The following is a 144,179-nucleotide window of genomic DNA, read 5'->3' as shown; positions in this document are numbered from 1 at the left end:
CGCCCAATTTTCTGGTGATGGACAAAGCAAAGTGGTACATACAAGCACATAAAATTACAAAGAGATATTGATAGGTTCAGCGGACAAAGCTGTGGCAAATAGGTTTCAATGTAAGTAAATGTGAGGTCATTCATTTTACACTTAAAAATAAGAGAATGGGGATCACTTAATCCAAGCACAGGAGGGGCTGCATTTTCACGAGCTCTGGCACTGTTCATCTTTCCTCCATTTTTTTATCCTGATGCACAACCCATCATTATCTCACCTTGATGTCTATAATCTGTGTCTTGCTCCTGGAAGATCCAGGCTAAAGTTTGGCGAAGGGGAGCCGAATTAAGTCAAAAAGATCCTTGTTTGATCGATGCGGTCAGAGACAGCTGGGGTGGGGCTGAGTTCGCAGTGGCGGTTTCGCTGGTGAGTGGGCCCACGCTTCGGTGATGCTGTTGCTGTTGAGATGATAGCGCCATTATGAGTGAAGGTGTGGACTATGGTCTCGGCTCCCAGCACAGATTGTTGTTTTCCATATTGATGAACTGTGAGATATCCTAAAGAGAATAATGAAGCAGAGAAGAGAATCCTGTCAGTCGGGAGGGCAGTTTCCTCAGTGAAGACTCACCTTCAGTTCTTGGAAATCCTGCTGCATGGTGTGTTGTCCATCCTGGCTGACTCGGGGAGATGGGGCCAGAGAAGGAGTATCCGTGCGCCTGGTCTCCCGAGGGGAACTGAGGATGAATTCCCGGCGGAATTTGAGAATTGGCTGCCATGCTTTCACAATCTCGATTTGAGGGCTGGGCACCTCAAGTTAGATGAAGCTCATTGTATCTGGGCTTGGGGTCGGCTGAAGACTCAGATTACTGGGTCTTACATTGTTTTGTCCTTGGTGTTCATCGAGAAGTGTTGGAGTTAGCCGAATGTGTTAGGTCATTGCTACCCGCCGAGGCCTAAGCTTTTCTTTGCCGGGACTTCGGGACGATGACATGGCAGAGGTGCAAAGGCTTTGGTGAAACTCTGGATGCATTCTGGATGTTGTTCGATGATCCTGTCATGACTTTGACTTTTGAAAGCGCTGTGGATAGTTATTTTATCCTGCTGTTCACCATTAATCCTGAACTTTGTTCCCTTGTGATTATAAACCTGATTCTGGGATGTTGTCTTTTATCCTGACAGCGGTGCATGATACATGAGAACAGAGGTGTTTGCCACCTGTTGTCCTGTTATTCTGTGAAAATCAGGATTGTCTATAATTTCTTTTTGATGGTGTGCTCTGACGGTGGAACAAGGGAGGCTGTAATTTAATTGTTTTTGGGCCTTGTTGGTGTGGTGAACCATAGTTGGTTACCACTATGAGTGCTGAGCCATGGATGGTCAGCACTATGGGGGTTTGTAGATATGTTACTGTAGTTACTGTTGGTGTTAGGGTTGGGCTGTTCTACCTGTTGATATTGTTCTGTGGTACACTCCAGTTGGCTCCGCCTACCAGGGGAAGTATAAAGGTCGCTGCACTGCCTGGAGACCCTTTAGTCTGGGATTGTATTGTATATAGTGTGCTCCATTCTTGTCAGTAATAAAAGCCTTTATTTCCTGGGTACAATCTAGCCTCCCGAGTGATTTAATCGCGCATCAGTTGGGGAAGTAGGTCATCTCCTCCAAGTGGCTTTCTCTTGAGGAGTACACTAAATCAGTTGTGTGTCATGAGGGTTGTGCAGCTATACCTGATTTTTTTACTTTGTATGCTTTAATCTTTGCATTTACGCTGAGGATTACACTTAGTATCCTTCACTTTATTTCTTAGATAAGATGAGAAGCACCACAGAATGTGTTCAGAAGGGGAAAAAAAGCAGTAAAACAGGGAAATAACAACGCTGGTCTGAACTGGTCTTGTATATTTTAAAATGGAACACCAGTAAAACGAGGAAATAAGAACACTGGTCCGAACTGTATTTTTCTTCTGCGGGCAGATGGATGGTTTGGTACAGAGATGATTGGTATGGCTTTATAAACCCTCATTATGGGTGAAGAGAATCCCTTGTTAGAACTATTGCGGTCACATTTTTCTTTTGTAATGTTGTTGTTCTGGGATTTAGGGATCCTTGCTTGTTTCTTGAGATTATACAGACAGATCATATACCCTGGAAAAGACTAGGTTCCTGTGTTTTGTCATTGGCGTCTCTGGTGTTGTTGGAGTGGGGGGGGTGGTTGACTATCCTTGGATAGCTAGCCTAATTAGGTTGATCTTCTATTTTGTTTTAGCTGCACGGAAGTGGCAATGGTTATTTGATTTCTTGGCTCGTGGAATGTATGGTGGGCGTATTATCCTCTGTTAGAGTTTCTTTGATGTGAGTTGAATCACATTGATGGCAGGGCCTGAAAAGCTCCTCTAGGGTAACTAGAGAAAGGAATAGCTTGCTTTGTTCAATGTATAAGAGTGATGTGAATATTATTGGCTTGTTGGCCCTCAGTATGTCGTTGAGCAGTTTGGGGCAGTAATGGCTGTATTTGTCCAGGTCAGGTGGAGGTAATGTTGGATGGGGGAGTAGGTTACCCTCTCCCCAGACATTCTCTTCTGGGGGCTTGTGGACTGCTCTTCTTCTTGAGACTTGATTCCTCTGGGGATGTCGTTCCTGTTGGTTGCGGGGCCTAAGTGTGAGTCTGGGGTTTCATTTCAGTGTTGTTGGAGTCTTCCTTCAGTTGGAGATCAGGCTAGTTGGAGGAATAGGTCATCTCCTCCAAGTGGTCTTATATGGAGACTTCCAGTCTGTCTGTGTTCTAGGTTTGGGCTCCCCTCATGAGAGCTTATTCTGCTACATTACATCTTGTCCTAACGGCAGTATCTCAATATTTCCCTTTTTCTAGGTTATCCTTTTATTGCTTGGGGGTCTTAGGATGCTGAGTTAGGCCCCAATTGGTTGTATATTACCCCACAAGGGATCCTGTAGATTTTATAGTCCTGTCTTTGCTATCCTATAGAAGAGGGGGTGTACAATGGGGCCATGTGCTCATGGCTTTACTTGTTACCCTGAGATTCACCCGCCCTTTCTGGTATCCTTTCTTTACCTGTATGAGAGGAGACACCAGCTGCGATTTTACCGGCTTGTCGCACCCATTGTCCATGGTCCGCCCCTCGCCCGTTACAATTCCCGTGGTGGGTGGAATGGGAAAATTCATCCCGATTTCCATGACCAACATCTACTTTCTGCTGAAGATAGCTCAGTGAAGATGGGCAGGACAAGTTATCAGAATGCCTGGAGTGTGCTTACCAAAGCCACTCTTCTATAGCCAGCTAATCGAGGGGAAACATTTATATGGAAGCCAGAGAAAGAGCTTTACAGCCATCCTAATGGTTTCACTGAAGAACTTCAACATTGCCCCTGAGACATGTAAGAAGCTCACACATAATCGCTCCATTTGACACAATCTCATCAGTAAAGGTGCCACCTCCTATTGTTAGAGACCAGATCAGAAACTCCAAGATATGTTATGAAGTTAGCCTTGACCCCAACTTTTATTTATTTCGACGTGAATAGAAGCATGACGTGTTTCGCTCCAAGTGTGATTCTTTTAATCCACTAGGAAAGATTTATTAAAACAAGATTTATTTTAAAAACACAGCTAAAATATAACAAAATGAATTAGCATAACTTTTACCAATTGAAATACTTAAATATGACAAGGTATAATTCTTAACAGCTAGTTATCTCGATTGTTCCAATTTAAGCAATATTCCCAGTGACATACATTCTTCTTCAGAATCAGTTAGCACAAAAACAGATATGCTCATGTGGCCTTTTAACCCCTCTGTTCAGGGATACAGAAATGCACTTGTCTTCTGACTCCCAGGAAGCAGTTTCCAGAGAGAGATCTATCTTCAAACAGCAGAACTTCAGAGAAAGGGACATTTTCTGGCAGATCCTAATCTCCAGGGGAAAACACAAAAATAACGACACTATATTAGCCCAGATTAAATCAAACATTCGAGCCATTAAAATTTATTATGCTTCTGTAGCATCAACCTGTGCTGCCAGATATAGACAAAGCAGCACTGGGTAAATAGAACTGACTGCTAAAAGGATCCCGCACAAGAAACATGACACAAATACATTTCTTAAAGGCACAGTATTGTCACATTATGAACAGGCCAAAATCACATCAGCTAACAGGAAACATGAACTTTGTGAGCAGAGAGCCATAAGCACACCTCCTGCATCAACGATGCATGTGTGTCCAACATGCAACAGACATTTTAGTGTACAAATTGGACTGGGTAGCCATTTTCAGAAACATCACATCTGAAACTTAATTCATTGAATTCTAGTTGATGTCATGGTTATTTTCCACCATAAAGGTCGAAGAGATGAGAGGGGAGGGGTCGCATCAAAGCTTGGATATGTAACAAAATAATTACATTTTCTTTAAATAAGTAATTGCGTTGATACATTTGCAAATAAACTCAGTCTAATGATGTGTAAAGATGCATTTTCATTAGTGAACACAAAAGGTATTTAGTGATAAGAATTGCACAGTAGTCTCCTGGCTGTATCTGGCTCACAAAATTTCTCTTTGCTGAAGGAGACTCCACCCCCTGGGGTAATTCCCAACTCAATTGCCCACCCAGGCCATATGACCCTTACTCTGCTCTGTTGTCCTTAAAGGGACAATCACCATATGATGGAACTCAACAACTTGGCAAGAAAGGAGCTTCACTGTGAAACATTGAAACTCAATTTTTAAGACAACATTTAAATATTCGAGTCATATATATATAGAAAAGGAATTATCTCCAGAAGTAAAAGAACAGATGGATCATTTGGATCACCAGCAAAGTGGACTGTTTATCTATTTATGATTTAATATGACATTTAATCCGAAAGGAATGAAAATGTAATCTAAATGGAACATGTAGGAAGTGTAAAGGGTATGAGTCTTGGAGACAGATGAGATTAAGAACTGAAATGTGACTGGAGGACGTGATGTAACTTGTAAACAAGGATGAGAATAACACAAAGAGACAGATGGAATCGGGTCCAAGGTAACTCAAGGACAAAAGCATGAGTGAGAATAAGCCCTTGCAGGTGCCATCTGTTCTTTGCAGTCATCAAAAAGTACACACCTTCTGCCTTGTTAGAGAATCTGTACATTTCTGATGTTGGACACTGGAGAGAATCATGTTCATATCTTGATATCAAGCATTATACTCTTGTTAGATTTTGGTGATTGAAATCTTGCTTCAGCCCTCATAGAAAAGAGAAGAATATTGCGACTGCAGAGACAAATGTACACAGTGTTTGGAGAGAATGAGCAGAGAAGCAAAAAGTAATGATGGAAAATAAAGTTTATTTATTAGTCACTAGTAAGGCTTATATTAACACTGCAATGAAGTTACTGCGAAATTCCCCTGGTCGCCACACTCCGGCGCCTGTTTGGGTCAATGCACCTAACCAGCACATCTTTCAGATTGTGGGAGGAGACCGGAGCACCCGGAGGAAACGCACACAGACATGGGGAGAACGTGCAGACTCCACACAGTCAACGACCCAAGCTGGGAATCGAATCCGGGTCTCTGGCGCTGTGAGGCAGCAGTGCTAACCACAGTGCCACCATGCCACACCAGAAATAGATAATTTACCAAATAAATGAATAGGAATAACAAGTTTTAAAGGGGGAGCTCACTACAATTTAATCAGTGTGTGTAATTCAGTAATGTGTCAAGGTACTTTTTTAAAAATTGTGATTTAATCCCATGAGGTGGAGGAACAAAAAAACCAAGAAACCAATTTGATTTCTACGTGCAATCTTCAATAACTCCAGGAGATGAACCAGTTGTTGCTGTTATTTTTTTTTTAATAACCTTTCTAATATTGTGACATAAAGGAATGCAAGATTTTACAGTGCACGTCAATTTCAGGAGCTGGCATTTTTGCATATTCCTCGCTGTTGATCTGCAGTCTTCATCATTCTGTTCCTGTCAATCAAAAAGCCTGAAGCAGGGATTCGAGGTCAGCTGTGTGAGCACACAAATATTATGTTCCTGAAACTCATTTCTCCTGAATAAATACATTTTGAATGATGGCAGGAAGAGTTCCGCTTTTTTTTAATGCAGATTTTTTTTTTCAGCCTATACATCAGGAGCGTTAACACACAACCAGGAGTTTCTGTGGCTGCAATGTGATCCGTTGAGCTAAGAATCTTTATTTGGGAGAGTCAATAGCTTTGTGTGAAATCATTGCCATCTCTCTGCTTTCTTGTAAGCCAAGAAAGGCAAAGTGAAGCTAATGAATAACAGCAGAAAGAACCAGCTACATGCAGATTAGAAATGTTGCTCTGTTTTGCTCAATTCACTGAGGATTAAATAATAAATTTTACTTAAAATTGTGTGTACCTCGTTTTTCAATAACATATTTCAATTACATTCTACCCAAACCCTGGAGCATCACTCACACGTATACCTCACAAGTAAATTGTAAAACACTAATGGGGCATTATTACCAAAAGAATTCTAAGTCCAGAATGAGCATGAAAACGGGGGAGTTTCAGATCCGTTATTTTGGTGAGACCACCAGGCGAATCTTATGGCAATAAAGCCTCGATCTGTTTTCTGCCAGTAGGGGGAGTGGGTGGGGCCTAAAGCACCTGAAAGCCACCGATAGCAGCAGAGGGCGCAATGCACATGTGCAGGTTTCCATGCTCTGAGAGCAGCAGAGGCCTGTCAGTGCCTCTACTACGATTAGATGGCCTCCATGGCCCACTACCCCGTCATGCTGCTGTGGAGCCCTGTGGCCGATCGTGAGCCCCTGCCCAAACCATTCGACCCATCGGTCGGTGGGGAACAAATGTAAAATTGCCCCCCAAATGTGCAAAAATACCTTGAAGCCCGACATGGAATAGAATTCGTTTTGATGTGACTGTATTGTTAATTTTGGTACCTAAATTGAACATAATGGTCAACTTAAAGTTGGCCACCCAACAAAAAGAACTCACAAGCAGGTTGGTTATTTTGAATCAAAGAACAAAGAAAAGTACAGCGCAGGAACAAGCCCTTTGGCCCTCTAAGCCAGTGCTGATCATGATACCCTAACTAAACTAAAAACAAAACCTTCTGCCTTACTCTGTCCGTATCCCTCTAGTCCCTCCCTATTCATGTACCCATTTGGATGCCTCGTAAATGTTGCTAATGCGCCTGCTTCCACCACCTCCTTTGGCATCATGTTACAGGCACCCATCACTTTCTGAGTGTACAACATCCCCCGCACATCTCCCTTAAACTTTCCCCCTCTCACTTTGAACCTGTGCCCCCTTGTAATTGACACTTCTACCCTGGGAACACTATCCACTCTGTCTATGCCTCTCATAATTTTGTAGACCTCTGTCAGGTCTCCCCTCAGTCTCCATCAATATTAAACTGGGAAATGTGTGCCAGAGTCTACAGGCGGACAAACATTATTTATGCAGATTCCTAACAACTGCTGCTTCGAGAAGTACTTCATGTTACAATATAATTACAATCCATGCAAATCTGAACCTTAACTAAGCTTAATGAACCATCATTACCAGCAGCTCAGGCAGTCGAAGAAACATTTCTCGCCCAGAAATTGACAGTCACAGGCTGATTGCTATTCCATTGCATTGTCCTTCATTGTTATGTTTTGGTAATTCTCAGGTACACTAGTCCTTGAGTAGATGCATTGCCCCCTATTTTGTAAGGTGGAAGGAGAGATTGCCCTATTTGCTATTATCAACAAGTGATGGTGCAAGATTGAAAGCTACTGCAATTGTATCTGTAGCCTCCAAGCAAGGCAAAGGGCCAAGAAGATATACAATTTAAAGGAAAAATAAATGTTTGCCAGGAAATGTTTAACTGTAATCAGTCTGGGACCAAGAAATGAGTATACCTCATAGAAATTGCGGTTGCTAAGAGACTTATTTCAAGAGCAACTATTTAATTTGAATCAGCAACTGGGTCGTGTCTTGTGCATACTGTAAATGTAATAATTCAGAGGTTGGTAAAATTGAAACACTTTTATTGGAAGTTGTTATAAGTACTGATGCCCCATTATCAACTAAGACTCATTTGGCATTGTCAACCTTTTTCATTTACTGCAGCACTGACAGATCCCATCATTTATAGATAATTTATGAATCAGTTAAGTTCCACGTTTTGGGGAAATCTTACTTCCCACCTACTGGTACCAGGATCCTATCCCCCAGATCCACAAAGTTTAATTCCCTTGGTGGTTTTGGAAGGTGTCAAATTAAGATGATTATTTTTTGTTTTCTTGACGCACTTGCTGGACTGTTCTCCATTTCTCAGTCTGCTCTCATCAATGTTGGTTGCAAACACCGCAGGAATCGAAGCAGGATGCACATGCAGTTATAGAATTGCATGAAAGGGACAAGAACAGGCCGACTGGTCAATCAAGAGGAGGACAAAGGAAGCGTTTTAAAGACATCCTGAAAGCTTACCTCAAGAAATGCAACATACATGTCAACCCCTGGGAGACCCTTACTCAGAAGAGACCTACCGAGAGAAACCTCCTGATTGAAGGGACACAATTCTTCACGGACATCCAACCGCTAAAAAAGGCCAGAAAAAGAAGCCTGAGAAAGGAATGACCTAGAATCCAAGGATTGAACCAACTTCCCGGAAACACCTGCCAAGTGTATGTTCGGAGATGCACAGTATGGTTGAATTTAAAATACAGATGGAGTGTGAGAAGGTAAAATCCAAATCAGTGTCTTGTGCTTAAACAAAGGAGACTACAAAGGGATGAGGGAGGCATTGGCTAAGATAGACTGGGAGCAAAAACTTTATGGTAGGACAATTGAGAAACAGTGGAGGACTTTTAAAGCAATCTTTCACAGTGCTCAGCAAAAGTATCTACTAGTGATATGGAGGGCTGTAGAAAATGAGATAATCAGCCATGGATATCTAAGGAAATAAAGGAGGGTATCAAATTGAAAGAAAAGGCATACAAAGTGGCAAAGATTAGTGGGAAACTAGAGGATTGGGAAGTCTTTAAAGGTCAACAGAAAACCACGAAAAAAGCTATAAAGAAAAGTAAGATGGATTATGAGAGTAAACTAGCTGAGAATATAAAACAGATAGCAAAAGTTTCTACAAATATAAAATGAGAAAGAGTGGCTAAAGTAAACATTGGTCCTTTAGAGGATGAGAAGGGAGATGTAATAAGTGGCAATGAGAAAATGGCTGAGGCATTGAACAGGTATTTTGTGTTGGTCTTCTCAGTGGAAAACACAAATAACATGCCAAAAATTGATGACAGCAAGGCTATGGCAGGTGAGGACCTAGAAACTATCACTATTACAAAAGAGGGAGTGTTGGGCAAGCTAATGGGGCTAAAGGTAGACAAGTCTCCTGGCCCTGATGGAATGCATTCTAGGGTACTAAAAGAGATGGCGGGGTAAATAGCAAATGCACTAGGGGTAATTTAGCAAAATTCGCTGGACTCTGGGGTGGTTCCCGCAGATTGGAAAACAGCAAATGTGACGCCACTGTTTAAAAAAGGAGGTAGACAAAAGGTGGGTAACTATAGGTCGGTTAGCTGAACTTCTATAATAGGGTAAATGCTTGAATCTATCATCAAGGAAGAAATAGCGAGACAACTGGATATAAATTGTCCCATTGGTAAGACGCAGCATGGGTTCATGAAGAGCAGGTCATGTTTGACTAATTTGGTGGAATTCTTTGAGAACATTACATGTGCAGTGGACAATGGGGAACCTGTGGATGTGGTGTATCTGGATTTCCAGAAGGCATTTGACAGGGTGCCGCACCAAAGATTGCTGCATAAGATAAAGGTGCACGGTGTTCCGAGTAATGTATTAGCATGGATTGAGGATTGGTTAACTAACAGAAAGCAAAGAGTGGGAGTAAATGGGTGTTTTTCTGGTTGGTGATCAGTGACTAGTGGTGTGCCTCAGGGGTCAGTGTTGGGACCGCAATTGTTTACGATTTACATCGATGATTTGGAGTTGTGGACCAAGTGTAGTATATCTTATTCGCAGATGACATTAAGATGAGTGGCAGAGCTAAGTGTGCAGAGGATGTTGAAAGTCTGCAAAGGGATATAGATAGTCTAAGTGAGTGGGCGAGGGTCTGGCAGATGGAGTACAATGTTGGTAAATGTGAGGTCATCTATTCTGGTAAGAATAACAGCAAAATGGACTATTATTTAAATGGTAAAAAATTGCAGCATGCTGTGCAAAGGGATCTGGGTGTCCTTGTGCAAGAATCACAAGGAGTTGGTTTGCAGGTGCAGTAGGTAATTAAGAAGGCAAATGGAATTTTGTCCTTCATTGCTAGAGGGATGGAGTTTAAAAACAGTGAGGTTATGTTGCAGCTGTATAAGATGCTGGTGAGGCCACACCTGGAGTACTGTGTACAGTTTTGGTCTCCTTACCTGAGAAAGGATATACTTTCTCAGGTAAGGAGGGGGTGCAGAGGAGTTTCACTAGGTTGCTTCTGGAGTTGAGCGGGTTGGCTTATGAGGAGAGACTGAGTAAACTGGGGCTATACTCATTGGAATTCAGAAGAATGAGGGGAGATCTTATAGAAACATATAAGATTATGAAGGGAATAGATAAGATAGAAGCAGGGAAGTTGTTTCCACTGGCGGGTGAAACTAGAACTGAGGGCATGGCCTCAAAATAAGGAGGAGCAGATTTAGGACTGAGTTGAGGCGAACTTCTTCACACAAACAGTTGTGAATCTGTGAAATTCCCTGCCCAGTGAAGCAATTGAGGCTACCTCATTGAATGCTTTTAAGGCAAGGATAGATAAATGTTTGAACAGTAAAGGAATTAAGGTTATGGTGAGCGGGTGGGTAAGTGGAGCTGAGTCCATGAAAAGATCAGCCATGATCTTATTGAATTGCAGAGCAGGCTCGAGGGGCTAGATGGTCCAACTCCTGCTCCGTGTTCTTATGTTCTTATGTTCTTATGTATGCATCACTCAGATTGGGCTCATCAGCCACACAAGGACCCACAGAACCCATGACCAGTAACACAGAGTTTCTTAATTGAACAATCACACTCATTAGTGAGTGATTGTCAAAGGAGAAGAGGACGAGTGAGACTTCTCTTGCCTGCCCCCAATTCCTTCACCCATCTATCTTCCCAATCACATAGGTTCCTGGTAAAGGCAAAGAAAATAGAGGAAAGGGACCTGACTTTAATTTAGCAACAAATTCCAGGAAATTCCAGTCCAACCCTTGAAGGCAACCAAGCAAGCTTCAGCAGATGACAGTAAATCAAATTAAGAATTGAAATTACTCCTTACTTACTTTCAATGGTGCAATATCCACAATTCTCAGAAACCCATCTAGCTTCAATATTTACAATACTTCCTGGCAATTTAGTCCAGAGACTGATGACTCACTGTAAAAAGAATTGCTTCCTGGCATCTAACGGTGTTTGCACATTTTCTACTGATATCCCTGAACTCTCACATTTCCTACCTTTTTTGTTGCATCTCTTAATTTCAAAAACAAATCATCTCATTGTATATTTTTACAATGAAAAAATAAACACCAGTTCCTTGAGCCTATATCGTCCAATTAGAGTGCTGACTACGTGGCATTCTGGTTTCCTTCCTCTAGAATTTCTCCCACAAAGCAGGACACATTGGCCCACATTTTGCATTTTATTATGGTGGCTAAACAATCAAGGTTCGCCAATGTCACTCCTCAGAAACTGGCAGTGATATCTGGAGTCTGCACATGTGTAATTCAACCTGGAAGCCCACAAGGGCGGCACAGTGGCACAGTGGTTAGCACTACTGCCTCACAGCGCCAGGCACCTGGGTTAAATTCCGGCTTCGGGTTACTGTCTGTGTGGAGTTTGCACATTCTCCCTGTGTCTGTGTGGGTTTCCTCTGGGTGCTCCGGTTTCCTCCCACACACCAAAGATGTGTGGGTCAGGTTGATTGGCCATGCTAAATTGCCCCTTAATGTCAGGGGGTTAGTAGGGTAAATGAGTATGGTTATGGGGATAGGGCCTGGGTAGGATTGTGGTCGGTGCAGACCTGATGGGCCAAATGGCCTCCTTCTGCACTATAGGGATTCTATGGGATTCTATGAACCTGCTGTCAGTGATTCCATGCTTCCCCACAGGGCATACTGTTTAAGTCCCTCCACAACTGCAATCAAGTAGAAATCACTGAATTGATGAAAACTTTCCCTTTTAGGCGATAAGGCTTACTGTAAAAAAAAATTGAAAAAGTTATACCTTGGTGTAATTGTGTTTTTAACGGTGTGCTAAGGGCATATTACTACTCAGCAGTAATTATACCTGAAAAACTAATTTAGTATTTGTGGAATATCAAATTTCTCCATATTTGTAAGAAAATTCACATTTTTAAAATAAGATAATCCTTTTAATAATTTTCAAACAATATTATAGCATTTGCTTTAAATCTTGATTATGTTTGCTAATGTCCTTTAGGAAAGAAAATCTGCTGTCTTTACCTGGCCTGGCCTACATGTGACTCCAGACCAACAACAATGTGGTTGACTCTGAAAATGTCCTCGGGGATAGGCAATAAATGGTGACCAAGCCAGCAATGCCCACAACCCATGAACAATTTTTTAAAAAGTATTTTAAAAATGCACTTTACTTCCTGTGTGTAAGAATACTTTAATGTCATTGGATGCTTATGCTGCATAATTACACCACTGTTGCTGGGAGTCTGGAGATCATCTTGACTTGGCAGCAGATTCAAACTGATGTTGGGAAATGGGAAATCCGTGCCACTGATTTATTCGCAGTCACACATGAGAGCCACACCGGCTTACCACCGACCCCAAATATGGCCCGGTGTTCTGGATGTGTGAGCACCTGGTTGCTGTCCTTGCTGGCCTCTTGAAACTCATTACAGGCCTTCAACATTTCATTCCCCACAAGCCCAGGTCTCTCTCTATTGTGAAACATGAAACAAACAATCTTGCATTCTGTGAAAGGGCTCGTTAACCATTAGAATGGGCACAGAAATAATGCATAAATCATGCATCCAGACAGCTACAGAGTGGGTAAATGCAAACACTGTTATAGGGAGCAAAGAGAACATAAAGGAAGCTGGTTTGCAAAGCCCTCCAGAATGATTTACCCAGATTTGCACGTTTCAATAGCTCTTTGCTTTGTGGACCACTGCTGAGGAACAAATAGCACCTACAGGGGAGATCTGAACTGTGCTGGTTTTGAGTATAATTAGAGCAACTCCCAGGAATGTTCCTGCTATCCTTCTGGCCTTTTTCCAATTCCTTTTCTCATCTTTACAGCTTGACAAGACTCCCTAACCAGAGAGGGTCGTTTATGAAGCAAACCTGGATTTTTAAACTCTGTTACATGTCAGATAGTACAACATTCCCAAAACAATTGCAGCAGATCACTTGTCAGAGATTACAGAAAGAAAGAAAGGACTCGCACTCATAAAGCACCTCTCGTGGCCATTGGATGTCTCAAAGCACTTAATTCACAGCCAATAAGGTACTTTCAAGGTGTAGTCACTATTGCAATGTAGAAATAGCGGTACTGAATGCTCACTAAGCTCGCCTGACAATTAAAAACAAAGACCACACAGCTGGACTATCGGCTAAAAGTTTGGTCCACAGCTAAAATAATATCAGAAACAGAAACGTGGGTAATTCGGTGTGATAATCAAACTTACCTATAGGAAAAATACACTAATCACTTCAAATGAATTGTTTGTCATTCTTTTTGCCCTTTTCTTAATAGAAAATCATAAATTATGACAATTTTGTGTATGATGTTATTCTCATGTAGCTCTGGCCTCTCTCTCTTCCCGAGAGAGAGGTGAGCACACACTCTTGGAAGACCGACACACAGGTTAGAAGACTCTGCTTGTGGTGAAACACTCACAAGCCATCGAGCCACAGGTGCCAGATGCAAGGACAACCCTGAACAGAGCTTACCACGGGTGATCTCTGTGCCAAGGATGACGACTTCACGGGTCTAGGTAGGAAAACAAAACTACCTGCCTTGCACCTGCATATCCCAAGTCCCGGCCAATGAGTTGCAGTATCACAGCTGAAACATAACAGAATCTGCTTCCAGCCTGTGTGGTGTTAAGTTTCATAGTATAACCATTTACCTTGGAGAGTGCACACATGTCCAGGCTATGGCAGCCATTCCCTTCACAAAAGAAGCCAACGCCATCAGCCTCTGCAATGTAGTGGAAGCTCAAAAACCTGACACCTTGTAGACACAGGTGTCCACCTGGGACAGATTGATGGATTCGATAGCTTTTCACTGTCAAGGGCTCAATCATCTCCTGCCGTCCACCCATACGCAGATCAGTTCAAATGACGAGCTTCAGCCTCTTGATGCCGTAGTAAAGCTATGGAATTACGAGTGTTATCTTTCAGAATATCAGCCTCCATCGCCCCTACCACCTCCCCTCAACCAATGCCCAGCATGATTCCAGGAAGTCACCTGGGACAAGCTGCACCAGCAGTCAAAGTGTAACATGATCAAGATCAGCCTTGCACCATAGGCCAAATCTTACAGCAGGAGTTGGGGGATGGGTGTATAATGCTGGTGCCCTGCAAGAAATGTGTTGATTGTGGTGATTGTCCCTTTAAGGGCAACTCAGAAGAGGGTCACCTGGTTTAGTTGGAACTGAGAGTGGCTAAACACCCCAATGGGGTGGAGTCCTCTCTAAGGCAGAAGACAGTCTGAAGGCATGTAGAAGACATGTAGGGACTGCGGCAGCTGTGGGGGAGCTGCTGACCTCTGTATAGGTTTTCCATGTTAATAGATATCCTTTGTGCTCCTGATGAGCACGCATCATTACACAGCACCTGCGTGGTCCCTGGTTCAAATCCCACCACGGTTTCAATACAAAAATCGTCCACGCAGCTTTTGGACAAGCAGCACCTGTCTGCCTTCTGTTTTCTGAGGAATGGGTTGGGCTGAGCAGGAAGTTGGTGGGCTGACCACCCATCATATTGATCTATCATATCCATACCACCCCATCCCCAGCGAGAGCTATAAAACCCAGCCCGACCTTTGTTAAAACCACAATGGAAAATAACTCATCAGAATAAAAGAAAGACATCTTTTAAATAAGGAACTATCGGAGAGAATCTTTTGCGCTACCCAAATAAATTTCACCCCTGGGAGTTTATGCTTAGGTGCAAATTTAATTCCAGGAAATGATTGCGTTTGGTATTATCTCAAGTCCTCTCAGCTTTTCTTCAGCATTTTTCAATTTTTGAGAAAAAATAAACAGCTTATTTATTACAAACAAGATTACTTTTGTTGAATTTTCATTTTATTGTGTTTATGAGGAGATTCATTTAGGAGCCAAAAGAGAAAATGCTGGAAAATCTCAGCAGGTCTGGCAGCATCTGTAAGGAGAGAAAAGAGCTGACGTTTCGAGTCCAGATGACCCTTTGTCAAAGCTTTGACAAAGGATCATCTGGACTCGAAACACCTGCTCTGTTCTCTCCTTACAGATGCTGCCAGACCTGCTGAGATTTTCCAGCGTTTTCTCTTTTGGTTTCAGATTCCAGCATCCCGCAGTAATTCGCTTTTATTTGATTCATTGAGGAAGTTAGTGTCTGAACAAATAATTCATCTTCTCCACTAGAGAGTTTCTATAGACTCGAAAGAAAGATAGACATTCCGCTGTGAACTTCCAACATGACAAGTATGTTAGTATTTCAAGTCTCAGGTAATCATCGGATCAACAAGGTGCTAGAGGTGTCATTGAAATATTGGCCAGAATCTCCGGTCTCACCGACAGCATACCCCTGCATGTGGGTTTCCCGCCAGCATGGGGGTGACATCAATGGGAATTCCCATTGACAGAAGCAGGCCCAGAGAAACCCGCCGTTAGTGAACAATGCACCACTTCCAGGTGGCGGGAAACACATGGCTGGGAAGCCAGAGAATCTCGCCCATATTTCTTACACCTAAAAGATGAACCAAGGGGCAGAATTTTCCCAAAGCTGCACAGAATGCTGGAGCAAGTGAGAAAAGCTGTGTGAAACTTGCTGGCTTCACAGTCACATTTTCTCACCTGATTAAGCAGCACTCTGCAATTCCAAAGCGCTGGTGGGGAGAACACAGCCAGCTGGAGGGGCGGGGCCTAAACCCATCAGAAACACTGGGATTTTGAGATCAGGATGCCTAAATCCCGGACTACCCGGGGGCTACATCTCACTGCACGCCTCCTGCATGATCATCACAATTGGTTCCCATTTTTGAAAACCTGTAGTGCTTCTTGCCAGTGTAACATCCCACTGGGTGGGTGGGAACGTACAGTGAGGGCAGAAGTAGTGGTGTTAAGTCCACCGATCATAGTTAAATTTATTATAATCTCTGTTAATCAGGCTCGCACCCCTCATGGGCGTGAACCTGATTGCATCATCATTGGCAGGGGTGGGGTGCAAGGAAGATCTCACCCAGGATTCTCACCAGCACAAATCCCACTTTTGGCCTCTCGCTATATTTAGCCGACATTGGGGGATTTGCGCCCGCAACTAAAGTGTCCTATTAAATCGAATGTTTTAAAGATTATTTAGGAATGGTTTCTTTGGACATATCTATGATCTTGAGCAAGGGCAGGATATTCCGGCCGCGCTCTCCCCAAGACCGTTAAATCCCGCCTGAGGTCAACAGACCTTTGCATGATCCTGTCCTGCCCGCTACGTTTCCCGCGGCAGGCAGGACGGGAAAATTCCAACCTAAAGCAGTAAAATTTAGACTATTAAGAGTGGTATGGTGGCACAGTGGTTAGCACTGCTACCTCACAAAGCCAGGGACCCGGGTTCCATTTCCGGCTTGGGTCATTGTCTGTGTGGAGTTTCCATGTTCTCCCTGTGTCTGGCTAAAAGCAAATTACTGCGGCTCAAATTCAGCTCAGCTTTGACAAAGATTCATCTGGACTCAAAACGTCAGCTCTTTTCTCTCCTTACAGAGGATTTTCCAGCATTTTCTCTTTTGGCTCTCTGTGTCTGCGTGGGCTTCCTCCGGGTGTTCCAGTTTCCTCCCACAGTTAGGTGCATTGGCCATGCTAAATTCTCCCTCAGTGTACCCAAACAGGCACCAAAGTCTCGGGGATTTTCACAGTAACTTCATTGCAGTGTTAATGTAAGCCTAGTTGTGACTAACAAATAAACTTTAATCCAGTATGTAATTCAGTAAGAATGAGAAAAAAACAGAACATTGCGATTTTTCAGACGTTTAAGATGGAGGATAGTACCCTAATCTTTAAACTTTAATTACAAATTTCAGTGCACTCACAATGGGAATGATTGCAAAATGAAAGAAGGCTCTCAGGGTTTCAAGTAGCTTGTTGTTGCGGTCTCCTATAGGTCGTGACATCTTGACGTTCCAGTGTGTGTTGATAGATCTTTTAAAATTTTGTTTTCGTAGCTAACACTCAAAGACAAATATATCTAACAGAGTATGACAGAGAATAATTAAACCAATGCCATGACAAAACAGACAAAAAACCAACAAATAAATGTTGCCCTGTTTTATGGATCTGTGCTGCATTTCAGATGGTTGCCATGGAAACGTGCAGAGTGCTTGGATTCTGCTAATAATTCAGTACCTCGGGAAATTGGAACTCTAAATGGAGAGGCTTCATTGTTGAATCAGTGAGAAGCACACCATGTTCAAATACAAAGCTAATCAACAGAAACGGGAGTAACAGCAACAGACACTGCGCCCAGTTTCTCCTTGCGTATAAATGCATGATTATTATTTGAGTGCTTTTGCTTTTTATTCTTTTGCCACTTTCTTTCATTTTGCTAATACTTGTTACAACATTGAAAATTGAATCTCTGATGGATTTCTGGAAGTGTAAAGAATCATTAACTGCCTTTTTTTTAAGAGATGTACCTTGCGTATTTGTTAAATTGCCCATGCCTTTCATCTACCTAGGCTGCTTTTTAAATTAAGGAATCAAAGTGAAAGATCACGGTACATATTGCAGCATTCTGTGAAAATTGAAGTGAATGAAAACAATCATTATGTCCAACAGGAAGTGGACTATCAGTCTGTGATCGTGCTCTTATCTGTGGGCCAAAAGGTCATTGGTTCAAATCCCACAGAATGGTTTGCTCTACTTTTACAGACAGCAATATATACAGAGCTTCCTGTTCTCTGGAGGGTGTCATCATCACCTAGTTTATGGTTCATGTTAATACTTTAGAGGCAAGTTTTAGTTTTGAGGAGATTGAAGTTGCAAGGGGACTGAACTTTAGAAATTGCCAGAATACTTCAAATAATGGCAGTTCAAAGGGTTCCACATGTACTTATGAGGTCAAATCATGCGGAGACGATGGCCTAGTCGTATTATTGCCAGACTATTAATCTAGAAACTCAGCTAATGTTCTGGGGACCTGGGTTCGAATCCCGCCACGGCAGATGGTGGCATTTGAATTCAATAAAAAAAACCTTGAATTAAGAATCGACTGATGACTATGGCAAACCCACCTGGTTCACTAATGTCCCTTAGGGAAGGAAACCTGCCGTCCTTACCCGGCCTGGCCGACATGTGACTCCAGAGCCACAATAATGTGATTGACTCTCAACTGCCCCCTGAAATGGCCTAGCCAAGGGCAACTAGGGAGGGGCAAAAATGCTGACCAGCCAGTGATACCCATGTCCCATGAATGAATAGAAAGGAAGACTTAGGAGGGTAAAAGCCATAAAAATGTCAGGTGCCCCCCCCCCCCCCCCCCCATTTAGCTGGGGAACTGCAGATGGTGAGGCTAAGGAGAATTGCCCTGTCTTCATTGGAAATTTAAATTACTCGTGCAGACCTCAAGGCAGTGCCGGATTTAGGCATAAGCTAAACAAGCTACAGCTTAGGGCCTCACAATCCGCAGGGGCCTCACAAAATTTCAGAAGGTTTACAATGAAGAGAACATTTAAGAGCGGATACCAGAAAAGAAAAAGAAAGCACCAGGTTGAAGAGCAACTCAAAAAATTACCAAAAGTTGACAGTTACTTTACTCCAGAAACAGATAAGGATCCACAAACCCAAGGTGATCAGCAAAGTCCAAAACAACCACAGCCTAGTGCCTCTGCTACTGAGACAACAGAGTCTGGAATCTCAGCTGAGGAAAACACTGGAAGTGATGCAAATGTGAGCGTTGCAGAGCCGACATCCACAGTTGAAACAACAAAATTCATGAAACTCAATGATGTAGGTCAATGGGGTGTCTTAACCGAGGATGAACTCTCATACTGGATCCTTAAGTGTCCTTCAGAGTGTCAACACTGGGATGGCCCATTTGAAAACTCAAAGCGGTTATTCAAAAATCAAATAGATATTGTTCAAAATGTCTTTTTCAGCCCAGAAACGTTAATGGTGAAATATACGATCGGGAATGGCTAGTGTACTCTCCAACAACTGGCTGTGTTTACTGCTTTGTCTGCAAGCTCTTTTCAACATCAACTGCAGCACTAGCTTCTGGTGGGTTTTCTGACTGGCGAAATCCCATTGCAATTAAAAGTCATGAAAACTCTGAAGAGCATAGAACAGCTTTGCTGACATACTTGACAAGAAAGCGTGGTTCAACCTTAGACTCAAGACTAGCAGAACAAATAAAAACAGAACAACAGTACTGGAGACATGTGCTTGAGCCTGTTGTTGCGGTGATATGCACATTAGCAAAACGTGGGCTAGCTTTTAGGGGAGACAATGAAACTTTTGGATCACCAAATTATGGCAACTACCTTGGCCTGTTAGAATTAGTTGCTAAGTTTGATCCATTTCTTTCTTACCTTGCTATTAAATAATTAAAAGGCATAATTATGTTTTCAATTTTTTTGTGGCGACCCAAGGTCCTGTTTTGGTACGCACCTTTGTGAGACCTTTTGGTGTAACTTTTTAACAAGGGGCCTCCAAGCTTTATATAGCTTAGGGCCTCACCAAGTCTAAATCCGGCACTGCCTCAAGGTCAAAGGGTTTGCTTTTGAAGATAAAAGTTACTTAATCTAGAAGACCATTGGACAGCTAACTTCAGTTGCCAAACCAAACAACAAAGAACAAAGAACAGTACAGCAGAGGAACGGACCCTTCGGCCCTCCAAGCCTGCACCAATCACGTTTATCTATCTAACAACTGCTTATATCCCTCTATTTCCCATTTGTTCATATGTCTATCAAGATAAGTCTTAAATTTGGCTAACGTAACTGCCTCAACCACCTCACTTGGCAGTGCATTCCAGGCTCTCACCACTCTCTGTGTAAAAAGCTTCCCCCGCACATCTCCACTGAACCTTTCCCCCCTTATCTTGAACTGATGCCCCCTTGTAATTGTCACTTCTGCCCTGGGAAACAGCTTCCAACTGTTCACCCTATCTATACCTCTCATGATTTTATAAACTTCTATCAGGTCGCCCCTCAGCCTCTGTCTTTCCAGGGAGAACAATCCCAGTTTATTCAATCTGGCTTCATAGCCAATACCCTTCATACCAGGCACCATCCTGGTAGACCTTTTCTACACTCTCTCCAAAGCCTCCATGTCCAATATAGTCCCCTCTCTCGTCCAACTATCCACATATTGTTCCAAAAAGCCTTCCTGGACTTAACAAATTCCTCACCATCCGGACCCTTAGTTCTAAGGGATTTCCAGTCAATATGAGGAAAATTATAGTCTCCCACTACACAACGCTATTATTTCTTCATCTGTCCAGAATCCACTTACATATCAGTTCCTCCAATGAGTAATTCAGGATGAAGTCGTGGTTGGAATTCTGGAAGATGTTTGGGAATTTTCCAGAAGGGTTGGAGATGGAAACACTCCAGTTGGTGGGTGTAAGGCTGGCAGAGAAAGAAAGAATCTGCTGAAAAGCAACTGTAGAGCAGAAGTAAAATGGCTGTCAGAAATCAAGGACATGTCTGAGGTTGAAGCACTCAGCAAGACCCATGGAGTGTCCACAATGATGAGGTGTTTAAGCAGTGGTGGAGGGTCATTTATTTGGAGGTTAGTTTTTCTTTATTAGAACCATAGAACCAGAGAACATTACAGCGCAGAAACAGGCCTTTTGGCCCTTCTTGGCTGTGCCGAACCATTTTTCTGCCTAGTCCCACTGACCTGCACCTGGACCCTATCCCTCCACACCCCTCTCATCCATGTACCTGTCCAAGTTTTTCTTAAATGTTAAAAGTGAGCCGGCATTCACCACTTCATCTGACAGCTCATTCCACACTCCCACCACTCTCTGTGTGAAGAAGCCCTCCCTAATATTCCCTTTAAACTTTTCCCCCTTCACCCTTAACCCATGTCCTCTAGTTTTTTTCTCCCCTAGCCTCAGTGGAAAAAGCCTGCTTGCATTCACTCTATCTATACCCATCATAATTTTATACACCTCTATCAAATCTCCCCTCATTCTTCTATGCTCCAGGGAATAAAGGCCTAACCTATTCAATCTTTCTCTGTAACTCTGTTTCTCAAGTCCCGGCAACATCCTTGTAAACCTTCTCTGCATGCTTTCAACCTTATTAATATCCTTCCTGTAATTAGGTGACCAAAACTGCACACAACACTCTAAATTTGGCCTCACCAATGTCTTATACAACCTCACCATAACATTCCAACTCTTATACTCAATACTTTGATTTATAAAGGCCAATGTACCAAAAGCATTCTTTATGGCCCTATCTACCTGTGACGCCACTTTTAGGGAATTATGTATCTGTATTCCCAGATCCCTCTGTTCTACTGCACTCTTCAGTGTCCTACCATTTACCTTGTATGTTCTATCTTGGTTTGTCCTTCCAAAGTGCAATACCTCACACTTGTCTGCATTAAACTCCATCTGCCATTTTTCTGCCATTTTTCTAGCTGGTCCAAATCCCTCTGCAAGCTTTGAAAACCTTCCTCACTGTCCACTACACCTCCAATCTTTGTATCATCAGCAAATTTGCTGATCCAATTTACCACATTATCATCCAGATCATTGATATAGATGACAAACAACAATGGACCCAGCACTGATCCCTGTGGCACACCACTAGTCACAGGCCTCCACTTAGAGAAGCAATCCTCCACTACCACTCTCTGGCTTCTTCCATTGAGCCAATGTCTAATCCAATTTACTATCTCTCCATGTATAACTAGCGACTGAACCTTCCTAACTAACTTCCCATGCGGGACCTTGTCAAAGGCCTTACGGAAGTCCATGTAGACAACATCCACCGCCTTCCCTTCATCCACTTTCCTGGTAACCTCCTCGAAAAACTCTAATAGATTGGTTAGACATGACCTACCATGCACAAAGCCATGTTGACTCTCCCTAATAAGTCCCTGTCTATCCAAATATTTGTAGATCCTATCTCTCAGTACTCCTTCCAATAGTTTACCTACTACTGACATCAAACTTACCGGCCTATAATTTCCTGCATTACTCTTTGAGCCTTTTTTAAACAACGGAACAACATGAGCTATCCTTCAATCATCCAGCACCTCACCCGTGGATACCGACATTTTAAATATATCTGCCAGGGCCCCTGCAATTTCAACACTAATCTCCTTCAAGGTCCGAGGGAATACCCTGTCCAGTCCTGGGGATTTATCTTTCATGGTATGTGGGCATCAGTGACTGGGCCGGCATTTATTACCCATCTCTAATTGCCTTTGAGGGGGCATTTAAGAGTGAACCACATTGCTGTGGATCTGAAGTCTCATGTCGAGTTACATGTAGGCCAGACCAGGTAAGGATGGCAAATTTCCTTTTCTAAAGGAAATGAGTGAACTAGGTAGGTTTTTTTTACCACAATGATTTCATGGCCAACTTTAAATTCAAATTTTGCCATCTGCCATGGCGGGATTTGAACCCAGGTTGCCAGATTATTATCCGGAATCCCTGGTCGAGTGACGATATCACCTGCTACTACCTCACCACATGAGCTGCGCCCTCTTTAGAGATCTACCCTTTATTTTATGTTGTCTCTCCATGTTCTTCTTACCAAAACATGTCCTTTGGGACTTGGACATCTCAGTTAGCAGTGACATCACTGAGCCATTCCTGGTGATGGGCATGGAATTTCACTACCCAGAGTACATTCTGTGCCCTTGCCACCCACAGTGCTTCTTCCAATTGGTGTTCCTTGTGGAGTACTGATTCATCAGCTGAGAGGGGGCAGTAGGTGGTAATCAGCAGGAGGTTTCCTTGTCGATGTTTGACCCGATGCCATGAGACTTCATGGGATCCAGAGTCAATGTTGAGGACTCCCAGGGCAGCTTCCTCCTGACTCTATACCACTGCTGCCACCTCTGATGGGTCTATCATGCTGGTAGGACAGGACAAACTCAGGAATGGTGATGGTTGTGTCCGAGACATTGTTCATAAGATGTAATTCCATCAGTTGTTTTACTAGTCCGTGGGATAATCTCCCAATTTTGGCACAAGCCCCAGGTGTTAGTAAGGAGGGCTTTGTAGGATTGACAGGAAGCAGGTCTGAAACTCACTGTCTGAAAGAGTGTTAGTGACAGAAATCTTCGAATATGTGCTTCGGGAACCAAAAGATAACACTCCCCAGGACCTGATGGCCTACATCCTAGGATTATAAAGAGGCAGGTGCAGTCATAGCAGAAATATTGATTACAATTTTCTAAAATTCTCTAGGTTATAGAAAGGCCCAGCACATTGGAAATTAGCAAATTTAACACTGATATTCAAAAAAGGAGTGGAAGCGAACAGAAGGAACTACAGACCAATTAGCCTGATATCCGGCATTGGGCAAATATTGGAATCTATTTTTAAGCTAGTTTTAATAATGCACTTAGAAAATCAGAGTATAAACGGATAAAGTCATCACAGTTTCACAAAAGGTAAATCGTGTTTGGCATTTTTTTTGGAGAATTGTTGAGGGTGTAATTAGTAGGGTAAATAAAGCAAAGTCAGTTAACTGCTTGGTTAACAGACATGAAGTAGAGAGTAAGCAATAAAGTGGGCATTTTCAAGTTGGCCAGCGGAGGGTTACAAGGATCAGTGCTGAAGCCTCTGCTATTTACAATCCATATTAATGACTTGGATGACAAGATCAAAAATAATGCATGCAAGTTTGATGATGATACGAAGTTAGCTGTGAATATAAGCTGTGAGGATGCAAAGAAGCTGCAAGAGTTAAAGACAGGTGAAATGGGTGGGCAGATGGAGTATAATGTGTGAAAGTGTGAGGCTATTCACTTTGGTCGTAACAATAGAAGAGCAGGATATTTTTTAAAAGGTGTGAAACATTTCATGGTTGATGTTCAATGTGAATGTACTCATACCAGGAACACAAATTTAATACGCAGGTCCTGTAACAATAAGGAAGACAAACTGAATGCTGACAAGGAAATTGGCGTACAAGAATAAGGAAGTCTTATTCTAATTGTACAAGACAATTGGCTGGACCACAGCAGGAGTGCTGTGAGTGTTTTTCTCTCCATTTTTAAGGAAGGAGTATTTTTATTAGAGGTGATTCAGCAAAGGTTCACTAGTTTGGTTCATCCTATGATGAGAGGCAGTAAATGTGGCCTACTAGCTTTGGAATTTAGGAAAATGTGAAGTGATCTCATTGAAACACAGGTTTCTGAAGAAGTGTGACACTAAGAGGTTATTTCCGCATTTCCGCTGGCAGGGGAATCTATAACATGAGGTCACAGTCTCAGGATAAAGAGCTGATCATTGGGGTCATAGATGAGGGGGAATTTCTTTGCCCAGAAGATTGTGAATCTTTGGAATTGTCAACCGCAGAGAGCTCCAGATGCTCCATTGCTGAGTACACTGAAGCAGACAAACACACAGATAGACAGATCTTTAGTCTCCAGGGAATTAAAGGAAATGGTGAACAGGGGGAAAAGCAAAGTTAAGGCACAAGAACTGCCACAATCATATTGAACTACGGAGTAGACACAACGGATCAGATGGTCTAATTTTGTCCATATTTCTTATGTCATTATAACTTCTCTGCTCTTGGTCTCAGCCAATGAAGGGAAGTATCCTGCAAGCCTTTTTGACCACCTTATCCACCTGCGCTGTTACCCACACAGATCTATAGACATACACTTCAATATTTCCCTATGCTTCTCAGAATTGTACCATTTATTGTGTATTCTCCTGCCTTGTTTGTCCTCTCCAAGTACATTGGGTGAAATTTTCCGGCCGCGCTGGTCTAAAGGCTGGAAATTCCTGCCCAACTGTCAATGGGGTTTCACATTGACAGAACCCGCCCGCTAAAATTCCAGTGGCGGCCGGGATCAGAGAATTCCGACCATTATCTCACACTTCTCCAGGTTGAATTCCAGTTGCCCCTTTTCTGCCCCCTGACCAGTTCATTGATACCTTTGTGCGATCAACAGCTTTCTTCGTCACTATCAACCACATGACCATTTTTTGTATTCACCTGGAAACTCCTTAATTTGAGTAAGCTCTAGACAATAAAATTAATTTGGAAAATTTTAAGTTGTGAACTTATGAAATATAATGGAAAGGAACAGATATATTGGCTCACTTAGGCTGTCCCATACAACTGTAAAGCATTCCACATCAAAATACATCATGCCCCACCCAACTCAGAAGCTATGTAATCTTTTAAAAGTCAAGAAACCCGATTTTAAACCCAATTTAAAACCAGACCAATCCAGGGAGGGAATTGGAAAATTCCTCTCAGACCCCATTGGGGATCAAAAGATCACCCTGAAGACTACTTTGACCCTGATTAACATTGCCAGGTATCTGCCTCTTTTATGAGGTGATATCCGCTGGCAAGAAACAAGGAAAGCTCTCACTTGAAGAAATGAATCTGCATTCACTGCAGATTCCAGAGGTTTACTATCTCTGAGAAAAGAACAGCTTCATTACCTACTCTAGTCCTGCTCTCATATAACTTGGGACTCTGACCCCTGATCGTTACTAATCTAGTAAGAGTTTTAACAACACCAGGTTAAAGTCCAACAGGTTTGTTTGGTAGCAAATACCATTAGCTTTCGGAGCGCTGCTCCTTCGTCAGATGAAGTGGAAATCTGACAAAGTCAGATGGAATTTAGGAAAATGAGAAGTGATCTCATTGAAACACAGGTTTCTGAAGAAGTGTGACACTAAGAGGTTATTTCCGCATTTCCGCTGGCAGGGGAATCTATAACATGAGGTCACAGTCTCAGGATAAAGAGCCGATCATTGGGGTCATAGATGAGGGGGAATTTCTTTGCCGCTCCATCTGACGAAGGAGCAGCGCTCCGAAAGCTAATGGTATTTGTTACCAAATAAACCTGTTGGACTTTAACCTGGTGTTGTTAAAACTCTTACTGTGTTTACCCCAGTCCAACACCGGCATCTCCACATCCTTACTAACCTATCCAGTTGAAATAAACCGGCTGCATAAAAACGGTTTAAGACTGTGATCATCAAATTATCCTCCTTGCAATATATAGGCATAACTCTTTAAAACTATCCAGGTAAGTGAGATGCTTTAAACTTGGAATTAATTTTGAGCCCTCGTCCAAACTTTAAAAAAAACTTTAATATCACTCATGCCAGAGATTCTTGTGGGACAGTGAGTAGAATCCCTAACCCTGAGTTCAAAGCTCCAAGTTCAAGTCCCATGCAGGACTTGTTGCCATTAGAAGGAGTGTTTGTGATGCAGTTCAACAGGGTGATAATCAGCGTAGGAATCCTTCCACTACCTCCACCACTATTCCCCAAAGGAAAACCAAAGTGTGTGAAGGTACGCATAAAAAAGAATGACCCACCCTGTGAGGAGACCAAAACTGGGCCCAGTATTCTAAATGAAGCCTAACAAGGACAGAATAGCATGCTTCGCTTTGTAGTTAATTAGTCTTCAAATTTACCTTCGTACATTATTCACTCCAGCTAGCTTCACAGCTTGGTCAGGAACCTTCAGAGATCTATGCATCTCTTTCTTTCATCACCCTTAATTCTTTAACTTCACTGAATGATGTAAGTACGCTCAGCATTCAACGGGTCTGATTTTACCAACAATTTGCGCCCGTTTTCGGGCGTGAAATCGCGGTAAAATCGGGCGTGAGGCCTTTACCGCGATCTGCACCCGTGTCCAAGCAAATCGTGACTTTACCGACACTCGATTCGGGCGCGGATCCGTTCCGTGCCCGAATCTGGCGGCATGCATTTAAATCGATTTAATGAACTGCCCGCCCAACTCTACCATCAAATCCCATTTTACCTTCTTCTGTTCCGTTCCGGATCCGCGCTTTTAGCGACCTGCAAAATAAAAATCCGAAGCCGATTTTTATTTTGCAGGGGAACCTCCGAAGCGAGTTCAGAGCCTGCAACGGCTCTCTGACCCAGATCATCCTCTGGGAGGGGGGGAGGAGGAGGGAGACGGGTCAGATCATCCTCTGGGGGGGGAGGGGGGGGCAGGAGGAGGAGGGCGGCTCAGACCATCCTCTGGAGGGGTGGAGGAGGAGGGGGGTGGCTCAGATGTATCACTGGTTGGGGGGAGGAGGAGGGGGTGGGTCGGATCATCCTCTGGGGGGGAGGAGAGTGGCGGGTCAGATGGATCTCTGGGGAGGCAGGGGGTCTGCTGCCACTCTGCGGGTGATTGGTGGGGAGGGAGGGGGAGGGAGGGGGCAGGGGTGTCCGCTGCCACTCTGTGGGTGATCCCTCCTCCCCACCGGAGGAACGATTCCCTCCTCCGGAGTGGATGTGCGGCCACTCCGGGAGGAGGGATTCGTTCCTCCAGTGGGGAGGATGGATCGCCCGCAGAGTGGCAGCAGGCACCCCTGCCCCCCTCCCTCCCCACCAATTGCCCGCAGAGTGGCAGTCGACCCCCCTGCCCCCCCAGAGATCCATCTGACCTGCCTCCCTCCTCCTCCCCCAGAGGATGATCCGACCCGCCCCCCTCCTCCTCCCCCCCATCCAGTGATACATCTGAGCCACCCCCCTCCTCCTCCTCCTCCTCCCCCCAGAGGATGATCTGTGTCAGAGAGCCGCTCTCTCCGCTTTCTGCTTTTTTTTTCCTGCAACTGGTTTTAATGATACATCACACAAACAACTAAATATATGCAAGTCAAATCCACACAAATGTAGTCAGGAACAGGAGGCACAGAATTAATGTGAATGGGTATTGTCTAATTAACATTCAAAACATTTTCTCCTTGCATTTAAGCCATGTAATCGTAGAAATAAAAACACGAATCTGTTTTTTCATTCCCTCTATCCTTCCTGTAGAAACACATTTTAATAAAATCAATGGATTAGATCATAAATAAAAAACACAACTTATTAATGACATCACAATAATATGTGCATTTGTCAAAGTTCCACTGATGTCAACACCAGTCAAGCAGTCCGGTGATGGTTGTTTCTAAAATCCAAAATTTTGAAGACTACTTTTTCTTCCAGAATTTGCTGTAATTGTCAACTTTAAATTCACCTTCAAATTGCTCCTCTTTCATTCTAGCTCTTTTGGGAACACGTTTGCGCATTCTTGCTTTCCTTTCAGCTTCTGGCAGAAGGGAAACATCGACTGGCATCATAATAATTTTTTTAGGCTCCTTGTATCGGATATTGATAATGGACCCATCAGGTCGAACCAGCAAAACAGGATACAGCCTGGCGTAGACCTGCCTTCCAAAGCGAGCTACTGATGTTCTATTCAAATTGTTCTGCCTGGGTACGCTAGACACAGGATGCACAGCAGGAAGCAATCTTTCAGAAACATTTAGCTGTAAAGAAGGCACAAACCGCCACAGCCACGCGCTCCAGCCCAGCGCCCGGGCGCGCTTTTTCAAATTTTTTTCGAACTGCGCATGCGCAGTTCAGAGCTCCGATCGTTCCGGCAGCGCTAAGCCCCGCCCACAGCGCGGATCGAACTGGAGCTGGCTGAAAGCGTATGGGCGCGCTGGAAAGCGGATTTCGAGGTCGGATCTGTACTACGCCCAGATTCGGCACTTCGAATGAAAATGGTAAAATCGGGCGCAACATGTCCACATGCATAACGCCATGGATTTCTAAGTTAAATATTATTCACCATGTATGGATCCAATTCCTTAGCACATCAAGATCTCTTGAGATTAGTTGAACATCCTCTCCAGTCCTGACTCTTCCACACATCTTCATATTATCTGTAAACTTGCATTTCATTCCCTTATTGATAGGTTCTATGTAATTAGTAGTTGTATGAACACTTTTACCATTAATGGTTATTTTTCACCCCTAAGTACACTGAAATAAGATGTGACCCAGAAGTAAAGGAAAGGGAAATTACAGACAACCAGGCTAAAAGCATATTTATAATAAATTCCTGAGAAAGGCACAAATTAGATAATAGATCCCTGCGTGCCACAGCAGAAGAAGAAATCATTTCCATGTACCAGTTCAGCTCTTATTTGATAGATATTACTTCCAAACATAGAGCCTACGATCACTCCCTGTTAATGTGATACAGGAATACGGTAATCCTGAATTGAACTTGTCAGCTTAAATTCTTCTAAGGCTGTGATGGAGTAAAGCCGAGATGAAGTTATTGTTTTGTTTCTTGACAATTACCTTGGATTGTGCAGGAGTGAAATAAATCAGGCTGGTGTATAAATTTGTGATGAGCAGGAATACAAAATGGGCAGTAAGTGTATTGTCAGCCCATGGTATACCCCGTGCCTGGTTTTCTTTCCCACTGAGGTCCAAATAATTTGCTAATGCGAATGGTGGTTTGATCAGTTCAAAATGAATCTGTTTATGTAGGGTAGTTCAAAGCAGACTGAAGTGGCACAATGGTTAGCACTGCTGCCTCACAGCGCCAGGGACCCAGGCCTGATTCCCGGCTTGGGTCACTGTCTGTGCGGAGTCTGCATGTTCTCCCCGTGTCAGCGTGGATTTCCTCCGGGTGCTCCGGTTTCCTCCCACAGTCCGAAAGGCATGCTGGTTAGGCCATGCTAAATTCTTCCTCAGTGTACCCGAACAGGTGCTGGAGTGTGGTGACTAGGGGGTTTTCACAGTAACTTCACTGTAGTGTTAATGGAAGCCTACTTATGGCACTAATAAATAAACATAGAAACATGTTGTGAGGTGTAGCCAGCTCTTGAATACATTCAGTCTCGATGCGGAAACATTACTTCACCCAAAGAGTGGAATTCATTACCACAGGAAGTAATTAATGCCAAAACATTGAATGTATTCAAGAGGCGGCTGGATATAGCACTTGGGGTGAATGGGATCAAAGGTTATGGGGAGAAAGCAGGATTAAGCCATTGAGTTGGACAATCAGCCATGATTGTGATGAATGGCGGAGCAGGCTCTAAGGGCCAAATGGCCACCTCCTGCTCCTATCTTCTATGTTTCTATATTTATTTATTAGTGTCACAAGTGGGCTTACATTAACACTACAATGAAGTTACTGTGAAAATCCTCCAGTCACCACATTTCAGTGCCTGTTGAAGTAAACTTGAAGTAAACCTATGAAAAACATAAATTCTGATACATTTTATACATCTGGATGGAAGAGACTCAATTGATACCTTCAATCTAATATGCTTTATATATTGAAACTGTCAGGAGCACATTACTACAGAGAGTCAAAAACTGTACTAAGCAGCTTCTCTGCAGTCTAATGGTTAAAGGTGCTGTTTGGTATAGTACAGTGCTCCAAAAACTGGAAGTGACTCTTGTTCAGTTTTTTTGTCTGTGCTGAATGAGATGATCTGGAAAGCGATTGGATGCAGAAAATGACAACCTTGTGGAGAAGGAAAAAAAAATCAGCAGAGTTCCTGCTCTTGTTTACCATCTAGCGACTGTCATCACAAAGTAGGCAAGTGTGAGTATCGGGTGAGGGCAAGATAAGGCTTATCTGTTTTAGTTTCATTGGAGAACTACAATGAAATTACTCTCAACATCTGAGTAACATTGTGTGAGTCATGTTAGTTTTTATTTCAATGTTACTGTGTTTTTCGGGGGGAGAGAGCTCTCAAACGTAATCTGGAATTTTCAGAAACTTAGGTTAGTACAACACTTAACTCAAGATTTTCTGAATTAAGTCATCTCAATGCTGACAGGAAACTTTTTAAAATCAATGGAACACAGACTCGCACCACCCAATATATATGAGGATGTTTGGAAGATTGTGACCAACATCTGTCATTTTTACACTTACTCCCCGCTGTATCTAGGATGTATCTTAAAATCAAGGATGCATTTTAAAATCAATGGAACACAGACTCAAAACGTCCTGTCATTTCTTAATGTTTAAAATGCCTTCAAGAGCTCTTTCAAATCTGTTGCCTTGATATACACGTTGTGATTAGAATCATAGAATCCCGACAGTGCAGAAGGAGGTTATCCGGCCCGTCAGCCTGCACTGACAACAATCTCACCCAGGCCCTATCCCCATAATCCCACACATATACCCTGCAAATCCCCCTGACAATAAGGGCAATTTACCATGGCCAATCAACCTAACCCTCACATCTTTGGACTGTGGGAGGAAACCGGAGCACCCGGAGGAAACCCACACAGACACAGGGAGAATGTACAAACTGCAAACAGACAGTGACCCCAAGGCTGGAATTGAACCCGGGTCCCTGGCACAGTGCTAACCACTATGCCACTGTGCCGCCCACAAATTGAACCTTAAAATCATGAAATAGTACTGCACAGAAGGAGGCCATTTGAACTATCATGTCTATGGCAGGTCTTACAAATAGCTATCTAGTTAGTCCCAATCCTTCCCCCTTTCCCCAAACCCCTGTCATTCTTTATCTTTCAATTATTTAACGAATTCCTTTTTGAATTTGTATCCACCTCCCTATCAGGCAACACTTTCTAAATTGTACCCACTGCTTGCATGGAATAGGTATTCCTTATTTGTCATTGTTTCCTTTGCTAATAACATTCAAACTGTGCCCTCTCATTCTGGACTTTTCAGCTATTGGCAAAAGTTTCTCTTTATTTATTCTAGAAAAATGCTTCATGATTTTAAGCACCTTCATTGAATGTTTTTAAGGCAAGGATAAATACATTTTTGAACAATAAAGGAATTAAAGGTTATGGTGAGCGGGCGGGTAAGTGGAGCTGAGTCCACAAAAAGGTCAGCCATGATCTTATTGAATGGCGGAGCAGGCTCGAAGGGCCAGATGGTCTACTCCTGCTCCTAGTTCTTATGTTCTGATGTTTATCAAATCCCAACTTTTCCTTCTCTGCCCCCCAAAAAACAATCCCAGCTACCCTCATTTCTCCAAATAGCTGTAATGCTTTATCACCAGAATTATTCTAGTCAATCTCTTCAGTACTCTCTCCAATGTTTTCACATTCTTCCTAAAGTTTGGTGCCCAGAATTGGGCACAATATTCTAGCTGAGGCAGAGGTTCAGCATTTCATCCTGACTTTTGTACTATGTGTCTCTGTATATAAAGCCCAGGATCCAAGATGTTTTAAAATCATAGAATCAAGAATCCTTGCAGTGCAGAAGGAAGCATCCAGCCTATCGAGCCAGCACTGACAACAATCCCACCCAGGTCCATTCCCTATAATCCCCTTATTTACCCTGCTTGTCCCACTGACACTAAGGGACGACTTAATATGGCCAATTATCCTAACCTGCATATCTTTGGAGTGTGGGAGGAAATTGGAGCACCCAGAGGAAACCCACGCAGACACGGGGAGAATGTGCAAACTCCACACAGACAGTAACCCGAGGTTGGAATTGAATCCAAGTCCCTGGCGCTGTGAGGCAGCTAACCACTGTGCCACCATGCCACCCATTCATTGCTTTGTTGTCCTGTCCTATCATCTTCAATGATTTGTGCTCAAGTAGCCTCATATTGCTCCATCTTTGCACCTCCTTTCAAATTTTGCTGCTTTGCTTGCATTGTGACTCCTCATCCTTTCAACTAAAACATATCACCTAACACTTTACTGATTGAATTTCATCTGCCACGTATCAACTCATTCCACCAGCTTTAGTAGTCTTGAAGTTTATTATCAACTTGCTCACTGTTTGCTATACTCCCAAATTTGGTACCATCTGCAAAATTTGAGATTGCACCCTGTACCCCCAAGTCATCAATGTGTATCTAACATAGCAGTGATCCTCGTACTGAACCTTGGTGAACAATATTCTATACCTTTCTCCTGTCCATAAAACGGCCATTCCCAGCTCTCCATTTTTATTCTTTGGTCAATTTTGTATTAATATTGCTACTGCCTCTTTGATCCAATGGGCTTCAAGTTTTCTATCAAGCTAATTATGTGGTATTTTATCAAGGACCTTTTGAAAAGCCATAGACAGAATGTTAACTGTCATGCTCTCATCTAATATCTTACTCACCTTACCAACGACTGAATCAAGTTGACCATATTTGATTTGCCCTTAACAAATCTGTGCTGGCTTGCATTTATTAATCCATGTTTTTCCAAGCTTATTTTCTCCCAGACTATTGTTTCTAAGAGTTTCCATATGACCCATGTTAAACTGACTGTAATTGCTAGGTTAATTCTTCTTCATTGTTTGAACAAAGATATAGGCCAGAACTTTCCAGCCATTCACGCCAGCAGGATTCTCTGGTCCAGCTGCAGTGGACGGAGATTTGGTTGAGCGCTCTGCCCTCGCTGGCAGTGGCAAGGGGGCGTGAACGGCCAGAAAACTCCGGCTATACTATCCACACACTTCCAGTCCTCCAATCCTTGGGCACCACCCCCAATATATATGAGGATGTTTGGAAGATTGTGACCAACATCTCTGTCATTTTTACACTTACTCCCTGCTGTATCTAGGATGTATCTCATCCAGTGACTTATCTATTTTAACTACTGCCGAGTATTTCCTCTTTAACCATTTTCATCTCATGTAGTGTCACAGCAACCTCCTCGTTTTGGCAAAGTTCCCTTCCTTGGTGAACACCAATGCAAAGTTTTTACACCTCAGCCTTGACTTCTGACCCCATAAGTGGATCTTCATTTTGGTCCCTTATCGGCCACACTGCTCCTCTGACAACCCTGCATATTCCTATAAGGGAACTGATAGGAATAAAACATACATTAAAATTTTGAAAGTAATGTTACATGCTACTGAAAAACACAATGGCACGATCTTGCCTGCTGTTCGTGCCATGCTCTCATGGCCCAGCCAAATCTCTGTTCACTGCACCAGGATGGGAAAATCCTGCCAGCGTGAATGGTGGTAAGATTCTGGCCAATGGGCTATAAAACAAAATATTTAATGCGTTGTACTTCCACTCATTTTTTTGTAAACACCAGGCATGCACTGTTGAATTTATTTTATTCCCAGGGACAGCTGTGTGAGATTAATCAATTTTCCCACTCTGTGTTCATCATTTTAGCTTGCCCTTTAAGTCTCCCTATTAAATATAGAGATTGGTCTCTGTCAGTTCTGCTAAAGAAACTCTGAAAACATTGTGCAAGATGACTCTGGTTGACTCAGCATTTGTTAAAATAAATATTTTCCTTCCTCCTTGAGGGAATTGATTCATCTTTGCTCCCAGAAAGCCTGAGAAAGGTCAAGAACTCAGCGACTGAGGCACCTTCGGTTTCACATGCTGCATTTAAAATTTAATGCTGCAATCTGCTATTCACTGTAATGGCAACTCCTCAAGTTAATAATAACGTAACTGTATAAATCTCACAGCTCCCCACGTTACGTAATTAAAAAGTTGCACATCCCCTGGATCTGATCATATATTTTTTGTGTAAAACTGTTTAAATTGACAGTCATTTGGTACTTTTTCACTTGAAAATTTAGCAATATTTTAGAAATTTGATATGAGGGTAAAATATTTATATTATTTGTAGTTTGGGGATCTTACGATGGAGTGGTAGTGTTTCTATCTCTGGGCCAAAGCTAAAGTTTTTTTATTAGTGTCACAATTAGGCTTACAAGAACGCTGCAATGAAGTTACTGTGAAAATCCCCTAGTCACCACACTCTGGAACCTGTTCGGGTACACTGAGGAAGAATTTAGCACGTCTTTTGGACTGTGGGCGAAAATCGGAGCACCCGGGGGAAACCCACGCAGACTCCACACGGTCAGCGACCCAAGCCAGGAATCGAACCCGGGTCCCTGGCACTGTGAGGTGTGGCTTTTGCTACCAAATAAACCTGTTGGACTTTAACCTGGTGTTGTTAAACTTCTTACTGTGAGGCAGCAGTGCTAACCACTGTGCCACTGTGCCGCCACACGGGGCTCATAACCCACTTGATGACTATTGAAGGTGTGTTCATAATGTGACCAAACACGTTGATTATCAGTCTCTAAATCCTTCTAATATGCTGGATGGCAGGGGCTAAAGAGTGGGAGAGTTTCCTGATTAACCTTACCGCAGAAGGCAAGCAAACCACTCCCAGTAGATTGACAAGGATAATCATGGACCCATGATAAGTCCATAGTCACCAATGCCTTCTTAAGGCATGAAGGAGGAGGATATAAATCAAGCTTTATTTTCATTGCCTAAAAAGCATTTTTGAAAGCAAAGTTTTTAGTCTATAAATAGACCTTGTGAACATTCAGTCCATCATGTCTCTTCCTGAAACTTTCCAGCTGAAAGCTTCTTACAAGAGTTCAATATATTCATTAGATTTGCACCGGGATAGAAAGTTAATGTGTCGTTACAAACCACCCTTCAAGCAAGAATAAATGAGCAAACCATTTCACTTTATTTTTGCTTTATTTCAACTCAGCAAAGGAAGATTTGCGATGAAAAATCAGCTGCCCATTTCGCACTGCAGGAGTAGACTAATTTCACACTTTAAATATTATTAGATCACCAGTAATAGGACTCAACTTTCACAACGGTCTCACAACAAGAATGACAGATGAATGGTGGTGGCATTGTTTGAAGTTGAATCCTTAGTTAGATATTCTTGCTTCTTACATGGCCGCTGGCTTCCCTTTCCTTTTTTTTAAGCATGTTCATCTGTAAGGGTTCACAATTACAGAAAAAATAATGTGAATAATTTTAAAGTTGCCTGAAGACTGCTGTCAAGCATGATCAAAGGAATCTCTCTGGGCTACTGCTAGTGACTGACATGTGCAGTGCTCACCCACAAATGTGTGAGGCCAACATTGGAGCCAAAAGAAAGTATTGAATTGATGTCTGACCCAGTGAACCATGACAGGCTTCAGAAGCTGGAAAATGCAGTGGAGGCCTTTCTTGAAATGATTTGCCTTTCCATTTTACTTTGATAACAATTTTTCTTTTTTTTTCCACTGCTTCTAGAAGACCTTTTGTGTTGCACAGTTTGAAATGTGGTTTAAAAGCAGAGTATTTAATAGGGGACAGATTTCACCCTGTGTTTTGGGAGCACACGTTGCTGAATTGGGAACGTCGGTCGAATTTTCCCAGCACATTTCTGTTGATGTGCCTTATACACTTCAAAACCACCTCCACGGTAAATAAATATTATTCCAATTTGGATAGAAAAATCTGAAAAAGTGATTTTACAGAGAGTAAGCTGATATTGCTCTGGGCGGAATCTTACCATAGTGCCGGTTCTGGTGAGAAAATCGGTGAGAATCCCACCAAAGCTGACAGCGGGAAACCACATTGAATATCCAGCTTCTTTAACAAGTTTTATCTCCGTGTGATTCATGCTGCACTCGTGGCGGCTTGCCTCAGGTTCACTCGCCCTGGGAAAACTCAAACTCTGTAATCAGTGGGGCGGTCCATTTAAACACCTGCCCCGCACTCTCCACACTCGTTCCAAGTCCTGTCAGGGAATGGCTGCCAGGAAGACAGCACCAAGATTCAGGGAGGGAGCCCTCACCAAACTCCTGAATGGTGTGGAGCAGAGATGTGACATCATCCACCTGCGATCGCGCAGACATCCATCAAGCAAAGTCACCAGTCAGAGGAGGGATGCAGTCATCCCTTCTCTTATCTTGCAACTCTGTCTATGCAACTCCACCAGCTGTGGGGTGACCGGACCCAGGGGCACATCATCGGCCAAGGGCTTAGCATTGTGCTGGGCTCCAGCATCCCTCTGAGTGCTGGCACTGCAGACAGTGGCCATGATAGTGAGTGCCAGCTCGCTCCGCAAGAGCACGGGGCAACAGTGCCAGAAGAAGATGAATGATATTCATCGCAAAGCCAGGGTAAGTCTGTCCCTTCACACACCGGTCACCCAGCCACCCCTCAGATTCCCAACATTTGTAATTGCCCCCCCCCCACCACCCCCCGCACTCTCTATAGTCCCCCCAATACATAATCTGACACCTCGGTGGGATTAACTAGTCGGCAGTCTTATAGGTCACTCACTGGTGAGCACCTCACAGCAGGCAGAGGCAGGTACATCTCAGGAAGCCGGCACTCAGAGGAATGCTGGAGCCCAGCACTGCTGAGCCCTTGGCCGATGATGTGCCACGCTGTGGGGTGGTCACCCCACAGCTGCTGGAGTTGCAAAGGCAGCGTTGCAAGCATCAAGAAGGGATGACAGCTTCCCTCTGACTGCAAGGCTGACTGGAGGAGTCCCATGCATTCTGCCCAAGCAGATAGTGCTGTCACTCCAACATAACGAGGACAACACTGCGAGGGCAGCATCCGCAGTGGAGGCCTTTATGGTGGGGGAAGCCCACTCCATGGCTCAGCTCATGATCTCCATCACCTGCTCGACCAGTGCATGCATTGGCACATGTGCCTCGCAGCGAATCTCAGCTGGTGTTAGTGGCCTCCGCACTGGCATCATCAGCCACCTCCTGAGAGGATGCCCTTTGTCCCCAAGGAGGCATCCCTCCAGCCGCAGCTCTCCCTCAACATCGGCTGGGATCTGCGAGTGCTGCGTGATCTAACTATCATGGACGCTGCTTGGAAAAAGGGCACACACACACCTGCACGCTGTGCATCATGTGGTCACAGACAATCTGGGCATTGGAGTGAAGTCCCTTGCAGTACATAAATGATGCCCCAAGCTGCCATGGGGAACACAGAGCCACATGGGTGCAGTCAATGACAACCTGCACATGGGGCATGCCTCTATATGGGTAAAGCCCATGGCCCTGGCATCCTGGCTCCAGTCCAAGTTGATGTACATGTGGGCCCTCAAAAATCGCTCATCCGTGACCTCCCTTATACAGTTGTGTGCTGCTACTGTGATATGCTGCACAGGCCACCCGTGCAGTGCTGAAACGCTGACATAGAAGTTCGGAGCGGCAGTAACTTTAAAGGCCACAAGCAATGGGTGACTCCCAGTCCATGTGATGCCAACTCTTGCATCACCTGGCAAAGGTGGTCCACCATCCCCCGGGACAGATGCAGTCTTCTCCGGCACTGCAGCTCTAACATCTAGATGCAGGATGTTCAATGTTAGAAGGCCCTTTGCCAGTTGTGTCACCTCCGAGGCTCCACCATCTGTGGTCATTCTCCCGGAAGAGCAATGGGCCCCACCTCCCCCTCCTCTGCAGGGAGCTGGTGCTGGCCGTGTGTAGCAGCACGTCAATGTCACTGTTATTGGTCGATCGCAATCAATAGAATTGTCAACTCGACTGGTTCCATGATTGTCCAGAATTCTAAACTGAAGGAAGAGAACATCAAAGTGAGTGATGAGTACTCCTGATAGGGTCTTGACCCTCAGACCTCTCTACGCTTGTGGGACATCCACCCATGTGCTTCCCCCTGAGCAAGCACCTCTCCACTCAAACTCATTCCCTCCCTTATCACACAATACCCACTTACCCACAGTTGTCCCTCTCAACTCCACCTGAATGAAGTATTTTGATCCTTGAGAGTCTCAGCGGTCCGGAGGGGGTCCGGTGGGGTGGGGGGGGGGGGGGGGGGCAGTGCAAATGTGAGGAGTTAAGGCAGTTGCGTGCATTCATTTCAACGTACCAGCATCCTAACCCTTGAATGGGGTGACTGATGAGAAACCGCACCATAATGCCTTCCATTGGGGCCAACACCTGTGTTAACTCTCTGAGCATAAGCCTTGGAGTTCAAAACAGGGAGCTACATTTCCAAAAGGTTAAAAATTGGGCGCCAATCAGTAGCACACTCAGCATTCCAATACTGACTCAATTGGCATAATTGATTCATCAAAGCAGGGTCAGGGAGCTAATCAGGCAACTGGCTTCCCCTTGTGGCAGGTGAGGCACACCTGATCATGTGAAGACTGCAATCAGCATATCAACTTCATCCTTGGAGGACGCTGTCATGCTCCAGCTCACATGAGCTGTGGATTAAACAATCTTCCTAACTTGAATAGCTAGCCACCCACACACTAACCCCTGACAGCCTGGCCTCCATAACTAGTGGCTTTGAACTTCCAGACATCTCTTGTCCTCCAGCTTCACAGCGCTGCCTGAATGTGGGGTTCATTCTCGCTGCAGTCATCCTCTCCACTGTGTTGAGGGTCTTCAGGCCTTATCGGAGTGGAAAACACCCCTTGTCAGAGTCCGCCACTCAGCCCATGCAGCCTGGCCTCTCATGGGACCCCACCCACAGTCGCCCCCCATTGCTGACCCTATGAATTCACATCCAGTATCTTCAGCAAGCAAGCATGTCATTAAATAAGCTCAATGAATGCATTGGAGATAGACTATAATGGCCATGGATCAATAGTCAGAAGGCGGCCGGAATTCTCCGATGCCATCACTACCTGCGAGAACGGAGAATGTGGCACTCAGCCAAATATCCATTCACTGCAGCGGGACCGGTGGATCCTAGCCGTGGGTGAGGTTGGAGAATTCCAGTCAAAGTCTTCCAAAACAATCTGAACACATCAGAATTACAAGTGCCAGTCATTCGAAACCATTGGTAATCACAACATGAATTAATCTCAGCAGTAATTTATTCATTCTGAACAGAACACTGTCAGAACAGTTGTTCAGACAAACCGTAGGACAAAAGCTTTTGACTGGATTCCACCTGGAAGGAAGAGTGGGCAGAATGGACAAAGAATGGCCAATCACAGGGTTATTAAAAAAGACACTTCCATTTTACACCCAAAGCCAATAGGTTTCCTTATTTGTCACTGAGCATGGGAGATGATAAACTAACTTAAGATATCAGTGAATACGGGCGGATCTGAAACAGGAAGGGTAGAATTGAGCTGGAATTCATGTGGAATGAGTTGCAACTTGAGCAAGGCTCTGAGAAAAGAGGTGTGGCCATAAGAGGAAGCCTCCGCAAATACAGGAAGGGAAAGGGATGTTGGTGAAGGTGGAGAGGGAAGGAGAAATGTTGTTGAGGGAAACATTCCCCAAGGAGAATCGATAACAAATTAAACAATACAAGATATAAAGCAATCTAAATCTAAATCTAAATCAGAAAATACTGTCAACACACAGCAGGTCAGAAAAAACAGCAAAATTGTCATTTTCGGCTTGGATCTTTCATTAATACCGATCAGTTTTTCGGAGCGGGTGAAATTTTACTTTTAGACCTGTTTTATCTCTGTAACTAGAATTTATTCCTAATGTCAGTCTTTATTATTTAAAGATACAAGTGAAACTTCTACAACGGAGAAAAAGTCTTTAGGAGGCCATCCCTTGTAAGAGTAACACTACAACATTTCACCATTAGACTTGTACAGTGGGCTGGACAGGTGGTTCATGATGCAGCACGGGTTCAATTCCCGTGTTGGCTGAGGTTATTCATGAAGGCCCCACCTTCTTAACCTTGCCCCTTGCCTGGGTTGTGGTGACCCTCAGATTAAATCAACACCAGTCAGCTCTGCTGCTCAAAGGGGAAAGCAGCCGATGGCCATCTGGGACTATGTTGACTTTACCTTACCATTATACCAAATGTGTTTCTGTTTCCCGCAAAGAAAGCCTGTTTAATTGTGACCATGAAGTGAAGACAGCAAATTGTTGACCTTTGAAAGCCAACTTTAAACTTCTCTGAATTGGCCTTTGCATTCAGTGCTTCAGAATGACTGTCTTATCCATTCAGTATTCACTCCCATTGCTGCAAAGCAATCATTTATCAATCATCAATCTTAATGCAATTAGTTTTTATTATGCAGACTGTTTGCAATCTGGAGACATCCCAATAGTAATTTCCAGCAATAATGGTGTGAAATTGGGAACTTAAGGTCATTAGAAGTAATAAGATGTTTCACCCCCACCCCTGCTCCAAGCAACTAATGAAAATAACAAAGAATGATTATTTGAGTATTGTGGGACTTCTTGATCTTGACCTGGTACAGATTAATCAACAGAGATTTAGTCACATTTAATGGTAGACATTAATACTAAACATTTACACAGATCATCCCAACAATAAAATAATTTTACAGCTATTTGACATTAAGTTAATTTTCTTTGTCTTCCAGTCATACTTAAAGACTTTTTACAATTGTCCAATTAAATTTAATATAGCATCTTTTTAGAGTGTAGAGTGCATTTCACATCATTGTAATGTAATAGAATAGTAAAAAAAAATCAACATAAAACAAGCAGAAATTTTTCAAACGAACAGCACACGGATTTTTCTGTGTAGGATGTAACACCATTCTAGTTTTAAACAAGATGAGAACTTGAGTGAAGTGGAAATGAGTTTCCACTAGGCTGCGCTGCTTTCTTCAGTGCAGTTTGTGGAATTTAAAACACATATTACGTTCTTTGCAGGTTGAGTTTCTGCAATTTTTGCACTGGTTTAAAAACTCACTTGCGCTAGAAATGAGCCTCGCTCACAAATCTGGGCACACACCCAAATCGAATTAATCATCATAGCGAATTTCCACTAATTGCCTCATATGGGTTTTCGAAGAGAGTCTGGCAATTAATCTCTTTTATTTGGCGATAGGACATGTTTTAAAAGGTTGCAATTTTAAAAAAAATTTCCAAGTAACTGACTACCGTACATCAAGATAACCAGGAAATCATCCTCTGTAGTCTTTTTTTATGGTCATTTTCATTTATTTAAATTTGGGTTCCTCGAAGGCTGTGACGAGACACATTGGCCGGAATTCTACCGGCACAGCCGCCCCGATTCCGGGGCAGGCAAGGCTCGCAGGACGGAATTCTCCGTTGGCCTTGGGTGGGATTTTACAAGGCTCACCCAAGCGAGGTCGTAAAATATTGGCCATCGGGCAGGATTTTCCGGCCGTGCTCGCCCCAAGATCGGAAAATCCCACCTGAGGTCAACGGACCTGATGCATGGTCCGTGTCCCGCCCGCTACGATTCCCGTGGCGGATGGAACAGGAAAATTCCGCCAATTGATTAAAAATGCTTATGTTTGTGATAAACCCATTTTCGGCTCAATTAATCAAACTCCAACAACTTACTGTTCTTAAATATATTAAGGAATATACTTAATGCAATTTTTAAACGTACATTCTAATATGTTTTTTTAAATACTTTTCCAATTCAATCAAATCAAGTCCGAATCATAGTCTCAACAAGTTGAGACATTTCCGATCCAGGCTGACAAGACAAGGCATGCAAGCCTCTACCCTGTCTTGGGCCTGATCTACATGAGCCAAGCTGATTGGAGGAGGCGCAGGTCTTCCTTCTCCAAGGCCTGATCTCATTTGCAACTCAGCCAAAAGGCTGAGATACCATTCTAATATGTTGCCCGATTTACAGTTGGTGCATGCAAATAGTTTGAGACAAAACCTGAGGGAAAAAGACGTTCTTTTTAGTGCAAATAGAAGATAGTTAAGTGTCAGTGACCTGTAATATTAACTCTGCTTCTCTCCCCACAGATGCTGCCAGATCTGCTGAGTATTTGTAGCGTTTCCTTATTTTATTTCAGATTTCTAGTGTCCACGGAACTTCTGTTTTTTGTATTAATGCAGAATTATGTAGACAAATAAGAATTTGCAACATTGGTGTCGCCACACATGTTCACCTCTTTACTGGGAATGTATCGAATTGGGCTGTTTGCGAAGACATCAGAAGGCCTGATCCACGGATGACATCACTGCAGATAAAGAAAAGTACTGGAGTACTGTCTTTCATAGGTTAAGGGGACAATCCATGACAAAATGATGAGAAGCTGGAAACAGTGCATTCTAAAGAGGCATGGGATACTGTGTATATAGATCATTAAAATGTCATGAACAGGGACAGAAAATAATCAAAATGGAATGCTGACCTTTATATCTAGAGTAGAATGCAAGGAGTCATGCTTCAGCTATACAGAGCCCTGATGAGACCAAACCTGGCGCACTGTGAGCAGTTCTGCACACCGCACTTAAGAAGGATATATTGGCAATGAAGAGTATATAGCATAGATTTATCAGATCAATACTGTACACAGTATCCCAGATGTGATCTCACCAACACCTTGTGTAACTGAAGCATTACTTACTTTTACGTTCAATTCCTTTTGTGATAAAGGATAGCATTCCATTAACTATCTTAATTACTTGCTGTACCTACACATGAACTTCTTGCAACTCATAACCTCCCCACTCTTGAATTCAATTCCCCTTGCAGTGAACGATAACATTTTATTAGCTTTCCTAATTACTCATTGCACCTGCATGTTAACCTTTTGCACTTTGTGCACTAGGACACCCAGATCCCTCTGCATCTCAGAGCTCTGCAATCTGGGTGTTTTGCAGGTGGCATATTTCAAAGCTGAGATGTCCCACAACTGAAAGGGGCTCTCTCAACACCCATCTGGTGTGTGACTACATGCAATCTGCCATTTATGTCAATGCCCATTATCCTAGCAGCATTCATAATGCCTTCATTCTGGGGCAGTCTGTTGTGCCAGCTGCATTTGAGCAACCACAATAAAACCGAGGGTGGCTACTGGGCAACAAGGACTTTCCACTGTTGAGGTGGCTCATGGCTCCTGTGCACAACCTTTACAAATGATACAAACATACAACAAAAACCACGCTGCTACAAAAAGTGTGATAGAGCAGACCGAGTGGGTGTTTAATCAATGTTTCCACTGCCATTCTTTTTTGCAAATCGAATAAACTAAATCAAATAAACTGAGGGACAAATTAAAAGGGGCAGCCCCCAAAAAGGAGGGAGCTGCCCCAAACAAAAGACAAAGCAGAAAGGAAACTTGAATCATTAAATCAAAATGTGGTTAAAGGGGTCAGTAATGTTTCCACTGCCTGAACCAATCAGTCTAAAGGGGCACCACAGTGTTCGACAGAGTCTGTGCAAAGATCCTTGGTATTCTGCCGCATGTCACATAACCTTACCATCGTGTGGGCACAGCCCTTGCCACCCAGTTATGTGACCACTGAGGAGGAAGAGAAAGAGGATGAAAAGGAAAAGAAGGAAGTAAAGGGGTAAGAAGGGATGAGGCAATCAACACATCTTCTTTCTGACCTTATAGTCTGTAATTGACTCATCCAACTGTGATAGCAGTATAAACACAACTTCAATTACCCGTTCAACAACAATCTGACATCTTCCCTTCCATCTGTCACTAACCATCACACTGTCTTCTTTCCACATTCAAAAGTAAAAGCCAACATAATATAAACATTACAAATCAAATTTTTAAAACCAAACTATGCCATATTGTATACAAAAATCAAATAATCGGCCTTCTGCGTTCCCTCAGAGCCAGCCTCTGTGCCGTTGCCTGTCATTGTGCTCCTATACAGTGCTGCCCTGGGGACTGCAGTGGGGAACATGAAAAGTCACTGAGTTTCACCGGGAGTCTGCAGATACCATTGCAAGAAAACCTCGGGTAACTCTAGCTGGCACTAGAAGACCTGGCTTTGGTCATTTCTGGGTGGGTTGTGGCAGTCTGGCTGGCTGGCAGGTACCAGCAAGGCCACAGCTGGAGTGGCAGTGGTGGCAATATGAATGCTATCACCCTGAGAGAGGACAGCAGCCTCTTGCCCTCCAGTGCTCCTGCTACTTCCCAAGGGATAGCATCTCAGAAATCCTCGCAAATTGTTGGAGGACAGATTGTACGACTGCTGAGCCTTCCTGTAAACCCCACTGAATGCTGTCACCTGCAGCTGTGGTGACAGCAGTCTGAGCCTGCGTGGCAACAAGCTGAGCTTACCTGCCTTCAGTCTGAACCTCCAATGCAGCACTCAGAGTCTGAGTGGCCTCACCCTGTGCTGCAATGGAAGCTAAAACATCAGCCACCACCAGCTACATCATGCTCAGCTTCACAAACACTCTTCACAATGGAAAGGCTGGGCTCCAAGCTCTGCACAAAGCTCTGTCAGGTTGGTGCTAGGTGTTCCACCACTGCCTAACCACGCTGCAGCCCTTGTGTATCTGAAAGGAGAAAGGCACAAGATTATGTCGGGTTGATGGCAGGGGTAGATTGCAATGGCTGTGTGCTGTCACCAACTTCAGCTTGTAAATTAAAAGAGAGAATGGGATGAGGGGAAAGTGGAGATGTAAGGAGGAGGCTTAAATATGAGGAGATCATATTGTTCAACAATTTTTGCAATGCCTCTAGTCTTAGCCCCAGTTGTGGCTATTCTACTAATGGCAAGCGCAATCTGCTTTATGGGAGTAAAGACATACAGCTGTGTATTTACCCCATTGATTAGCTGTTGTTGTTGCCTTCAGTTTTGTGCCAATTACTCCTGCAAGAGGGAAGTGTGTCAGTGAGTGTGGTGCAATATGTTTAAGTGATGTGGTTGAATAGTTGTAGTGTGTGCAAGCTATGAAATGTGGATGTAAGGCTTGCTGCAATGCTCAGTGTCTGAGGGTGAGGTGCAGGGCCACTGAGAGATCTGCGCCCCTTATTCTGGCAACCCCCACCCCCCCCCCCCCCCCCCCGCAATCCTTCCCTCAATCATGCATGATATTTTTCCCCCCAATCAATTCAACAGTCACAGAAAGGTCCTAGTAAAATGATAATGCCATTGTTGGAATCTAGTTTCAAATGTTATCCAAATGCATATGGATCATTAGTATTACGAGCAGCAATGGTATAATGCAGTGTTAGTTTTTGAGTGTCATATAGATGATCCCACCATGAACATGAAACAAACCAGAAAGTACAAACTTTACTTTAATAGCATTGTGCAATACTGTTTATTTGACAGCAAAATATCCTATTCGTTATTTATAACATTGTGCAGATAATAACATTGATTTCAGTGACTGCTTCAGCTCTCATTAACATGTTCAACATATAAATATGGTGATAGTAAATTCATATTTAGGGGAAAGATTCACGAATTGCAACCCAGATAAACTGCACAAGATCTTTTCCATTCTGTAGGAGTAGAAGACTTTCTTCTGCCTGGGTGCATGATATTTTTCAATATAATGATTCCATGCAAGTGATGTAATTGACTTCTTTTCATCAGTAATCTTATGGGGTAGAAAGATCAAACAACTCCTGAGCGGAATGATTAAATATAGGTCTTCACTGTCAGTGAGAAGAATTGGAGCCCTGAGGTATCTCTGTGCTACACAACCTTTAAGAGGCAGAGGACAAATAGAATGGTTCACAATTGTATCTGTGTTTTCTTGATCAGCATGTCTGAAGCCGCTGCTGATTGCTGCTTCTCACTTCAGTACATTTTTAAGACTCAATGTTATCACATTATTTCAATGCCTCAAAAACTCATCAAAAGCACCAAGCTAGGGTAGGATAATAGGTAATTAGAAAAAAGGACAAGTTTGAAGACAATGGAAAAAATTCTTGAGAATCATGTGCAGTCACAAACAGCCTGCTGATTCACCATGAGCCCATTACACATTTGTGATCTTACAATCTCAGCCTACATATCCCTCTCCAGTAAAGTTTCATTAGCAACAATATAAACAGAGTTCCAGTCATGATTCCATCCTATATTTGCAAGATAACTATAGATTACAAAGGCAATCTAGCCCAGTTCATCTCATCCATCCCAGAATGATATGTGAACATAGGTATTAGGGGTTAGGAGTAGGCCATTCAGCCCCTCGAGCCTGCTCTGCCATTTGATAACATTGCCTACATTACACATGACTATAACTCAAAAGAACTTAATTGGCTGTAAAGTGACTTGAGCATTGTGAAAATGTAGGTTTTGTCTTTCTTTCATTATATCTACATACAGTAGGCAGAGTCACTGTAACGATGGTGAAATTGGAGGCCCAATTGGTTCTAAAATTGCAGGGATGTCACTTACAATTTTACAAGTATGAACACTCTCCTAACAGTCACTGCACTGATGGTGATCTTTGGACATCTTCGGTTTTCTCAAGATGGGCTTTTCAAAAGAATTTTTTAAAAAAAATTTGGACCCATGAATCTGTAAAGGTCGGAAGCAGCAGCGTATCAGTTCATTGAAATGGACACTGACACTGACAGACCAGCTTTAAAAAGATCGGAACTCCCCAGTCCCAATTTTTTGAAGCAGTCAACAACTCGAATTGCTCAGTGTCAACGATGAGACATTCCATTTAAAACATGGAGCCTGGGCTCCGGTATTTGACATCATATGCACTCCCCCCCCTCCGCCCCCCCTCCTCCTCCTGGGGTCTGGTATGGTGAAGCTATGAATGTTCGATATAAGTTGAGATTAGTAGAGATTGCTGGTAAGTGAGTCGTGTGGCAATGGTTCATTGAGCAGTGGGTGTGGTAGTTGTGCAGTAGGTAGGATATGGCATTCGAAGGTCTTCCCATGATATTGCACCCATGTCCTCTGGGCTTGACTCCTGCCATTTGACTGCCTTGGCTATCTGGTCCCACTGCCTTCACAGTGATTGTTAGAAGGGCCTTCTACCCACAGTAGGCATCTCCCCTCCTGTCCATCTCCTGCACCAAAACCTCCATTACAGCATTGGAAAACCTTAGAGCCCACTCTCTGCCATATTATGCTATCCTTGTGTCTTTCCCAAGTCAGAACTAGTGTAGAATTGTACCCAGCACCTACACCAGTCAAAATGTACCTCTTTTTAAAAAGCTTCAGTTTGACTTTAAGTAGTGCAGACTAATTTGTGCCCTCCCTATCTACCCACTCAGTTAACTCTCCCCACCCCCCCCCCCCCCCCACTTCTCAGTTACAGTTACATGGCTACTCAAAGGTTCACATCAGACTGTTTATGTGCTGCAATCATTTAAATTAGCAGGCAGCAAAAAGCTTGAGTATTGTGCATTGAGGTCCTGCAGCTAATTTTGGGGGTTAGCAAATTTTGGGGTCTAAATATTTACATAGGAGGGAATTTCACTGTATCTGCATTCTTAATGAATGCCGGATGACAACTCGCCATATGTAAATTGGTACCACAGATTGTTGTCTGTTCTAACTCTTCACAGTTTAACAAATTAAGCTAGACATGTTTTTGATGACTTCGGCAGAGAGGCAGGTGATTCAGGATCACTTAAATTTGGGCGAATCATGTTGGCATTATTTCAAAAGGAAGTGTAGTTCTAATGTTATTCGTTGACATCCAGCAATATGCAAAATTGGATTGAATATATTCTTAACAGGTGACATTGACTCATGAATTTGCTGCCTTAGTTAGAAATGTATTTATTCAAAGAAAAATACTCTTAGCCTTCCATTTTCAACAAGATGCCCTTTCATTTTAAGATCGGGCATAAATAATACAATTATATTCAATTTCAGATTTATATATTGTAAATATTTGCTCCAGTCGACAAGAGTCTTAGCGGGAAATAGAATTCACCCAGAGGCAATTTGGATTCAAAACATGTAAATTAATGCAATAGTTCTGGAAGTTAATACATAAAAAATTCTCTATATAGAGAGAATAAAGTGCAAAAAATGACAAGAATGCTGGAAACTAAATTTAATTTATACATCAACACAACCGCATTTTAAGTGGCCTATCACAGATTGTGCCTACATTTGATCCCCAATTCATGTCTGCAAGCACCATTGCCCTTTCTTTTCTTAATTATGCAATTGATTTGGTGAAAATTATTTATGATTTTAAATTAATCTTTCATTACAAAATGGTTAGTAACCCAGCTCATGCTAAACACGTCATTTGTCTTTCATAAGATAAATCAGAAACCGGCTTCAAATTCTGGCCAAGAGCTGGGAAACAAAAAAAAGATAACTCATACACTTGCCTCGCTGTGATGCTGTACGCTGATGTTCCAAGATGGTGCAACACTGTGCTGCCTGCTTTACAGAATATGTATTTTTGTAGTGGTTGGTGCATTTTGATTCCGTAATAATCTGAGCTGCCTTGAGCATTTTCAGAGGACAATGAGATTCGCTGGAAGCATGCCCACGTTATGCAAATGCCCAGTTGTGCTTTCAGCCCATTGAAGTGTTATGAATATCCCCTGGGAGTTTTTATTTATTTTTACAGCAGGGAAGACTGAAAATCAACAGGAAAATTGAAATTAAAATCCTGTGAACACACTAGTCAGATAGTTTGGAGCGTGTGGGAGTTTTTATCAGTCTTTCTTGAAGATCAGTAAAGGTAGCAGATAGGTCTTTGAATTCTATAAACCCTCAACAGCTTAGGTGGTTTAGTGATAAGTGCCCTAAGTTTTAAATCATACAGTCGTGGACCATATAGATGCTGACTGTGTGCCATAATGTCTTGTTACCATTTTTGCTAAATTCTTCTTTTTTATTCATGACTAAGAAGATAATAATCAGAAACTTCTGATGTTCAGTCACACTTCTCTAATTTTCAAAAATAGTTAATGTAATGTAATCCAAATTTTTTTCAGTTGGATTTTAGTTCTTTGATTAACCCAAAACTTAGGAAATAAGAAACAACCTTGCAGCCTCTCTTCTTTGCCAAATATCTCTGCAACTGGATTTCCTTCATTGAAGGACTTCTGTTTATATCCATGATGTTTTGTCCAGATGTTCCCTGCTTACTCAAATGATGGTACAGGGCACCTCAATTAAATAACCATGATTCAAGCTGGAGACTTAACACTGAGCGTGGACTAACTGGATGCATTTTTGAATCACCGGAGGAAAAAAATATTGCAGTACTTATCAATATTAATCAATTCAGCAGCAATGCAAAAGAAGCAAAGTGAAACATATGTGTTGCTGGAAAACTTGGTGCAGCATATTGGCTAACTAAATATTAGACAGAATAGACAGAAACAAGCCATGTGGCCTAACCAGTCAATGCCAGTGCTGAAGTTCCATTCGCGCCTCCTCCTATTCTTCCTCATTTAACTTTAGGAACACATCCTTCAATCCCTTTCTCCCTCGTATACTTACCCAGTTTCCCCTTAAATACATTGCACTATTCACCTCAACTAGTTCCTGAGGTGGCAAGTTCCATATTCTCACCATTGTCTGGGTGAAGAAATTTCCACGGAATTCCCGATTTGATTTCTTGGTCACTATCTTATATTGATGACCTCTAGATTTGTTCTTCCTCACAAGTAAAGTTAAAAGTTAATTTATTAATCACAAGTAAGGCTTACATTAACACTGCAATGAAGTTACTGCAAAATGGAAACATTCTCTCTGGGTCTCCTCTGTCAAAACCTTTATCATTTTAAAGACCTGAATTGTGTCACCTTTCACCCTTCTCTTTTTAAGAGACCCAGTCTGTTCATCCTTGCCTGATAAATTGATCCTTGCAGTTCTGGTATCATCCTGCTTTGCAACCCTGCCAGTGCCTCTATATCCTTATACAGCGTGGTGGCCAGAACTATACACAGTAATTCAATTGTGGCCTAATCAACGTTCAACATAAATTTAGCACAACACCTCGACAATTTGAAATAAAAACAGAAAATGCTGGATAAACTCAGCAGGTCTGGCAGCATCTGTGGAGATTAAAATTTATTCATCTCAGTTTTAAGATTAACAATTGATTTAGTATCAATTATCATTTGTAGAAGAATGTTCCAAACTTCTACTACCCTTTATGTGTGAGGTTTTTCCAAATTTCACTTCTGAAAACCTGGCTCCCATTCCAGCAGAAATAGTTTCCCTTTTTCTGCCCTATCCATTCCCACTGATTTCTTAAAAACATCAATCAATTCTCTTTAGCCCTTCTAATTTCGAGAGAATACAACCCCGGCTTGTGTAATTTCCTCTTGTAATTTGAATTCACGGATCGTGAATGAAGCCCAATCCATCACTCAGCCCAGCCTCCCATCCATTGACAATGTCTACACTTCCCACTGCCTCGGAAAAGCAGCCAGCATATCAAGGTCCCCATGCACTCCGGACATACCCTCTTCCACCTTCTTCCGTCAGGAATAAGATACAAAAGTCTGAGGTCACGTACCAACCAACTCAAAACAGCTTCTTCCCTGCTGCCATGAGTCTTTTGAGTGGACCTACCGCGCATTAAGTTGATCTTTCTCTACACCCTAGCTATGACTGTAATACTACATCCTGCACTGTCTGCTTTCCTTCCCTATGTATAGCACGCAAGAAACAATACTTTTCACTGTATACTAATACATGTAACAGTAATAAATCAAATCAAATCAAACCTTCAGCTTTTTCTTCCATATTGCACTTGGAGTGCAAGGTTGGTGAAAATAGCCTTTTTTAAAAGATGGTCAGTTTTCATAAGTAAATGCAGAAGCTGGATACAAGGTTAAATAAAAAGCATTTTGACTGCAGTCGAGTTTCAAGTGGATCTTGAAGTGATTAGGAGATAATTGCACTGAAAGCAGCCATTGAGGAAGCTCCTGATATTCCCAGTGCCAAGAACCATATTAGGATATTGTTTTCCAAGATTCACCTAGAGACAGAAGTGCTGCAGATGGTGAATATGAATACAAAACATTGCACAGATGGCCAAAAGTCTCTACTAGTCCCAATTATTTTCTAGTTGGAGAAGATCTACACTAGCCAGGAGTACACGTGACGGACAGAATTTATTGCTCTCTCCTGAGGTGAGTTTGGTGACTGAGGAGGATTTAATCAGGGGGGAGGGTAGAGATGGGGAGTCCACATCGACCTGGATTAAGTCCAGGGCAGGAAGGCTTGTGGACAGCCATCTCGCACCAAGACCAATGACCCCCATTAATGGTATTCATCCAGTCACAAGCCATGGATTTGCAATGTGTGAAGTCTAAAAACCAAACCCAGTTGTCGTTTTCAGTGAGGGGGGGGGGGGGGGTGAGAGGGTGGATTCCCCCTTGTTCAAAGGCACTTAATGGCAGACTGAGGGATCCAGAATTGGGAAGGAGGGTGCATGCTGAGCCTTATTCCCCAGCCTGAGCCCCTTGGTTTTTTTTTAGTGATTCTTCACACACACACATGCTTTTTTGAGGGAAAAATGGGGAAGTGGTGGAAGGATTCCCAAGTTGATTATTGCCCATTGAACTGCATTGTGAATGCTCCTTCTAAGGCGGCATGGTGGCCCGGGGATAGCACTGCTGCTTCACAGCGCCAGGGGCCCATGTTCAATTCTGGCCTCGGGTCACTGTCTGTGTGAAGTTTGCACGTTCTCCCCGTGTCTGTGTGGGTTTCCTCTGGGTGTTCTGGTTTCCTCCCACAGTCCAAAGATGCGTGAGTTAGGTTGATTGGGCATGCTAAATTGCCCCTTAATGTTAGGCAGATTGGCAGGGTAAATACGTTACAGGGCTAGGGTCTGGTGCAGGCTCGATGGGCCGAATAGGCTCCTTCTGCACAGTAGGTGTTCTATGACTCTATAAATCATGAAACAGCCCTTTATTTCCACTGGGTGTATAACATTACATTAAAATTATGGAGCTGCAGAAAAAAATGATGAGTCACCACTGATCTTAGAAAGAGACAAGAAAAATAGAAGTCTGTTGGTTACTGAAGTCTTTCTTTCCAACTTTAAAAATCCCAATTATTGAATAAAATTATTTTAAATTCACATTACTCCGCATAAAGCTTTCTCTGATTCCCATGTATTCAAATGTTCAACAAGCCTGATGAGTTCCCTACGGGTTTATCACATGCTAATAAAGGATGTTTCTAATTAATCACAAATCTTTCTGAGTTGGGTAGCATCATTGTCATTGGCCATGAATTGAAACACAATTTCCTACATTAATGGGCATCAGATCAAGAAACCTATTTGTATATCTGCACAGCGTTGGTGAAGTGTCTTCAAAGTTGCACGCAGTTCCTGGGAGAATAATGACTTCAAAATAAGAGCAAATATTGGAATAAAAGCAAGGCTCTCTATTGCCCGATCGTGCAGGTACATTCATATTGTGGCACATTCAGTGAAAGGAAGTTGGCCTGAAGAATATTTATGACAACTGATTAAGAGCAAATAAGATATACAGTAAATGAACATTACTGTTTTCATGCACATTCTGGCTTTGAAGCTATTTAAAGTAAGCTTTTCATCTGACACCCCCAGTTGTTCATATTTATTGCTAATATTTAATTATCGTTCAGATGCACTAACAGTCAGTTCAGTAGCTGACACAAATAGAAAATAATAAGCTCCATTATAGCCACTAAATATGGAACCACTGATACAGTTAAGTGGATTCAAGCCTCCTTATGTTCAACTGTCAGCCTTGGTTCAGTGGTAGCACTCTTGCTGAAGGTTGTGAGTTCATGCCCCACTCTATGGCCAGGATTTTGTCAACAACATGCCATTCTCAACATGGTAACTGTCTGTTACTTCCGTGGTCTCTCTTTTCGCAGGCTGTTGATGGGAGCACCTGGTAGCTACACCAGAGCCTTCATCTCTGAGTAACCCCAGAGTTAGCAATGTCCCTTCATCCCCATCGCCACAGAACCAGCCATCTTCAGTAGTGAGGCCTATGGAGTGCCCCTGACCCTTTGCAGGAGACCCCCGTAGACTGGAGCTCTCAAGGCCTCCTGCCTCCAGAGGATGCCCACCACGGTCATCCAAGGCAAAGTCTATAAAACTGAGCAGACTGCCTCCACCTCAGCTGCTGATGTCGGGGTAGCATCTAGACATAATGATAGAAAAAGAAAATTGAAAAATAGTAGAGCACTAAGGTAGCACAGGTGATTTATCCTTTCTGACCTGTAAAAATATGCACAATGTAATTTATTTTCCATAACCATTTGTAATTTTGGGAAATATTGGGAGCTGTCATCGAGATGTCGCAGACATGGTGCACTCCATATTTTTCACAATGCGATGGCTGGAGAGGAGATAGGGATATGGACATTATTCCTGTATGAGATGTATTGCGTTTTGGTCATTCTTTATTAACTGTTCATGTGCATTGTTACTCCTCTGGTGATCATTCTGTGGAACATGACTTTAAACTGCAAGCAAGACTACTCCCTTTCGATGCACTTTGGAGGATGTTGGTCACTTTACTTTCAGTGGATGAAAATGAGACAGTGCATTTTATGGATGGTGTTGGGTCAGAATAATTGGGCAAGGCAGACTGTTACATATGTCCACACACCCCAAGCTGTCCTTGGTACCAGCACTCACGAGGGAGCGGAGGCTTCCTGGGTGCAACAGGTGGCATGTGTGGTATCTCATAGTCTACCACACAAAGGAGGTGACCATGCCCTACTTAGTCTTGTCAATGAGTTAATTCACTTCATCACCAGGTGGCAACGCCAGCTGCTTTCAATGCCATCACTCAGTTCCCTTGAGGGTAAGGTATCATTGAGCACTAATGTGGTCATAAAATCTCCCTGAGAGCAGTCAGCTGCATCTGTAAATAGAAAGGATTTCAGTCCTTGAACGTACAACCCTGAGACAATAAGGGTCTTTTCTTGTTTTCCAGGGAGCTGTCATGACACACACATCTGGCTCCCAGAGTTTTCTGAAGCCCCAGCCCAGGTTGATGGATGGATCCTTAATGACAAGGGCTATCCCCTGCACACATGGCTGATGATGCCAGTGAGGCGTCCCCAGAATGATGCAGAGGAGCACTTCAATCCAACAGAGCATCATCGAGCATAACGTTGTGCTTCTTAAAATGAGCTTCCACTGCCCTGACTGGTATGAAAGTGCTCTGCAATGTACACCCCAGAGGGGGTCATGACTTATACTGTGAGGGAGAGGCAAGGGTATTGGTGTGTGTGCATGAGAGAGAGCAAGGTGAGTTTGATAAGGTTCCCCATGGTAAGCTTTTGCAGAAAATACGGACACATGGGATTGAGGGTGATTTAGTGGTTTGGATCAGGAATTGGCTAGCTGTAAGAAAACAGAGGGTGGTGGTTGATGGGAAATATTTATCCTGGAGTTCAGTTACTGGTGGTGTACTGCAAAGATCTGTTTCGGGGCCACTGCTGTTTGTCATTTTTATTAATGACCTGGATGAGGGCGTAGAAGGATGGATTAGTAAATTTGCGGATGGCACTAAAGTCGGTGGAGCTGTAGACAGTGCGGTGGGAAGTGGCAGGTTACAGAGGGACATAGATAAGCTGCAGAGCTGGGCTGAGAGGTGGCAAATGGAGTTTAATGCGGAAAAGTGTGAGGTGATTCACTTTGGAAGGAGTGACAGGAATGCAGAGTACTGGGCTAATGGTAAGATACTTGGTAGTGTGGATGAATGGAGGGATCTGGGTGTCCATGTGCATAGATCCCTGAAAGTTGGCACCCAGGTTGATAGGGTTGTTAAGAAGGCGTACGGTGTGTTAGCTTTTATTGGTAGAGGGATTGAGCTTTGGAGCCAGGAGGTCATGCTGCAACTGTACAAAACTCTGGTGTGGCTGCACTTGAAGTACTGCGTACAGTTCTGGTCACCGCATTATAGGAAAGATGTGGAAGCATTGGAAAGGGTGCAGAGGAGATTTACCAGGATGTTGTCTGGTATGGTGGGAAAATCGTATGAGGAAAGGCTGAGGGACTTGAGGTTGTTTTCGTTAGAGAGAAGAAGGTTAAGAGGTGACTTAATAGAGGCATACAAGATGATCAGAGGATTAGATAGGGTGGATAGTCAGAGCCTTTTTCCTCGGATGGTGATGGCTAACATGAGGGGACATAGCTTTAAATTGAGGGGTGAGAGATATAGGACAGATGTTAGAGGTAGGTTCTTTACTCAGAGAGTAGTAAGGGCGTGGAATGCCCTGCCTGCAGCAGTAGCGGACTCGTCAACATTAAGAGCATTCAAATGGTTATTGGATAAACATATGGATGATATTGGAATAGTGTAGATTAGAGGGGCTTTAGATTGGTTTCACTGGTCGGCGCAACATCGAGGGCCGAAGGGCCTGTACTGCGCTGTAATGTTTTATGTTCTATGTTCTATGTATTCGCAGATTAAAGAAGTGTGAATTGTCTCAAGCCAGGGCAGTTAGTAGGATTTTGCAAGCCTAGGCCAAATGGTGGGGGTTATACATAGTGTGACATGAACCCAAGATCCCGTTTGAGGCCGTCCTCATGCATGCGGAACTTAGCTATCAGTTTCTGCTCGGCGATTCTGCGTTGTCTTGTGTCTTGAAGGCCACCTTGGAGAACGCTCACCCAAAGATCGGAGGTTGAATGCCTGACAGGAAGAGAACACTCCTGCCTGGTGAGTGGTGTTCATTCATCCATTGTCGTAGCGTCTGCATGGTCTCCCCAATGTACCATGCTCAGGACATCCTTTCCTGCAGCATATGAGGTAGACAACGTTGGCCGAGTCACATGAGTATGTACCATGTACCTGGTGGATGGTGTTCTCACATGTGATGATGGCATCCGTGTCAATGATCTGGCACGTCTTGCAGAGGTTGCTGTGGCAGGGTTGCGTAATGTCATGATCGCTGTTCTCCTGGGTAGTTTGCTGCGAACAATGGTCTGTTTGAGGTTGCGTGGTTCTTTGAAGGCAAGCAGTGGGGATGGCCTTGATGAGATGTTCATCTTCATTGATGACATGTTGAAGGCTCCGAAGAAGATGTTGTAGCTTCTCCACTCCAGGGAAATACTGGACTATGAAGGGTATTCTGTCTGCCATGTCCCGTGTTTGTCTTCTGAGGAGGTCGGTGCGGTCACTGTGGAGCGTCGGAACTGTTGATCGATGAGTCGAGCGCCATTTCCTGTTCTTATGAGGGCGTCTTTCTGTGTGTGTAGGTGTCTGTTGCATTCCTCCTCATCTGAGCAGATCCTGTGTATAAGAAGAGCTTGTCCATAGAGGATGGCTTCTTTAATTTGTTTAGGGTAGAAGCTGGAGAAGTGGAGCATCATGAGATTATCTGTGGGCACTCATCTCTCTATCGCACCACACTCTCATCTCCCTCTCTTTTACACGCATGTGCACACACACACTCTCTCACATACACTCACCTCGCTCTCTCTCATACATACACCACATACACACACACTCTTGCCTCTCTCACACACACACATTCACTTCGCTCTCTTTCACACACAGACCACACACCCATACTCTCGCATCTCTCACACACACATACACACTCACCTCATTCTCCTTTACCTTGCTCTCCCTCTCTCTCACACACACACACTACACACACCTCACTCTCCCTTTCTCCCTTACCTTGCTCTCCCTCTCTCTCATATACATTCATCTCTCTCACGCACACCACGTTTGTCATCTCGCAGACCTAACAATTCGCTCAGCACCACTTCCCTGGTGATTGTAATTTTCCTGAATTCCTCCCTCCCTTCCAATTCCTGATTTACAGTTATTTCTGGGATGTGAGTTGTGGCCTTTATAGTGAAGAACGATGTAAAACACCTGTTCAATTCATCTGCCATCTCCTTAATTTCCATTATTAATTCCTCAGACTCACTTTCTAGAGGACCAACAATGGTCTTTTCTTTTAAAAATAACTATGGAAACTCTTACTATCTGTTTATATATTTCTGGTTATCTTTCCCTCGTACTCTAATTGTGTACGCCTGATGAATCTTTTAGTCATTCTTTGCTAGTTCTTATGTCCTGTCCAATCTTCAGATCTGCCACCCATCCTTGCTCAATTATGTGCTTTTTCTTTAAGTTTGATACTATCTTTAACATCCAGTCTGCACCAACTCTTTGACTGAGTACCGTGTCCTCTCCCCCGCCTATGCCCGTAATTCTCCACATTCTCAGCTACTCAAAGGGGGAGGGATGTCGTGTATTTAAAATTGCATTGTGCCTTTTGTCCACTTGAGGATATCATGAACACAGGTACCAGCCGAGGGAGTTTGCTAGTGAGAGATAATAAAGGATCCATGTTTAACACCTTTTGCAATTCTAAGTTTAAATATCTCTGGCTGAATATGCAACTATTTCTGTCCCAAGCACTCCATAAGCATTTGTATAAAAATGGAACCATGTACCTCTGAACACAGGTATGTGTCACACAACATCATGATTATTTTGACATTGATAATGAAATCTTTGGGGTTTTTTTTGCATAGCTAAGGAATTTTCTACTTAGTTTATTGCTAATAAAATGTATTATTTTTTTATTAGTGTCACAAGTAGGCTTACACTAACACTGCAATGAAGTTACGATGAAAATCCCCTAGTCGTCACATTCCAGCATCTGTTCGGGTACACTGAGGGAGAATTTAGCATGTCTAATGCACTTAACCAGCACGTCTTTCAGAGTGTGGGAGGAAACCGGAGCACCCAGAGGAAACCCATGCAGACACAGGAAGAATGTGCAGACTCTGCACAGTCATCCAAGCCGGGAATCGAACCCGGGTCCCTGGCGCTATGAGGCATCAGTGCTAGCCACTGTGGCGCCCAAATAGATATGACTGCTAATTACCACTCATAAATAATAAAGTAAATTGGAGGATAATTTCTGGATCAAGTGGGTTCAGACTTGTATGTACAGTGTGCTGGTTCCTGCAGAGTAATACATACTGTCCTATGACTAAAAATATGCAAACTTTTAAAACTTGTGCTTCTAATTTGACATTCTGCTATGAGCCCTGCGGAAGGTGGTGTGAGATATTTAAAGGACAATTACGTCATGGTTTCTGGTTCATTAGGTACCATTTGGTTTTTCCTAATTCATCATCTCAAATACTCCAGCAGGAAAGAACATTGCTCCCTGCTGCTTTTGAACCTGGTTTATGTAACTACGAGCGGTATCTGCTTATTGTCCTGTGGCAATATCTTTGAAGCACTTAGCCCTGGATGCGTTTGTATAAATTATCTGCAACAAAACACGTGCATGCATTAAAATGTAGAAATAATTAAGGTAATCTCAATTTAAGCAAATGAAAAATTGAAAACAGGTTTGCAATAATGTGGATCGTAAGCAATAAGAGTTTAGCACAAATATAATGTTACATTACACTGTCACTTTAATTTATCAGCCATTTATTTGTGAAATAAAAGACTCCCAGCATTATTTATGTTATAACAAAGGAATGGCATATCAACAATAAACTGTATTAAGCAGCAAGTTTTTTCTACTTTCATTCCATAAACTTGATTTACATCTGTGACGTGATAATGTTTTGTTCATTCTCTAACAGAGAAACCAGCAGCTGTTGTGCCACAGATAGATTAGAATAGTGTTTAGCAAGCAGGAGACTTTCAGGAAAAGGGAATTAATCATTCCTGAGCGAAGTAGCAATTTGGAAAGCACTGTTTGCTAATAACTGGCTGGAAGCTGTTCAAGTGCTCCAATAGCTTTGTTCTGCATTTGTTATACAATTCGAGGCATTTTATGACCAATCTGTTGTTTGAAAACAGTGTTAAAAACAGCTCGGAGACAAGATACAATTAATTAGGTTTTACGGTAATTTTCAAAATGAATTCCAGTATGTTCACAACTGGCGAGCGCGTAGGGCTATCTTTATATTGTTTGCTTTATAATCAATATGCAGAGCTACACGCAGCTGACAAAATGCATTTTATTCTGTCAACACGAGCAAATAATTATAAGTATTTTTAAATCAAGCTTTGTGACACTTGCCTCTGAGCATTGAAGGCGTAATTTTAAATGGCCTGTTTCTGTGCTCTAAGTTCTATGTATGTAATTGTATGTAAAGCAAATAGCAATCAACAGATTAGCACCTATATGCACTCTTGATTCAACAATAAGGGGAAATCGGACTGGGTAAATAATCGACAACATTTCCATTCTTGGCAGATTTCTGCCCCCCAGTGATAGTTAAAAATCATCCCTTCTGTGTGAGTGAAACTAGAGGAGAGTACATCAAACAATAGAGTTTGGTGGTTAAGGAAACTGATAATAAACTGAAACTTAATCAAGAGTATTAAGATGAAATTACATTGAACAATAAGAAACATGACGAATATGGAAAGTCTTTTGGAGAAATGAAAAGTGAAAGTAGGAAAACTAAAAGAGAATATTAAAAAAGCTAGCAAGCAGTAGAAAAGACAATGGTAAGGGTTTTCATAAGATCTAAAAAAAAGTAGAAGAATATTTTTGTAGAATACACTTTAAAAATTTGGACTCAAGCACTTGGACTTAAACTGAGGACTATAAAATACTTTGAGAATACAGAGGGGTTCATAAGTGGACGGACAGGTTGCAAATGCAATTGAATTTAAATGATTTAATAAGATAATACATTTTGTTTGGGAAAACCAGAACTGGCAATATGAACTTAATGGGGAGATGTTCAAGTATGTGGAGGAATAGGTAAACATTTCTGACTTTTGAAAGGATGGGCAGGGTTTTGCGACCACGCTCATCCTGAAACCATAAAATCCCACCGGAGGTCAACGGACCTCTCCATGGTCTGCCCCTCGCCCACTCTGATTCCTGTGGTGGGCAGGAGGGGAATATTTGTCCCGATGAGTGCAAGCTTATAGAGCCACTAAAAGACAAACTGCATTTTTGGATTAAAAAATGGTGACACAAAAATACAATACTAAAGGGAACACGGTGGCACAGTGAATCATAGAATACTGACAGTACAGAAGGAAGCCATTTGGCCCATGTAGTCAGTACCAACTACAATCCCACTCAGGCCCTATTCCCGTAACCCCACACATTTACTCTGCTAATCCCCCTGACACTAGGGTCAATTTGGTGTTGCCAATCAACCTAACCCATATATCTTTGGACTGTGGAAGGAAACCAGAGCACCCGGAGGAAACCCACACAGTCACGGGGAGAGAGAGTGCAAACTCCACACAGACAGTGACCCAAGGCCGGAATTGAATCAGGGTCCCTGGCGCTGTGAAGCAGCAGTGCTAACCACTGTGCCGTCACAGTTTTTGTTGCCACTAAATATGGAACCACTGAAACAGTTAAGTGGATTCAAGCCACCTTATGTTCAACTGTCAGCCTTGGTTCAGTGGTAGCACTCTTGCTGAAGGTTGTGAGTTCATGCCCCACTCTATGGCCAGGATTTTGTCAACAGCATGCCATTCTCAACATCGTAACTGTCTGTTACTTCCGTGGTCTCTCTTTTTGCCGTTTCCTGTGCTAAGTAGGGCGGCACAGTGGCACAGTGGTTAGCACTGCTGCCTCACAGCGCCAAGGACCCAGGTTTGATTCCCGGCTTGGGCTACTGTCTGTGCAGAGTCTGCACATTCTCACTGCATTTGCGTGGATTTCCTCCGGGTGCTCTGGTTCCCTCCCGCACTCCGAAGGACGTGCTGGTTAGGTGCATTGGCCATGCTAAATTCTCCCTCAGTGTATCCAAATAGGTGCTGGAGTGTGGCGACTAGGGGATTTCCACAGTAACTTCATTGCAGTGTTAATGTAAGCCTGCTTGTGACTCTAATAAATAAGCTTAAACTTTAAACATAATATATCGGTTTGGCCATGGTTATGCATTGTGATTGGGAAGCTTGCCAAAAAATGGGAGAATATTGTTCCTGGCGAGAAAACCAGTCTGTTTCTCTCCAGAGAAACTGGTCAGTTTTCTCTCCAGATCTTCTGACACTCTGCCAAAAAAAATCAAGGGGGTGTGATTCACACCGTCATGTGGGAGGGCAGAGCCTCAATACATGCTAAATTGCCTCTTAATGTGTCCAGATATGTGTAGGTTAGGTGCATCAGCCATGGTAAAATGTGTGAGGTTATGGGGATGGGGCCAAGGGGAGGGCCTGGGTGAAATGATCTATCAGAGATTGGTGCAGACTAGATGGGCTGAATGGCTGTAGTGATTCTCTGGTTCAACAGGGTCCACTAACACAGCCACGTGGATCTAAGGCCACAACCACATCAATCGCTATTCCAGAAAAGTGGGTTTCCCCTTCAAACTTATGGCTCGCCAGGCTTCAGCTCTTGTTATTTAGTCTCTAAGGGCAACTGAAGCATTGCCATGTTGTTACACCATCACAGACATGCCTGCCTACTTCAGAAATGCCAATCTCTCCACTGGAGCGGATCTGACATCGGTGTGGGCCCTCTGATTCAGCTCCAGCATCGGGTGCCCTCCGGCCATCCTGAACAGGACAGTGAGCCTGAGTGCGGCCAATTAGGAGGACGACTCCCAGTAAGTTGTCGCACAAGCATGCTGACTACATACCCGAGCTTAGGATCCCTATATGGGCCCAACATCAGATCCCAACACACGCTGAAAAGCTTAGCCTTATGATTCAATGAATGCTGTGTCCATTAAGTGCTGAGCAGAGATTGGTTTGATGTAGACTGAGTTTTGGGAACCGAAGGGATTTATATTCAGGAGGAGTTTCCTTCAAGCGTCTGCCCCAATAGCTTTGGTGGAAACATGGGCGAACACCCCATTTATCTGTGGGAGTGGGGTTTCTGACACACCTGCTGAATTTACGATAGCTGAATCAGAATGTTCTAAGAACATCCACCCCATTTTCTTCACTGTTTGATGTTTACATCACCTGTTAATCTTGCACTCATGTTAAGAAAATGACATGTAATTCTGTTTGCCAAAAGCCACTGAATATTTGCGAGTGATTTGTAACTGAAACATGAATAAACATTTAAGTTTGAGCTGCACATTCTGTGTTACATGGAAAGGGAACTGTGTAAACAGTATAATCAGCAAAAAGAGTTAAAACAATAAGGAACAGCTCTCCAAGGCCTAATGGTACATTTATTATAATGATATTTGGAAGATCCTATTTTACACAGAGGCATTTACTATTATTTCTTTTCCTAAAGGAATATCTTTATAACTCAGTATGATTTTATGTCTTGCATAATAGATTAGATGTTAAGAAACAACAATTGTAGGCTAATGGTGATAAGGATACTATTTAGAAGTAGCTCTTCGTAGATTCATTGTATTTAAGATGTAATCGACAACCTCCAAAACTTTGTTTTTCACCTAGATATTTTGAGTTTGTTCAGTAGGCCTCCAGTGCAATCATGCCATAAATTGTTAAGTGTGTTAGAAACGTAAGGGTTAATCAAAGGCAGCCAGTGTGGATTTTTTGACAGCAAACCATGTCTGATGAAGGTAAAGAGAATATAGTGGATGTTATGGATTTTCAAAGACATTTGATAAGGTGTCACACTGCATTCTTGTTGCAAAAGTTCAGGTGTACAGTATAAAAGCAAATGTAACGTGGATGTAAGGTTCATTGCTACGCAGGAAACAAGTAGTTGGGGCTAATTGGCATTGCTCGAATTCGCAATTGGATGAAAGCACCGATTATTCCTGATACATATAGATGATTTAGTCTTGACATACAGAGCATGAGTTTTGACACTTGCCAATGGCAGAAAAGTAGCAGTGAGTGAGGAGTGTAAAAGACTTCAGAAGGATATATTGCCTATGTTAATGAAGAGGCAGGTGGTTGTCAGCTACAACTTAATCGAAAGAAATGTGAGGTGAACATGTATTGGAAGGACAAAGCAAAATGAGTATATATTCAATCGGAAAGTCTTGCAAAATGTGGATTCATGCTATCAGTGTCGAATGAGTGCACTGAAATAACATCTGAAAAGCAAATGTTATACAGAGAGAATATGGGCACTAATCCCTTGTCTCTATTGTAAACATGAATGACATTGTACTGAATATCCTGTATAGCTTTTTAGGTATTTTACACTTTACTGGACCTGGTGAGGCAATGTGACTAGATTTATGTCACAGGCCTTAAATCTCAAGCATACATAACGAAGAGCCCTGACATCCATTACTCTTTATGAAACAACTACACCCAGGGAAAACATTGCTTGATCGACAGCCCTGGCTCTCTGATTTCACGGCATGGTGGCATGAAGAATCATGAGGGATGGGTGGACCACCATAGTATGGCATAAGAGGCATGAGAGGCCATTGAAAGTGGGTGAACTGCCATGGCTTGACATAGGGGGCATGGGGAGAATCTCTGGAACTCACCATTTAAAAGGTCCCATCATGTAGTCTAGGGGCAGTATTATCTGCCCGACCTGTGGCATGGAGGCAACCTGTCATTGGCCGGTGGCAGAATTTTCCAGTTCTGCCACTGTCAACGGGTTTTCAATCCCTCTGAGGGACGGTGAACCATAATTCTTTGAAAACTGGGCCCAATTCTGTGAAAATTACAGAGGAGTAAGACATGCCTGTCCCCACAATGGAGTTGGCCAGGTCAGGAGGGTCAGGTGCAGACTTTTGACAGGAACCTGTCTCATCCCTTGAAGGCACTCCCAAAAATCAGTTAGCCTGGGAATGGCGGCAGGAAACCCAGAATTGGTACCTGACCACCATTTTTAAAGGGCTCCCAAGTCACCCCAACAGAGTGAAAATTCAGCCGATAACATAATAAACATTTGCATTCAAATTTAAATGATTGGCATTGTCAAGGAGGTTCTTTTATTTGGGTTTGCTGAGCAAAGGTTGTTGGCCTGATTCAATCCTCATCGCAAGATGGAATCAAACCTTTTCAATTATCGATGGAGACCGCCTTCTGTACTCTGTGGTCCTCTTTTCCTCTTTATGATGTTGCTTTTTTGGAGGCAGAGAAGGGGGAACCTTCATAAGGCCCCTTGGCAGCTGCTCAGATCATTTACCAGATCCCTGTTCCCCCGGGAAATACTAACAACTGGTATCTTCCACAAAGTAGAAACTCCATATCTCCCGACTCTACAATTGTTACATCCCACCTGGGATGAAACATATTGGGTGGGATTTTCCGACCTCACTCGCCTCAAAACTGGAAAATCCTGCCCGAGGTCAACAGACCTTTCCATGGTCCACCCCTCGCCTACTCCGATTCCTGTGGTGGGCGGGACCGTAAAATTCTGGCCATTATACCAGAACTCTACAGCTATTCTCACATGACTGTTCTTCACTCCCTTTGTTCCTCCGCCTACTATTTAGCACAACAGTGCATAAACTTACCAGGTGCCAGGTCCAGACTTCGGTAACTAACTGCAATGGAGCTGGGGGTTCGGATGCCATCTCAACCATGTCACATGAGCACAAACTCACTCAAAAAGGCCTTTAAATTCATGTGAAGACCAGCGCCCTCCCGGTACACACAAACAAAATTAGAAACTTACCACAATTCAACCAAGGACTTAAAGATAGAAATGTTAGAATCTTTTTAGAAAGATTCCACCCATTGGCCCATCACCTGCAAAAGAAAACCAGGCAAATAAATGCAAATTGCCACAACGTAGATCATATTACTTACTCAGCCCTGCAATATAGCCGTTTTTGCCATACTTGCACTTCTGTTCTGAGAAATTGGTAGGGAATTCATCTGTTGCATTGTACTTTTTGAAATGGGATGGGGTTTGGCATAAACCTAATAGGTAAATAGTGGCAATTGCCCTTTAGTACACAAAATCTTTCTCAACTGCTTTGAGAGGCCATGGAGATGTGACCTCATTTGTTCATAGCGTATTGACACTGGCGAGCGATCTTGGCGCAGAGAATTTCCTATTTAAATTAATAGGACCCATTATTGGAGTTTCCAGTTGCTCTTAGAAATCTTTTCCCAGCTTGCTCAATGACATCCTGCAGGCCAAAATATACTTCTGTTTCTATGGGAGGCAATGGCATAGTGATACTGTCACTGGGCTAGTAACCCAGAGACTCACGGTAATGCTCTGGGGACCCAGGTTCAAATCACACCACAGTAGATGGTGAAATTTGAGTTCAATAAAAAAAAATCTGGAATTAAAAATCTACTGGTGACCATGTAACCATTGTTGATTGCTGTAAAAACCCATCTGGTTTGCTAATGTCCTTTGGGGAAAGAAATCTGCTGTCCTTACCTGGTCAGGCCTCCAGATCCACAGCAATGTGGTTGACTCTTAAATGCCCTCAGGGATGGGCAATAAATGCTGACCCTGCCAGTGAAGCCCACATCCCATGAATGAAGAAGGAAACTGTTAACCAATTTTTATAATGAAATAGGATTGGCTTCAGTGGAACTTACCTCTGGAGTAGCATTTTTATTGAAAAAAATGCAAAAGGTTACTTGGGTTTTTGAGTATATTTGATGTGATTTCGGCATATCTGCAATCAATATTCCTGGGGCAGTTCTATTTTGATAAAACTAGCTCTGCATCCCGGACGATATGATTGATCCTGTAGGCGAACAAGATCCAGGCCAAGATTAAGAATTCTTGTGCTAGGCTGACAAGACCCCTCAGATCAATTCTGAGATTGAATTACCTTGGAAGCAAATTAATTGTTGCATTTATTACAGACAGAAAGGGAGATGTGTGGGGCTTTTGACCCTTGTACAGATACGCGGGGCAAAAAAATAGAACAATGTGTTGGCATAATTAAGCAAGAATATAATGTGATGGGATCATCGTCACTTCCTCTTCTTTAATGTCTTTAAGTATATTAAAGGTTTGTGATAGGGTAGAAGGCAGCTGTGCTTAAATGAGGAAACGGATGACAATGCCTGGCTAAAGGGGATGGTAATGAGACCAGTAAAGAGGCAAAAGATGGTTCTAGAGGACCATTAACAAGAGACGCTGTCTGAAAAAATGGGAGAAGTGCTTATGATCTGAAATTATTGAACTCAATACTTAGAGCAGAAGATTGTAAAGTGCCTCGCCTTAAGATGGGAAACTGTTTCTCGAGCTTCATAGTCACAGTTTAGGCAATTGAAGGGGGTCGCTTTAGCTCGGTTGGCTGGACAGCTGCTTACTGCTGCAGAGCAATGTGAACAGCACTGGTTCAATTCCCATACTGGCTGAAGTTATTCATTAAGCTTCTCAAGCTTCCCCCTCGCCTGAGATGTGGCGACCCTCAGGTTAAATCACTCTCAGTCAGCTCTCCCCCTCAAAGCAGACAGCAGCCTATTGCCATCTGGGACTGTGGCACCTTATCTTGACTTGAGGAGAAAGAGGTCAGAATGGAAATGGGAAGCAGGGGCCGGAGGTTCAGGCATGCAGGCTGAACAGAGTTGATTCGAAGACATTGGGGATACTCAACAGGTCAGGCAGTATCTATTGAGAATGAAACAGCATGATGGTACCGTGGTTAGTACTGCTGCCTCACAGCGCCAGGGACTCAGGTTCAATTCCAGCCTTGGGTGACTGTGTGGAGTTTGCACATTCTCCTCATGTCTGCGTGGGTTTCATCCGAGTGCTCTTATTTCCTCCCACAATTCAAAGATGTGCAAGTTAGGTGGATTGGCCATGCTAAATTGTCCTTTATTGACCAAATATGCGTAGGTTAGGGAGATTATTGTGGTAAATAGATGGGCCTGGGTGGGATGCTCTGTCAGAGAGTTGGTGCAGACTTGATGGGCCAAATAGACCCCTTCATAGCCCCCTTCTGCGCTGTGGGGATTCTATGGAAACAGATTAATGTTTTCAGGTAAATCACTGCCTCTGTTCAGTCCACACACATACGACTGAATTCCTGGTGACTTGCCATTTTAGATTTGCATCCTACTCCCACTCTGACTATTAAATATTTTAATTACCTTTTCCCATGAATCTCTCTGACTCCACCGTTCAATTTGGAGGAGGGATTTGATTTTTAATAAAATAGCTTCGAGCCCCAGTCCAGCAGGACATTTTCGGGTGAATTAACTAGGTGAAATGTAAAGATGTAAATTTTAACTCTTTATTCAAAGACAATAATCTAACATTAATTTTAAACCACGGACTGTGGGATGACTCATCCAATAAATTATAAGCATTATAAGAAAAAGAAAAATGCAGTGTACTATTGTTATGAGCTGGAATTTGGTGACAAGGTGTATGGTGTATAACAACTTTGTATGAACACAATCAGTGATGGAAAGATGCCCAAATCCATAGAAGGATAAGGTGTGAAACAGAACAATTAAAATGCTGCAAAATGGCGACTTGGAACACAGCAAGCAGTGCGTGTTTAAAAACTGCTAGCAGATTTTGTTTGTGAGTAAAATAAATGAATGTTATCATTTTTTTAAAAAGGCAAGGTACAGTTTCCTTAGCTTTTCAATTAATTATATACCACAATGCTTTATCCAGAGGGTATTGCGCATAGTGACAGAAACTGTGCCTCTAGCTTTCAGGTTTGTGCCTTTTGGTTACATAGCAACCAGCAGAAAGAGCCTCGTGATATTGAAAGCATGATTGTTTTGAGAATATCATGAAGCATCTAACTAAAACTGAAGAGAATTACAATACAAATAATTATCCATCTGTAACCCAGTAAGAGTCAGTAATGTGATCAGGCTTAGTATTATGGACATATATATATAAATGTTTTTGTTGCCATACGTTGAAAGTAAGAGATTATATTTCTTACGGGCATAACTCTTACCACCAGTTTCTGCCTTCATTGACCCCATTTTTACATTTGTTCACTTAGATTTTCAGTCTAAACTCATGGCAGGATTTTAAGCTGGAAGGGGGCATTTTGGAGCTCTGATTAATTAGATCAGCATTAGTATTGCTGTGTTGCATTGGACCTCAGATGAAGACCAAGAGGACACAAGATCTCACAAGATCTGCAGCTCCACAGCAGAGAGGGGACCAGCAGAGAAGTGCATCTCGCAGGAGCCCTCACCCGGCACAAAGGTTTACAGGCAGAGGGTGATCTTCCTTGACATGTCGGCACACCAGTGTCTCAGGGGGAATCAGGGTGCTGCATCAGCAAGTGGCAGACAATTGTAACCTGGAACAAAACCTGCTGCCAAGTGAACCTGAGGGTCGTGCTTCACTCGTCACTCTCAATATTTTTTAGCCTCTGGAACCTTCTAGGGATCTGCCAGAGATCTTGCAGTCATTGGTCCACATCAGACAGGTCACTGATCCCTTGCTTACCACAGCCGACAATTATGTCGATTTTGCCAGTAACAACGCCAGTCAGAATGAGCAGAGATTTGAAGCTCTCGCCGGTTTCCCACAAGATCAGGGTGTCATAATCTACACACAAGTAGCAATTAAGGCACCCCCAGATCAGCCAGGAGTATTCATTAACCGTAAGGACTTCCATTCCTTCTATGTACAATTGGTGACAACCACAACATGATCTTTATGTTGGTTTAAATAGGATTCCTGGGCAGCTGCCATGTTCACAGAATCAGTGAATTGCTACAGCGCAAAATGAGACCATTCAGCCCATCCTGCATTTACCCAATGCCACCCTCCCCCCCCCCCCCCCCCACCCCACATTCCCCCCCATAATCCTGCACATTCTTCCTTTGCAGATAAAGATCTAATTCTCTCTTGAACGCCTTGGTTGAACCTGATTCCACCACACTATCAGGCAGTATATTTCAGATCTTAGCCACGCACTGTGTGTGAAAGTTCTTCTTTTTGTCTCCATTATTTCTTTTGCCAATTACCCTAAATCCGTGCACCTCCATTCTCGATCCTTCTACCAGTGGACCCCTTTTCCCTTATCGACTCTGTTCAGACCTCTCATGATTTTGCAGTTCACGCTCGCTGACCTCTTCAAATCTGGGAGGACAGTTATTGTCTGCTTGTAGGTAAGGCATACATACTCACTTAAAACGTGGCTGATGGCACCTCGGAATAATCCATATGGCTATCAGATGTGGCATCAAACAAGCCGTTTGCGTGTTGAAGGTACATTTCAGCTGCCTGGACAGAGGTGGCCTTCAGTACAGAGCAGCCAGGGTCTCCCGAATGGTGGCGGTGTGTTCCACAGCAGTGAGGTTTGGACCTGAAAGAGGGACCATGTTCAGAACACAGTGTCTCATGAGGTAATCCTAAGGAGGAGCAGGAAATCGAGGGATAGAAAGTGTCAGGACAAAACACTGCCACTTGCTCATATTGATGATCAGAGTGCTCAGAATGTCCTCATTAGCACAAAGTTCACTCAGAAACCACCAGTGCACACATCTCAAACCCACCATGCAAAACCCACTCTGCAACCACTCTCCCAACCATGTCATTAATGCAAAGCAGCACTGCAAACAACCAAATCTCCTTTTCACTGCATACATTCCTTTCTTTCCATTCACCCTCCCACATGAAGACCAGCTCCCAGTTAGCAACCAGGAAAGGGCAAGACGTGAAAATGGTGCAAAAGAATAAAATGTATTTGCTTCAAATACACAGAGAAGCTTAACAATCTGGAACTGTGTAACACACATGTGCACACCCTTGTGCATCTAGATATCGCTACTCTTCCTATTCCTAGCTCTTCAACATTTGCAACCCCATTGATGTGTGCTGAGTTAAAGACAGGCTGCTCAGATCCCTGCTCTGAGTGCTCAGATGCTCCTGACTTCCATCCTCTGCGTCTGGGATGGCGTGATAACCCTGCCAAAGACTGCTCCACCTGCAGCTGTGCCAGGAGATATTCAGACACTGGGACATGGGGCAGCATGAACTGCACTGACTGAAGTGAGAGGAAGGGGAGAGTCCGAGGGGGCAAAGAGTGAGAAGTGGGAGCACTTTGAGTGCAGTCTCCTCTTCCATATCCTCCTTCGGTACTTTGTTACTAAAGTTGGACCGAAGAACATTTAGCTGCAGGTATGTGAGGTGATGAAAGGCCAAGGGTAAAGTTTCACCATCCCTTGTTAAGGTGGCATCCAGAATGTGCAATCCCTCATGCACTCAGGTGATTGTTGTGGTTGGTGCTCTTTGCATTTAGTCACTATTTTCACAGAAAAAGTCATTGGACGGAATTTTCCAGCCTCGCTCACCCTGAAACTGGAAAATCCCACCCGAGGTCAATGGACCTTTCCATGGTCCGCCTCTCATTCGCTCCGATTCCCGTGGTGGGCGGGACAGTAAAACTACGGCTATCATCTCAAAGCACTGCCATACCATGCAACCCATTCTTGAGATAGACTTCTCCAATCCTATTGCGATGGTTCTCAGTGCATGTCGAGGTCCTGCTGGTATATCACACATTCACTGCTGCTGTTCACAAAGTATCCTCTATAGTAACGGTCCCAATGTACATTACCTGTCCAGCTGAGCCCTCCAACAGAGACTATCCACTGCTGTCCCCAACTCCACCTTCTACTTGTTTACTTGTGACATGCAAGTCGGTATGTAAACACCCGTCATCCCTCCACATTCTCCCACAGACTTATCCCAGTTGATGCATGGTCTTCATCAGACCTGTGACAGTGCACCATCAGAGGGTGTGCATTCCTCTGAGAAGTGGTTGGCATCATGGGTCAACTTGAGATCTCATCCTTGAAACATAGAAAATAGGAGCAGGAGTAAGCCATTTGGCCCCATGGTGCTACTGCCAATCTCCTCCGTGACTTTCAATGATACCTGAGGCAGCACAATGTTTAGCACTGCTGCCTCACAGTGCCAAGGACCTGGGTTTGATTTCCGGCTTGGGTCACTGTCTGTGTGGAGTTTGCACATTCTCCCCATGTCTGCGTGTTTCCTCCGGGTGCTCCGGTTTCCTCCCACAGTCTGAAAAATGTGCGGGTTAGGTGGATTGGCCATGCTAAATTGCCTCTTAGTGTCAGGGGGATTAGCTAGGGTAAATGCATGGGGTTATGGGGATAGGGCCAGGGGGAGACTTTAGACGGTGCCGACTTGATGGGCCAAATGGCCTCCTTCTGCACTGTAGAATTCTATGATTCTAAGATACCTTCTTTATCACAGTTGCAGGCTTCTTCCTCCCATCAATAAGGAAGGGTATCTCCCTCCAGATACTTACAACTCTCAACAATACATCCAAGAAGACATCGCTGCAATGGGAAACCAGAATTTGAATTTGTGTCAGTCCTAAATCTTTATCTCAGGATTTACTGTTAATTGTTTAGTTTCTCGGTGTAACTTAGAAACATAGAAGATAGGAGCAGGAGGTGGCCATTTGGCTCTTCAAGCCCGCTCCGCCATTCATTACAATCATGGCTGATTGTCCAACTCAATAGCATAATCCTGCTTTTTCCCCATAACCATTGATCCCATTCGCCCTAAGTGCTATATCTAGGCGCCTGTAGTTTGTTTGTCATCTCACAGTTTCCTCTCTCTTGCCTCTTCTGTTTGTTCAATACCTTTTGTAACTTTCATCTGACCTGCCACCCACTGATCTCTCTGTTCTGTGCACTCTGTACCTCTCACTTCCGATGTGCGTCAGTGGTCCCCAGCATTCTCACTCTCACAATGAAGGGCACCTCTATATTCTGAACGCTACTGAAAGAAACAGCTTTTTTCACTGTTGGGATTGTCCCTGTTTCATTCTTCGGTCTTTGTTTCACCTCCGTAGGCAAGAGAGAATCACAACGGGAATGGAGGGCAAGTCAGAAACAACCATACAACCAGTGACGAGCTACCTGAAGCAAAGGCCTGCACCATCTTCGTCAAACACCCCATCATTTCTTTTCCTTCTGCCAAACCATCTGGGAAATGAGAAGCAAGAGCTGGGAATACCCCCATGTCGCATTCACATCCTTGATTTTTGTACACGAGGACACCCAACTCACCTTCCTTCCAATGGATGTGTTAGAAATTCTGGGCATTCCCTGGGATTTTAGCACAGGAATATCAGGGCCTCTGATTCCAGTTAGTGCATGTTCTAGACACAAAGGCAACACCAATATCCTGTCCAAGTGACCACTGTTTTATGTAAGAACCTTGGCACTAAATGTCAGTATTCTACTTGACTATGGATTGAGTCACGCTTGAGTTCAATCCAGAGGCAACTAGAATTCTACCACAAAGACACTGTCCAGTAGGGCTGATTGAACAGTGATCAGGAGAAGGAATCCTGGTTAAGTGTTTTCCCCAAGACATTTAGGACTGAGATTAGGAGAAACATCTTCACTCAGAGGGTGGTATGGAATTCCCGACTGCAGAAAGGTGGAGACCAAGTCACTGACTCTCTTGAAGAAAAGATTGATAGATTCCTAGACTCTATGAGTGTCAAGAGGTATGGGGCAGGTGGGAGTATAACGTTGAGATAGAGGATCAGCCATGATCATATAGAATGGCGGAGCAGGTCCAAAGGGCCAAATGCTCATATTTTCTGTGTTTCTATGTAACTTGTTGAAATCTTTCCATCTATGTAAGATGATGGACAGGCAGCAAATCAAATCCACCGAGGATGGGGTGGCTTCATAGGGTGCATGTTTACTGATGGCTGAAGAGACCAATCTGTGAATGGCACCAGTGCCACTTATGAAGTGGTTATCAGATGTTGTTATCCTTAGTGCTGATGCCTGTTGCCAAAGCACTGTGGACACTGATTATCATGGTGGCACATGTCAGTGAAAAAAACAAAGGGTGAAATGTAAAAAGTTTTGATCTCCTTCTGGAAAGAGATCCCACACATGTATGGAAAAGAAAACAGCTGATTTTTCATAAAGCAGAATTAAAAAACTACTAGCTGTGTTGTCATCCTTTCAATCAATCAAATCAATCAAATTGATGTGGCGATGCCAGCGTTGGACTGGGGTAAACACAGTAAGAAGTTTAACAACACCAGGTTAAAGTACAACAGGTTTATTTGGTAGCAAAAGCCACACAAGCTTTCGGAGCTCCAAGCCCCTTCTTCAGGTGAGTGGGAATTCTGTTCACAAACAGGGCATATAACAGGCCCTATGCCCTGTTTGTGAACAGAATTCCCACTCACCTGAAGAAGGGGCATGGAGCTGCAAAAGCTTGTGTGGCTTTTGCTGCCAAATAAACCTGTTGGACTTTAACCTGGTGTTGTTAAACTTCTTACAGCATTTATTGCCCATCCCTAGTTGCCTGAGGGCAGTTGAGAGTCAACCACAGTGCTGTGGCTCTGGAGTCACATGTAGGCCAGACCAGGTAAGGATGGCAGATTTCCTTCCCTAAAGGACATTAGTGAACCAGATGGGTTTTTCCGACAATGGTTTCATGGTCATCGGTAGATTCTTAAGTCCAGATTTATTTTTTATTGAATTCAAATTCCACCATCTGCTGTGGCGGGATTCGAACCTGGGTCCCCAGATATTAGCTGAGTTTTTGGATTAGCAGTCTAACGATAATACCTCTCGCCATCACCTCTCCAGAAAAGAACTATTAGGGCCCCCTTTGCTAGAGCAATCCAAAACTAACCCCATTACCTTAATCTCACCTCGTATCCCAGTATCTGTCTCTGTTTCAAATATTTATCTAATTCTCCCTTAGTAAAAGTAATGGCACAATCCCGAAAGCAAAGCTACATTATTGGAGAAAAAAAACAGAATAGCCTTCTCTATTCAAAAAGTTAAACTTTTTGTCATGGAAACAATAATTACTTAATCTATTTTTAAGCTTCTTTATTCCAATAATCCTTATAATTAGTTACAGTCTAATCAATATTTTGCATAAATGCATTATTACTCCTTACTTTTCTTCCCGAGGCCCATATTTGAAAAGCTCTCCTGCTTCCACACCTTCAGGAAATTATGTATTTAAATCTAAAAATATGCTTATTCATCCATTTTCATATCTTTCCAATAAGGGTACATTCGCACTTACATTTTCTCCCTCACATTTATCGACATTAAGTGAAACTCCGCCAATTCCGCACAGCCGTTTAAGTATCGGACTGAGATGGTGCTCTCTCGATCCTATCCAAATCATCATTATATATGAAGGACAAAATTCCTAACCCAGACTACTGCATTTAAACCACGGCTGCCTCTGAGAAGCACCCATTCATTCTTACTCTTAGCATAGAAGATTACCTCTCCTGGGTGGAGTTGCACATGAGGACTTCGGGCTGGCATCCCAATGTCATTGCGTATTGCGCACTATTTTCCTAGGTGTGCGCAAGCGTGGATTGGGTGTGCACCGTGCACTATTAGAGAAATAATTAAGGGGATTAAAACTCCAATTGACCCGAATTTCACTTTGCCCATGCCATTTTAAGCTCATTGCATGGGCAGCATAGGCGGGTGACCCACCCGGTATTGATTCTTTATAATAAAGCTCAGGATAAAATGTTCCTACTGGAAGCAATGGAAGAGGAGTTAGGCATTTTAGGGGTAAGGTGAGGTGCTGTTCTGTCGTGTGGAAAGAATGTTTTATGTGTTGGGCACATCAATGTGGAGGTCCAACGAGATTTCTGTTAGTTGGCATCAGAGGCTTGATTCCGTCTGTCACCCTTTGTGCATGAGTGAGCCCCATTAGCCAACCTGCTGATGGGTTTTGTACACTCAGCAGGGAGCACCTCCTCTAAGGAGGAGAAGGAGAGGGGACAAAGATTAAGGAGGCAAGGTGGTCACAGGTATCCCTCACAGGCAGAGATCCAGGCACACAAAACACTCTTTCCACACGACAGAACAGCACCTCACCTTACCCCTAAAATGCCTAACGCCTCTTCCATTGCTTTCAGTAGGGACATTTTATCCTGAGCTTTAATTATAAAGGATCAATACCAGGTGGGTCACCCGCCTATGCTACCCATGCAATGAGCTTAAAATGGCATGGGCAAAGTGAAATTCAGGTCAATTGGAGTTTTAATCCCCTTAATTATTTCTCTAATAATGCAGGCATAGGATGATAAGGGCTATCGGAGAGAGAAAGAAGACCACTCCCGGTGCAGAGAGGAAAAAAATCAGAAATTGTGATCTCGCGGGCAAGATTCACGGCTTCAGATCTTGAGCTCCCGCTGTCATTCCCATGCATGGCAAATGTGGGCTCAAGATCACCCTGGCTGTCTGTGACAAGGGAGCCTGTCAATGAACAGGGAGCCTGCAAAGAAAAATTTCAATGTTTTACAACACTAAAATGAAGGATTGCAGTCAAAGAGAGGGGTTTTCCGACCACGTGCGTCCCAAGATTGGAAATTCCCACCTGAGGTCAACGGACCTTTGAATGGATGTCCAAATTCTCTGTCCTACTCGTTACGATTCCCACGGTGGGCAGTAGAGGAAAATTCTGCCAAAGTTTCAGAAATTGTGTCAACAAATGTTTTCCCCTTCAGAAGCACAATCAGAGCAGTATTATTTTAATTCTTATTCCTTGATGATGAACTAGGGCGGCACGGTGGCACAGTGGTTAGCACCGCCGCCTCACAACGCCAGGGACCTAGATTCAATTCCAGCCTCGGGTCACTGTCTGTGTGGAGTCTGCACGTTCTCCCTGTGTCTGCGTGGGTTTCCTCCAGGTGCTCCGGTTTCCTCCCACAGTCTAAAGATGTGTGGGTTAGGTTGATTGGCTGTGCTAAATTGCCCCTTAGTGTCAGGGGGATTAGCAGGGTAAATAAGTGGGGTTACAGGGATAGGGCCTGCATGGGATTATTGTAAGTGCAGACTCAATGGACCAAATGGCCTCCTTCTGTACTGTAGGGATTCTATGATTCCATGAACGCCATGAAATTAAAAACCAATGAAAATATCATGCATTTTTTGGGGTAGATTTCTGAAACAGTAATAGGAGCTTTTGTACATTTTATTTAATTAGAATAAACATTGTTTGTAAATAGAAATTGAACGCAAAGAGTTACTATAATGGATGAATTTGAAATGTTTATTTTGATACCTACAATTATTAATATTTAATGTTCAAATCGGTGCCTTTTAACAGAGTTTGTAAGAATTGATATTCAGCCAATTAATTTCCATATGAAATGTTTAATTTGAAAACAAATGGTTTTAAATATGACATGTTACAAATACCACAAATTTTTCACTTAGCACATAGAGTTAAAGTTTATTTTGTCACAGGTAGGCTTACATTAACACCGCAATGAAGTTATTGTGAAAATCCCCTAGTCACCACGCTCCGGCGCCTGTTTGGGTACACTGAAGGAAAACGGAGGAGATGGAGTCGCTGTACTTATTAGGGATAACAACGGCAATAAAAAAAGGGACACAGCTATTAACAAGACAAAAATGAATCCATAAAGAGAAAAGTAAAAAAGGATCCATCACACTAATGTGTGTCATCTACAGACCACCTCATTGTGGAAGGGAGATGCATGCAGAATGTGGAAGAAACCAGAGCACCCGAGGAAACCTAGCCATCGGAATTCTATTGCCCTGCCTGCCACGGAGTGAGAGCGGGCGGAGGGTGGATAATAGAAATGTCCATTGACCTCGGGCGGGATTTTCTGATCTTGGGTTGAGCGAGGCCATAAAATCCCACCCAGTGTGTCACCTAGTGTATCAGCTGTACCTCAGTTGGGAACCTGCTCAGTTCTATCCCAGAAGATGCATATCCTATGACAGAATGGCAAAGGCAACATTTAGGCTGACATTCCGGTACAGTACTGAGGGTGTGCCGCACAATTGGAGATGCCACCCATCGGGTGAGATATTAAACAAATGCTCTCATCTACCTGACCAGGTGGATGTAAAATAAACTATTTTGAGGAAGAGTGGGAGAGTTATCATGGTGGACTGGTCGATATTTATCTCACATTCAAAATCACCAAAACAGGCTGTCTCATTGTTGTTTGTGGGAGCTTGCTGTGCGAGAAACTGGCTGATGAGTTTCCTACATCCCAGCAGTGATCAGACTTCCAAAGTGCTTCATTGGCTGTAAGAAGATGCTGTAAGGTGCCGTGCATCCAGGGGTCATGAAAAGCGCTATGCGAGTATTTTTTAATGTTGGAAGTTAAAATGTAGTACAGAGAGCATCATCCTTAATTACCGGAATCAATTTAATTAAAATCAATGTAAGCTGTACGCATTTGACAAATTGAAATGGGCACAATGACATGTTGGAACTAATACAAAAGAAAAATGTTATGAATGCTGGAAATCTGAAATAAAGACAAAAAGTGCTGGACATTTTCAGCATCTTAGGCAGCATCTGCGGAGAGAGAAACAGAGTTAACACTTGAGGTCAATGACCTTTAATCAGAAGTGATGCCAGAAATGCGTGTGTGTGCACATCTCAGGAAAGGATTTTCTCTTTACAAAAAAGAGGGATGATTGATGTCTTTAAAGTTATGAAAGGTTTTGATGGAGTGGATACAGAGGCCTGGAAATTTGTGGAGCTGTGAAGACTCCAGGCATATCCAAAATGGCCGTGGACCCTAGATTCGGAAGTCCTGCCCCCATTCCTGTCAAAAACCATTTTCTCCAGGTTGAGGGAGGGGGAACAGGAGCGGGACGTGATGTCCACATGTGGGAAATCTGAACCCAGCAGGGCCATTTGAACTCAATGTTGAATTTTCACTGCAACGAGGGTCTTAATTCATTGATCTGAAATGTTAACTCCATTTTACTCTCTCCACAAATGCTGACTGCCCTGCTGAGTATTTAAAACATTTTCTGTTTTTACTTGATGACATGTTGACACCAGTTCAGTGTGACTCAATTCTAATGATTTATGTTTGGTTTTCAGATTAAAATGTAATCAGTGGTTTTGAGGCCTGGCATGATTTCTTCCCTTCAGCATAATAATACAGTAATATTACAGTTGTATTTGTATGCTTCTTTAATGCAAATTTACCAATCTCACACTGCACTGTAAATGTAGGCATGGTTTATTTGAAGATGTAGTACAGGTTTGCTCAGCAGACAAACTACTATAAAGATTCAACAGCTATTGTTAACAGGAAAGTACGGCTGCAATTTCTTCACACCACACACTGTTGTAAATTGAAAGCTCCACTAAAAAATGTCTGCTGGTCACATGGTTTACATACTGGCTATTATTCATTAGAATATTCTCTCTTAAAGCAACACCACAACAGGGGAGGAAGTTGCCTAGTGGTATTGTCACTGGACTAGTAATCCAGGCACCCCAGGGTAATGCTCTGGTAGGCCCAGGTTCAAATCCCACCACAGCAGCTGGTGAAATTTGAATTCAATAAAAATCTGGAATTGAAAGTCTAACGATGATGATGAAACCATTGTCAATTGTCATAAAAAACCATTTGCTTCACTAATGTGCTTCAGGGAAGGAAATCTAGTGTCCTCAAACTGGAATGGCCTACATGTGACTCCAGATCAAATACTCTCTGAAATAGAGGGCAGTTAGGGATGGGCAATAAATGCTGGCCCAGCCAAGGACACCCACATCCCGTTAAATGAATTTTTAAAAAATTATAAACATTTTGTTGGAGGAAAGCAAAGTTTAGCAGGGGTCAGACAATTTTATTTGGAAATTTGGCCTCCTTGGTTTAGGACAGAGCAGTGTTGATGACACATGTTATGTTGGAAAGTCCCCTCAAACAGATAGTTTGCCCTCCGCACGTAGGGCAGGATTTTCCAGCCGCAATTGCCCCGAAACCGGAAAATCCCACCCGAAGTCAATGGAACTTTCCATAGTCCGCCCCCCTCGCCCGCTATGATTCCAGTGGCGGGTGGAACTGGAAAATTCACCCTATAAAGAGGGAAACAGTATTACTGCTTACGAATTAATAGGAGAACCAATTTTACCTTAATTACTGTGAGCATGAATAGAACCATTTCAGAAATAGATATAATTAAATATATATTTGTTGGAGCATTGCTGACATAGGCACAAATAAATAACAAAAAGAAAAATAAATTAATCATTCATTTAATATTTTCCTAGAGTCCTGAAAACTTAATTTGAATCAAGTTTTCCAAAGTATGGCATCTTCAGATTCTGCTAACCATTTCATGACTCAGTTACTAATCCAAACCCTTTCTTTTGAAGATTAACATAAATTCATGCAAAGATTTTTGTTTGCATTTTTAAAGCTGGTGGCAAAATAAATACAAGGGAAATGGATACTTAGAAGAGATTTATTTTAATCCACACGGTACGGCATGAGGAATGTTATCAGTGCATTTCAGACCAGGCTAAAGCCAAAGGCTTGGATGAAAATGGAACCTCCAAGTAGCTCTTTGGATTTGATGGCCTTTATCTTTTAGAGACTGTTACTTCTGCTAAATCCATGTTTTCATGCCATAATGCTTGTGTATGCGTTGAGACAAACATACTTTTTGAAAAACACCTCTCCCCAGTATTATTTTAATGAAAAGTGACTTCATTTAAAATAAAAAATATAATTCAACAAATATTTGTCGGGAGAATCATATCAGTGTGCGTGTCCATGCTGATGTAAACAATAATAACAAATACTGGTGGTGTTTGCCTTAAACTACACTTTATTCAGAGTCAAATCATAGAATCATAGAATCCCTATAGCGCAGAAAGAGGCCATTTGGCCCATCGAGCCGGCACTGATCCCACCCAGGCCCTATTCCCATAACCCCACTTACTTACACTGCTAACCCCCTGACACTAAGGAGCAATTTAGCATGACCAATCAACCTAACCCGTACATCTTTGTGGGAGAATGTGCAAACTCCGCACAGACAGTGACTCAAGCCAGGAATCAAACCCAGGCCCCAGACACTGTGAGGTAGCAGTGCTAACCACTGCGCCACCGTGCCACCCATCAATGTAGAACAAGGTCCTGCCAGATGAATGTATAAAACGGGACTGCACACATCTGTTTTGACTTCATAAACAATATGAATGCATATACAATTTAAACCAATTAATTCTGATTTGGAATTTGTGTATCAGTGATGCAGCGCTATTAAGAACTTTATTTTTCAAATCTCTAGTCACATGGAGTCAAAAACTAGAATGAATTATGACTTAAGGAGAAGTAAATATTAGTTGCTTAACTGTCGTGGGCCTGACTGGACTGACTATAGTTTGAATCATCCAGGGTCAAAAATCATTGATTCTCTTCTACTATCCAAGTTGAGGTGACGTGGTTGCTGGTGACCTCTGTTTCTACCTGATAGAGAAGCTGGGATCAGGGTACAGTCAAGTATTTTAGAATGGATACACCTTAGCTGCTTGCTCGGGGAAGGCAGCGCAGCCAGCATCAAGGTCCAAGGACATTTTTACACTTCTACCCAACCTGCACCCATTGTAAGAATATCAATCTGACTCAATGTGCTGACATTCTCTTGGAGGTCAAGGTGAGGTCAAATCAAGTTTTTGTAGTTTAAGGGGCGATGGTGGCCCAGTGGCAGTGTTACTGAGCGAGTAGTCTAGTAGCCCAACCTCATACTCTGAAGACATAGGTTCAAATCCCACCAGGGTAGCTGGTGGAATCCTGGTGCCATGATTATCGCAGCTGGATTGTTTGGATTCTAGTTTGAGAATTCCTTCCTTTTGGAACAGTTCTTTATGACATCAAAGAGGTAAATAGAAGTTTCTTCTGAAGGTTGCACTGTAAAAGAAAGACTTGTCTTTTGCAGCCAAAGAATTACTTTAGAACTGTTGGAAGTGCAAAAGTCAATTTCTACACAGCAAGCTCCCACAGTCAGCCATCTGATAGTGACTAGGTCATCTGTTTTTGAGATGTTGATTTGGGAATAAATATTGGCCAACACATCGGGGCACCTCTGATCTTCAAAATGGCACCATGGAATCTTGTACATCCACCTGAGATAGCAGACAGGGCTTGGTTTAAAATAGAAACTTATAAAATAGGAGCAGAAGGAGGTCATTCAGTTCTTCGTGCCTGCTCCACCATTCATTATGATCATGGCTGATCATCCAACTCAATAGCCTGATCCCACCTTCCCCCTATATCCTTTGATCCCCTTTGCCTCAAGAGATATATCTAACTGCTTCTTGAAAACATTCAATGTTTTGGCCTTAACGGCTTTCCACATGCTGACCGCTCTCTGGGTGAAGAAATTTCTCCTCATCTTAGTCAAAAAACAAAAACAAAGAACAAAGAAAAGTACAGCACAGGAACAGGCCGAATTAAACAAAAAAAACTTCTGCCCTTACTTGGTCCATATCACACTATTCCCTCCCGATTCATAGACTCATCCAGATGCCTTTTAAATGTTGCTAGTGTGCCTGATTCCACCACCCTCTCTGGCAGCACGTTCCAGGCGTCCACCACTCTCTGCATGAAAAAATTCCCCCGTACATCTCCCTTAAATTTTATCCCTCTCACCTTGAACCTGTGCCCCCTTATAATTGACACTTCCACTCTTGGAAAAAGCCTCTGACTATCCACCCTGTTTATGCTTCTCATAATTTTGTAGACCTCTGTTGGAGAAATTCGTAATAGGTAGAGAAATTTCAAACAATTAGGGATTTAAAGCACTACTAAATTACCAGCACTGAGTGAAATGACTTCAGATCAGACTCACAGGGAACTGTCTGCATGAAGACAGTAAAAGATTTAAACAAGTAAGATATTTGAACAAGTATTTCTGATTTAAACATGTATTTTAGATTTTAAAATGTATTTTAGCTTTTTTTTTAAGTAATTGTAATCTTTAGCCAAAGGCAGGCTGCTGCGGGGCATGATGGGATGAAGACTTAGTGAGACAAGCTACATTCTTTAGAACAATGAAACCACAGAATGTGTATAGTTTTATCAGCAAAAGTTACAAACAGTATTGTTCCCAAAGCCACATTATGAATTGGGCTGTTCAAGTTGTCCTGATAAGACAATGCTTCTCAGGTGTGAGAACTTCAACTGTCTGGTTCGGCCATTGACATAAATGAGTGTTGGTGGGAACAGTAACTTTGACCTTTGTAGCTAAGTGTCGGGGGTTGCTAAGCAACAGGGTGAAGAAGCATCCGGATTCTATGGACCAATGAAATCCCATGATGCCAGAGGGTAGAATGAAATTGGCTAAGGTATATGACGACCATTAACAGTGATTGATTTGTACTAATGATAACTGGTTCATAACTACCGGAAAGGCGGGAAAAGTAAAACTTGAGAAAAGTATAATTGTTCTGACGGATGTATTGTAAACTCAGAGTGGTATTGGAATACTCAGGGCCTTCTCTTCTAGACAGGCATTGGACTGCCCAATGCTAATCTCGCCCTTCGATCGTTGGTCAAATAAATATGTCTTTAACCAGGACATTGACTTTGTGAGTCTTTGTATTAGCTAAAGTTTTTGGTGATACCTAGTCTCTGAAAAGACCCTACAACAACCTCTATCACGTCTCCCCTCAGCCTCCTTCTTTCCAGTGAAAACAATCCTAGCTTATTCAACCTCTCCCCATAGTCAACACCTTCGTGACCAGGCAACATCCTAGTGAACCTTCTTTGCACTCACTCCAAAGCTTCCATGTCCTTCCGGTAGTGTGGTGACCAGAATTGCACACAATACTCCAAATGTGGCCTAACCAAGGTTTTATATAGCTGCAACATAATTTCCCAACTCTTGTACTCAATGCCCCGGCTGATGAAGGTAAGCATGCCATGGGCTTTCCTAATCACCTTGACCACCTGTGTTGCCACTTTTAGGGAACTATGGACCTGCACACCCAGATCTGTTTGGTAATGTGCCTATGGGTTCTGCCATTTACAGTATAATTCACACAGTCCTAAAAGGTTCTGGACGACACCACCATCTGGAACGTCCTTCCTGCATCGATCCTGTCTGGTCCTGTTAGAATTCTGTAGGTTTCAATGAGATCCCACTCATTCTTCTGAACTCCAGTGAATATACCCTAGCCGACTCAATCTCTCCTCATACATCAGCCCTACCATTCCAGGAATCAGTCTGGTAGACCTTTACTGCACTCCCTCTACAGCAAGAACATCTTTCCTCAGATAGGGAGACCAAAATTGCACACAATATTCCAGGTGTAGTCTCGCCAAGGGCTTGTATAATTGCAGCAAGACATCCCTGCTCCTGTACTCTCGCTATGAAGGCAAACATTCCATTTGCCTTCTTTACCTGTGCATCTGCATAATTACCTTCAGCAACTGGAATAAATATTGGCCAACACATCGGGGTACCTCTGCTCTTCAAAATGGCACCATGGGATCTTGGGATCCATGGGACCCTGGACACCCAGAGCTCGTTGCACATTCCCTTCTGTTAATTTATAACCACTCAGATAATAATCTGCCTTCCGGTTTTTGATACCAAGGGGAATAACCTCATACTTATCCACATTATACTGCATCTGCCATGCATTTGCCCACTCACTCAGTTTGTCCAAATCACACTGCATTCTCCTCACAGCTCACACTGCCACCCAGTTTTGTGTCATCTGCAAATATGGAGATATTACATTGAGTTCCCATGTCTAAGTCATTAATATACACTGTGAATAACTGGGATTCAAGCACCAATCCCTTTGGTACCACAAACATGCAATCCCTCCACCACCAACAAACAGTGGCAGCTGTGTGTACCATCTACAAGATGAACTGCAGGAATGCACCAAGGTTCCTTAGACAGCACCTTCCAAGCCCACGACCACTAGAAGGACAAGAGCAACAGATACCTGGGAACACCAAGTCACTCACTATCCTGACTTGGAAATATATTGCCGTTCCTTCACTGTCGCTGGATCAAAATCCTGGAACTCCCTCCCTAACAGCAGTGTGGGTGTACCTACAGTTCAGGGACTGTAGCGGTTTAAGAAGGCAGCTCACCACCACCTTCTCAAGGGCAACTAGGAATGAGCAATAAATGCTGGTCGAGCCAGCAATGTCTACATCACCTAAAATGAATTTTTAAAACCCCACTAGTCACTGCCTGTCATTCGGAAACAGACCGATTTGTTCCAACTCTTTGTTTTCTGTCTGCCAACCAGTTTTCTATCCATCACAATACACTACCCCCAATCCCATGTGCTTTAATTTTACACACTAATCTCTTACGTGGGACTTTGTTGAAAACCTTCTGAAAGTTCAAATAAACCACATCCTCTACCCACTGCCCCTTCATCAACTCTGCTAGTTACATCCTTGGAGAATTCCAGTAGATTTGTCGAGATTTCCTTTTTGCAAATCCATGCTGACCTTGTCAGATTCTGCCGCTGTTTAGCAAGTGCTCTGCTATAAAATGTTTGATAATGGACTCGCGACTTTTCCCCACGACTAACATCCCCCTGACTGGTCTTTATTTCACTTCTCAAGAGAAAGATAACACCTTCAACAAAGCTGCATTGTCCCAGTATTATATTGGAATGTCAGCCTTGATTTTTGTGCTCAGGAAGACTAAGAAACCTGGATTGCAATTCTCCCATCTCACCCACCGCGGGAATCATAGTGGGTGAGATGGAAAATTTGATGGACCATTGAGCTTAGGCGGGAATTTCCAGGAATCCCGCCCCTGATGTTACAAACAGTGACATTTGTCACCATTCACCCTTTTACTTCCAAGTGGCACTCCAGATTCTCCTTCGCTGGTCTTGAAGACTTCTGGCACCGTCTGATCTGAAGGGAAATGAGAGGGGAATTAAGCAACATCTTTTTAAATACACAAAATTCCTCTAGTTAATTCAGGGCGTATTTACAGTATAGTGTTGGCGCTGTAAACGCAGCCTGAATCTAATGTCAGGCCCCAACGTGACACTAGAATGAAGCAAAGTACAACTCCCCTTGGGAGGCGGTCTCCTTTCACTTTGTTTTGAAATCAGCTTGGATCTCGATCAGTATTCGATTTACACTCTAAGGTTAGCTTCAGGGCAAAGCACTTCTGGCTTCGTACCAGTGCTGAACCTGTGCCGTGTGAATACACCGTTAGTCACACAGTAGGAGCTAGTTTCACAGTGGATATGTTTTACTTACTGTCATTGGTTGCTGTGGAGAAATCATTTGGAGGCAGCTGTAAACAGATGGTGTTGTGTTACCTGCTGTCTGAAGTTACACAGCAATCTAGGAGCCCTATGGGTTTTAACAGGCCCATTAAATTTCACCAAATTCCAAAGACTTCCTGCTTTTTTGCTGAATATTATTTTTGTCTTTCCCCATCAATTTCAAATGCTGTTGTTTCAAACCAGTTGAAAAATTAAAGGATGACATTTGGGTGATTTCTGGCAATACATCGTAAAATGGTGTCAGTATAATATAAAGAGATATGTCAAAGATCCATTGGACGCTGTTGAGATAGATGCTTCAAATTTTAAAACACTGGTAATTTGCAGAGCCACACAGCCCTTGATGGGGTTACACAAGATTTCTCATAAAACAGCTCGGAATTCTCTAAGTTCTGCCGAAGAGTCAGTGGACTCGAAACGACAGGTGAGATTATCCAGCCTCCCAGCTGTGCGTTTCTTGGTGGTGGAAGGCGGCGTGCCGTTCGCGAGTGGCAGGATTCTCTGGTCTCGCCGCTGTCAATGGGATTTCCCAGTGATGTCACCCCACATCGCCGCAAAACTCACTGGTGTGTGTGCACAGGACCAGAGAATCTTGCTGGCGTGAACAGCCAGAGAATTCAGGCCATTAACTCTGTTTCTCTCCCAATAGATGCTGGCAGACGTGCTGAGATTTTCCAGCGTAATCTATTCTGATTTCTGACTCCAACATCCACAGTATTTTGCTTATTTCAGAATTCTCGAGTTGTCTGGCATCAAAGGGACCTTTCTGCTATCTTAATGGCCATGGCCACAGAGACAAACGTTAAATTGAAAGGAAAGCAGGCAATAAAACGGCAAAACTATTTTTCACCATATTTTTCATCCACTGGCACGGTGGCACAGTGGTTAGCACTGCTGCCTCACAGCGCCAGGGACCCGGGTTTGATTCCTGGCTTGGGTCGCTATCTGTGTGGAGTCTGCATGTTCTCCCCGTGTCTGCATGGGTTTCCTCCGGGTGCTCTGGTTTCCCCCCACAGTCCAAAAGACGTGCTGGTTAGGTGCATTGGCTATGCTAAATTTTCCCTCGGTATACCCGGCAGAGGCGCCAGAGTGTGGCAACTAGGGGATTTTCACAGTAACTTCATTCCTACTTGTGACACTAATTAATAGAATAAATAAATTTTAATAAAACGGAGTGGGATTAGGATTTTGTTTTTAAATTTTAATCTGCTGAAGTGGGCACACAGTTCTCACAAACGCACTGAGAAAGACCCAGAAGGAGGATATCAAAACAAGCAAGGAATTTGCTCGCTTTCTGAGGTTGAGTGAATTCAAAAAGGAGCAGTGGCTGACAGTGGAGCTGCATGGGGTGGACTTTGCTGTCACATTAACTTCTCCAGTGTGAGAAGAGGTCTTCCCGGGAGCTCAGAATCCAAGGAAGACAACACATCGATCTCACCAAATAGCACAGGGCCTTTAGACAGACTGCCTGAGCTGTCCTTCCCAGTTACTGAATTAGGAGAAAGATGCTATGCCCATATCACTTTAAAGGGATGTGCTGTTCAGTTGCATATTCTTCATTGGAAGTGGGAGATTACAACTTTTGGTTGGTTTGACAACTTTTTTTGCAAGGAACAATTAAATATTATATCCAATACGAAACGCATTAGTAGACGTGCACACATTTTTATTTGCATTTGCACTGTAGTCTTAATCTGTTTTTGAATTCCAGCATTCAAATTGTCATTATTCACACCCAGCGAGTAATTCTGTTCTAAACCTGCACATCAATTAAATTCCTGATATCACCCAATCAGTGAGTGTGCCCTACACAAATCCAATGTCCTATTTAACCTAAGTCAGGTTTCCCACTGCCTGGAGATTCATTTAGGGTGGGATTTAAAACTGCAGCTCTGTTTGTTCCTTCACATTAATGTAAATGGCAATGTGGCACTATTTCGAAGCAATGCGCTGGCCAATGTTTATCCCTCAATCGCCACCGCTGAAGCAGAATATCTGGTCATGATCATATTGCTGTTAGTGGGATCTTACTGAGTGTAAATTGGTTGCCACATTCACTACATTACAATGGTGAGTGCCCTTCAAAAGAAATTCATTGCAGGTCTTGAGGTCATGAAAGGCGCTATTTAAATGCATGGTTTTCTTTCTCTTCAAAAAAAAACCCCTTGGTCGTTGCTTGACTGGATGAAGTTGCTGTTGAACCACTGAAGATACAAATTGAGCATGATTGCAGGTGAGTCCCGGTTGGCCAGGCTTCCCCGTAAGAGGAACAAAATTATGGAAGAGTCAATTACTAGGGGGCACAGGTTTAAGGTGCAAGGGGCAAGGTTTAAAGGAGATGTAAGAGGCAAGTTTTTTACACAGAGGGTGGTGGGTGCCTGGAACTCGCTGCCGGGGGAGGTAGTGGAAGCAGATACGATAGTGACATTTAAGGGGCGTCTTGACAAATTCACGAAGAGGATGGGAATAGAGGGATACGGTGCCTGGAAGGGCAGGGGGTTTTAGTTCAGTCAGGCAGCATGGTCGGTGCAGGCTTGGAGGGCCAAAGGGCCTGTTCCTGTGCTGTAATTTTCTTTGTTCTTTGTTCTGTACTGAACAAATTCACGGATCAGAAACCTGAAGTGATGAGCATTTCAATTGCCATTAAAATAAGTTTTCAAAGCTGCCAGAATAAACATGCTGCTTTCTGAAAGCTAAAGTCATCCACTCAGTAAGGTTTACAGCATTGGTTCCCAAATGTCCCAAACTATGGCTCTCTTAATAATCCTCACAGAATTTGATTTACTTTGGCCACTGCAAGGGAACTAGTTTGGGGAACACTTAAGTTTAAAAGAAAATCCCTCTGTGTATAATCTCATTCCATTCGACTTCGCTATCTCACCAGCAGTGATCACTTTTCCAGAGTTTCGGGCTTCACCCCACACTGACCAAGGTAAATGCTATTGTGCAGGAATTGGAACTGGCCACTAGAGGGAGGCGGCAGGCATATTTTTGCCAACCTGCCAGCTCCTGGAAACTTCCTCACTCTTAGGTAAAAGCAAATGTCTGATTTATTATTAAATTAGGTCAAAATATCTGCAGAATAGCTGTGAGAAAAAACTGATTAAAGTGATTTTGGTGGATTGAGATCAGTCTGACATCTTCACTGAGCAGTGAAAAATAAATTTCTCCAGAGGCCAATTGATCTTCATTGCGTTCGTTGTTTTTGGACAAAAAATGTAGGCTGGGGGTCCAGTTTCAGGTTGCGATTTCTCACACCACATTGCTACTGAAGTGCACTGGTTACCAAGTTAAAACCCAGCCATTCACGGTGTCCACACAAACAAGTACCAGCCCTCACAAATGATGAAAATCATAGAATGCCTACAGTATTAAGGAGGCCATTTGGCCCATCGAGCCTGCACCGACAACAATCCCACCCAGGCCCTAATCCCCCTGACACTAAGGGGCAATTGAACATGGCCAATCATCCTACCCTACACATCTTTGGACTGTGGGAGGAAACTGGAGCACCCAAAGGAAACCAATGCTGACACGGGTCCCTGGCGCTGTGAGATAGCAGTGCTCACCACTGTGCCACCGTACCTCCCCTAACCAGCTTCCTATATCCCATTGTAGGGTCCCGCTCTCAATTCTTCATTGCCCAGGGCAGGATATGTGCCTTATCAGGTGAAGAAATCTTCCCCCGTAATTGGATGACAGGCATCAAAGCAAAATATGAAAGATTATTATTCAGTTAAAGTCATGCATCTTGAAATTAAGACCCTAAAATGGGCATGACCATCACCGTGCTTGGATTCAGGCCAATGTTCCTGCAAAAACAGTTAAAATACTGTACGAAGTCTCACAACACCAGGTTAAAGTCCAACAGGTTTATTTGGTATCACGAGCTTTCAGAGTGCTGCTCCTGCATCAGGTGAGTCAGGCTCCAAAAGCTCGTGATGCCAAATAAATCTGTTGGACTTTCACCTGGTGTTGTGAGACTTCCTACTGTGCTCACCCCAGTCCAACGCTGGCATCTGCACATCACAGTTTAAAATACCATTGTCCACAGTTTCTGCGCCCCATCAAGATATTCCATATATAGCAATGGAAGCAAAAATGCTGAAATAATTTAAGAAACAAATGGGTGCCACAGTAAAGGAGCTTTGAGGGTTTTTCTAGGTGGATGGGCTAAGATAGGTCAGATGGCGTTCATCAATCATAAATATCCTGTGGTCGCTCCAACCATTCTTTGTTAAGTGGTGGAAAAACCCTGCAATACACTAATGGAGCGGAATAAAACCTGCTTTTGCATGCTGTTAAATATCATTAGCACTGCACACTATTCAGAGGTGACAGAAGGGAAATAAAACTGATTAATAGTTCCCAGATTTGAAAACATGAGAATAACACTCACAACTGGGAGAAATTTCCTTACTGACCTTTGATAGTCTAATTGTGGCTTTAGCTTTCATGTCATAAACATTTACTTACAGTCAGAGCTAACACAGTTACCTTCATGTGAGACAGCAAGCAACCAGACAAATGGAAACATCAACATTAGTTGTTATGGTGATCATAAAAGGTTTTAATCTCCGCTCCACCCCTCGATCCCAGGTGATGCCAAAGTATCTTTGATCCCAACAACAAAAACATTCAGTAAGCGGCTTTCCAACTTAACAAATGTGACTGGGGACAATTATTCAGGCCCAGAGATTTAATTTTAAAAATCACTCACGAATCACAACCCTAACAAAGCAGGTTGCAACTTAACGGAATCTCAACAAATGTCAAGTGTGGATTGGCAGGGGCTTCTGACTTAACCTGAATTATTTGTATGTAAACAAGTATCTTGACATGGGCTAACATAATGTAAGCTTGCGTCATGGACTGTCTGTTCTCTGATGCTCATGACAATAAGAGTGTTGATATACATTAGTTAAAGCTGCTTTCTCTTTTTAATTTTGCGTGCCTTCCACTCTTCACAGGGTTGTTTGTAGACATGAGTTTGTGCGTCAAGTACTTCATGGCCTGTTGGACAAATTAAAACAATTGTCACAAAACCTCTTAACTTTCACTCCCTGCAGAAGGAGCCAAATCCAAAGTCAATTTTCTTGCACCTGCCTAATTGAAGTTGGTCATTAAACTTCTGCAGTGACTATTTTTCATGGTTCTTTACTGGGGGAACTTATATTTGTTTTGATAGAATAACTGATTAGTATTTGTAATCAGTAGCTGTGGAAGCTATAGAATGGAAACAGAGAATGGGCAATTGCCACAATTAGACCTGTTCCAGCTTGCCCTCTTTGATGTTGCTTTGCTTACCTTCACTGTATGTTTTTATATATTGTTACAAAACTGTACTTACCGTGTTGAGCTCGGATTGGGAACTTCAATTCATGACGGGGCTGCCCAAGGATGTTACACAATGTTAACAGTCCAAAGATGTGCAGGTTAGGTTGATTGGCCATGCTAAATTGATCATGGTGACCTGGGATGTGTAGGTTAGTGGGGTAAATGTGTGGGGTTATAGGGATAAGGCCTGGGGTGGGATTGTTGTCGGTGCAGACTCGATGGACCGAATGGTCTCCTTCTGCACTGAAGGGTTTCTATGAACTGAATTGTAGTTTTCAGATTATGAACGACCATTAAATCATAAAATATTTTCACTGCCTCTCCCCACCTCTGGCATAATAACATGTGTGCAATATGCACAAATGTTGGCAACACTACATCAATTCTAAATTTGCTACCCCAAGAGATCTGATTGGGAAATGTACTTTAGGGAAGGATATCTGCCGTCTTTAGCTGGTCTGGCCTACAAGTGACCCCAGAGCCACAGCAATGTGGTTAGCTCTCAACTGCCCTCGGGCCACAAGCGATGGGCAATAAATGCTGGCCAGTCAGCGACGCCCATGTCCCACGAATGAATTTTTAAAAATGCAAATCCATTGATAGATGAACTCTTCCTGCTTTAGCTGGCTGCAGGTAGGACCTGACACTGCTTCTGCTGGTTGCTACAGGAGTCCTTGGTCTTGTGATGATTCAGGGATTCCTTGGTGCAGCACAGCATCCTTAGCTAAGGGTTTCCAAAAGGTGTAACCTTTTATATAAATCAATGCAGTGATAGTACAAAAGTTACACTCATAAAAGTTACACTCCTAAAATCACACTGTCTCTTTAATCAGCAATGAGCCATCTAAGCCGGGAAAGGGTTTGGAAGGGGTTTCCAACGCATCTCTCACAGGATCTTCCACACACCTGCTTTAATCTGTGCGACATGATCATCACAACTTCAGCTAGTCATAGAAAAACTGAATATACATAATACCATATTTTTATTTATTTTTATTCATTTGTGGGGCATGGGCTTCACTGGATGGCCAACATTTATTGCCCATCCCTATTTGCCTTTGAACTGAGTGGCCGGCTAGGACGCAGTTGAAAATCAACCACATTGCTGTGGGTCTGGAATCACATGTAAGTCAGACCAGGTAATGAAGGCAGATTGCCTTCTCTAAAGGACATTAGTGAACGAGATGGCTTTTTCCAACAATTGACAATGGTTTCATAGTCATCAGTAGATTCTTAATTCCATATTTTTTTTTTTATTGAATTGAAATTCACCAGGGATTCGAACACAGATCCCCAGAACATTGGCTGAGTTTCTGGATTAATAGCCTAGCGATAATGCCACTTGGCCATCACCTCCCCACATTGACCTAGGGTTAAGTGAGATAGTCATTAAAAGCATAGAAACACATTGCCATTATATTATATTCGTAACAGAATAAACAAATCAACAAATTGCCAATTTGCAATATCAGTGACCTTAACATTTCTAATAAATTTTGCAAGCCTTTGCATTTGTATAAAAACATCCAGCTTTGCTTCCATTTTGTTTGATCTTTTGTTCTATATCCTTCACTATCAACACTTCTTTCTGTATCTTCCCTTCTGTAAATTTTTCTGCTCTTCCATTCCATTGAACTCTATTTATCCCAGCATCCAATGCTTTTACTCCCACAATTCTCAATGTTAGATACATTGGTCACACTTGCCTCCTACAATCCACTGCGTGCATAGTTGCTCTCTTTCCTAATTCGGTATTGCCATCAAATTTTGGCAGCACTTCGACCACCTATACTCAAATCATTTATGTAAATGGAGAACAAGTAAACTATAAACACAGATCCTTGGGGCATGTGGGGTGGAATTCTCCCATTTTCAGACTAAAATGGGAGTGCTTCCCATCTTTCAGTTGGGGTTCACTCACCTGGAAGATGTAAATGAGTCCATCTTGCGAAACGCTTCAGCCAGCTCCACTGTTCAGGATGCCTCCATCTCCACAGTCAGGGACAGGCATCCCCCCTCCCCCCACCACGAAAATGAAATGGTGACCCCCCCTCGTCCCGCCCCCGACTGACCAGCGAAGCACCACCAATCCCTCAGCAAAGAGAGGCATCCTCCCCCTCCATGAAATGATGGGTCACATTGGGTCAACCGCAACCCCCCCCCCCCACCCCCCTCCGCCACCCCCCCCCGCTTTAGATCCCTTTCACTCAGCTCCCCTCCCCCCCTCACACTCCCTTCAGGCCATGGCCTTGGCAGTGCCAACTGTGCACTGCCTCCTGGTACCCTGGTACTGACACCCTTGTCTAGCACTTTGGGCACTGACAGGGGTCAAGGAGGTACATTCAGTGGCCATTTTCTGCTCTGCCGCTGCCAGGCTGCAGAGGAAAGTTTCCGCCAAGTGTCCTGAGGGTTGGGTGGGCTCAGGCTGGGAGTAAGGGGTTGACCTCGCCACTCTCTGCTGGGATGGGGTATCGTCGCTGGACTGCCCTTTCTAGCCCTGGTGGATTGGAAGATCATCCCAGGCATGGTGATTTCAGGCAGCCCTGTGATCAATATCTGCATTCCTGTCTGTTAGCTGTGAAACTTTGAAGTGGCCCAGTCACTTCCTTCTCCCACAAAATTCAACCCCTAGGTCTCTTACAATGTGATGCTGAACTAAAATATATTATTTGAAGGTTAGCATTAGAGGAACTAGTATCAAAATTTTCTGTTGATACCAGCTGTCTCATCCAAAAAAAACTAATCAACCGGAGTGAAAAGAAAAATGGTGGGTGGGATTTTCCTGCCCTGACAGGGTGGGGGTATTGTCAATGGCTCTCCAATGTTTCCTGTCCCATGTGCGATGTTGTCCATCATTGGTGGGAACAGAACATTCCGGCCTGAGTGTTTGTTAAAGGCTTTGGTAAAGGTCATTTATGGGAAGTGGTATATTCCCCAGAGCCTGGATGCCAGTCATTGGTGGATGTTACTTAGCAGGAGAGCAGATAGCAGCTAAGGAACAAGAAGTTACTGAACAAGTTACATCAGGCAGTGGATTGACCTCCACAGACATAATAGCTGAGTATTGTAAAGATGAAAATGGGAGTTAAACCCAACGGTACAATTGACAAAGGAAATTTGAGGCAGACAGAAAAAGAGAAAGAGGATGACAGAATGAGTTGGAGACAAAGGGCAGGATTTTACAGCTGCGCTCGTCCCAAGCCTGGAAAAATCCCATCCGAGGGTAACGGATCTTTGCATGATCCGTGTACCGCCCGCTACGATTCCCGTGTTGAGTGGGATGGGAAAATTCCACCCAAAGACTGAAAGGAAGTGAGAAAAGAAAATAGATCAAGAGCGAAACTTTTAATCCTTTCAATATTTCCATGAGCAATGCTGCAGGAGATCAGCTAAGTTTGTACTTTCCATCATATAACACATACAAAGATTTTATAACACAATTTTATAACGTATCATTTTGTAAGATCCAATATTGATGATGTTTTGAAAAAGTATCTCTGCAGATGTTGATTGGGGCATTAGAAATGGTAAAATTGGAAGCCTTTGGCCTGAGTTAGTGGGAGTGACACGTGACCCATAATTTAATAACAAAATTATATATTTCATGTCCTCTTTTGAAAACCATGCTTTCACTAAAAGCAGCCCCAAAAGTCATGACCTGTAATTTCATACTTTTCATTAATACTTTTTCCTGACAAAATTACTGACAGGATTTCCTTGCAATAGATGTCTGCTCCTTTAGCTCATGTAGCAGTGTCTCCTTATCCCTCACCAAAAGCTCTTAATTATAACCATTATTCATCTCTCCCACATATAAACACTAACTGCCATACATTATAGGCTGCTTAGAACCTTGAGTTGCCCTACGTATTATGCAGTGCATACAGTCATTGCCAAACACTAGATAAAAGGAGACAGAAATATTAACTGAAGAACTCGTTTGCTCAAAGGAAATCTCATAATGGGTGGTCCTGTTCCAGAAAAGTGGGTTAGTTAATGACAATGTTGAAACTACATTTAATTTTTGCCGCAATTACTGATTAATTGCATATTAATATGTTACAAAATGCACAGCATCAATTACCTCAGTTCAGATATGGCCTACTTAATTGAGTGTGCTACCGCTTAGATGAGAGAGACAATGAGGTCTTCTCCAATTCCAAATTAGTGCGTTTGCATTTTCGGATAGGATTTTCTCACCAGCTGCACTGGTTGCACAGAACAGGAACAACTGTAAAAATGGACAAGCTGGCGTCAGCTATGCTTTGCATCCAATCCCTTCTGTCACGCCTTCCCAGGGTTAGAGCGCTTGGGCACTTTTGTTTCCATATCCTCATTAAATTAATGCAACAATAGTGACATACCCAACATCATATCCAGGGTTGTGTTTTGGGGTTGTACTTTTAGCCTGTAAAGCCCACTCTGAACAGGTAGAGAGAATCTTACCATGTGTGATGGAAGGCCAGTGGATTTTGTGTGTGTTTGACTGTAATGCCATGCTTAAGGTTCTTTTTCATATACCTTTGATTATGGAATCTTTTCCAATATCTCTAATGTTCTTTGTCATGGTACAATTGAAGAAGTGTTATATACTTCATGATTGCTTTAAGAGCCAGTCATATGATTTGATGGTGATGTTGTCAGGGTGTTGCACAGGCTGCTGTATTACTTTCAGTTTGTAATCTGTACAGGCCAGAGTTCTTAGAATATACTTGTTAAGTCTTACTTTGAATCGACATGTGCAAACTACGGATGGGATTCTCCGGCCTCCCAGATGCATGTTTCCCGTCGGCAGGAGGTGGCGCATTATTTACTCGTGGCGAGATTCTCTGGTCCTGCTGCTGTCAATGGGAATTCCCATTGGCGTCACCCCACACCTGCAGGAAACCACCCGGGCGGGGGTGCGCTGCCGGAGGGACCGGAGAATTCTGCTGCCATGAACGGCCAGAGAGTTGTGGCCCACATCTTCTCCTTTTGTTAAAACCCATAACCTCCAACATAGTTAGGACGCTACAAGGAGCACCAGGCGTGGCAGGGTTGCGCACAACTTTCACTGAGTCTTGTCATAGGCATATGTGCACACACATCATGCAGCTATGTTGTGTAACAATGATACAATGTGCAAGCCCCTTGGGAAATAACAGGGTATCAAGGCTTTACATTGAGACTGTGAGGTACACTAGGAGCATGAGAGGCTATGGAAGAATTCTGACCTCCAGTCAGAGGTGGTGCACTGCTGTGTTCTGGAAAGAGTATCTGGAACACCAAACAAAGCAACATCCTCTTCATCCATACCGTATGAAGGTTCACAAGCAATCAGACAGTGTTTGGAAGCTACAGCAGTTACAGTTACTGTTGACCAATTGATTCAGTTCTCTGTCTCCATGTTGGGTTTGTCTTCCTTTGGTTCTGACCTGTCCTTTCTGCTCCTCCTCATACTGAGTGACTACCAAACTCTGGGCGGTACGGTGGCACAGTGGTTAGCACTGCTGCCTCACAGCGCCAGGGACCCGGGTTTGATTCTGGCCTCGGGTTGCTGTCTGTGTGGAGTTTGCACGTTCTCCCCGTGTCTGCGTGGATTTCCTCTGGGTGCTCCGGTTTCCTCCCACAGTCCAAAGATGTACGGGTGAGGTGGAATGGCCACGCTAAATTGCCACTTAGTGTCAGGGGGATTAGCAAGGTAAATACACGGGGAAAGGGGCTGGGTAGGATTGTGGTCGGTGCAGATTCGAAGGGCCGAATGGTCTTCTGCACTGTAGGGATTCTATTCTAAGACTATTTTCAGCCCTTTGAAAGACACAAGCATTTAATTTACTCTGTAGGCAAACATTGCCTTAAGTGACTGCACCCTTTCAATTTTCCCAGCATTATTTCTTTAAGGGGCTACATTATTGCAGTATTTTCCACTTGACCGCACAAACATCAAACTGCAGGCATGGGCTGGCTGGAGGCACACACAGCTCAAACTCTGCTCTGTATGCGGAAAGCTTGCTCTCAGAAATTCAGCGCTGCAGCCCCACTCATTTTGTACTGGGACTGAAAAATCAGTTAAATTTGAACAGCAAATCACACTCAGACAGCATCTTTCATGTCACAAAAAAGAAAAACAACTTGTATTTAAAGAGCACCTTTCATAATGCCAGGACAACCCAAAGCATTTTACAGCCAATACTTTCTGGAAGTGCAACTGTGGTGATATGGGAATGTGGCAGCCAATTTACACACAGGGAACTCCTACAAACAGCAATGTGATAACAGTCAGATGATGTTCTTGTGATGTTGATTGAGAGATAGATATGATTAGCCAGGAACTGGGGACAGCTTTCCTCGTCTTCCTCCAAATAATGTCATGCAATCTTTTGCATCCGGCAAAGACGACAGAGGGGGAGTATCTCATTTGAAAGACTGCACCTCCAACAGTGCGGCACTCCCTCAGTACTGCACTGGAGTCCCAGCTAAGACTTGTGCGTTCAAGACCTGGAATAGAATTCGAACCCATAACCTTGTGTCTCAGAGGCGAGAGCTTAGCCACTAAGGCCCTTGCAGACATGGCAAGATGCAGAGTAGAACTGGACAACCAGTGGGAAGAGGAGTAACACTGAGGAAGATGCCTAAGAACAGGTCCAAAGTGGCAGGTATTGTGAAGTGTTTTGAAGAGGCGAGTGGTGGTATGGGGAGAGGGAAGTGTTGGTGGGTAGCTGAGGTAAGGGAATTCCAGAATGCAAAGGCAGGATGAGATACATGACATATGATATTTTAGAGTACTAGAATGTTAGAAAATATTGATGGAGAAACAGATTTCACATTTCAGGTAGATCAGTTCCATTGACCTTCCTCTGCCACTCAGCCCAAAGTGCAGAGTGGCAGCCACCCCCACAGATCACCCCCGGAAGCCTTGCCCCATCAGACCCCACTCCATTAGGCCCTGTCCCCTTTGCACAGCCTGTTGCCCAATGGGCAGTGCCAAGATGCTCCCCAGGCATTGACACTTTGCCCCTTGGGCAATGCCAGGGGGCCCAGGCTGGCACTGCCCAGGTAGCAATGCCAAGGGGGCACTTCGGTTGCCCCCCTTCACTCCAGCGGGGTCGGGACACCAGCTCCCCACAAGTGGGAGCTATACTAAATCCCTCTGAAGTGAAATACTCCTGGCGGCGCGGGGGTGGGGGTGGGGTGGGGGGGGGGGGGGTGGCAGGGGGGGAGTTGGGGGCAGTGGGGGGAGAGACTAGCGGGCCTGGAGATTTCAGTCCCAGGCCTGCTAATTATATTCAAATATATTAAAATGCTCATTTAAATAATTTATCCTGCTCCGTGCAGGCTGGGAGAATCGCCCCCTGCGTTCTTTTCTCTTGCCGGAAAAACAGGTCTGAAGCTCTCCCGTTTTTCATGCTCGTTTAGCACTTACAAATTTTTTTGGGAAGATCGCCCCCGTTAACTCTATTTCTCTCCCCACAGAGGCTGCCTGATTCCATCATTTTCTGTTTTTATTTCAGACTTCCAACATCCGCAGATTTTGTTTTGCTTTTGGAAAACCTCGATTGCATTGAAAGCATTGAAAACATGAGTTTCCGCCGTGATAATTACCCCGACCACTTTGACTGTTGGGAGATCACCATCTTAAACTATCGTCGGCCCATGAGACGACCAACTAAACCTGTGAAATCCTGTGCAAAGTTTCATTAACAAATCAGCAATGTGTCCATTGGTTGTGTGGATAATAATCTAATTGGCCACTACAAACAATTCTGTTACAATATTTTGAATGAAAACACTGAAACAATAAAACTCGAGTTACTAAAATATAGAATTTCAAAGAACAAGATCAAAGGCAGCTGTATATATCAACACAGGGAACGTGATTGAATTTAACCTCCAGCATGTGAGTTGGGTGAAAGCTGAAAAGTTACATTTCTTCAGCTTCTGTCTATGGAAATGTCATTGTGAGAAACGGTAGCTTAATATTCTTTTGGTACCTTTCAGTGCAACACAGCTACATTTTCATTTGAAGGTTAGTACTGTTTAAACACTATGCATATGTATTTCATATTTGTCATGGGCGAAGTTAGTAAATTGATAAAGGTAATATTAATCTTCATCCAAAGCTGGAGCATCAAAGGTTGGACAGCTCTCTTTCCACACAAGATGAAAAATCTGGATTCCCCCCCTCCGCCCCTTGCCCAGTTGGATTGGGTTGCTGGGGCAACATGCCCAATGTCGAGCAGATGCCAGATTCTCCAGCTGCAGGGGGCTCTGCTGTATGCCAGGGATGCAATCGTATTCCTGGCACTCAAGCAATATCTACGCAGGCACAGAAGCAAAAACCCAAATGGGAATCTTGTTGCTGCCTCATTTTGCTATGAGGTGCTTTCTCTCCTAGTCATGCATTGCATCGATATCAAAATTAAACTTGGGAACGAAGGAGCAATCCTGCCAAAAGCACAATAAAGGTGCCTAAATATTACATGGGAATTGAACTGAATTAAAGAACAATTAGCTAAGATTTTAGATCATGATAGGTTTAGCAACCATCATAAAATAAAATGATAAAATAACAACGATCAGTGATTGATCTATCAGTGGTCAATCTATTGATCATTGTCACTGAGGTTTTACATTTAAATTGAGGTGCTAGTTACCTCCAGCAGCTCATTCTGATTTGGTATTTTTATTTTCCAACTTTAGCATGGATAATCTTATAGGTTGCTGCAAGTGCGTGATAATGTGTCGCTTTGTGGTGATGTATTGAGGGCTCAAATTTCCTCTTTTGGAAGTGTCTCCTTAATGTACATCCTGCTAACAAATTTGTAGGAATGCATGCCTTTGACACATGCACTTTCGGAAACTTCGGTAATGGGTTATTCATTATGAAAAAAAATTAAGGCATTTCATTCCCTCCATATGTGCAGTGATGTTATGAATATTGATGTCTTGCTGTTTTCATAAGCTACTTATTAAAAACCTTCACAGGCTTATTTCCATGGGAAACTAGACATATTGAAATACATTTAATACAAAGGAGTACTTATTAACAAACAATTATCTCTCACTCATGGACCTTAACTGTTTCTTTTTGTTAATTTGCCAATACTAATCTTCATGCCCCTTTAAGTGCATTAGCTTTTAATGGAAGCGTGTCAATTAATATTTTTATGCAGATAAAATACTCAGTAGTAGTGCATTCCTATTTAATGAAGCTGTAAGTGATTTTATTCAAAACAAACTTATCATTTCTTTTTGTCCAATCCTGTTACCACAGTAAATTGTATATATTCTAGAAATTAATGTGAATATTATTCCAAGGTCTCAGAATATCGGAATGCACTGAACAACAAAGTGGGGCATCGAATTCGATTTATGTCACGGTGAGAATACATTTTGCAATGGAGAGCTAAGATCTGTTGAAGTCCTAGATGATGTATAAGAAAGCGTTGATACTGCAGAGATAACTGCACAAAAGGGTCGAACAATGTAAGGGATGGGATATTGGGGAACAGCACATTGAGATGTGCACGAATACATGAACAAACACACTTATGCAACACTGTGCTTATATTATATTTTACTTTCAGGGACTGCTGTATGAGGAAATGAGAAAGAGAAGCTTACCATTATATGGGAAGAATCCTCCCAAAACGTTTTTAAGGCCAGAATTCTCAGGTCTCGTTCGCTCTGTCACTGCTGCCAGCAAGAACGGAGAATTTGGCGCTCAGCGAAAACTCCATTCACAGCAGCAGGAGCGGAGGAGAACCCCAGCCGCGGGCGAGGTCGGTGAATTCCAGTCAAAGTGTCTCCAGCGGGAAAACTGGTGAGATTCTAGTGAGGGTCAGTGCAATTCAGTTCGCAACTCACGCACACTTAGAAATTCTTTTGAAGCCTGGGGGGATTCTCATTGAAATCTCCCACGCTTAGAATTTTTTTTGGAATGGGAATCTAAAGACGTGGGAAATGCTGGCTCCTCAGAGATTGGGGCACCCTTTTTAAAGGGGGGAATGATCTCCAGTCAACCCTACACACACACACACACACACACCTACTCGTCAGCCAAGCACGGGGACAGTAGCCCATATAAATCAGCAGCTGTCTCCATTCATGTCTAGATTTGATGACCCAAGTGTGTAGAACATGACATGTGCAAGTTGACCTGGTAGGAGCAGGTCTAACCCTTGTGCAATCCTTTGGTACACCTTAGGAGAAGTATGGTTTCATATAGTCTCCTTACTTGACCTCAGGACATCTCTGTGGGAGGTCAATTACCATTTGGAAAAAAGGTCAGGTGTCCTTGGGAGAGGTAAGATATCCCTTGTAATTGTTCAAAGTAGGCATGGATGTGTGTAACATGTGCATAAATGCTTTAATTATAAACCTCAATGGAACTCACAAGGGTGCAAAAGTGAACTGGCAAAGGCAACTGAATAAAGTATCAAGGTATCCAAACGGCTGTCTTTTAAATCTTTGAAACAAAAATGTCCGGAATGTTTAAAAAGATCATTGCTTGCTATTTCACAACCTTCCATTATCACAGTAGGGTACTTTCTATTTCACAGTTTGACTGACAGCTTTTTGGATGGTGCTATCAATTTCAATGTTTGTTTTTATGAGGAATTGAGCACTTCGGTGAAATGTTTATTTCATGAAGGATTAAGCACTTGAATGAAAGGTTTGATTTTTGTTAAGGATACGGTTGGAGGAATGTAAATGTCGTGAATAGGTTTTTATGAATGAGGTGTTTTTTAAAGACGGTCTGCAACACGACACTTAAAACTTTATTTTATATCAATATGGATTCTGAGGTTTACCTATTGTGGATGCAGGCGAGTTGGCATGGTTGGTGTAAGAGCAGAAAATGATGGGTGGGCATGGGTATACATGAGTTTGTACCAAGTTGGCATAGGTGCTATAAAGGGCCTTGGGGTTGGGTACAGGGACCCAAAATTGAAATGAAGGATATGAGCAGCAATTGGGTGGATAGAAGAGCATAGATTGTCATGAAGGATATGATGGGTCATGGCGTGGTTAGAGGGCATTAGGTGGCACAGGTTGGCATGAATGGGTCCTGGGAATTGTATGGGGCTTTTTTAAAAATCATTTATGGGATGTGGACATCACTATCTGAGCCCTAGTTACCCTTGAGAAGGTGGTAGTGAGTAGCCTTCTTGAAACGTTGCAGTCCCTAAGGTGTGGGTACACCCACATTGCTGTTAGGGTGGGAGTACCGGGTTTTTGACCCAGCTACAGTGAAGGAACAACAATATATTTCCAAGTCAGGATGGTGAGTGACTTGGAGAGGAACCTCGAGGTGGTGGTGTTCCCAGGTATCTGCTGTTCTGAGCCTCCTAGATGTTAGTGGTCATGGGTTTGGTAGGTGTAGCCTAAGGAACCTCGGTGAGTTCCTGCAGTGCATTTTGCAGATGGTAAACACTGCTGCCATTGTCCTTCAGTGGTGGAGGGACTGAATATTTGTGGTACAGGTACCAACCAAACAGGCTGCTTTGTCCTGGATGGTGTGAGCTTATTGAGATGCACTCATCCAGGCAAATGGAGAGAATTCCATCGCACTTCTGAGTTGTGCCTTGTGGGTGGTGGACAGGCTTTGGAGAGTCAGGAGGTGAGCTCCTCGCTGAAGGATTCCTAGCCTTTGAGCTGCCCTTGTAGGCACAGTGGGTGGAATTTTCCCATCCTGCCCGCTATAGGAGTCATAGCGGACGAATCATGGACCATGTAAAGATCTGTTGACCTTGGCCGGGATTTTCCAGTCTTGGGGTAAGCATGGCTGGAAAACCCCGCCCAGTATTTGTATGACTAGTCCAGTTCAGTTTCTGGTCAATGATAACCCCCAGGATGTTGAGAGATTCTGCAATGATATGTCATTGAATGTCATGGGCTGATGGTTAGATCCTTTCTGGTTGGAGATGGTTGCTGCACTTGTGGGGCATGAATGTTACTTGCCACTTGTCAGCTCAAATCTGGATATTGTCCAGGTCTTGCTGCATTTAGACATTGAGTGCTTCTGAGGAGTCATGAATGGTACTGAACATTGTGCCCCATTTCTGACCTTATGATGGAAAGAAGGTCATTGATGAAGCAGCTGAAAAAAGATGGTTGGGCCTGAGACACTACCCTGAGGAACTCCTGTAGTGATGTCCTGGAACTGAGATGATTGACCTCCAATTATCACACTATCTTCCTTTGTGCTAAGTATGACACCAACCAATGGAGAGATTTCCCCCTGATTTCCATTGACTCCAGTTTTGCTAGGGCTCCTTGATGCCACACTCGGTCAAATGCTGCCTTGATATCAAGGGCAGTAGTTCTTACCTCTGGAATACAACTCTTTAGCCCATGTTTGAACCAAGGTTGTAATGAGATCAGGAGCTGAAAAACCTTGGCGGGACCCAAGCTGAGTGTCAGTGAGAAGGTTATTGCTGAGCAAGTGCCACTTGATAGTGCTGTGATAAACCCTTTTATCACTTTGCTGGTGAATGAGAGTAGACTGATTGGCCAGGTTGGATTTGTCCTGTTACTTGTGTACAGGCAGGACATACCTGGGTAATGTTGAATATTACTGGTAGATGCCAGCGTTGTAGCTTTACTGGAACAGCTTTGCTATGGATGTGGCTAACTCTGGCGCACAAGTCTTAAGTACCATTGCCGGAATATTGTCAGGGCCTATAGTCTTTGCAGTATCCAGTGCATTCAGCTATTTCTTGATACCACATGGAGTGAATCAAATTAGCAGAAGACTGGCATGTGTGATCCTGGGAACCTCAGGAGGAATCTGAGATAGAGCATCCACTCGCCATTTCCAGCTAAAAATTGTTGAGAATTCATTAACCTCCTCTCAATTCATTTGCCCTCCTCTCAATATCTTAAATAATGTTAATCTACCATTAACACATTGAAAGTAAGTACCACCCGACAGACCGCAAATAGGCATATAAAGATTCATCTCGGAAGTGGCAGTATTAACTTTAGGGAATTAGCTACATTGTCCCTATCCATGGCCAGCACTAATGTACATTTTGTTTCAACATTCCACATCAACATTAAAGCAGATGTTAAGGGGAATATAGAGCAGTTAAATCATGGAAATCTATTTTATTTGGGGATGCAAATTAGAGCTATTTATAAATCAATTTGCATGAAGCTCCAACACATTACCACGATACTGCATTTGGTTGGGTTAAAGGCAACCATGGTTCCCTTTGATGCCCCTTTGAGCAATACTAATTCACTCTTAAGCTGGCCTGACACACCAGTGTTACACTGCAGGAGAAGCTTCCCTGAGACCTGCCCTTCAGAACGAGCAGTTCCTATCTCCAGGATGAGCAGCTTTGCAGAAATGAGAATTGACAGCTTTTTCCCTCGAACGCTATCACCTTCAGCCCATCATATGATAAATAATTCAGGGTGACAGTCTGCAGGATATTGCATATCTGTCAGTCTAATTTGGGTTGTTCTACATAGAAACAAGCCTGGCCTGTCAAGCGATGCAAACTATTCTGGCATTTGTCCTTCATCTCTTAGTCGGGAAAGCTCAAAGTGCATCAGAGGCTCTGAAACTTTGGAATCTTTGACCTGAATGACATTTTTATCTTTGTTTCAGTACTATGAACATTTAGCACTGTCTTCATTTGGTCATAGTTAATCTTCTTAGACAACCCCTTGAGAACATCTTGAAGGCAAATTCTACTTCTGCCTCCAAATGAATTTTTAACCAATGAATATAGTAATGTAATCATCAAATTATTCCAAAATCTAAACTAAGGGCATATGGGTTGTGTTTCACAATACTTTACAGTTTTTATCCAATATTATAATTGCTTTTTCCTTGTTGTTATTTTGCCCTTCTGTCCCAGCTATTATACTATACAGCTTATGTTATTACTACTACCCATTCCTGTTATTAGCATTGGTGCTTAATGGGATGAAAAATAGAATTGTAGAGTCATAGAATAGTTACAGCAAATACAAAGGCTATTCTGCCAGCAATGTCCATGCTGGCTCTTTGCAAGTCCCACTCAGCATGTTGGTTTACCCTCTAGCGCTCCATTTTTTTTCTCTTCAGATGCTTATCCTGTTTACGGCCACCGAAGAATCTGCCTCCAGCACACTCTTGTGCAGTGCTTTCCAGATCCTAACACCTCATTACTTAAGAATGCTTTTCCCCACATCGCCGTTGGTTCCTTCGCCATTCACCATTATAGAATCCATACAGTGCAGAAGGAGGCCATTCAGCCCATTGAGTCTCAACCGACTTCCCAGCAGGGTGACCCACCTAGGCCCTATCCCTATAACCCCACGTATTTACCCTGCTAATCCCACTAACCTGCACTTTTTGGGTCACTAAGAGACCATTTAACATGACTAATCAACCTAACCTGCACATCTTTGGAGTGTGGGAGGAAACCGGAGCACCTGGAGGAAACCCACGCAGACACAGGGAGAAAGTGCAGACTCCACACAGACAGTCACCCAAGGCTGGAATTGAAACTGGGTCCCTGGCACTGTGAGGCAGGAGTGCTAACCACTGTGCCACCATGCTGCCTTGGTGTCGGTGTCAGTCCCCTCTGGTTCTTGACCCTTCTGCCAATGGGAGCAATTTCTCTCTATCTGTTCCATCCAGATTCCTCATGATTTTGTACATTGCTATCAAATCTCCTTTCAACCCTCTCTTCTTTGAGAACAACCCCAACTTTGCCAATCTATCTACAAAACTGAAGGCTCTCATACCTGTAACCATTGTCAGAATTTTTCTTTACACCCCTCTATTGTATCCACATCCTTCCCATGTCCAGAATTGTACAGAATACGTCAATTGAGAGAAAACCAGTCTTTTATAAAGGTTCATCATAACTTCCTTGCTTTTGTACTCGATAGTTCAATTTATAACACACAGAATCCTATATGCCCTTTTAACCATTTTTTCAGTCTTCCCTGATATAGATCTGTATGCTGTCGATATACCCCCATATCTCTATGTTCCTGCATCCTCTCTAAAAGCGCATCCTTGCTGTTCAATACTGACTGGGAGTTCTCCCTCATTACCATTCCTTCTCAAAATCGTTGGGTTCTTCTCTCTTTGCTTGCCACTCACTGGGAATTCTCCAGTGAAGGCTAACTTCTCAGAAGTTTAGGGGGGGCTACATGTGGGCCCAGTGGGTTTTATGCAAAGAAATAACGGAGAGAAAATGCTGTTGGTTACACTTTGCCACATTGCAAAATGTTAATAAATGGTTGATTTATTAATTATTGGTGACAATTTTGGAGTCTTTACACCTCATTCTCTCCCTTTTCCTTGTCCTAAGTTGTTGATCTCAGGCATAGCATGAGCCGTGTGGCTTTAAGTTTCCCAGAGACACGACAGTAATAAATTTATTTAGAAATGCGACGACATATTCAGGCTTGGATTTGTAGGTTCGTCTCCCAGATTTCAGATTGACAATGTCAAATTCAGGCCGTAATCCACAAAGGCTCAGCAACGTAACTGGAAACTATTGGGACACCTTTGGTAACTACTCAAAGAATTGTTCGAAGTAGGGATAATAACGTATGATCATTCCACGACCAAAGAATATATTGGTAGTGTTTAGTTCTCCCAAAGCAGGTGATGTAGGTTAGACATTTGACTTCACCTCTTGAATCATAATTTGAATCTAGCCAGATCAATGCAATGAAAGCATGCTTTCAACTTTACGTAGATTATGCATAGCTTGAGGAAGTGAAAACAATATGCAAACATGGGAACAGAGATATAACCCCGTAATTAAAAAGCTCTGGTGCCAAAGCAGGTTAGTATTACTTATTGCTGCATTTTCCTTTGTTGCTCCAGGAAGAAACTGCAAATCACTTCAAGGAAACTGAGATTGGCTTTACACAGCTGCATGGCTTGGTCTGTTCCTGAAAGTTACCAAAAGTGTTCAAATTGTTGCTGCACCTTTTTAAGGCAGAGCTGGATAGATTCTTGATTAACAAGGGGATGAAAGGTTATTGGGGGTTGGCAGGAATGTGAGGTATAGGGTACAATCAGAGCAGCTATGATCTTATTGAACGGAGGAGCAGGTTCGAGGGGCTGAGTGGCCTATACCTAATTCATATTTGTGTATTTTTCTAAAGAAGTGCTATGAATCAACAGGAAGACAGCCAATGTCACCATCAAATTCTTTCAAGCATCATAACATGAGAGATTTTTACTCAATGAGACACGATGAAGGCTGAACAGGTAGTTCTTTTCAATGCTTTAAGGCACTTTGATTCTAAGATGATACATTAGAAGCATTGTTCATATCATTTACAAAAATGCATAGCACATGAGAACTTCCACATACTTGGTACCATTCCGCCACCCTAGTTTTACCGGGAGTGAGATGGGACACATTTCTTTTGTATAAATGAGTTTCCGCCACAGTTCTAGTGAAGTAACACCAGTGTGGGATGGATGCAGCTTTGAGAACTCTTCCAGTTTATACTCAGTCTGTATTGAAGGTAAAAACCCAAGGATTGAAGAAGAAATGGAAAACTTATCCATGAAGATCCAAGAGGTTTTGGACAAAATAGAAATTCCCCCATGTACATTTTAAAAATGCTTTAATATCTATTCTTCATCTTTTTAATACAAAGGATGTTACTCCTGGGGAATACATATATTTCAGTATTGAGTGCTCCAACAGAGTGAAGTTCCCTTCACACCATCCCAGCATTGTATTTAGCCCCTTCTCAAAAGGCAACTTGGTGCTACACTTTGATTCGCCGCACCAGTGATAGAACTCTGAGTGAAATTACTTCTGCTGTGGAGATGCCGGCGTTGGACTGGGGTGAACACAGTAAGAGTTTTAACAACACCAGGTTAAAGTCCAACAGGTTTATTTGGTAGCAAATACCATAAGCTCCGAAGATTTATGGTATTTGCTACCAAATAAACCTGTTGGGCTTTAACCTGGTGTTGTTAAAACTCTTACTGTGAAATTACTTCCTCAGTACTCATTAACGTCAATCGGGGCAGTTTTATGTTCATTTGGAACGTAACTGAAACCACCTGAGTTCCAAACTGGCAGCAAGAAAAAATGTTCATACCAGGGCTGGTTGGTCCCGCTGTTGCGAATGGAGATTTGGCTGAGCACCAAGTTCTCCATTCTCGCTGGCAGTGGGGGCGGGACATACGACATCAGAGCATTTCGACCAAGAAGTGTGGATTTTGGCCAGGATCTGGTGAAGCCGAGACACTCGCTTCTGATCTGGGGTGGAATGGTGGCATAGTGATTGGTACCGTTGCCTCACAACACTAGGGTTCAATTTCAACCTTGGATAACTGTCTGTGGAGTTTGCATGTTCCCCACAACCACCCCCCCACCCGCCATGTCTGCGAGTGTTTCCTTCGGGTGCTCCGGTGGCACAGTGGTTAGCGTTGGCTGCCTCACAGCATCAGGGGCCCGAGTTCGATTCCCGGCTTGGGTGACTGTCTGTGTGGAGTTTGCATGTTCTTCCCGTGTCTGCGTGGGTTTCCTCTGGGTGCTCCGGTTTCCTCCCACACTCCAAAGATGTGCGGGTTAGGTGGATTGGCCATGCTAAATTGTCCCTTAGTGTTAGGGGGACTAGCTAGATAAAATGCATGGGGTTATGGGGATAGGGTCTGGGTGGGATTATGGCCTTCTTCTGCAGTGTAGGATTCTATGATTTCCTCCCATAGTCCAAAGGTGTGCAGGTTAAATGGATTGGCCATGCTAAATTGCCCGTTAGTATCCAAGGATTTGTAGGTTAGGTAGATTAGTGGGGTAAATGCTTGAGCTCACGGGGATAGGCCAGGGGGTGGGCCTGAGTAAGATGCTCTGTCGGAGAGTTGATGTAGACTCGATGGGCCAAATGGCCTCCTTCTGCACCGCAGAGAGATTCCATAATCTCAAAGGAAGGAGTTCACAAAGATCTTGCAATCTCTGGGATGGGAATCCCCCTTTAACCCAGGCAGCTTAAATCCGGTGTCAAGTCAAGAGGATGACTTGGCATCCAGCTGCATTTGAAGTATTCACACACAGCAAAGCAGGGCGTTAAAAGCATTTAAAATCCTTAACTTCTAATTTAATTTTTGAGAAACTGAAATAAATGTATGGCTGCATTAATTAATCTAAAGTAAAGCTAAACAGATGCTAAAATTATTTTTAAACATAGCTAAAATTTGCACTAAACTGCGAATAGTATGAGTGCAGTGTGCTAACCCATTGAGTGAAGACCCTGCAGAGCTGGAAGCGATAACAGATCTGAACCCAATGTAGATGGATTTGTGACCTAATGAGGAAGTTAATAAGAGATTTAAAATAATAATAGATAATGCTGTTTTCAAAATAACACATTTGTGTGGCTGTCCAATGGGAATATATAATGGAGAAAAAATGCCCTCTTTATGAATGGATTTATGGTCTTGTCACTATTGAAACACAAAGGAAATCTTGCCCATAGTTGTAAAGTAGTTTCTGGTCTCAAGAAGTAGTTCCTGGTCTCAAGAACTCTAATAATGAGCAGGATATGTTTACTTCTAAAAGGGAACCAGATGGTTGCTTGCAAAAGAGGCACAATAAATTGTACGGGGAGAAAGAAAGAAAGAAAGAAAGGGAAATTAGATTAGATAGTCATGGACTATCTTCTTGTGGAAATTCTCTTCTTCTTCTATTCTCTTCCCACATCTAATGGTGCACTAAGCCAGACTTTTCTGTTTCCAAAGTAATTTCTGGAACAGGTCACTAATCTGTCACCAGGGGCTTATAGCTCGAGGGGCACCTCTACACATCAAGCATGGCTGACCAGGCATCTCTCCCGCTCTTACCGCCAGCCATTGGCGTGTTTGGAAGGATTCAGGTTGACACACTCAATCTGTTTGACCACATTATGAACGCAGCTTCCTTGGCCATCAAGTCCTGGGGTGGGACTCAAACGCGAACCTTTTGGCTCAGAGACAGGGATGTTACCCACTGAGCCACAAGGCCTCCTATCATTATGGGAATACACCTGTCTAATCCTTATATACAAGTGTGAAGCAGAAGGAAATGTGTGGCCATATGGAAAGTTGCTCAACTGAATTCTCGCCAGGTGAGTTGGCAGAGAAGTGATAATGTGATGGTGACATTATACTCAACAGCGTTGAGTCATGAATGTTGGGATTATTATTCATACTCCTTACTCTACATGAAACTGATTTTGTACCTATACAAGGGAGCATGGAAATATGTTCTTGGATTTTGTACTAATTTATTTTTTAAGTGCAAATTCTGGAACATTCTACCCTCTACTTCCTTGCCTGCGAATCTAATACTATGTTCAGGTGAGAAGTTTAAGGTGTAGCAGCTTTGGCTTCCCACAAATGATACATTTGTCAAATCTACACCAGGTGGCAAGGTCAGTGCCAACACTAAAGTGAAGTGGAGGGAGGAGTCTCAATCCATTTCATTTTCGTGTCAGTTAGGGCCTAGATTTAGAATTCAGTCTATAGCATTATAGTGTGAGCATACCATGAATTAATCTCAGTAAATATACATTTCAAGTAAGCAACTTCAGATTTCATATGAAATCAACATTTGACCACATTCCAATCTAAATACTGAGAGAAATGCCAGGCCAGGGTTTGATGTTAAAAAAACAGTGACGTTAATGGTGCTTTAGTTATGTGTAAATGGTACAGCAGCTTCAGGCTAAGAACACATGCATGCTGAGTTAGGCCCCTCCGCTGTTAGTTTCTCAAAAATGGCATTTTGTCATCTGCCTCACTTTTCACCAGCATTGAATGCTGTGAAGTTTCTGTATTTGCATGCTGCATACAAACTAAACCCACTGGGGATACTTAGGACTGGTAATTAGTAATGTAAGGTACTCTTTTAATAATGTAATGGGTGTTAATTACTGTCATTCAACCTCTCTGGCATTGAAAATGAAATATATATTTTACTTTCTTTACTGTCCCTTTTCTCTCTTTCTCTCAACCCAATATTTTTTCTCTCTTTATTTCTCTTTCTGCACCGGAATTGAACAATCATAGACACACAAAGTCATACTTCTTCGTCATCATAGGTGTGGCTTGTTTCTATCCAACATTAGACACCAGCCACAATCTGATTGAATGGTGGAGCAGGCTCAAAGGGCTGAATTGCCGTCTCTGCTCCTAATTCCTATGCTGCTATGTTCCTAACTGATTAATCTTATGTCACCATCATTGAATTCTACCCCTTTTTAATTCACCCACTTCCTCAGTCCTGCCTGCATTTATTTTCCAATCCTTAAACCTCAGTGGTTTATCAGATACCTCATTGCCTTCCCTGTTCATTCAGCTCCCTGAAACCTTGGCTGAGCTGATATCAGCTCACACTTTCAGCAACTTGGTGGGCAAACTTATTTTGAGCTGAAGAGTTCAAGGGCCAGTCTAATCTATGGCAGATATCATTAGATGATCTGCCATAGAAAAATATAGCCCATCATTGTGGTATGAGAATGGCATGAAATTCACCATTATTTCAGTACAAGCTTTACAATGGAATCTTCCTCTGTAATTTTCCAGTTAACCTTTATTTGGATAGTTAGCTGCTTAGTTCCAGTACTGCCTGCAAATCACGGATATAGCACAATTACAATAATCCTTTGGTTTTCTGACTGTTCTACATTGACTACAATAGAAGTGGAGCAGATAAGAGACTTTTCTTTGTGGAAGCTCAGAGTAAACTACTGGAGATGTTACATATAGCAGGACAAATAGGGCATTTACAGTTGCTTGCTTGCAAGATCACCTCAGATGGCTTATTTGGTTTATCAAAGAGCAATTCAAGATAAGATACCATTATGTTGTCTGGTTAACCAGAATAAATGATTATACTGTTGAATAAATGAACAATCATAGACATACAAAGCCAGACTTCATCATTATCATCATCATGGGTGTGGCTTGTTTCTAGCCAACTGTTTGATAATTTCTCACCATCATTTTCATTTTTTATCAGGTCACCTAAGTTACAGTCATAACCAGTTAATTTTGAATGAACTACTTTTAATATTTAGGTCACAGAACTAAATTTGATTTCAAATGTATCTCTTTAAAGAAATTAAGTTCTAAATTGCATGAAAATTGATTGCCTGTTTGATCTACATCATCTGTCACAAACTGGAGAAATGTTCTATTCTGCAGCATGATATTTTCAATCTACTCCGTCAGCTCATACCCTTTCTTTATTTCACTCATGGGACATGGGCGTCGCTGGCTGGCCAGCATTTATTGCCCTTGGAGGGCAATTGAGAGTCAACCACACTGCTGTGGCTCTGGAGTCACCTGTAGGCCAGACCAAGCAAATTTCCTTCCCTAAAGAACATTAGTGAACCAGATGGGTTTTTCGAAAGATAATTTCACGGTCATCGGTAGATTCTTAATTCCAGATTTTTTTCATTGAATTCAAATTCCACCATCTGCTGTGGCGGGATTCGAACCCTGGTCCCCAGAAGTTGAGTTCCTGGATTAATAGTCTAGTGATAATCCCACTAGGCCATCGCCTGCCCATATCTCCGCTCACATAAGTTGCCCTTTAAAGTACTCTGCTACGTTCTCATTCTGAAGCTTGTCAACAGGTACTTTATGATGTAATGCTCTAACCTTCAGTGCCCATTGTTGATAGTCACTACAGCAATTAATGAACAATCAAAAACAAAAGTGTCAACAGCTGTGATTTTGTTTTCATTGTAAATTGCTCTTCGTTGCTAAGGACTTACAATTGCTTCTCATTTATCTTAATATTCATTCAGTTGTGGAAACTTCCGGAACCTTTACAGTATTTTGCAGTTTTAAATATTTCTTTTTTTTTCTGACTAACATTTATTTAAAAAATGTAAGCGAAGCTTTTTTGAACACGTCTGAAATGTTATCGGGCAATATAATTTTAATCCTATTTAACACCAGGAGTAATTGTCCATTCGTTTTTATTCAGACTATTGGGCCATTACAATATTTATAAATCACCATAAAAGAGGCCATGAATCTTTTTGATTCTTCTCTTTTCTATGGCAGTTCCTCAGGTTCGAGGATGACTTGCTTCCTTTGCGGGGAGGTGGGCTCTGCGTTGGCTGAATAGTCCAATCTTGGAGCCTCAGATTCTGCCACAGGTTTGGCGGGTGTTGTTTGATGAGGTGGGTGGGACGTTCTGGATTCGGCACTCTCTTTCTGCTGTTTATGCTTGGTCTCCGCGTGCTCCACACAGTGACGCTCGGGGTGATTGGTTCCTTGGTGAATGCTTCTTCTCCAGTTTGTGGATTCTAAGGCAAGCGATTCCCACTTGTCGATGGAGATGTTGTATTTATTTAGGGAGGTTTTCAGATTGTCCTTGTAGTGTTTCCTCTGTCCTCCTAGTGATCACTTTCCATTGCGGAGCTCGGAAAAGAGCACTTGTTTCGGGAGTTTTGTGTCAGGCATGCGGACAATGTGGCCCAATCATCGCAGCTGGTCGAGCGTGACCTGTGCCTCGATACTGGGAATTTGGCTTGGAAGAGGATGCTCACGTTGACACGTTTATCCTGCCGGTGGACTTGCAGGAATTTGCAGATATGTTTGCAGTGATATCTCTCCAGGGATTTGAGATGTGTGCTGTGTGTTGTCCATGTTTCTGATCCATGCAGGAGCACGAGGACCCCAGCTGCTCTGTCGACCATGAGCTTGGTGCTGGATTTGAGGTCTCGGGTTTCGAACACTCTGGGGGCGATTCTCCCATCCCAAAAGCACCCTGGACATGGGCACCCTGGCAATGCCAGCCTGTGCCCCCGGCACTGCCCAAGGGGCAAAGTTCCCATACCCAGGGGGCACCTTGGCATTGCCCATCGGGCATGGGACAGTGCCAAGGGGGCCTGGGGTCAGGGCTTAGGGGTGATCGGGGTATTGGGGGTTCACGCCGCCACCCTGCATTGGGATCGATTGGGGCTGGAGGGAGGCCAGTGATCTGGGCCGGCTGGGGGGGGGATGGTGTTGGGGCTGGCGATCGGAGAACTCCTGGGAGGTGGGCGGGGTCAGGGCTGGCCCAGGAATCCTCATGGGGCCCGCGATCGGGCCATGGGGAGGAGGGGCAGCACTGTGGGGGACCCAGGCTGGCCAGCAAACTGCAGGCTCACGCTTCAGAGCCACTGCAGTTCCAGAACTGTCAGACTCTGGTGTGAATAGGCCCCGCCCCCCCGAGCTTTTAGTGATATTCACGATTGTGACCTCTGCATTGCACAGTGTGGGAGATTCTCTGAAAAAACAGCCATGAATACAGCCCTTCGAACTTTTTTGGGAGAATCACTCCCTCTATTCCTCAAATGTTCGAGGACTGCACTGACACATTGGAGTTGATGTTGGATTTCATCATCTATATCCTCTCGTGCTCAGAGGAGGCTCCTGAAGGTTTGGGAAATCATAGAAATCATAGAAACCCTACACTGCAGAAGGAGGCCATTCAGCCCATCGAGTCTGCACCGACCACAATCCCACCCAGGCCCTACCCCCACATATTTACCCGCTAATCCCTCTAACCTACGCATCTCAGGGGCAATTTTAACCTGGCCAATCAACCTAACCCGCACATCTTTGGACTGTGGGAGGAAACCGGAGCACCCGGAGGAAACCCACGCAAACACGAGGAGAATGTGCAAACTCCACACAGACAGTGACCCGAGCCGGGAATCGAACCCGGGACCCTGGAGCTGTGAAGCAGCAGTGCTAACCACTGTGCTACCGTGCCTCCCTGATCCACATTGTCCAAGGGTTCACTGTGGATCTTGATGGTTGGGGGCAGTTTGGTGTGGCAGGAGCAGGCTGGTAGAGAATCTTTGTTTTCCGGATGTTTAGTCTGAGGTCCATTCTCTCATACGCCTCAGTGAATGCATTGATGATGGTTTGTAGCTCGGGTTCTGAGTGTGCGCACACAGGCATTGTCTGTGCACTGCAGCTCGATGACAGAAGTTGGGGTAATCTTGGTTCAGGCCTGGAGGCATTGGAGGTTGAACAGTTTCCCACTTGTCCGGTAGGTTAGCTCCACTCCAGTGGGGAGCTTCAAGGTGATGGGTTGGAATGTTGCTGCGAGGAAGATGGAGAAGAGCATTGGTGTGATGATGCAACCCTGTTTGACCCCAGTTTGCACACGTATTGGGTCCATCATGGGTCCGTTGGTGAGGATCAGGGCTCGCATGTCACCGTGGAGCAGGCAGAGAACGGTGATGAATTTCTGCAGGCAGTCAAATTTGAGGAGGATGTTCCTCAAAGTTAACAAAGTCGAAAGCCTTTGTGAGATGGAAGAAGGCCATGTACAGAGATTGATGCTGCTCCCTGCACTTTCCCTGGATTTGACATGCACTGAAGATCATGTCCATTGTGCCTCTTGATGGGTGGAAGCCACACTGAGACTCAGGGAGGAGCCCCTCTCACCCCATGAGTGATGCAGACATCGTTACGGTCCCTTGTTCGGACAATGAGAAAGTCTATTAGGTTCCAGTGCTTGGAGCAGGGGTGTTGGTCTTTTGTTTGTCCCTCTGGTAGAACAGGGTGTTTGTAATGACCAGGTCAGGTTCTAAACACTTTGTCAGGAGGAGGACTCCATGGGCATTTATTTTCCCCACATCTTCCCAGTCTAACGCGCCTTTCCAAAGGTTTATGTCCCTCCTGATTCTAGCTTTGAAGTTGCCGAGGAGAATCAGCTCCGTATGGGATGCAGGACAGCGATCAGTCGAGGCTGGAGTAGGATGTTCTTTTGTCTCGTCCATTGGCTTGAGGGTTGGGTGTAGGCACTGACAGTTGTGATGTGCTGCTTCTGGGGCACGGTGAGCATGGGGTCATGAGGCATTCGCTCACCCTGCAAGGGGATTAGTTGAGAGGTCTGACCAATTTGTTTTTCATGGCAAAGCTGACCCCAGAGACAACACTCTTCTTCCAGTTTACCTTTCCAGAAGGCGTATCCACCATCTTGTTCTTTAAGCTGGCCTCCTGCCACTTGCATCTCACTTGGGGCAGTAGTATCAATGTTGCTGTGCCGGAGTTTCCGGGCTATGTGATGTTCAGGCGTGTTGCTGTTGGGGATGGATTGTCAGAAGGGTCCTGACATTCCAGGTTCCAAAATTCATTTGGGTTGATGGGTTGGGGTGGGGCTGAGGTGGGGGTGAGGGTGGGGGTGGGGGTGGGAGATGCCTGTTTGTGGATTCTTTTGACATGAGGTGGATCATTGCACGGCAACCACCACACGATCACAGCGGAGCCTGGTCTTGTCCCAGTGGCAGGACAATTCAAGATGACTGGAGACCAGGCTGTGCTGTACGACGGGGACTAACAAACACACATCATCCACCAAGTGTCATCCACCGAGCGTCAGCATGCCTTTCAGCAACGTCACGTTTCAAAGGTTTCCCTCTCTCTCCATTGCCGTTCAGTCTCACCCCTGCTTGCACTGCTCCGCTCACCCCAGCTCACTCCACTGCTGCCCCTTACACTCTGGCTCACCCTGCTCCCCTATCCCCTCCCCACCCCCCCCACCCCCCCCCGCTGCTGCCCCATTCCCCCCCTTCCACTGCTGCTCCTCCCACCCCCACTGCTGCTCCTCTCCCCCCGCTGCTGCTCCTCTCCCCCCGCTGCTGCTCCTCTCCCCCCGCTGCTGCCCCTCTCCCCCCGCTGCTGCCCCTCTCCCCTGCTGCTGCCCCTCTCCCCCCGCTGCTGCCCCTCTCCCCCCGCTGCTGCCCCTCTCCCCCCGCTGCTGCCCCTCTCCCCCCGCTGCTGCCCCTCTCCCCCCGCTGCTGCCCCTCTCCCCCCGCTGCTGCCCCTCTCCCCCCGCTGCTGCCCCTCTCCCCCCGCTGCTGCCCCTCTCCCCCCGCCGCTGCCCCTCTCCCCCCGCTGCTGCCCTTCTCCCCCCGCTGCTGCCCCTCTCCCCCCGCTGCTGCCCCTCTCCCCCCCGCTGCTGCTCCTCTCCCCCCGCTGCTGCCCCTCTCCCCCCGCTGCTGCTCCTCTCCCCCCCCCGCTGCTGCTCCTCTCCCCCCCGCTGCTGCCCCTCTCCCCCCGCTGCTGCCCCTCTCCCCCCGCTGCTGCCCCTCCCCCCCCACTGCTGCCCCTCTCCCCCCTGCTGCTGCTCCTCTCCCCCCGCTGCTGCCCCTCTCCCCCCGCCGCTGCCCCTCTCCCCCCGCTGCTGCCCTTCTCCCCCCGCTGCTGCCCCTCTCCCCCCGCTGCTGCCCCTCTCCCCCCGCTGCTGCCCCTCTCCCCCCGTTGCTGCCCCTCTCCCCCCGCTGCTGCTCCTCTCCCCCCCGCTGCTGCTCCTCTCCCCCACTGCTGCTCCTCTCATATGAACTTATGAATTAGGATCATAGGTAGGCCATTCAGCCCCTCGAAGCTGCCCTGCCATTCAATAACATCATGGCTGATCTGATTGTGGTCTCAACTCCACATTTACTTACTTCCGATAATCTTTGATTCCCTGGTTAATCAAAAATCTATCTCCATCTGCCTTGAAAATATAAAATGACCCTACCCCTACTGTTTAAAGTTTATTTATTCGTCACAAGTAGGCTTACATTAACACTGCAATGAAGTTACTGTGAAAATCACCTGGTTGCCACGCTCCAGCCCCCATTCGGGTACACTGAGGGAGAATTTAGCATGGTCAATGCATCTAAACCGGCACGTCTTTCGGACTGTGGGAGGAAACCGGAGCGACCAGAGAAAATCCACACAGACACAGGGAGAACGTGCAGACTCCACACAGCCAGTGACCCAAGCCGGGAACCGAACCTGAGTCCCTGGTGCTGGGAGACAGCAGTGCTAACCACTGTGCCACCTTGCACTGTTCACTGGGGAAGAATGTTTCAAAGATTCACTGACAGAGAAAATTTACTTCTCATCTCCATTTTGTAAAAATTCAACTATTTAATGAATCTCCTTTCAGGAAGGGAGCCTGCCATTCTTACATGGTCTGTTGTAACATATCTGTTGTCTACAGTAACACCAATGGAGTTCACTCTTACCTGCCCTCTGACTGTACAAATTCAAATATACAAAGGCAAATTTGCCAGCAATGCTCACAATCACAAGAATGATTTAAAAGAAAAGATAAAGTAGCAATTATTATTTTGTAAAATAACTTTCCCAACTGTCTTTTATCATGGAAGAAAATCCTAACTTACAACGCCAAAAGCACGATGGCAGGGACCCGGACTCGATTCCAGCCTTGAGTGATTATCTGTGTGGAGTTTGCATATTCTCCCCGTGTCTGCGTAGGTTTCCTCTGGGTGCTCCGGTTTCCTCCCAAACTCCAAAGATGTACAGGTTAGGTGGATTGGCTATGCTAAATTGACTCTTAGTGTCCCGAGATATGTAGATTAGCTGGATTAGCCATGGGAGATGCGTGGAGTTACGGGGATAGGGTGGAGGAGAGGGCCTGCATCAGATACTCTGTTGGACACTTGGTGCAGACTCGATTGGCCGAATGGCCTCTTCTGCACTGTAGCGATTCTATGATTCTATGAAAAGTCAATATGTAGCAGTTTTGAAAGATTGCTAAAAAGTTTGTAACAAAACACTCCCTCTGTCCAGAAATATGGGGCTATTAGTTTTAGACCATATGAATCTACTGTTATAAGAATGCATGGATGGAGAAAAGGTCATTTAGTCTGCTTCTTCCAGAGATTATGTGCAATTCATTTTATGTCAAATCTAGTTAGTTTTTAATCCCCTGAAGGAAGACCCTGCAATATTTTTTCTATTCTGCAAACATAATTGATCAAAACTTCTCAGTTTCTATTCAACCGTACAGCTTTCTGTATCAGTCCTTGACCAGCTTATTTCCATTAAGTGATATTTCTATGGTATCTCAAATCAAGAAATATTGGGGGCGATTTTACCAGTTGTGGTAAAGTCGGGCGTAAAGCGCTCAGCACGATTGGCGCCGTTTCTGCGACCGGCGCACTTTTACGAGCACCGTATTTCTGACGCGGTCAGCCTTGCACCGGAAGTGGGCGGGAGGCAGGTTAATATATGGAAATTTATTACAATGCTATTTTCCATCTGCTTAGCGAGCCCAGTTCTCAATCGTCTGAGCCCGCCCCCCCCTTTATGACCTCGCCAGGAAAGGTTCTCACTGGTGAGGAATAGACTTGTTCCCCATGAACAGGGAGCAGCCGACTTGGCCTTGCCGGTGGAACCGGAGGCCATTGAGGCCAGGGAGGCCGGGACAAGGAGGAGTGCCCCTTGGGCTGCGCCAGACTGGCAGTGCCACCCTGGCACTTGGTCAATGCCAGTCTGGCATCTGGGCAATGTCCACCGGGCAGTGCCAGAGCAGGGCTAATGGGGGGGACAGTAGGGGTGGGCCAGTGAAGGGTGGGGCCAGTGGGGGCAGGGCCAGTGGGGGTGGGACCGGGTGGGGGTGGGGCCAGTGGGGGAATGGCCCTGCTGCCACTCTGCAGTGATTGGTGGGGGGAGAGAGGGAGAGGGGGCCTGCTGTCACTCTGCAGCGATCGGTGGGGCAGGACATCGGGTCCACGATCGGTGGGGGGGAGGTGGCGTGCCCGCAATGGGTGGGGGAGGGGAGCCTGCGATCAGTCTGGGTGGCAGTGAGGTTGACGGGGGCTATATCCCAGGCCGTAGGCCCCTGCAATTGTGGGGAGGGGGGGGGGCAGAGCTGCTTCAGGCTGTCTACACTAGCAGGGGCTAGACAGCTCTCTCTTTTCTGTCTGACCGTTGCTGCTGCTAATGCGCATGCGCAGTATCAGAGGCCTGCACATGCGCACTAACTCCCTCTGCAGGGTTTTGGGCGCGTTAAGCCCCGCCCACAGGCTGTGAGGAACAGGCTTGCTGATATTTTTGCAGGCAGAGTGTGCATGGGGGGGCGCCTGAAAACACGCCCAAAGGACAGATCTGAAACTCTCCCAGTTTCAAATCTGCTCAGCACTTAGACAAAAAATGGTAAAATGGCCCCTGTACTTCTAGCTACGCTTATCCTAATAACCTTTTCCCCCGTCCCTTCCTAACCAAGCACACTGCGGCTCATTTTGAACGCAGTTAATCAATAAAACATTCACTGATTTGGGCTATAATTTACAGCCTGCTTTGGACAATAAAACCATCAGAATAGTTCACAGCTATGAAAAAAATCCAGAGACATATTATGAAGCAGTCTGGCACACCTTCATTTGATACAGAATGGTTGGGACATTGTTTAACATTGTGTCCAGAAATGAAATCAATATCTGACATTCCATTGTCGATTATTTTGTAAAAATGTCAAAATTCCAAGTCATTTTCACTTAATCTTGGGATTTCCAAATATCTTTGTATCCTGCAAATCCCACAGCTCAGCGTTTTCCATTTGGGAATGATAAATTCAAATTGATTTATAAAAATATTGAAACAATACCTAGTCCTAGTTTACAAGAAAATTTGAACAGATATTACACCATAAATTGATCTATAGTAGGAGGGTTGAAAACCAGAGAATTTAACTGGAGTAGTTAGTCAATGTGGAGCCATCACTAAGTCCTGGGTTGGATTCCTGGCTTGGGTCACTGTCTGCACGTTCTCCCTGTATCTGCGTGGGTTTGCTCCGGGTGCTCTGGTTTGCTCCCAGTATTAAAGACGTGCTGGTTAGGTGCATTGGCCATGCTAAATTCTCCCTCAGTGTATCTGAACAGATGTCAGAGTGTGACGACTAGAGGACTTTCACAGTAACTTCATTACAGTGTTAATGTAAGCCTACTTGTGACACTAAAAAATAAATAAGTAAATAGTTGCATTGTAAAAGCATAGTGGCACAGGCGTGAATTTTGCTTCCAGTGGCATGCAGATGGGAAGCAAATAAGATACTTACCCAAGACAGTTTTTAATTTTGTTTACCTAAAGAAATTAATTGTAAAAAATCAAAGATCACCAATGGTAAAGAGATTATTGATCTATGAGCAGGATCCATGCAGTAGTTAGCAAATAAACACTGCTTGTGGCTTAAAACCTTAAATTGACTTTCTTTTCTCAAATGCCAAAACAAAATAGTTGTTGACTTATGCGTGTTGACGCAGGAATTTATAACTTGAGTTTTATTGTGTATCCAGATCATGAACTGCACCATGCTATATATAACTGGAGTCAAAAATCTCACAAATAATTCAAATTGATTATTGATGTCAAAATGTTCCTAGTCAAAGCAGATTTACCCATACAGAGAAATGACTCATTTCCGCTGATAAAGCAAATGTTAAACTGCAAGATTCAAAGTTTCGTTCTTTCGGTTATAATTATCACTAAAGGAAACATATGTATGACAATTCCAGAAAAATAACACTTCTTCATCTTAATCTAGGATCACAATTTGCTGTAATATACCAACTGTGGAAACTTGTTGCTAAATGCTAATCATTTTTCTTTGTTCCACATAAAGAGTCAAAGCTATGTTTTACAGAGCAATGTACAGAGCACTGTAAAGTACAGAGCACTGTGAAGAGCGCAGAACAATTTACAGAGCACAGAATAATGTACAGAGCAATGTACAGAGCAATTTACAAAGCACAGAGCAATGTTGAATACAGAGCACTGTGCAGACCACAAAACACTGTGCAGACCACAGAGCAATGTACAGTGCCATGTACAGACCACAGAGCACTGTGAAGAGCACAGAGCAATGTACAGGGCACAGAGCAATGTACAGAGCACAGAGTAATGTACAGAGCAATGTCTAGAGCAATTTACATAGCACAGAGCAATGTAGAGTACAGAACACTGTACAGAGCACTGTGCAGACCACAGAGCACTGTACAGAGCACAGAGCAATGTACAGAGCACAGAGCAATGAACAGAGCACAGAGTAATGTACAGAGCAATGTCTAGAGCAATTTACATAGCACAGAGCAATGTAGAGTACAGAACACTGTACAGAGCACTGTGCAGACCACAGAGCACTGTACAGAGCACAGAGCAATGTACAGAGCACAGAGCAAAGTACAGAGCACAGAGCAATGTAGAGCACACAGCAATGTATAGAGCACAGAGCAATGTACAGAGCACAGAGCAAACTTTAACTTGCAGAGAGGGGCACTTATTTCCTCCAGAAGAAAGGTGGAGCTATGGAAACGTAAATGGGTGTTTGCTGTGTCTGCCTTTGAATGAGGTATATGGAAAATTCTTTACTCTAGTACTACTCATGCCCTGCCTCACCTGTTTTTTAAACACATTGGTGACTGTATCTGCATTACTGTTTTCAGCTCTTGCCTCAAACTGACAAATGTAATTAATTGTGCTTCCAATTTTCACTTCTCCCTTGCTTTCACATGCCTGTCACTGACACTTCCCTTCCTTTCCTCAACTACACTTTCTCCACTTCTGCAGAAAGGCTGTTGACTAATATCTACTATAAGCCCACAGTCTAGCACAGCTAACTTGATCACATTTCATTCCACCCCATGTTCCAAAAGGACTCTATTCTATTCTCCCAGTTTGCCCATCTCCACTCTATCTGCTCTGGTAATGCCAACTTCCATACCAGTTCTTCTGATGTGTCTCCTTTTTCCTCTACCCCCATAGCTGACAGGGCCCTCAACCATGTCTATCCCATTCCCCTCACTTCTCATCCCTTGTCCTCCCTTCCTTAACCTCAACAGGCTTCTCCTTGTCCTCATCAAACACCCCAGCCAGCTTCACCTACACCAGGTTAGCCTCTGGCATTTCCATCACTTTCAATGTGATTTCCTTCCAAAAATAGCTTCTCTTCTCCTCCCCTTTCAACATTCAGCCCTTCACGTTCCCTGGCCCACTCTTCAATCATGTCCAAAACCCCCTCCACTTCCTATGACACCTTTCAAAGTGTAAAACTGCCCTTTTACCATCTTCTTTCACAGTGCTCGGGTGCTTAAACAATCTTTCCAAGCTTACTGAACGTTCAAAGACTATTTCCTCGGGTGGATGGAGCTATTACAAGGGGGCATAACTATAGGGTTCGTGGTGGGAGATACAGGAAGGATATCAGAGGTAGGTTCTTTACGCAGAGAGTGGTTGGGGTGTGGAATGGCCTGCAGTGATAGTGGAGTCAGACACTTTAGGAACATTTAAGCGGTTATTGGATAGGCACATGGAGCACACCAGGATGATAGCGAGTGGGATAGCTTGATCTTGGTTTCGGATAAAGCTCGGCACAACATCGTGGGCCGAAGGGCCTGTTCTGTGCTGTACTGTTCTATGTTCTATGTTCTACTTGCACATCTTTTACTTTGGTATGCTGAAACAGGAACACAGAGCAAGCTGCAGCATTGTTGGAAGTATTTTTTTATATACGGGTCCAAGCATAAAAGCATAGCGCTAATGATGGAGAGAGATTGTTGAAATATGTAAAGAACTTTCTCAATCAATCCGACTTCAATCCAGCAAGGAAATAAGTAGTGTCACATTTAATTTTGGGAAATAATGTAGGAACTACAAAAGGTCGTGAATGTAGCCCAATCCATCACGCAAACCAGCCTCCCATCCATTGACTCTGCCTACACTTCCCACTGCCTCGGCAAAGCAGTCAGCATAATTAAGGACCCCATCCACCCCGGACATTCTCTCTTCCACCTTCTTCCTTCAGGAAAAAGATACAAAAGTCTGAGGTCACATATCAACCGACTCAAGAACAGCTTCTTCCCTGTTGCTGTCAGACTTTTGAATGGACTTACTTTGTATTAAGTTGATCTTTCTCTACACCCTAGTGATGCGCGATATAACTCACGAGGCTAGAGATGCTCGAGGAAATAAAGGCTTTTATTGACTACTACAATAGAGCTACCATATATAATACACGATCCCAGACTAAAGGGTCCCAGACAGAGCAGTGACCTTTATACCTCTCCCAGGAGGCGGAGCCCGACTGGGATGTACCATAATAACTATATTACAGGTAGAACAGCCCAACCCTAACCCCAACAGTAACATGTAGAACAGCCCAACCCTAACCCCAACAGTAACATATATACAGACTCATAGTACTGGCCAGACCCTGGCTCAGTACTACCTGGTGGGATCCAACGATGGTTCACCACACCTAGCTATGACTGTAAGGCCATATTCTGCACTCTCTCATTTCCTTCTCTATGAACGGTATGTTTTGTCTGTATAGCATGCAAGAAACAATACTTTTCACTGTATGTTAATACATGTGACAAAAATAAATGAAATCAAATCAAATCAAAAGCAGTGAGAAGAGAAAATTAGTTGGCAATTTTTAAGAGCATGTATGACAAAAATAAATATGTAATATTAGACTTTAGTTAGCCTTATATTTGCTGGTAAAATCATAGCACTAATGAAGGAGAGAGATTGTTGAAATAGATAAAGAACTTTCTCAATCAATCCGACTTCAATCCAGTAAGGAAGTAAGCAGCGTCACATCTAGTTTTGGGAAATAATGTAGAGCAAGGGAATGATATTACTATTAGGAGATTATCTAGTTAACAGTAACCACAATATAATTCAATGTAATCTAATTATGGAAAGAGACTGGAAGATATCGAAGATATCGAAGGTCAAGTTACTAAAGTGGCGAAGCATGAACTTAATTGATTTAAGAAAGGATCCAGTAGGGGTGGATTAAAAAAGGCAATTGCAGGGTAATGCAATAAAAGGGAACAATGGGGGCATTCAGGGAAGAGATAGCTCAGATGCAAACTTATTCTTTCAAGGGAAAAGGTAGAGTGTCAAAATCTAATGATTCCTAGATGATATAGGAAATAAAAGTTCAAATAAAACAGAAAGCAGAAGCTCATGAAAATATCAGGAGCAAGATTCCGTTAATAACCAGGAATATTATGAATCGTGCAGGAAAGAATTGAAAAGGAACACGCGAAGCAAAGGGAGGTTGTGAGAAAAGATTAGTCACCAACATCAAATTGAACCTTAAAATATTTTATGAACATATGGGGAGGCGTTTTCCCGTCCCAACCGACATGGGAATTGTTGCTGACAGGATAGACCATGCAAAGGTCCATTGATCTCAGGCATGACTTTCCTGTCTTGGGCTGAACGCAGCCAGAAAATCCCGCCCTTGAAGTGCAAGTAGTTAGTTAGGATAAAGAAGCTGGACTATTAAAAGGGAAATCTTCATGTAGAGGCAGAGGACATGTTTGAAGTATTAAATTAATATTTCACATCTGTATTCACAAAGGAAGCAGATGATATGAATGTTACACTAAAATAAGAGTGGGAAGTTATGAACAGAATAGTAATGGATAGATAAGGGAGGCGAGGGATGAGATTGCAGAGCCTTTGGCTTTGATCTTTGGGTCCTCGCTGTCCACGGGGATGGTGCCAGAGGACTGGAGAGTGGCAAATGTTGTTCCTCTGTTTAAGAAAGGGAATAGAAATGACCCTGGTAATTATAGACCGGTTAGTCTGACTTCGGTGGTTGGTAAATTGATGGAAAAGGTCCTTAGGGATGGGATTTACGACCATTTAGAAAGATGCAGATTAATCCGGGATAGTCAGCACGGATTTGTGAAGGGCAAATCGTGCCTCACAAATTTGATAGAATTTTTTGAGGAGGTAACTAGGTGTGTTGATGAAGGTAGGGCGGTTGATGTCATATACATGGATTTTAGTAAGGCGTTTGATAAGGTCCCCCATGGTCGGCTTATGATGAAAGTAAGGAGGTGTGGGATAGAGGGAAAGTTGGCCGATTGGATAGGTAACTGGCTATCTGATCGAAGACAGAGGGTGGTGGTGGATGGAAAATTTTCGGACTGGAGGCAGGTTGCTAGCGGAGTGCCGCAGGGATCGGTGCTTGGTCCTCTGCTCTTTGTGATTTTTATTAATGACTTAGAGGAGGGGGCTGAAGGGTGGATCAGTAAATTTGCTGATGACACCAAGATTGGTGGAGTAGTGGATGAGGTGGAGGGCTGTTGTAGGCTGCAAAGAGACATAGATAGGATGCAAAGCTGGGCTGAAAAATGGCAAATGGAGTTTAACCCTGATAAATGTGAGGTGATTAATTTTGGTAGGACTAATTTAAATGTGGATTACAGGGTCAAAGGTAGGGTTCTGAAGACTGTGGAGGAACAGAGAGATCTTGGGGTCCATATCCACAGATCTCTAAAGGTTGCCACTCAAGTGGATAGAGCTGTGAAGAAGGCATATAGTGTGTTAGCTTTTATTAACAGGGGGTTGGAGTTTAAGAGCCGTGGGGTTATGCTGCAACTGTACAGGACCTTGGTGAGACCGCATTTGGAATATTGCGTGCAGTTCTGGTCACCTCACTATAAGAAGGATGTGGAAGCGCTGGAAAGAGTGCAGAGGAGATTTACCAGGATGCTGCCTGGTTTGGAGTGTCAGTCTTATGAGGAAAGGTTGAGGGAGCTGGGGCTGTTCTCTCTGGAGCGGAGGAGATTGAGGGGAGACTTAATAGAGGTTTATAAAATGATGAAGGGGATAGATCGAGTGAACGTTCAAAGACTATTTCCTCGGGTGGATGGAGCTATTACAAGGGGGCACAACTATAGGGTTCATGGTGGGAGATATAGGAAGGATATCAGAGGTAGGTTCTTCACGCAGAGAGTGGTTGGGGTGTGGAATGGACTGCCTGCAGTGATAGTGGAGTCAGACACTTTAGGAACATTTAAGCGGTTATTGGATAGGCACATGGAGCACACCAGGATGGTAGGGAGTGGGATAGCTTGATCTTGGTTTCAGATGAAGGTCGGCACAACATCGTGGGCCGAAGGGCCTGTTCTGTGCTGTAATGTTCTATGTTCTATGTTCTATAAGGTGTGTAAAAAGGATTAGCATTATTAAAAGTTGGTAACTCACCTGGTCCAGGTGGCATACATCCTAAGTTGTTGGAAGAAGCAATGATATAAATAGCAAAGTGATTGGTCACAATCTTTCAATAATCAACAAATATATATATATATATATAGATCTAGATATGGATACTGAGGACTCAAGAATTGATTAAGTTAAGATCATGAATAAAGAAAGGGGAGAGGGGTTAACAGGGAAATTACATTATCAAGAACAAAATAAACTTTCATTTGGAATTGCATGGGTTAATAAAGGAGACCAGTATTGGATTTAGAAACATAGAAACATAGAAAAACTACAGCACAAACAGGCCCTTCAGCCCACAAGTTGTGCCGAACACATCCCTACCTTCTAGACCTACCTATAACCCTCCATCCTATTAAGCTCCATGTACTCATCCAGGAGTCTCTTAAAAGTCCTTATTGAGTTCGCCTCCACCACCACTGACGGCAGCCGATTCCACTCGCCCACCACCCTCTGTGTGAAAAACTTACCCCTAACATCTCCCCTGTACCTACCCCCCAGCACCTTAAACCTGTGTCCTCTCGTAGCAGACATTTCCACCCTGGGAAAAAGCCTCTGAGAGTCCACCTGATCTATGCCTCTCAACATCTTATACACCTCTATTAGGTCTCCTCTCATCCTTCGTCTCTCCAAGGAGAAAAGACCGAGCTCCCTCAGCCTATCCTCATAAGGCATGCCACTCAATCCAGGCAACATCCTTGTAAATCTCCTCTGCACCCTTTCAATCTTTTCCACATCCTTCCTATAGTGAGGCGACCAGAACTGAGCACAGTACTCCAAGTGGGGTCTGACGAGGGTCTTATATAGCTGCATCATTATCCCCGGACTCCTAAACTCAATCCCTCGATTGATAAAGGCCAGCACACCATAAGCCTTCTTAACCACCTCCTCCACCTGCGGGGCCGATTTCAGAGTCCTATGGACCCGGACCCCAAGGTCCTTCTGATCCTCTACAGTACTAAGAGTCTTTCCCTTTATATTGTACTCCTTCATCCCATTTGACCTACCAAAATGGACCACGACGCATTTATCTGGGTTGAAGTCCATCTGCCACTTGTCCGCCCAGTCTTGCATCCTATCTATGTCCCTCTGTAACTTCTGACATCCCTCCAGACTATCCACAACCCCACCAACCTTCGTGTCGTCGGCAAACTTACCAACCCATCCCTCCGCTTCCTCATCCAGGTCATTTATGAAAATGACAAACAGCAAGTGTCCCAGAACAGATCCCTGGGGCACACCACTGGTGACTGACCTCCATTTAGAAAAAGACCCATCTATACCCACTCTCTGCCTCCTTTGGGCAAGCCAGTTCTGGATCCACCGGGCAGCAGCCCCTTGGATCCCATGCCCTCTCACTTTTTCTAGAAGCCTTCCATGGGGGACCTTATCGAACGCCTTGCTAAAATCCATATAAACCTCATCTACCGCCTTCGATTTGTTAAAAACAAATCGAATCTGACTAACTTGATTTGAATTCTTTAATGAGATCACAGAGAAGTTTAATGAAGGTAGTGCAGAAGATATTGTATGTATTCAATTCTGGAAGGCATTCAACAAGTGGCAGACCGGAGGCTTATTAAGAAAAATGGAAGCACACCGAATTAAGAGAATTAAGATGGTATTGATACAAGATTGGCACAGTCTCCGGAAGTAAAGGGTGAATGGCTTGTCCTAGACTGGGAAGTTGCTGGACCTTATGCTCTTTAAAGACCAGTTTTGGGCCCATTACTCTTAACTTTCTCTAAACAACTTGGGCCAGCAGAATAAAATCTGTAGATCATACAAAACTTGGCAAAATAGTGGATCAGTCATAAAAACAGTTTTAGCTTTCAAGATGATATAGACAGGATGGTAAAAATGGTCAGAAGCATGGCAGATGAAGTTCAATGTGGAGGCGTGTGAAATGATTCACTTTATAGAAAGATAGCATACTGAAAATGATACGATTTTGAAAAATGTTGAGCAGTGTAAGCTTGGTGTTCATAAATACAAATCCTTAAAGGTGAACAGGGCAAGTTGATAAGGTGATTAAACAAAAACATATGTATCACCTGGTTTTATAAATATAGGAATAGAGATTGAGCAAGAACCTTATAAATGACTGGTTTGGCCTCAGTGTGGGTATTGTGGATAATTCTAGATTCTACATTACAGGAATGATGCAAAGGCCTTTGAAAGGGGACAGAAAAGATTGGCCAGAATATTACCAGGGAGATGGACTTCAGTTATGAGGGAAATTGGGGAAGTTAGGACAGACCTCTTTGGAACAGTGAAAGTCAAGAGCTGAACTAATCGAGTTTTTCAAGATAATGCGAGTTTTGACAGAGTTAATAGAGAAAAATGATTTTCTTTGGCGAGAACTAGAGTTTGTAGATTCACATTCATCTGAAAAATATCTAATGGGGAGATGCAATAACTTTTTGATCAGAGTTGCTGGGATTTGGAACTCTCAAATTGAAAAGATGGTAAAAGCTAATTCCATAAGTGATTTTAAAAGGGAGTCGGACAGATCCTTGAGGATGAGGAACTTACAGGATTATAGAGAAAGGGCAAAGATATGGTTCTAAGCATGACAGCCCTTTCAAAGAGTTTTTTTTTTGTCTTTTAGGGCCTTTCAAAGAGTTGGCACAGGCTTGATGGGCCAAATGGCCACTTTCTGTGCTCTACATTTTGATGATGATCCTTTTGCCTTGCACTACCATCGGTGTTGCCATTTAATCACTCCTTGTCTTGTCCTGTGTCAGAATCACTCTTTGTCTTGTCCTGTGTCAGAATCACTCTTTGTCTTGTCCTGTGTCAGAATCACTCTTTGTCTTGTCCTGTGTCAGAATCACTCTTTGTCTTGTCCTGTGTCAGAGACTTTCTCTTTCATCCTTTCCTCCTGTTACAGAGATGTGTTGATGTCAAATAGTAACTTTCAAGTTCATCTGCTGAACTTACATTAGAACTTTATTAAAAGAAAATTTCAACTGTTAAAATAAAGACATTGGTTTAAACTGGCTGACACAGGTCACCTGACATGTGCACAACTGCAAGTTGGTCAAGACTGGAAGTGCCCAAAGCGAATTACAATTAGAACATGTTCAGGCAAACCTCCTGTGGAATTTTGCACCTGCTGATGTCAAGGATTTCTTGAAAGGGGAACTGAAATTTAAAATGGCTGTCACTATTTGCTTTAGTATAAAAGCCCCATTCTAATCCATCAGTCAGAAACGGAAAGCTTGCAGAGTCATTGGCTATATTGGGGGTGTTGATATGTTCTTCCAAGGTCATCACAGGGGAAAAAAGGCCATTAAGATGTGACGGCTTGGACACTAAAAAAATGTTAATTAGGCTTTCTCTGCACCCTAGCTATGACTGTAACACTATATTCTGCACCTCTCCTTTCCTTCTCCCCCATGTACTCTATGGATGGAATGTTTTGTCTGTATAGTGTGCAAGAAACTATAATTTTCACTGTATCCCAATACATGTGACTATAATAAATCAAATCAAATCAAATCAGTGCATTCCACTGTATCTATAGAAACATAGAAACCCTACAGTACAGAAAGAGGCCATTCGGCCCATCGAGTCTGCACCGACCACAAACGTACCCAGACCCTACCCCCATATCCCTACATATTTACCCACTAATCCCTCTAACCTACACATCTCAGGACACTAAGGGCAATTTTTAGCATGGCCAATCAACCTAACCCGCACATCTTTGGACTGTGGGAGGAAACCGGAGCACCCGGAGGAAACCCACGCAGACACAAGAAGAATGTGGAGACTAAACACTCTAATTGTTCCTTAGTATTCAATTACTGTTCAAATGAGAATTGTAGAAATCAAAAAATCCTAATCATTGTCAGGCTTCCGGTGAGAAGTATTAAACATTAATAATAACTGCTTCTCTTTTAGAAGTATTTTTTCACATCTTAAAAAAAACAATGATGTCCATTTAGACAGTAACACTTTGGAATGGAACGTGATGGATAAATATAATACAAACATATTATTATCATATAATGTACTTTGGAAAGAATGATTGGTTCTAATTGTCCATCAGTATTATGGTTCATTGCTGTTCAATGGTTTACTCAATGTGCCTAAGGATAATATTTTCTCTTTGCAACTATTTATGTTTTACTTTCTCCAACCTGTCCATTTGACCATTCCCGATGTACTGTGGTAGAGTCTGTCAAAGTCAGTTATGAAACTTCAAACATGTTGATTTCATGTTGTGTGTTTCAGGTTGCATGGTAACCCAGTGTTGCTACATTTCTTCTGGATTACTGCAAAGAGGCAGACTTTTCCATATATTCACATACTTTACTTAAAACTGGGATTAACTTGGGTTAAAATGAAAACATTGATACAGCTTAGACTGACCATCAGCTAACCAAAAAGTAACTGGATGTCCTATTTGACATTCCAGGGGACCCCTCCTACCTTCTTGTCTGACAGGTAGTCGCAGCCAGGTTCAGCTCCATATTAGTACCTGCGGAACCGGGAGACAAATTTCAGAGGAGATGGCATACTCTGAGAAACCTAGCAAAGTAAGATGACCAACAGTACAAATCGCGTGACCCAAGATTGTATTCTATAAAGTGTTGCCCACCAACTTGCCCTTCACCTTAACTGTTCATCCATTCCATGCCCTTATGGATTTGAGACCATTTTGTCACATCTCATACAGAGCCATATTTCAAGCACACATCTATTCAACAGTGCATTATAAGCGTTTGGCAAAGTTACTCTTTCTAATGGCTGCACATATCAGATCATTGCAACAAAACACCAGCTACATGATTCATGGCTGACAACTAAAATGGTCCACAGATTAGGAAAATGTCTGTCACTCTATATATGACCCTACAATGTATAACAGCTACTTCTGCTCATGCACAACAACATGACACAAAGGAACAGATAAAAGTAGGAACATGGCTCAGGAATGACAAACGTTGACTCCCCTGGGTATCCTTGCATAAGTGAGCATGGAAAAATAATGGAAGGTGATGATACATTACCTTCCTCATAGCCAGAAGCAGTATCATCCTGCCCTTATGTCTTACCACATTTCACACACACTGTCAGACAGACACAGTGATACAAACATCATAAAATAAACATAAAGCATTAGAAATAGAAACAAGAGAAGGCCATACAGCCCATCGAGCCAGCTTCACTATTTAATATGATCATGGCAGACCTTGGGCTTCATTTCACTTCCTGCCTGTTCCCCATATCCCTTGATTCCCTGAGACGCCAAAAATCTGTCCATCCCAGACTTAAATTTATTCAATGATGGAGCATCCACAAACATCTGGGGTAGAGAATTCCAAAGATTCACAACCCTTTGAGTGAAGAAGTTTCTCCCCATCTTAGTGCTAAATGATCAGCCTCTTATCTCAAGACTGTGCCTCTTTGCCTTAGATTCCCCAGCCAGGAGCATCAATCTCTCAGTATCTACCCTGACAAGCCCCTTCATAATCTTGAATGTTTTAAAGTGATCACCTCTCATTCTTCTAAACTCCAGCCAATATCAGCCCAATTTACTCAGCCTCTCATTGTAGGAAAGCCCTCTCATCTCAGGGGCCAAACAAGTGAACATTTGCTGTACTGCTTCCAATGCAAGTATTTCATTCCTTAAATATGTAAACTAAAATTGCATACAGTATTCTGGGTCAAGGGTTGAGGTTGTGGGGATCAAAGGTCAGGAGTTTGGTCCACAGATCGGGTTGGGCCTCCAGGAGGAGGTGGGGGGGGGGGGGGGGGGGGGCCGGGGAGGGGGGAAATGGAGGCGATGGATAGGGGAAGGAGATGGGGGAATCCCATCCCATGGTTTGGAGAATTCCTGTCAGGGGTTGGAGTCCTTTGGGTGTGTAGGGAGTCTCAGCATTAGGAGTGGTTGTAATCCTTCTAACCTTTCCCCGGTAATTATTTATTTAACCCAGTCAGAACCATCCAAAATGATGGCTCCCAGCATAGGGTAATTGATTAAGGGTAGTTTTCACTTCTGGCCAATTGCTGTGCCAACCTTACCTGGAAAATTCCAAAAGGGGTTCCCAGCGCATCTTTGAGGTATCCTCTACATCTGATGCTGAACAGCTCAGAAATTAAGGCCCTGATAAATTTCTCAAATAGGACATTCCTTTCGTGAAACCATACAATACAAGGTCTGTATGAATTTGTGGCTAAGATTTTAATATATGTTTCATTATTTATAACAGATCAAACTGAGAAATTTGCCAGCATTATCAGAGATCCAGAACAGCACAGCATCAAAAGTCTCTTTTGCAAATATTTGCAAACATTAAGATGGCTGCACACACCCAGGAGGTCAGTGAACTAAGAAGGTAGAAACCATATTTATCACAGCGCAGTAGTGAAGAGGTGCAATGGTGATGACAGATAAGGAACAAAAATCTGCTAACAGCATGGTTCATGGCGACTACCTGGGAATTGTATTTTTTCAATGTAACCCTATGGTGAAATTGGACAGGAAAGGACTTGAAAATGCTGCCATGCTGTCTAATTCACCATCAGTTTTTGCTATGTATATGGTTGACACTTTGCTTAACACAGCCATGGAATCAACAAGATAGCTATTTTGCAAGTGGGCGTGAAGCATTATTGCCAAGCTTGGTCCTGTTCTCACACAATTTCCAAATGAAGCGAGGACTTGTTTCCAGGAGTTTTAATCAGAAGTGAGAATTGGTTTCCCTCTACCTTCTTCCCCTAGTTGGAAATGGTGAGGATAGCCCCCACTCAGGCTGCCATTCTCTAGCTCAGCACAGATTTCAGAACAGAAAGAGATCCACCTTGATCAATATAATTCAGAACCATGCGATACAATTCATTGGAATCCAAATAAAGCATTCAATAAACACACTTAAAGGCAAGAATGGATTTTTTTCATTCCAAGTCACTGTACACATAAATTTGGGTAGTTGGCCATGTTAAATTGTCCCTTACTGTCAGGGGGACTAGCTAGGGTAAATGCATGGGGTTTTGGGGATATGTCCTGAGTGGGATTGTGGTCGGTGCAGACTCGATGGGCTGAATGGCCTCCTTCTGTAGGATTCTATGATTCTATGATCTGCACAAATGAATGATTGCCTGGATGAGTGTAGCTGCAAAAACACTCAAGAAGCTCGATATTATCCAGGGCAAAGCAGCCTGCTTGATTGGCATCCCATCCACCGCCTCCAATATTCACTCCCTCCAACACTGATTCACAGTAGCAGTAGTGTTTGCCATCTACAAGATGCACTGCAGTAACTCATCAATGTCCCTTCGACAACATCTTCCAAATCTTTAATGCTAATGGTCCTGCTATCTTTGCCCCCAGACAAGGTAAGCCTATTCCCTCGAACTTATTGTTGGCTGAGAATCTCAACTAAAATAAATTTCTAAGCATTAAAGAAACATAGTCCTCTCTTCCAGGAGTCCCCAGGTTAACAAAGTCATCTTAGGATGGGGAAAAAACCTGAGGCATTGCTAGGAAGACTAAACTTCTTTGAAAGTATCAGCCCTAAGGAGTCTGCTCTACCCCAGGCCCTGAGAGATGTGTGAATATGTGGATCCTGGAGATAGTATACAGCTGAGACTACAACACTCTGCATGCTCAATTAATAACATATTTTCATTAATAATATATTTTCATTAATAACTTTTTTTTGTAACTAGTCATAGGTTAAAGCTTATACTTCCTTGTTACAGTGAGGTCACTGGACCTCTTTTCGTCATCTCCTCCACCAGAACGTGAAATGTTCAGCAGGACCACATTGCGGTCTTCAGCAGACTCAAGCAGGCATTCTCAACCCCACCAGTGCTACAATACTTTGATGTTTGAGCACTGATACTCATATCAGTAGATGTTTCCCAGCACGTACTTGCTGCAGTCTGCATACAGAATGGCAGATCAATAGCCATTGCTTCAAATGCCCTCACTGACACTGAGACTTGTTATGCTGAGATCGAAAAGGAACTCATTACTCTAGTCTTTGCCTGTCAGAAATTTGATGACTCTATATATGGTCATCCTGGAAGAGTTGAAACTGATCATCATAACTATTCTAAAAAGCCTCTTCACACAACATTTGCACAGTTGCAGCGCATGATGCAAAAGCTACAACCTCAGTATTATCTACAAACATGGTAAGGAGGTATACCTGGCTGTTGCCCTTTCCAAAGTCTTCCTACCCACCACTGACCAAGCACATGATGAGGAAGACATAGACATCATGACCATAGTTGTGGTTTCATCTTGCAGAATCCAGGAATTCAAAGATGCCCTACAGGCGGACATCACATGCAGACAACATCACAACATCATCATAAGAGGCTGGCCTGAGTCCTCAAGGGAACTTTCCTATAAGCTCCATGTATTCTTCGCCATCAGAATTGAGCTACCTGTACAAGGCAGACTGAGAATGCATGGCCAGCGATTGATCACCCTTACCTCTCTCCAGAGGTACCGCTATGCAGAAAGCTCTGTGCCCACAGGGTACATCAGCCCGAGAGCATCTCCAGCACATCCAACTGGCATAGTCACATGATCAGGGAGCATGACCAAACCAAACACAACAATTCAGTTCTATGTTACAAATTAGCCTACAACTGGCCTTTGTTTTGTTTTAAAGAGCAAAACGGGTGAGAGGGGAGGGGGGATGTGATGGCCTATGCACCAGTTGCAACAGCTTCATTTGTGTTTCACCCTACGTAAATAGTTATGTGTGTTAGCCTGTTCAAACAATTAGGATCCTGGACCAAACCCCAAGGTATATTATGAAGCCACAACCAGACCCCAACAATTTTTTTCTTTTGGCATAAATGTGAGGATAGAATGCTTAGTTAAAGGGGTAGTTTCACTGACAAATTAGGGATCTGTTATCAAAACAAGCTTTATTCATGAGGCATAGAACATAGAACAGTACAGCACAGAACAGGCCCTTCGGCCCACAATGTTGTGCCGAGCTTTATCTGAAACCAAGATCAAGCTATCCCACTCCCTATCGTCCTGGTGTGCTCCATGTGCCTATCCAATAACCGCTTAAATGTTCCTAAAGTGTCTGACTCCACTATCACTGCAGGCAGTCCATTCCACTGCAGTTTAAGTATAACTAACAAAATGAGGCAGCTTAACTTTTAAGAGTTGAACAATAGTTAAAATGAAAGGAAATAACTCCAATTTCTAACTGATCACTATTTCAGTTCCAAATAAGCAACAATTCTCTTAGACTTAAATGCCATTTAAAATTCAGTTAGCAAACCCAGAAATACTTGCTGTAAATTGCTAATAGCCTTAAAACTTTCAGAGAGGTTTAGATACTCAGAGTAGCTTGCAGACTTCTGTCTTCAAACAAACCCCAACCAGAAACTGAAAACTGTTTCTCTGCTACAAACCTAGCTCCTCCCATTAACCACATTATCAAATGATCCTGCATACATAATCAAAAATCCCAGCTTCCATTCCTTTAATCAAAAAACCCTAGGGGACCTTTTCATTTCTAAACAAAAATCCATTAGCTCTCTCCTAAATAAACACTGCATGGCTAAAATGAGTAATTATCTGGCTTTCCAAGCATCTGAGCTGTATTCTTTCCAGACATTCCAACTGCCTGTAGAAAACAAAACAGAATTATAAAACAGGCCCTTAAACATAAAATGTATCAATAGCATTGTATCACCATCAATCTGTACATTGTAAAATGGTTTGCACACAATTACTGTTCATGCACACTGTTACATTTCAGTACCACTGGTTGTCCCAACTTAAATGGAGAAGATATAGGCCGAGTGGTCACGTAATGATGCAGCTACTTAAAGGATCACATGTTGGAAGTGCAACAACACTCACCAGAGCACAGATAGAGTGGAAGAATGTAAGAGCTGCTTAGCGTATTTAATAAACCATTGTGTTATAAGTTCTTGGTTGCCAGCACTTCTACAGTAACTAAAGCTACTCGCTAATATGTCAATAATGTGGTAAACGATACCTGTAATTGTTGAATCCACCATAGTCAGCAATGCTATTGGATCATCAAACAAATAACATTTAAAGATAATTATACTCACAAATCAAATATGATTATATCAGTGTCTCAAAACCCAGGAAGGGAGAATTGAATAATGGGACTCAATCACTTTGTGTCCAAAGATGGCTGACTGCTGACTAACTTGTCTTCTCAGTCATGTCTCCTTTCAAAACTAAACAAGCTGAACTCAGAAAAGGCTTGTACTGCCCTTTATCTTTTGAGAAAAACAACAAATTTTGAAATATTCTCAGATTAAAAGGCACCTACATCTTTAGTTGGCTGCCTTCCAAAAATAGACACTGTAATAATTTTATGTTTTCTTCTAGAATTGACATCCTAGCAGCAACTCAAATCCTGTAGTCATAATTTAAATGTCAAGGTTCATGCCTAATTGTTTTTGCATGTTAATGCTAATTACTGCATCTCAAATTTTGCATCGAATGTAATAATTTCTTTACACTACTATCTTAAGGGCAACAGTAGCAGATGCTTGAAAGCACCAGCATTTTGCAAGTTCCCCTCCAAGCCATTCACATCCTGGCTTGGAAATATCATCACGGTGGCTGGGTCAAAATCCTGGAACTCGCTCCCTAACAGCACTGTGGGTGTACTTACACCGCATGGACCACCGCAGTTCTAGAAGGCAGCTCACCATCACCTTCACAAGGGCAATTTGGGATGGGCAATAAATGTTGGCCCAGCCAGTGAAGCCCACATCGCGTGAAAAAATATATTAAAAATAAATCTTTAAAAATAAATGTAGCAAATTTTATGGTTGGTTTTATGGAATTACCCTTGTTTCAGGAAACTCCACCCATCAGGTGGACTTATTGCAAAATCACAGATGCTCCCTTTGATTTGTTGTTCATTAACATTCATGGACAGAAAATCATGGATTATGTTTGCAAATTCCCAATATGCATTCCCGGAAGGTGAGGGCTCCCTGCTGGAAGTGTCCACACCTTCATTAGCACTTAACTCTGTTTCTAATAACCAAACAACTGAGTAATTAAAGCAACATTGGGGTTCAAAATGTTCATTTCAATTTACTGAAACAAAATTATTTCTTATTAATTACATGACGAGAATTAGATAGGCTCAAAGAGGAACAGTTTTGGTACATTCTCCCACTTTGTAATCTCACTGTAGTTACTAAACTGACCTCCCACTGTACTCTGGGAAGAAATAGGAGATTTAAGAGTTCCTTTGTTAGCTACATTGAAACAATTCTGAATTACGGAAAGTGAGTGCAAACCTTTTACTGAAATTTGAAACTTCAACATCATTCGGGGACGTGGCGGGAGTGGGGGGTGGGGGGTGGGGGGTGGGGGGGTAGTATTGTTGGGTAATGCTTATTGATGTGAAAATGTAAATATTGTCATATGGTTCCACGTTTTGCTGTTACATAATAAGAACATAAGAAATAGGAGCAGGAGTAGGCCATCTAGCCCCTCGAGCCTGCCCCGCCATTCAATAAGATCATGGCTGATCTGACGTGGATCAGTACCACTTACCCGCCTGATCCCCATAACCCTTAATTCCCTTACCGATCAGGAATCCATCCATCCACGCTTTAAACATATTCAGCGAGGTAGCCTCCACCACCTCAGTGGGCAGAGAATTCCAGAGATTCACCACCCTCTGGGAGAAGAAGTTCCTCCTCAACTCTGTCTTAAACCGACCCCCCTTTATTTTGAGGCTGTGTCCTCTAGTTTTAACTTCCTTACTAAGTGGAAAGAATCTCTCCGCCTCCACCCTATCCAGCCCCCGCATTATCTTATAAGTCTCCATAAGATCCCCCCTCATCCTTCTAAACTCCAACGAGTACAAACCCAATCTCCTCAGCCTCTCCTCATAATCCAAACCCCTCATCTCCGGTATCAACCTGGTGAACCTTCTCTGCACTCCCTCCAATGCCAATATATCCTTCCTCATATAAGGGGACCAATACTGCACACAGTATTCCAGCTGCGGCCTCACCAATGCCCTGTACAGGTGCATCAAGACATCCCTGCTTTTATATTCTATCCCCCTCGCAATATAGGCCAACATCCCATTTGCCTTCTTGATCACCTGTTGTACCTGCAGACTGGGCTTTTGCGTCTCATGCACAAGGACCCCCAGGTCCCTTTGCACGGTAGCATGTTTTAATTTGTTTCCATTGAGATAGTAATCCCATTTGTTATTATTTCCTCCAAAGTGTATAACCTCGCATTTATCAACGTTATACTCCATTTGCCATATCCTCGCCCACTCACTCAGCCTGTCCAAATCTCTCTGCAGATCTTCTCCGTCCTCCACACGATTCACTTTTCCACTTATCTTTGTGTCGTCTGCAAACTTCGTTACCCTACACTCCGTCCCCTCCTCCAGATCATCTATATAAATGGTAAATAGTTGCGGCCCGAGTACCGATCCCTGCGGCACGCCACTAGTTACCTTCCTCCAACCAGAAAAACACCCATTTATTCCGACTCTTTGCTTCCTGTCGGATAGCCAGTCCCCAATCCACTTTAACACACTACCCCCAACTCCGTGTGCCCTAATCTTCTTCAGCAGCCTTTTATGGGGCACCTTATCAAATGCCTTTTGGAAATCCAAAAACACCGCATCCACCGGTTCTCCTCCATTAACCGCCCTAGTCACATCTTCATAAAAATCCAACATGTTCGTCAAGCACGACTTTCCCCTCATGAATCCATGCTGCGTCTGATTGATCGAACCATTTCTATCCAGATGCCCTGCTATCTCCTCTTTAATAATGGATTCCAGCATTTTCCCTACTACAGACGTTAAGCTGACCGGCCTATAGTTACCCGCCTTTTGTCTCCTTCCTTTTTTAACATTAGCCGTTTTCCAATCAACCGGCACTACCCCAGAATGCAACGAGTTTTGATAAATAATCACTAACGCATCCACTATTACCTCTGACATTTCTTTCAATACCCTGGGATGCATTCCATCCGGACCCGGGGACTTGTCCACCTTCAGTCCCATTAGTCTACCCAGCACTGCCTCTCTGGTAACATTAATTGTATTAAGTATTTCTCCTGCTGCCAACCCTCTATTGTTAATATTTGGCAAACTATTTGTGTCCTCCACCGTGAAGACCGACACAAAAAACTTATTTAAAGACTCAGCCATATCCTCATTTCCCACTATTAACTCCCCCCTCTCGTCCTCCAAGGGCACTAAGTAAATTTCCACTTTAAAACTTTCAGCAGTCAATACTCCTCACAGCTTTTAATCTTAATAAGTGTCCAATCATATGGTGTGGAAAAGGGCAAAGGTAATGATCCAATATGTCAGGGCAGTACTCCATAGGAGGAAAAGATGGAGGGTGAGAAGCTTTATAATCTAGGGGGAAATATATGATGGACTCTTATCAAGGTATATAAAGTGTTAACTGATATAGAATCATAGAAACCCTACAGTGCAGAAAGAGGCCATTTGGCCCATCGAGTCTGCACCGACCACAATCCCACCCAGGCCCTACCCCCATATCCCTACATATTTTACCCACTAATCCCTCTTACCTACGCATCTCAGGACTCTAAGGGGCAATTTATTTTTAGCATGGCCAATCAACCTAACCCGCACATCTTTGGACTGTGGGAAGAAACCGGAGCACCCGGAGGAAACCCACGCAGACACGAGGAGAATGTGCAAACTCCACACAGACAGTGACCCAAGCTGGGAATCAATCCCACGTCCCTGGAGCTGTGAAGCAGCAGTGCTAACCACTGTGCTACCGTGCCACCCTTTTCATCACTGATATAGATAAGATGATCCTGGAATACTACCTCCACATGCGGTGGAGCAGTAGCACAGATAATTTTTAAAAATACATAAGCAGTGGTAATTATTTGGAATAATCCGACAAGCAAAAGAACAAATCAATGGCATTAGGAAATTTCAAAATGCAGTTGATTATTTATTTGTTACAAGTAGCTTACATTAACCCTGCAATGAAGTTACTGTGAAAATCCCCTAGTCGCCACACTCCAGCGCCTATTCAGGTACACTGAGGGAGAATTTAGCATGGCCAATGCACCTAACCAGCACATCTTTTGGACTGTGGGAGGAAACTGGAGCACCCGGAGGAAACCCACACAGACAAGGGGAGAACGTGCAAACTCTGCACAGGCGGTGACCCAAGCCGGGAATCAAACTCGGGTTCCTGGTGTTGTGAGGTAGCAGTGCTAACCACTGTGCCACCGTGCCGCCCCAGAAATGCCGGGCTGAGCGAGTTCGAATTTTAGTGCCTTCTTTGGGCCTTACCGTTTTTTCCTCATATATTTCTATCTCCACATTCAGCCTTGCGTGATATAAAAATGAAGGATAGAAAAAGACGAACTAGATTATCAAACACACATTGTACAATCATGGTGTGACTTCCACACCTCATGGCCAGAATTTTACATCCCCCATTGCCCCCTGGGAACAGGCTGGCAGGCAAGGAGAGGAGCATAAAGTTGGGTGGGTTGGTGGGGGTCACTGTGTCCATCACCTACCCACCTCTGCTCATATTTTACCACAGACAGGGTCCTTGTGGAGGCCAATGAAGCCTGAATGGGTGGTACACCCAGGTGACCTGACTGCAGGCTTGACAATGGAGTCCACACGGAGGGCCCACAGCAGAAAAGCCGTATCCACTTGATCCCTCCTTGGCCTCACAATTGCCTCCTCCGCCCCCACTACCCCCCAACATCCCAGAAGTCGGCCTGACTGGTCCTGCTGAGACCCCCCAAACTTGTCTGCTTCTCCAGGCTCCATCACTGCTCCAGATTGGCAATCGGCTGTCGATCCAGTGGAAGAAACTGATCCTGTAGGCACTGCTGAAACTGAGGGACGGTTGACCTTCTGAATCACCAACATTCTTGTAGGCAAGACATCCTTGTCCATAGGGTGGAAGTTCTGTTCCAAAAATGTTAAATTTAAGGATTCATACATTTCAGGAAAAAACCCTTAGGTTGGGAATTGCAGTGTCAAATGCAATATTAATGACAACAGAATCCTGGGTTTGAGGCATTGATAAACACTCTTAAGATAATTGCCATTCAGAGGAAAGTCCATATTTACTTAAAGGGGTTAGAGTGAGAGGTGTGAAAACAATAAACAATAGCTGATCCTCCTGTAGCTTTGGAATAGAGTCTGTAAATGTGGTCAGATTGCAGTTGTCCCCATTAGAACAATAAATTAGTAACAATTTCCTCAGCTCAACAAAGAGTTTGGAAGGAACATGTAAACAAGGAAAGGTCTTAAAGTAATATGTACTTTTCAGGTCAAATGACGAATCTAGGAATTGAAGTTAATTCGTTAAAATCTCTATCTGAGATATGCCAAGTGTACAACATTGCCACAATCACAGCTTGCAGGGAGGAAGTATTTTGTGTTTATATGTGTGTTTTCTCACAGAAACAGTGAGTCAGATTGGGAGCAGCTTTGAAGCAGGCAGTTTCCTTTTGGAGCTGGAGCAGCTTAGAATCAAGCAAACAGAGTAAGATCCCAGCACATATGGAACACTAAGCACAAAGGCAGTGAAGCCCGTGATTGAGACAAGGTGTGCACAGTCATGCTTCAGGAAAGTTAGAGGATCACCTGGCCAAATGTCAGTGGAAGGACCCCCAAGAAATCTCATATCTTGGACAATAGCAATTGAACACTGAGGAGAAAATTGAATTCCTGAGAGCTGTGGCACACTCGGTTTGGTCCCAGGTGAAGGGAAAGAACCCTCAAGGTCCTGTAAAGAATAAAGTTCAAAGTACATAGTAAATATATTCCACCTCTTGGGTGGAAAGTTAAAATAGAATGGGAAGTATCCAAGAACAAAGAACAATACAGCACAGGAACAGGCCCTTCGGCCCTCCAAGCCCGCGCCGCTCCCTGGTCCAAACTAGACCATTCTTTTGTATCCCTCCATTCCCACTCCGTTCATATGGCTGTCTAGATAAGTCTTAAATGTTCCCAGTGTGTCCGCCTCCACCACCTTGCCTGGCAGCGCATTCCAGGCCCCCACCACCCTCTGTGTAAAATATGTCCGTCTGATATCTGTGTTAAACCTCCCCCCCTTCACCTTGAACCTATGACCCCTCGTGAACGTCACCACCGACCTGGGGAAAAGCTTCCCACCATTCACCCTATCTATGCCTTTCATAATTTTATACACCTCTATTAAGTCTCCCCTCATCCTCCGTCTTTCCAGGGAGAACAACCCCAGTTTACCCAATCTCTCCTCATAACTAAGCCCCTCCATACCAAGTAACATCCTGGTAAACCTCCTCTGTACGCTCTCCAAAGCCTCCACGTCCTTCTGGTAGTGTGGCGACCAGAACTGGACGCAGTATTCCAGATGCGGCCGAACCAACGTTCTATACATCTGCAACATCAGACCCCCAACTTTTATACTCTATGCCCCGTCCTATAAAGGCAAGCATGCCATATGCCTTCTTCACCGCCTTCTCCACCTGTGACATCACTTTCAAGGATCTGTGGACTTGCACACCCAGGTCCCTCTGCGTATCTACACCCTTTATGGTTCTGCCATTTATCATATAGCTCCTCCCTACATTATTTCTACCAAAATGCATCACTTCGCATTTATCAGGATTGAACTCCATCTGCCATTTCTTTGCCCAAATTTCCAGCCTATCTATATCCTTCTGTAGCTTCTGACAATGCTCCTCACTATCTGCAAGTCCTGCCAATTTTGTGTCGTCCGCAAACTTACTGATCACCCCAGTTACACCTTCTTCCAGATCATTTATATAAATCACAAACAGCAGAGGTCCCAATACAGAGCCCTGCAGAACACCACTAGTCACAGGCCTCCAGCCGGAAAAAGACCCTCCCACTACCACCCTCTGTCTTCTGTGACCAAGCCAGTTCTCCACCCATCTGAGCCACCAGTTGCATTTTTGGAGTTTAAAACATAATGTCGCAGTTTTGTACCCCTGTTCGTCTCAAGCACAAATGACGACATGGGCAGAAAATATAACGAGACTCAGAAAACAAGAATCTCACTGGCAAGATCCCATTTTCCAAATCTCCAGCCTCTACCCGCCACCACCCCCGCACACACCGCCCCCCCCTCACCCCCCCCACCCCCAATAAGTGACGGTCATTTCCATACATTTAAATACAATTAATATTCCTCCACCATATGGTCCCCCTACATTTGGAACTCACCCTAGTCGATATGATGTCATGTCGGTGAGGTTTTCAGCTGCTTTTTAAAAATGAAAACCAAGCAAAGGGAACCCAGCAGGGGCGCAGAGGTGAGTACAGCCCCAAGGGGAGAGGGACATGACCAGGCAGTACCGCCTGGCAGCACTGTCTGGCATCTTGGCACTCTATGCTGTGGGAAGCTCTTGGGGGCGCTCCATTGGGGGTGTTTGCCTTATCATTTGAGAGGGGGTGGTGGCGTTCCCCTTCTGCATATGGGGTGGGGTTCCTGTGACCGTTGCAGGGTCCCTCATGTCCATGGGGAGAGGTGTCCATTTGCATGTGTTGGGGGATCCTGTATTGGAGATCAGGGCACCCCCAGTATCGCTGGCTGCCGGCTTTCTTTGGCCCTGCCTGCCAGTGTGACGGCCACATAAATTGCTGATTACCTGGAGAGGGAATCCGACTGTGCCTCCTGTGAG

The sequence above is a fragment of the Mustelus asterias genome, chromosome 12 (genome assembly GCF_964213995.1).
Source record: "Mustelus asterias chromosome 12, sMusAst1.hap1.1, whole genome shotgun sequence".
Lineage (NCBI taxonomy): Eukaryota > Metazoa > Chordata > Chondrichthyes > Carcharhiniformes > Triakidae > Mustelus > Mustelus asterias.
The sequence above is the reverse complement of the archived record's forward strand: the minus strand, read 5'-3'. Positions refer to the sequence as shown.